General features: G+C 38.6%; 11 protein-coding genes and 1 non-coding gene across 12 annotated transcripts in view; 8 read left to right on the forward strand and 4 right to left on the reverse strand.

Annotated features, from left to right (window-relative positions):
- LOC145784391 (meiotic recombination protein DMC1/LIM15 homolog) overlaps nucleotides 1-1,211 on the forward strand; it is a 1,632-nt gene extending 421 nt beyond the window's left edge. Inside the window, exon 1 of the mRNA XM_082596203.1 lies at nucleotides 1-1,211. This exon is cut by the window's left edge and continues 421 nt beyond it. Within this exon, the coding sequence (XP_082452329.1) occupies nucleotides 1-746 (746 nt within the window). The 3' untranslated portion in view covers nucleotides 747-1,211.
- Nucleotides 1,212-1,330: 119 nt separating this feature from the next.
- LOC145784392 (uncharacterized) lies at nucleotides 1,331-7,878 on the forward strand. Its single transcript, XM_082596204.1, has 9 exons — nucleotides 1,331-1,353; nucleotides 1,532-1,615; nucleotides 2,557-2,681; nucleotides 4,354-4,490; nucleotides 5,322-5,486; nucleotides 5,904-6,062; nucleotides 6,310-6,438; nucleotides 6,869-7,039; nucleotides 7,457-7,878. The coding sequence occupies exons 4-9, from the start codon at nucleotides 4,439-4,441 to the stop codon at nucleotides 7,756-7,758; spliced, it is 978 nt and encodes a 325-aa protein (XP_082452330.1). The 5' UTR covers nucleotides 1,331-1,353; nucleotides 1,532-1,615; nucleotides 2,557-2,681; nucleotides 4,354-4,438; the 3' UTR covers nucleotides 7,759-7,878.
- LOC145784020 (uncharacterized) lies at nucleotides 7,798-22,043 on the reverse strand. Its single transcript, XM_082595776.1, has 13 exons — nucleotides 21,985-22,043; nucleotides 21,563-21,615; nucleotides 20,702-20,839; nucleotides 20,073-20,225; nucleotides 19,334-19,468; nucleotides 18,776-18,925; nucleotides 18,151-18,267; nucleotides 17,526-17,672; nucleotides 16,672-16,845; nucleotides 15,133-15,258; nucleotides 12,871-13,464; nucleotides 11,844-11,990; nucleotides 7,798-8,239 (listed from the first exon to the last, which is right to left on the reverse strand). The coding sequence occupies exons 1-13, from the start codon at nucleotides 22,041-22,043 to the stop codon at nucleotides 8,211-8,213; spliced, it is 2,022 nt and encodes a 673-aa protein (XP_082451902.1). The 3' UTR covers nucleotides 7,798-8,210.
- Nucleotides 22,044-31,294: 9,251 nt separating this feature from the next.
- Nucleotides 31,295-38,172, reverse strand: LOC145784899 (uncharacterized). The gene is made up of 9 exons (XM_082596735.1): nucleotides 38,112-38,172; nucleotides 37,871-37,923; nucleotides 37,561-37,707; nucleotides 36,538-36,687; nucleotides 35,856-36,119; nucleotides 34,726-34,884; nucleotides 32,593-32,721; nucleotides 31,797-31,940; nucleotides 31,295-31,446 (listed from the first exon to the last, which is right to left on the reverse strand). The coding sequence occupies exons 2-9, from the start codon at nucleotides 37,917-37,919 to the stop codon at nucleotides 31,382-31,384; spliced, it is 1,107 nt and encodes a 368-aa protein (XP_082452861.1). The 5' UTR covers nucleotides 37,920-37,923; nucleotides 38,112-38,172; the 3' UTR covers nucleotides 31,295-31,381.
- Nucleotides 38,173-44,417: 6,245 nt separating this feature from the next.
- LOC145784201 (leucine-rich repeat-containing protein 42-like) lies at nucleotides 44,418-46,097 on the forward strand. Its single transcript, XM_082595975.1, has one exon. It carries the CDS (start codon nucleotides 44,590-44,592, stop codon nucleotides 45,832-45,834), a length of 1,245 nt encoding a protein of 414 aa, XP_082452101.1. The 5' UTR covers nucleotides 44,418-44,589; the 3' UTR covers nucleotides 45,835-46,097.
- A 337-nt stretch (nucleotides 46,098-46,434) lies between these two features.
- LOC145784200 (G-patch domain and KOW motifs-containing protein-like) lies at nucleotides 46,435-49,407 on the forward strand. Its single transcript, XM_082595974.1, has 5 exons — nucleotides 46,435-46,767; nucleotides 47,105-47,240; nucleotides 47,413-47,508; nucleotides 47,899-48,875; nucleotides 49,205-49,407. Exons 1-5 carry the CDS (start codon nucleotides 46,577-46,579, stop codon nucleotides 49,404-49,406), a joined length of 1,602 nt encoding a protein of 533 aa, XP_082452100.1. The 5' UTR covers nucleotides 46,435-46,576; the 3' UTR covers nucleotide 49,407.
- A 692-nt stretch (nucleotides 49,408-50,099) lies between these two features.
- Nucleotides 50,100-53,147, forward strand: LOC145784202 (ribosomal RNA processing protein 36 homolog). Its single transcript, XM_082595976.1, has 3 exons — nucleotides 50,100-50,440; nucleotides 50,895-51,185; nucleotides 51,604-53,147. The coding sequence occupies exons 1-3, from the start codon at nucleotides 50,102-50,104 to the stop codon at nucleotides 51,790-51,792; spliced, it is 819 nt and encodes a 272-aa protein (XP_082452102.1). The 5' UTR covers nucleotides 50,100-50,101; the 3' UTR covers nucleotides 51,793-53,147.
- Nucleotides 53,148-53,151: 4 nt separating this feature from the next.
- On the forward strand, nucleotides 53,152-59,507 carry LOC145784199 (peptidyl-prolyl cis-trans isomerase FKBP8-like). Its single transcript, XM_082595973.1, has 8 exons — nucleotides 53,152-54,107; nucleotides 54,287-54,456; nucleotides 54,706-54,847; nucleotides 55,771-55,926; nucleotides 56,383-56,564; nucleotides 56,879-56,965; nucleotides 57,197-57,337; nucleotides 58,204-59,507. Exons 1-8 carry the CDS (start codon nucleotides 53,207-53,209, stop codon nucleotides 58,285-58,287), a joined length of 1,863 nt encoding a protein of 620 aa, XP_082452099.1. The 5' UTR covers nucleotides 53,152-53,206; the 3' UTR covers nucleotides 58,288-59,507.
- Nucleotides 59,508-62,214: 2,707 nt separating this feature from the next.
- On the reverse strand, nucleotides 62,215-72,472 carry LOC145784198 (uncharacterized). Its single transcript, XM_082595972.1, has 11 exons — nucleotides 72,127-72,472; nucleotides 71,451-71,663; nucleotides 70,957-71,168; nucleotides 69,360-69,494; nucleotides 68,912-69,233; nucleotides 66,793-67,008; nucleotides 66,444-66,593; nucleotides 65,834-65,951; nucleotides 65,202-65,352; nucleotides 64,824-64,988; nucleotides 62,215-64,306 (listed from the first exon to the last, which is right to left on the reverse strand). The coding sequence occupies exons 1-11, from the start codon at nucleotides 72,412-72,414 to the stop codon at nucleotides 62,596-62,598; spliced, it is 3,681 nt and encodes a 1,226-aa protein (XP_082452098.1). The 5' UTR covers nucleotides 72,415-72,472; the 3' UTR covers nucleotides 62,215-62,595.
- Nucleotides 72,473-77,894: 5,422 nt separating this feature from the next.
- LOC145784837 (uncharacterized) lies at nucleotides 77,895-96,462 on the forward strand. The gene is made up of 7 exons (XM_082596678.1): nucleotides 77,895-78,013; nucleotides 80,784-80,902; nucleotides 85,283-85,409; nucleotides 90,448-90,548; nucleotides 91,653-91,765; nucleotides 92,410-92,536; nucleotides 93,908-96,462. Exons 1-7 carry the CDS (start codon nucleotides 77,983-77,985, stop codon nucleotides 93,986-93,988), a joined length of 699 nt encoding a protein of 232 aa, XP_082452804.1. The 5' UTR covers nucleotides 77,895-77,982; the 3' UTR covers nucleotides 93,989-96,462.
- A 408-nt stretch (nucleotides 96,463-96,870) lies between these two features.
- Nucleotides 96,871-108,398, reverse strand: LOC145784420 (glutathione S-transferase theta-1-like). The gene is made up of 5 exons (XM_082596233.1): nucleotides 106,250-108,398; nucleotides 99,835-99,922; nucleotides 98,178-98,297; nucleotides 97,910-98,052; nucleotides 96,871-97,315 (listed from the first exon to the last, which is right to left on the reverse strand). Exons 1-5 carry the CDS (start codon nucleotides 106,359-106,361, stop codon nucleotides 97,116-97,118), a joined length of 663 nt encoding a protein of 220 aa, XP_082452359.1. The 5' UTR covers nucleotides 106,362-108,398; the 3' UTR covers nucleotides 96,871-97,115.
- Nucleotides 108,399-141,331: 32,933 nt separating this feature from the next.
- LOC145784918 (U6 spliceosomal RNA) lies at nucleotides 141,332-141,436 on the forward strand. The gene has a single exon (XR_014291085.1). It is a non-coding gene; the product is annotated as a U6 spliceosomal RNA (small nuclear RNA).
- The last annotated feature ends 1,395 nt before the right edge of the window (nucleotides 141,437-142,831 follow it).

Below are 142,831 nucleotides of genomic sequence, written 5' to 3' on the forward strand. Positions count from 1 at the left end.
GAAAACGTAAACAGGTTTTTAAAATTTCAACTGGTAGTGAAGATTTGGATAGACTACTTGGTGGTGGAGTTGAAAGTATGGCCATCACTGAAGTTTTTGGAGAATTTCGAACTGGAAAGACTCAGCTGTCTCATACTTTATCAGTCACTTCACAACTACCAGGAGCTAATGGTTACACTGGAGGGAAGGTTGTCTATATTGACACAGAAAATACATTCCGCCCAGATCGTTTACGCCCTATTGCTGATCGCTTTAATCTCGATCAAAATGCTGTGTTAGATAATGTTATGTATGCACGAGCTTACACAAGTGAACACCAAATGGAGCTATTGGACCATGTAGCTGCAAAGTTTCATGAAGAAGCTGGAATATTTAAACTTCTTATTGTGGATTCTGTAATGGCTTTATTTCGTGTTGATTTTAGTGGCCGTGGAGAATTAGCAGACAGACAGCAAAAGCTGGCTCAGATGCTCTCGCGGTTACAAAAGATATCTGAAGAATATAATGTTGCTGTTTTCTTAACCAATCAGATGACTGCTGACCCTGGGGCAACAATGTCTTTCCAGGCTGATCCAAAGAAACCGATTGGAGGACACATACTAGCTCATGCTTCAACAACTCGCATATCCCTTAGAAAAGGTCGTGGTGAATTACGAATAGCTAAAATATATGACAGTCCTGATATGCCTGAATCTGAAGCTACTTTTTCTATTACTGGAGGTGGAATTGCTGATGCGAAAGAATGAGTTTGTATACTGATTGTTAGCAATTGCTTTCCAAAACTTTGATTCTATTTATTGCTCACGAATGTAACTAGAAGCAGTGTATCGTTTGATGAAACTCAGCTTTATTGTTATTTGTGCTGTTGGGCGCAATCTTTAAAATTCCACAAAATTGGCATTTTATTTTGTAGGCACAGTTTTACAAGTTTCCTTACTTCAAATCATTGCAATTCAAAGTTATATGTCAGTTCTTGCTATTTTGTAGATTCTAGTTTTTTTTATTGAGAGTTGATTTATTGTTGTTTTTCGTTGTTGTTTTATTAGCAGTGTTTTTGCAGAGAATATTTTTACCCCTACTATGCTATGGTATGTTTGTGGACATTTCTACCCAGCTTCACTTTATCAAACTTAAAGGCTGAAAATTACATCGATTTTATGAACCAATTGATTATATTTGTCACGCCAAATGTGTGTTTTTGTAATTTCTAGTTTAAAGGCTTTGTGACATTTAAAATAGAGCCTATTTTTGATTCACAAGTCTAGCATGTGGGTTTAGATAAATGACCAACCTACTAGTGTGTGTGTATTTTTTGATGGAAAGAAGACAAGTGATGGACAACTTCTTCAAACGGTTTGTAAACTGTAGCCTACAAGCTAATACAGTGATAGATCATAAAATTGGAAGGTCTACTAATAATTTTCCAAACAACGTGTTGTTTACATTACTCTTATTGATAGCCATAATGTTTTTGTTTTTTTTTGCAGGAAAGCCAGATATTAGCCTTACGTTTTCAATCATTCTGTTTCAGATGAAAGATTTTTTTTTCTCAGTGGAAAACTCGATAGATCTGGTTTTTTTAGGACACTGGTGATGACCTGAGCCAGATACGGAGGCAAGTTTCGAGCAGTTAATGTGCAATTTGAATTAATAATGCCGGACAGTGTACAAGGGTCTGCTACTATTCGGTGAGTCCGATTCGGTGAGTTTCTATCCTCTAACCCCTAACCCCTAACCCTAAAACGGCAATGATAATTAGGCTACGGTACCCAATAATTTAAAAAAAATAATTGAAAAAATCCCCCGTTAAGGGATCGAACTCACCGAATCGGACTCACCGAATCGGACTCACCGAAACGGGCCATTCCGGTGTACAAAGCCCGTATGGGAACGTTCAAATATTACGTAACGCCTTCGAGGGGGAGGGAGGGGGTTATGCAAAGCGTTACGTTAGCGTCACATCGGGGGGGAGGGGTTCAAGCAAAACGTTACGTAACGCTTTCGAGTACGGAATGGTAGTTTTTTGTGCTGAATTCGTAGTGAAAAAGCGTTACATGGGGGAGGGGGGGATTGAAAAAAGCGTTACGTTGACGTTACATGGGGGAGGGGGGGGGGGTCAAAAATTCGGAAAAAAAGCGTTACGTGATATTTGAACGTTCCCTATGTGAAACACAGAAGAAACCAACTTTAAAGTGTGTTTGTGTGAAGTCGAAACCCACCTGGTAAATCGCTATATTTCAAGAAAGTAAAAAAGAAGGTAATTCATTCTCAATCTACGAATTTAGAAGAAACTTGAGTTCCTCCCAAGTTAGGCCAGTAGGCCTATCAGGCCTCTAAGCTCCTTTATTTTTTTGGCGACCAAGCATGGCCTTTCTGAGCCTCCCGGCATTCAAATTTTCGCACCCGGCAGCCAAAATAAAAAATATTGGTGTTTTTAAAAATACGTTATTGTTCACACAGGGAACTACAACCCAAACAAGGCCCTGAAACATATTTGCAGTTGTATTTAAATGCACTTCCCAAGTAGATGTAAAGCTAGTCTTCAGATTTTTATAGGTCGATGCTCAGACGTTTTGCGAAACTTTTATCAGCAATATTCCTCGTTGGCGTGTGAGGAACTTGCCTTGTTTGTGAAAAAAGTTGCGAATGCAAATGAAGAGACAAAAGTTTCACTTTTGAAGGTAAGTGGAGAAAAAAGTTTCAAATACCAAAAGAGTGTGGAAGCCGGCGACCAAACATGGCCTACTGCTTATGCAATGTTTTAGTAATGTGTGTCGGTTTGCAGAAAGCTTCTTCTACTGCTGTTAACAGATCATTCACTATAATTTATAAAGCGTTAAAATATCACCTGGCTTATGAAAAGAGTTTTAATTCAGTTGCATGTTTTATTTTCGACCAGCAAAGCAAAAAATATCACTTGTGAATTGTGATAACCAAGCAAAGGTCTGGAAAAAGGTAGGTAAGAAACTTGATGGAAAAACGTTTGCAAATAATAAAGACAACATGAGAACGATGAGGAAGTTGGTATAGTAACCAGTATAGTAACTTTAGATAGTGAATTCAAGAAGTGAAGCCCAGTAGGCGTATTTATAACTCTTCTGTGGAATACCTCAGTTGAGAAAAAGATTTCGTTTCGTAGAATCAGATGCTTACTTCCGTCGGAGAAAGCAAATGAACGCAGGAGCCTTTTTTTTACTTTGTTATGAACCACGGAGCTCACAAGCAGCGAAGGCCACTTTCTAATTTCGTCTAATTCTGACTTATTTTTTTGGCTTAAACGGCGTGTGTTTGTGTGACGACGATTTGTCGTGGTGTGAACTGCAAACGTGTGTGCTATGCACAGGTTGCACTGAATTATAACAACCTTTTTTAGATTTCAACGAATCCAACTTGCATGATAAGACAAATCGTGTTTCAAATCGTGCACGATGTTTGGTGTAACTTTATTTTGGCCCCTGTTGAGTGTTGAAGTACCTGGAAAGTTAAATAGAGCAGCTCTGTTTTGTTGTGCTCATTTTGTTACAAATCATCGACACGGTTATTCAACATTAAACAACGTCAGTTATGTTTTTTAGCACCAGTATTTAAAACTCCGTGCAGACGAGATCTATTTGAATAAATGTTTTCTTATTTGTAACATTCAACAAACAAACGTGTTTTCTCTATCACGTGCTCTTCCCCGCATTTCTTATATAATGCACAGATTCAGTGAATCATTTCAATATAAAAGTTTGCTTTAAGCAATTACAAGAACTATGATACAGATAAGCAGACTAGAGCACTAACGTAAGCCAGTCTATAAACTTTAGCAGCTTTGTATTTTAATATTGAACGATTTTAAATGCCTTATTTTTATAAAACATTTTATAAAAATATTGTAATTATAGCCAACAATATTGTTAGCTATCGGTATGGTGGATGATGCGTAGTTGTAAAGGAAATAGCTTGCTACAGTTAAGAAGTTATGGAAAATTGGGGAGGATTGGTTTAGATAAGCACCTTTTTGCTTAAGTTGCTTGCAAAAAAATGGTTTGCTTTTGAAAAATTTAAAAGGGTTGACTTGAAGTACTGTACCAGTAAATTAGCTGCATGTTAGATTGCGTTTGATCATCGTGTCATATGTAGCTTTGATATATCAAATATTTATATGCGTATTGCTCAACTTACCCCGACCAAATGTTTATGGGGTAAGTTGAGCAACTCCATTAAGTTTAAGCATTCACCTGCCGATCTTTTTGATAACAGCAAGGCATTGCCTAAAATATAACACTACATTTTTTATTTTAACTAATGATGCTTAAAACATAAATTCAAAAATTAAGTAACCTAGCTTATGTTATTTTCCGTATGCAGGAATACTGAAATTAAGGGCTGCCCTAGTTGACCTACAAGCCTATCAACGAAAGGGTTTGATTAACTGTGTGATCGCTGATTGAAGATGGCTCGTGTCTATGTTGTTCTTGCTGTGATTGCCCAAGCAATTGTTTGCTGTAAGGTTAAGTAAAATACTTTTTCATTTTCACTGTTAAAACAGCTCATATTCTTTTGTAACTAACCATTTGTAACCTTAGTGTAAAAAAAGGGGTCTGCTACTATTCGGTGAGTCCGATTCGGTGAGTCTGATTCGGTGAGTTTCTAACCTCTAACCCCTAACCCTAAAACGGCAATGATATAATTAGGCTACGGTACCCGATAATTTAAAAAAAAAATTGAAAAAATCCCCCGTTAAGGGATCAGACTCACCGAATCGGACTCACCGAAACGGGCCATTCCGTAAAAAAAAGGCCTGATACTGTATTATCTGTATACATTACTACTGTCAGTCTATCAAAGCATCTGTTGATGAACTCTTTTGTGTTATAACCTTGTTTGTATAGTATCTTTACTATTGGTTTTAATTCACATTCCTTAGAAAGGTACCCGCTATTGAATTAGCATTAATTAGATTGAAGTAAATTATCAAGAAGTTTTATACTAGAACTAACGTTACAAAACAACATTACATTTTCACTCACTATTTGCACAATTATTTTGTTAAAATTGCCTTACAAAGCAATTTATTTAATTGTGTTACAGGCTGAGTGAAATCTTGATGCATTTATCGTACCTCTCCTACTGCTGCTACCTGCTAGCATTTTTTGCTAATTTGTATCAAAGGTTGCAGAAAGTGTAAACGAATTTAAAACTCGCTTGAAAACATTTTATGATTTGCGATTTACTGAACATTATTATGACAATTATTTTCTCAACATCGTATAGTGGCCGAGAAGATATCTAGCGTAATGGTGGCGGCGTTAAATAAATGTCATTAAACATTTCAGTGTGCCAGAATTCAGTTTCGACCGAACTAACCCCGAGCCTTCCCGATGTAGAGGTGGACTGTTATTCGAGATGCGAGCGCACACCTTCTTGTTTTGGTCTTGACCCTCGAAGCAACCCAGGGGAAGCAAATTCTAATTGTGCTTCTTGCATTGAAGCTCTTTGTGGTGTGTGGGCGCTTCTTGGTTGATAGCTTTTGTTTAGGTTTAATAATTGCAAAGATGTCGTAGACACCGTCCATGATATACTATATCCTTTTGATCAAGCCATCTACGGTAAACATTAAATAGCCTAAGCCTGCAGCAATCAGCAATGGAAATATTATGTAAATATCGATATTGGACCTCAAAACTTTAAAACAATTTTAGCATAATTTATTTCAAACGTTTTTAATTTTTACAGTTTACCATCTTGTTTCTGGCATCACATTAACGGTAACTTTTGCTTTGTAGGACCTTTGCAGTTAGTTTTTACGTGAAGGCTCGCAACTTACGGTTTAAAATGCTTCTTCAAAACTTTGTACAATTTCATCACGGTTAGGCCTAGAACCTATCTTGCTGCAAGCACGCTTCCATATGTTGCAGCTTTGTACCGGCCAAACGAGAGGAACATCTTGCCGAACTGCATTGTTGGGGCTAGGACAAACTGCACTGAATGTCCTAATCCTACCTTTCTGCAGTTACAAACTTTTCGAAATTGCGAGAGCTGCGTGAATGTTTGTTATGCTGAACAAGAAACTCAAGGTAAAATGATCGGGAAAAAAATTTAATTTGTCTTTCACAAAAACTATCCTTGCAATCACATAAAAAATTCTGCGTATGCTGCCCACTGTTTTGTCTGCCGATAAAGCATAATTATCTGATGTTCTCTGACCTAGTCGTGTGCTGTAGTTAATTTGTGAGAGTCACTCACGAAGTGAGCTATTTTGGTTAAGTCAGAACTCAGAAGATATTTTTCAACAAATGCTGCACTGTGTGTTTTCATAAGCAGAAGCCTCCAGAGGGTCATGCACCGGGTACTGCCAGTCCATCAGCTTTTGTCCTACTGACGACGAGATCGTTGACTCTGTTGAGAGAACAACAACTGACTGCCGGGCTTGTGTGACGAACGAGTGCAGTGGTAAGTCACCAAACAGCGTAATATTGTCATGAAAAGTTCGCTACTGTGTTGTATTATTTATTCGTATGTTTTTGTTGTTTAGTTATCAGTAATGTTTGTTTACATAATATTTTGTTTATACGTTCGCAAAACAGTGGCTCCCTACGTCTTGGACCAAGTCCTTGAAACGTTTTAATAGATTTTTTTTAATAGAATTTTGGAAACAATGAGTTACATTACATTAAGCACATTTATTTATACATGGAATTTAATGCTTAACAAGAGCTAAATTTAGCCTATAAGCGTTACAGGTTGCCACTATATTTCTTCATCATCATAAATAGTGTGGGTTTGTCTACTTCTGCTTCATTAGTGAGCTTTTCAATGCGACTTCAAAACTTACAGACCATGCTGCCATACTTTGATGATTTTGTTGCTTATTTTGTAATAGATAGCTTTAGTCAGTCCAATCGAGCTGCATTGGCTAGTTGCCTCTACCGAGCCAGAGGTGAATGCTCAGCGTGTGTGTTGAGCAGCGAGGTACGACTCGCGAGAAGATATTGCGGTGACTGCATTGCTCGGTGCGACATTCCTCCAACAACCACAGTGGGGACACCAACAGGTAGGAAGATTCTACTATCGCAAATTTGCCAATTTTTTTATCGCTTTATCACCACAAAACGTTACAGCAATGTAAAAGTATTTTTCCTGTTCAGGATTGCGAAGCGATGGCGTCTCGTGGTGTTTTTTTGTAATGTTGAGCGAAATAAGTGCCTGGAGATTTTTTGTTTGGTAAACTTTCCCAAAGAGATCTTTGAAATAATATACGATGCCATTTTCTTGCTTTTTCTCTGCCTTTTATAGATGTTTTCGACCTGTCTCAAGCCATGTCGGGGTTGTGACGTAATTGCCTCAAATAATATTTAAACAGCTTCCAAGCGCTTGTGGGGTCCGATATAGAGCATAGTGATGAATCCCTATCATGGGCTATGCACACTCGTTTCATTTAATCTAATGTAAACTAATTGATGTCTTTCAGTGACTGTCACCGGTCGATCGATATCTTTTACTAACCAACAGAATCAAGTCAATAACGGGAACACCTTCCAGACCACAGGAATCCTTAATAGAGTTTTGCAACGGTCAATACGCTACACTTTGCGCAACACATTGAGGCCATATCGGTATTACAATACCTACCAGCCTTACAGATATCAACCTTATGTGTACCAGCCTTACAATTACCAGCCCTATAGGGTTACCTCCTACAACAGGCGAAGGCGTGTTAACAGACAGCGACCTTTTCGAAACTACTACTCTGGATATGGTTATCTCGGATAAAGCTGACCTATATTTTCGTTCCAGAAAGAACAGACTGAATAATTGCATTTGTATGTAATGAAAAATAATATCGTTTTTTTGGTTCATTTGTGATAAATTGAATACAGGGATTTTATTGCAGCGTGAATACAACCATGTACAGAGCTATGTATTTTCAGACAGCAAAATCTGTCATTTTTACATTGATTCAACGTCTGCATACGTTGGTCCATTTTACGTTAATTCAACGTCTGCTGACGTTGAATCTAAATGACGGATGTTGCTGTCTGGTATCACTTCCACGTCTGGCGACTTTTTAGCCAGCTGGACAGCTTATCATTGCAATTAGAATCAACTTTGTCAACATGTTTTTGGGCCACTTGCATGGTAAACTAATAGCAGTTTTGCAAATGTTGAAACACGAAGGTAAAACCTTTGCTTGCTTCTTTGAAATGTTTGTCAGCCGAGGGTTTTTAGGGAGAGCTGGATGTTTCATTGCCACCTTTAAAACAAATAATATAAAATCGTAAATGTTCAAGCAAGAACTATTTGGAAACAAGGCGTACTAGACTACACAGGCCAACAAAAAAAATGTTTTTTTAAAAGGCACGACATGTTAGAGTCATTTTAGGGTATTTCGAAGCCCCTGATTCCGAAAATGCACTTGTTTTTTTTTTTAATTGGCTCTAGTTTTTGAGATACAGCAAAAACATTTTTTTTGCAATTTTGAACCCTTATAGATTAAACGTCGTGTGGTTTATTACGTAGACAAAACTGAAAGTAATTCCAGGCACATTTCTGAGTTGTACAAAGGCTATTTGAAACCAATCACGTTGATTACAACCCAAACAAGCAGCTATTTAACGTTTACTGGCCCAGTAACAATCAAACTACGACGTGAAGCAAGCCCGAGGATACAAGATGTAGAATACAGTAGAACTCGGTTAATCCGGATTCGATTTGACCGGCGATTCCATCCGGATTAGGCGAAGATCCGGATTAACCAATGGCGGTTCTATCAAACCTGACTCATTTGTACTTCCAGTTTCATCCGGATTAGGCGAAGATCCGGATTAACCGAGTTCTACTGTATATAACTTGTGTTTTGCGAATTTGCGTTAATATATTTGTTGACTTCAACAGTATCAGATTTACTAACTAAGCTACTACCGTAAGTACAAACAAATTGCGTAGGCTACATTGTTTTGCTTAACAAACTAGACAAATAAGCAAAACAAAGCTATCGATGAACAAACGCTACTCCTTATTATGGTAAGCCTACTGAGCAACACCCCATCAAGGTATGAAGGCCATTTATATAATTACAGAATACAAAGTTATGTTCTTCATTAAAGTAGCTGCTTAGAATTTTGTCTTTGTTACGGAAAAACGTAATCTTGGCCTCGAAGTCAAGAATGCCACATTGATCGAGATGAGGAGCCAAGATTCCAGCTGCCACTTTTGATAACTAAATCTCTAACTACAATAGGTGGTAGAAATGATTTTGAGAAAAAGCCTTGACCTTGCTTCAAAATATTGCTGAAGGTATTGAAGTTACTATCGGTCATTCCCGTTTTACTATTGTTTCAACCAAATCCCCACTTGAAACAAGAGAGAACAAAAAAAACCCATAAATGGCAACGTCCATGCAATGCCCGCCTTGCACACTCCATGTAAACATAATGTTTTAACTTCCTTTGTGACGACTTCATTCGAACATGTTTACCGTACAGAAGTAGGCCTATCAATAAGGTGATTCCACGGCTCTCTTTACGCCATGGCACTCTTAACTTCTTCTTAGCCTTGAAACCAGAAACGGGTTTGAGTGCAATATTTGCATACTTTAGTAGGAGGAAACCAGGACTTATCTTGATCAACCAGTTTCATGTCAAAGTAATAATAATAATGCTTGTTTTAATAAAGCGCTGTATCCATTGCAGAATGCGTTGCTCCTCAGCGCTTTACAAAGCAGACAGTGTCCTACTCGTCAAAGGCATATTTTATTAGCCCATGCCGTTTATTAGCCTATAGATAAAAAAAAAAAACTTCTTGCAACAAAGGCTTAGAATAAAATTTCATTTGTACAAGTATCCACTTCAGTAGCCTACCTTTTCAATATAAAGCTGCATTCATAAACACATGACTTTCGGGCTATTTTTCTTGTGAGGTACTGATTCACAACTATTTCCATTGAATATTCATGTCTCCCTTACGTTAATCGCAGTTCAGTTCGATCCTTGCTTGCGTTTTGAAGTTTTATGCGATATCAACCAATTAAACTAGACAAGTGCAATTATGACATCACAATGGTAAGCAGGGCTGAAAATAAGTATAATGTGCCAATTCAAAGCTTTTGAGTAACGATTTCAAAAATATCTTCATTGTCGAATATCTCGAAAACTAGAGCCAATTCGAAAAAACTAAGTGCATTTTCGGAATCAGGGGCCCTGAAATACTCTAAAATGACTCTCACCTTTTGTGCCAAAATTTTTTTGTTGGGCTGTGCTATCATTGATTTTGCACGCACCAATATTCAATATAAAATGAGCTGTTTTGTTGGTTGGGCAGAGACATAGCCACAGGGAAAAATCGCTCCCGCCCCTCTCAAATTTAATCTTGCCCCCCCCCCCAAAAAAAAGTATATTTTAATACAATAACAACGTTTCAATACCACTGTAATTCATGTTGAGTGATGTTGAATTTCCACCGATGCCTAATTTCGGGTTTATTATTGGGCTACTATATCAAGAGTGTGAAAGGCTAATGTAACTTATTTATAATAGTAAAGCGCCGAGCACGAGATAACTGGTAAAAAGCTGTTTTCTTGAAAAACACGAACAATCTCTGACAGATATCGGACATCGTAAGATCTCTTAATTCAAAGTTCAACGAGTTGTTCATGCTCGTGACCGATTGCAACTTTGTGTAGGCTACAGACAGCCTACTAAAGCAAAACTCCACAAGGTTGAAATAATCTTAATCGTTAAACTGAAAACACCTTTTTGAAGCTTGATCTTAGCAGTTTTTGGATCTTTGTAAAGACGACTCATAGATTGACAGAGTAAAGTTTCCACTTGATGAAGTGGTGATATCTTTTCCTCTACGTACTTATGTGGTGGGCATAATAGTCTATTCCATTCACTAGACTGGTTGGTTTTGAATCTTTACCCTCGGACTGACAAAGGTTATTCCTAGTAGTTTCGTACCGTATACTTGTGACGCAGGGGCAGTTACGCAGGTTTCTGTCAAAGTGATTTGAGTGCACACGCCGATAGTTCTATTTTTTAGGCTTGATGGCTGTGCTTAATTTACTTTCATCTACGTAACCTTTAAATCTGCATCGCACGCACGCTTTAAACTTCTGTGGTTTTGCTCCCGTACACTATTTGTAACTTTATCAATGCTGTTGTTTTCCGACAAAGAAAAATAAGTTAAATTGAACGTCTTGACTTTGTGTTGCAAGAATAAAAAAAAGCTTAACCATCCGCCCGGTTAGTTCTTACGCGCCGGGCTCAAGATCACGCGGCGCTGGTTCGACTCTTGGGGTGTGCGCTTGAGCAATGCATTTCAGGACTGCTCTACATTCAGCGGCATCTAGTGGATGGCATAATTCTCCGGCAACAATCGGAAAAACTTCACTCTGCCAATCTCCGTAACCGACCCTGCGTCAAGAGACTCTACAAGTTTGCGAAACCACCAGGAATAACCAATCCAGGCTTTGTCAGTCCGAGGATAAAGATTCAAAACCAACCATTAGGCTAGCCTATTTAGGACGTTTGCTATTTTGAGGCTTTAATATCTCGCAACACAAAAAAAGTGTTGCTGGGAGATTTTCTTCACCCCTCCACCATTAGGCTACAATACAGACCCAAGTATCTTTGTTTAGAAAAATGAAATTTCATTTTCAAAAGAAGCTTGATTTTCAAAAGAATGAAACCGATTGCAAACGACTCTTATTGCAAGTTAAGCTGGCTTAAATGTAACAAATAAATAGTAGGCAAGCTTATGCGGTACGTTTATAACCAATGTTACAATTGATATAATTTATAATACCGGTAGCTTATATACGGTATAATTTAAAGCCGTAAACATAATACTTTTATCACCTCGTCTGCTTGCGCAGTCAGTCAAGCATGTGGAGCATCTTGTCCTCTGCTGTTGAGCCGCTTCGTTGATTGTACATTGTTCACAACCTGCTCGGGCCTGGTACATGCAATCAGCGCGTTCTGATATAGAACCTTCTTCAGAGCCACCTTTATGAACATTTTAAAATTAAACCAAATGTTAGGCTTAACCTGCTCTTACAAAAATTTCTTAGACATTGACAATGTGTTTTTTTTAACTACATAGCGGCGCACGCAAGGTAGGCACTTTGACATAGGACAGTTTTCTGTGCGAACCAGCTACCACCATTGCGGCGCATTGGTCAAGAAAGGTAGGACAATTCTCCTTACAAACTACAGTCATTAAGATCCTTTTTGCACTCAGTTCAGTTGCAGAAGAAAAAAGAACATTAGCAGAACATCGAACCCACGCAATCGAAATGGTAGGACAATTACATTGACAGTAGTACAGTTACAAAGAAAGTTAGGACAATTCTCCTTATAAACTCAATTGATTACAGTCATTAAGATCCTTCTTGCACTCAGTTCAGTTGCAGAAGAAAAAAGAATATTAGCAGAACATCGAACCCACGTAATCGAAATGACTATTCCCTTGCCCTAACCTTAACCCATTAGGCCACGCTGCAAGTGGCGATACATTCACTTAATTTTTTTTGTATCAAAAATCTTTCGAGTAGATCGGTCAGAATATTACGTGCTGAGTCGCATGACTGACATCAGCTGATTCGCAAGGAAAACTGTTCTATGTCAAAGTGCCCACCGCGCACGCAACGAGAGATCGAGAGTATTGGAGAGCGCGGCGGCAGGCGCTGAAGACAGATAGCCTACAAAACATCGTGTGGCCAATATAAGCAGTCTAATGTTTGCATCAAAATTGATCTTGGTTATAAACGCTAAAAATATTTTACAGTTCTGTATTTCGTTTTGTCTTTTCACGACAAAATTTGAAATTGTTTCCAACAATTTTTGTCAATGTACTTTTTCCATATGAAAACCATGCTTTACTCACCACAAAGTCTCATTATGCAATTCCGACATTCTGTTTTCACGCCCGATCGCACAGCAAAAATAATTTGGTTTGCAGATGGGCATTGGTTTGGTGTTGTACAAAAACTTCTGCACGCCATCTCTCTAGTTTGTGGGCGTGGTTGCGGAGGCCTTGGTTGTGTGGGAGGTCTCGGGCGAGAAGGGCGACGAGACGGTTTAGCAGGTCGTGGACGGGGTTGCGGGGGCCTTGGTTGTGTGGGAGGTCTCGGGCGAGAAGGGCGACGAGACGGTTTAGCAGGTCGTGGACGGGGTTGCGGGGGCCTTGGTTGTGTGGGAGGTCTCGGGGGGGAAGGGCGACGAGACGGTTTAGCAGGTCGTGGACGGGGTTGCGGGGGCCTTGGTTGTGTGGGAGGTCTCGGGGGAGAAGGGCGACGAGACGGTTTAGCAGGTCGTGGACGGGGTTGCGGAGGCCTTGGTTGTGTGGGAGGTCTCGGGGGGGAAGGGCGACGAGATGGCTTAGCAGGTCGTGGACGGGGTTGCGGAGGCCTTGGTTGTGTGGGAGGTCTCGGGGGAGAAGGGCGACGAGACGGTTTAGCAGGTCTAGGCTGAAAGACGCCTAAAAAGATAAAAACAGAGTTAATTACGAAAAAACAAAATGGACAACACAAAGCGACAATTTTTTAGAGAAAAAGGTTAGTTTTATAGTTTTATCCACAAATAAAGCTGATAGGCTATACTATCAATGTTCTACGCTCAACAAAAAAATGTAGCTCGCCAAATGCTGAGACAGGCAGGCAGCAGTGGCCGAGTGGTTAGCGCGTTGGGCTCGCAGTCGAGAGCCTGCATGTTCGACTCCAACTACCCGCACTTGCTGTTGTTTCTCTGGGCAAGAAATTTTACGATAATTGCCTCTACCCAGTGATCGATTTCGAGTAATGGGTAGTACTAAATTTAAGTCATAAGTAGAGTAGACAACAGGAAATAGACATTGCCGTCGGCTGCAGCGTGGGTCAGGTGTACGTCGGAAGGCGTACACCGATGCATAGCGCTCAAGTCCGCTTTCCGCAATGCAGGATAAAGATATGAAAAACAAACAAACAAAACAAAGAGTGAAAGCGAGAGAGAGAAACATTTAGTTCGTTTGTTGTGAAAATGGTACGGTACAAGAATAACCAGTGTGAGAAAAAAACGAGTATCATGAAAACTAAATTCCACAATAGACAGGAAGCAGCGAAAGACTATATCAGTCATCGAGTCAGCTTCTTCCGGTGTTCTTAATCAAGCATCGGCAAGCTTACGTTTAAATTACAAACACGATTAGAAAAAAGTAGAAAAACAATAATAAATTGTGGAATTTTCGCAATGCAAAAAGCTTGCTTGCATTAGGAAGACACAGTAGCACAGTAGGGGAGAGTGGGGCTAGTCGGAAAGTTTTTTTTTTAAAGTGAAATTTAAAAAAATTGGTGCATAACCTGACAACTTGATTTGGCTTAAATTATCATCTATGGTGTCCTCTATCATACAACCAAAACTAAGTATTGAGTCAATTAAGCTTTTAATGAAAATTTAAAATAAACAAACATACAATTGATTTTTCAACTAACCCCATGCCTGGGGTTAGTTGAAAAATGTCAGTTTAATGCCCACTAATGAACTGGATACTCTTTTTTCAACCAACAAACATTTACATGGGGTTGTAAGCAAATATGCTTACTTGCTTTAAAATCAAAATGCAATGAATTCTACACCTGATCATCGTAAAAACATTTTTTAATAAACGCATTGATAAAACTTGTGATGCCGTATATATAGCACTTTCCAAGTTATTCAAATTAAAATTTTACAATGTATGTCTGCTTAAAACAAGTACATTGGAGCTTATACTGCTTATTATCATACCACGACGATATACTCGTATCATACTACATATCATATACTAGTCATACCGTTATCAAAACGTTTTCCAACTAACCCCACCAACAATTTTCCAACTAGCCCCATTAGCATATGATAAACTATTTTCCTAAAATATTCAAACATGGTGCATTGGACTTAAAATTTTTTATTTCTTAGTGTTGTAGAACACCTACAGATGACACACACCAAAAAACTTCTGTCTATCTTTAACGATATTGACGCATAAGATGTTTTTTAATACGATACTTTTACTTCGTACTGTTATAACGACTCCTCCGTAAGTTATAACCTAGCTTTACTTCATTCGTGTAATCTTGAAAGCACAGTATGTAGTCCATAGGGACTCAGTGGAACTACGGTAGCCTACCTCGTATAGGACATTGCATGAAGCATCTTCTGCAGTCCCTGAAGCGGTCAGAACACCCGGAGCAGGTTTGCGTTGTGCGAGCAACGCAAGAAACAAATCCAGGACCGCGTCCACGATTAACATCGCCTGAAAAACCAAAACGTTTGCAAACAATTAAATATACCGAAGTTCAAACGAAAAAGGTTGCTCAGCTTCCTGGTGGTTAGATATGAATATGATCGCTGTGGTTGTAATAGCCTACACTTGTAGATTCCTTCATAATGATAGTTCTAGTTCCATGAGTCCAACGTTTGGAAGCAATGACACAAGAGTCTGTATGATGTCTTAACCCTTTGAAGGTTGGGGGGGGAGCTGTCAATTCAACTTTTTTGTATCAACAGTTGTATCTCTAAAACCACTGAGGTTGCGACTACGAGATCTCTTGACTTTTCCTAACTTTTATTTACCTCTATTGAGCTGAAATTTTGAGCGAATAAAGGTTATAAATTGAGAGATATAAGGCATTTCTCAGCACATCCTCTGAAATATTTCATATTCTATTTATATGTTATTTTGCATTATTGTATGCTATTTTGCATTATTATATTATTTTGCATGAAAAATATAGATTCAAATTGAGATTATGTAAAAAAAATTTAATCACAACATTGCAATGCATGTTTTTCATTACTCTACCAAAAAATAATGTGTAAACTCACACTACAATTACAGTCAAAAGTCACCTTAACATTTCAACGTATATGAGCAGTTCTAAAATTCACATAGTTTTAATTTTCAGATATGCTCAGAGTAAATAAATTTAACAAAGTGAATCCCAAATTTTGAAATCGTGCCTTATAAAATAACAGAGATATCACTCCTAAAGCATAAGAAGAATTGACAGCCCCCCCCAAACTGAGCAAGACTCCAGGAGCCCAACCTTCAAAGCGTTAAGTATTTATTCGCTTTGCTGACATGACAAGATAGGCTACTATTATTTTCAACTTTTCATTGGACTAAATTTACCTTTAGCACCCTCAGTTTTGATAAAGCTAGAAAATATAAAAGCAGATTTCGGTTTAGGGAACGTTCAAATATTACTTAACGCTTTTTTTCCGAAATTTTGACCCCCCCCTCTCCCCCATGTAACGCCAACGTAACGCTTTTTTCAATCCCCCCTCCCCCATGTAACGCTTTTTCACTACGAATTCAGCACAAAAAACTACCATTCCGTACTCGAAAGCGTTACGTAACGTTTTGCTTGAACCCCCTCCCCCCCAATGTGACGCTAACGTAACGCTTTGCATAAACCCCCCCTCCCCCTCGAAGGCGTTACGTAATATTTGAACGTTCCCTTAGACGAATTCAGGAAGTCAATGATATTAAATTAACTTTGTCCATTTGTTTAATTTTAATATCGACTCGATCATTTGTAAAAAAGGAAGAGAAAATAGAGCAAGTTATTCTGTAAGTATACAAGAAATGCAAAAGGGCAAATAAGTTAATGTTCTTTTGTCTATAAGCTCTGCTTAGTTACTTGTACGTTTCCAAGTTGCCTACCGCAGTTTTGACTGACGCAAGATCTGCACGCATTAGTTTCATTCTGCATCATCGACCTTGTAGCCATACTGCTCGGACATCTTCGGTTCCCAAAGCAAGAGCAGCGCTGTGGTGGTTGTGGGGAGGTTGTTGGTCTTTTGGGTAGCATTGTGGTCAACATTTCTCTTGGTCTGTCTAAAATAGGAGCCGACAGGCGTGAGTTAGTGTCTGGATACAAAAACTTTTGCCAGTAAAAACAATCGATTTTCCGTAGTGCAGATAAACAACATATAGGCACACTGCCAAAGAACGATCCAATACCAATTATGCTAAATGATTCGACGTAAAAATGCTCGCAAATTATTGCGAAGTCATGATTAAGAGGTTAATGTCTTAAACAAATAGCAATTAAAATTTTAATATGGAAGTTTGAAATGTTTTAGCTTTTTGGATTTGAGCGAAAAATATCTACTCATCTTGAATAGTCTGTAAATTGAGAAAAAATAGCTATCAGTTTACTTTTTTAAAGTTTCAATAGTTTGCATAAGCTAACGACTCTTTATTTAAAAAAAGCATGAATACGAAGTATTTAATTCTATGACTTCACTATAATTAAATATTCAACAATACTTTCTCATTCTTTATCAAAACAGTATCTACAGTAGGCTACCGGTAGGCTAAATCTGTTAGTACAAAACAGGCTAAACTTTAGTTTGTTGATCTCATCCATAAAATATAACTTTTTTTACAGATAAACTCTGGTAGACTACAAAAAATTGAACATGCTAACTTGTGCGACATTTATTTCCGCAGTCAGCTGAATGTGTCAAAGAAGGAAGATGATTTTAGTTATTTTCAGCATCTATTTGTCTTACCTCTACGAGCTTCGCATTGTGTATGGCATTCTGTACAGCTCCTTCTTTGCCTTTGAGCGGAAGAACTGAGCACACACACAGAACATTCAGCTCTGGCATTGTACATGCAGCTGGTAACCTCAGTTTGGTTATTTGGACCGGAGTAGCCTGTTAATTGCAAATTTCCACTTTATATCATGATTTGCAATCGAAGGTTTTACTTATTGACTTCTTTTTTTTATTTACGTACATGAAGCTATTTGCAGTAAAAAAATACTGTTAAAACAGATCCAGATGCAATAAAGTCATCTGATTCTGACAAGCCTGACTCCCTGTTTCGATTACCACTTGGTGACTGGTTGAGTGGTTGCTTTGTCAAATTGAGAAGAATCTCCTCAAATTGGTTTTCGTTCTTGGTCGTTGAAAGCATTAGTCTATGCTTGCTCAAGTGCACAAAATTAGTTTTCACAGTCCATTATTCAACAATATGCACAACATTAAGAGTTAGCTGAACTCATGAGTTCACAACAGAATGCATAGAAATTACACTGCTCAGTAAATAAGCCTTCTGAGATGCATTATAACATAGGAAAACATAATATTTATACAAAGTGTACGTTGAAGAGCTGCTTTCATATTATCTTACCGCATCGTCTTCTTATACAATCCTGGCAGTTCTGTGGAAAAGTCTTGATCGTGGCAACAATTTGACCAGACGTTGGGCAAGGTCCCGGAGAATTACAAAACAATGGACATGAAAACTCTAAAACGCACAAAATCTCTTAAGTAGGCTACGTAAAATTAGGAAAAGAAAAATTTGTCTGCCACAGACACTAGTGGTTATTTTACAAATAATTTTGATATAACAAATAAAATATACTTAACAAAACCATAAAATAATAGCAGAATGTATTACTACTTTGGCTTGGTAGTCTAAGATCATATTATCTATACTCGTTTTACTTTTGGTGATGTGGCATTACAAAAAAAGGTTGTCAAATCATATTGGTTTAGTACTATCAATGGCCTGTGATATGTTTAAATTGCCGCTACATAGTTTTTCTAAAAATATAACATCAGTTGTTTTTAATGAACTATTTAGTGGGATCTGGAGCTGCAGTTCCATTAGCCCATACTTTAATCCAGCCCTTTTTAAAAATAAAATAAAATAAAAGGACTCTAAAGTACGGCTAAATAAAACTAATCTTTTTTTTCTTTTGACAAAGTTTTTACATCAAACTAGCGTCACAAAATAGCTTCGCATTTCTTACCTGGATCTGCATCGCAACGCCTGGTGCAAGCTCTGCATCTTTCAAATCTTCTTGAACTTTCTGGCGTGGGAGGTGGACAACCAGAACAGCTTAGAGCATTTTGAATGACACAATTTTCATATGCTTTATGGTTACGTGAGTCTACAGATCCTAAAAAAAAACAAAAAAAAGCTTTTTTTATTTAGGATCTACCAACTGTCGTGTAATAAAATATATTTTTAAGGCATATGTGCTGAAAGGCCATCTGCATCTGATTATGAAAATCACATTTAAAAGAAAAATCGATTTTATCGCAAAAAACAATTAATTTGATTATTTAAAGTTCGTCTTATACACAGAGTTCATTATGCTATTATATTTCTAATATGGAAAACTTGTGTTTGTGTTTACCTGTAAGTAAAGAAGGTCTTAGCAACTCATGTTATTTCTTAGTTTCTATAGTCTTATCAATAGTATAATTTGCAATATTAACCTTAAAAGTGGCTTATGTCAACGTTAATTACATTCCACCTACACTATCTAAAACTCTTTATTAAGATATATGTTGCAAACTCTTACTACAGGCTTGCACAATGCATGATCTGCAATTTGGTGGTCTTGAATTGATGTATTTTCTCAATTCTTCTCTTGAAAAGCAGACAGCCGGTCCTATGCATGGGCAAGGGGTACGCGGCCCATCACGAGAAAATAATCCTGAAGAAAATAAGGTTGTTGCTACGTTTACCAGACGATCAGCTATGTCAGTTAAAGTATACACATACTTGCAACGAATATTAGAAAGAAACAACTGTATAAGCAATCAAAGCCGTTTAAAGCCGGTTTTAAGCTATCAAAGCCGAACTGCTCTGTAAATTACGTCTGTTTTCAGGAATGAAATTGTTTAAAGGTCATCCTTTTGAACAGAAAATTCTAACGTTCTTAGCCAACACCTGTAAACCACTTTCATTTAGTTTTGACATTGATGTTTGCCTATTGGCGTGTTTAGATAATTGTGCGCTTATATTACGATTGCCTCGAACTTTGTGCATTTGTAAGGTTGGTGCATACGTTGCCAGACCTATTACAAATGTAAGCTATAAATCAAACTTAAATTTATACTTGATCTTGAATTACTGTAACAAATGAAAACATATGAACAATTAGTTGGCTATGAAAGATTTTTAGGCTATGACTTTAAGCATTGCGTACTAATGGCAAATTATCGCATTTTTTCCTTTCTTTCTGTGTGGATAGATGTCTGGTAGGGTATTGTTACGTAATTTTACAATTTTTAGCAAGTATTTCACTTTCAACATACCTCCCCTCCTCTGAAAGGGCCTTCGACATGCTCTGCATCTTGCTAATCCATCCAATTGTTCCTGTGGTGGCTCTGGGCATTGGTCACAGGCACCCCGTGTATTAGCCACACAACTTCCAAATCCAGGTAGGTTTGTGCTTGGATCCAAGGGGTCTTAAAAACTAGGTAAAATTAATGTTGAACGACATATTTTTACAAAAGCATAGTAAAAAGAGTGTTTTTCATATGCTATGGTTTTTGTCAATTCAAGATAACTGCTGCTGGATATTTGGGAGTAGCGCGTGAACTGTCCGATTTTGGATTCAAACTCTCTGATTTCTTAATACTTAACAGGGAAAGAAGAGAATTTAACTAGCGGCTTAATAGCCTAAGGCTGCCAAAAGAAGTGTTCAATTGTGCTAATGACAAATACGGGCTCTCCAGACTCAAAAATTAAATTTGGAATTAAGACTCAGGTGAGAAAATTCAATATATATTCAACACATATTACAATAATCAGTGAGTTATACCTCTCAATAGCTCTCAAGCCCTGGAAAAACGTGTCTAGTTAATTCCTCTATATTGTGAACCCCAAAATGCTAGCTATGAATACACAATCCTGAGCACTAAACTACAAGTCTAGCATTTACCGCATTCTTCTCGTATGCACTGTTTGCACGCCGACGGAAGACCGTTGTAATATTCCAAGAACGCGTCCCTGCCTACGCATTGTGAGGCACAAGGGTTGGTCGGAGGGCTCATCGAAGCGCGATCAACGCTGGCAAATGCTGTAAAAAATCACAAAACAAAATGCTTGGAAATATAAGCTTTCCGTAGGACCTAAGTCATAAATCAGTGAGATGATGAACAATGGTAGATTATTGTTATCACCCACTCTTGAGTTATATTGTAACGGCTATTTAAGTTTGAATATTTAAACATTCAAAGTTTCAAGTAGCGTACTTTTGATTTATGTAAATTTTCCTAATAATTCACAAATAGCTATAGGACTGGACGTCAAATTTTTTTTTTTGATAATTGCTGTAAATTGTAACATTTAACGATAAAAAAATTTTGGTAAAGAGGTGACTTTCTTCCAAAATACAAGAAAATACAAGATCTTAAACTTGATAAGTTAGAAAACTAAACATAAATTTCAAACCGACTTTGACTAAATGACAAGTAATCTTAACCTAGCCGCTAAATATTTGAGAAAATTTGCATAAATAAGGTCGATTAAATTCTTTATCTTTTATGTATAGCTTAATCTATACTATTTATGAAAACATATTTCTCAACTTATTTTTAGTTTGTGTGATCTGATTGCCCTTGCCAGAAAGACCGACTTTGCTGGCATTTCGTCATTTTAGGCCTCAATTTGCCTGTTTAGATTTAGATTTTGACAATTGGCAAACATTCAAAACAACACTTTGGCAAGGAAATGCTTTTATCCTCTGTAAACATAAAATTTTCAAATTTGTACAAAATTATTTTGACAAGATTAATATTACAGATTGCAGGAATTAGCTTCTTCACGACGAATGACGTAATTTTAACGGCACAGCTTGAAAGTAACAACGTGTAAACACACGCAATAGACACCGCAATATGAGGCATAGGTTAGCTTTCGAAGTCGGTAGTTCAAAATACGAGTCAGTTTCACAAAGCTTCTGATTTATCTGTGACAAAATATTAAATTATTGCGAATTTCAAATTGTTCTTAAAAACTTATGAATCAAGTTCAAAAGATACAAAAACAGAGGTCAAGAAAGGTAACGTTTTTAAAAAAATTCTTGCAATACAATGTTTTGAAATTAATTTGGAATGTTTGCAAAACGTAATCAGTTTGGTAGCTGATAATGTTGAATAAACTGACCAGCGGTCCAGTTTATATGCAAAAATAAATACAAATGCGGTTAAGTAAAATACTCACCAATCAGAAATGCCCATGCAAGGGTGAGCCATGACAGAAAGTTCATCTGAAAAATACATATCAAATCGAGGGTTAAATGACAGAACGAGCCAAGTCACCCAAAAGTAGTTTTGAGAAAATGGCATTTTAAAATTTAAAAATTTTAATTTTAAATTTGAAGTCAAACCACTCTTTTTTACTGTGTGACTATATTTTGGACCTGTGACGGCAAGTCGGCAATGATGACAAAATGAGCTATGTCACATTAGCTCATTTTGTCAATAGAGATGGTATAGATGCAGAAGCGGCACAATGAGCTATGTAGCAATAGCTCATTGTGTCGTATAGCCCTCTGGACTTAGTTTAAAATGAGCAGTCAGTTCTGAGAAACCTGTTCAGGCTAGAACTTAGCTCTTTCTGTCACTAAAAATACGGGGCTTGAGAAACACTTTCCAGTATCTAACCACAAAAAATGCAAAAATGGACTTAGCTCGTTCTGTCATTTAGCCCTTGAAATTAACAACGAGTTCATACCATTGTAGAACAAATGAGCTATTTTTAGACTAAAGTGCAAAAAACAGAGAAGACATTCTCATCACAGGCACAGCTAACAAAATTGTTGATTTTACATTGATTTAATGTCTGTAAAACGTTGAGTCAATGTAAATGAAAGGATTTTACTAGCTGGGATACCAATTACTGCGCGTTTGTCATACTTAAAAAAGTAAAAATCTATTTATTTGCTTCTATAGGAAAAAAAATCAATATTACGCCATAAAATTTCAAATTTACATTTCCTTCTAACGACAAAATAATATTTTGTTTCAAAGACTTTGAGTCGTTTGTTAACATCGACAATTAATAATTCAACAATACCCACCTCAATCTTCAGTAGTTACAACAATAACAACTGTTTCTAAATAATAAACTATTTTTCTGCCAACGCAATTTATACGATGAGACATTTTTAAGTGGTAGAGGTTAATAAATTTCTCGCCCAAGGCAACATGATCAGCAATTTATTGGGCGATAATTCTTTCACGTATACTTGTGCACCATTATTTTTATTTTTAATTAGATGTCAAAATATGTTTAATATTCAATTAAAGTGGAAAATGTTTCACATTTATTGTAAGCTGACAAAATTAAAACCCAATGCTCACTTTTAAAATAAAAGTTTAACTTCAGAAGCAACACCCCAGTAGGCTATCGATAACATTTTAGCCAAGTTTAACATGAGCTGTATTTGAGCTTGTTCAAACTAAAAATAAGTTACAAAAAGTATCTTTACCTCGCTTGCAGCACACAATTTTGACTTGGCAAAGAAAGGTTGATATTTTTTTATATAAAACTTTACAAACTATACGGTGGACGAGTTTCGAACTTTTGCGTGCTGTTGAACCTCCCCTGCTTAACTCAAGCAACCATCAAACCCAACTAGACTAAACCTGCTCGTAATCATGTCCTTATATAATCGGCATAACTAAATTTTTTAAGATATGATTTTAGTACATCTTCTGCTAGACAAAGTCTGTGAGACATTTTGGCAGCTTTCCTGTATTTTCCAGACGGCTGATCTAGTATCTAGCTTTTGCAATTCAAGTTCCGTTTATAAGTGAAGATAATATTTGGCAAATACTATTTTATTATTTAGTTTAGAATTAAGTAACGTCTTGGGAACACTTGAGACAGAGTTCTGATTCCTTATAGCTTCCGAGGTTACTTCTTCCATTGGGTAAGCTTCTTAATCGATACATGACACAAAACAGCTTGATGACTTAAGTGAAAACATTCATCAGGCACTTATGTGGGTAGCTACTGTGGTTTTTATGGCCACATCGAGTCTATGGTCAACAGCTTTTTGAACAAGCCCTCCAAACATTTGAGTTGTCTACCCTGTGAAGTATTTTTCCTGAAAATCGTGATTGGTGTGACCACTGACGAGGTCAACACATAGAGGCTATGGTGTGATATAAAAAACTTTGTAGGGCAATCTGAAGCTACTAAAACACAATTTATTTAAAGATACTACAATGCAGACTTCAATACAGATGTATGTAAAAAATGATCACAAACATTTCTACCTTGTTTGCAATTCTTAGTTTGTAAATGGAACATGCTCATAATTTTTAAGCTGTAGGCCTACCATGCAAAGTTCTTTCTATCGGCAATCTTAAACATACAATCTTGCTTGTTTTTGCATCCTAAGTTATAGGCTTCCTGCAAAAGCGCATTCTGCTGCATTTTTCTTATTGGTGTATATAGGCCTAATTGTGCTAACAATTTCACATAAGCGTTTTTTCAGTTTTGAAGTGCCTGACTTTTAGAACGCTATTATAGTTTTTAATTAAACCGTTTCTTCCTTTAGGCATCGGGATTGAGTGTGGGCATTGGTCCAAAAGGCATTGTTTTTGACGGCGAATGATTTATAGATTCTAAATGAGATGGTAAATAAGCAAATCATGTTAAATTCTCTTTATGTCAACTGACAGTTTATTGTCGAAATTGAATATCATATTTTATGCAACACTGGTTTAGTACAACATTTAAGTGCTTTATGCTAGATGCAATTTAATCTTTATCGTTGATGAAATACAGTGCAATTAAGCCTACCATACTAGAAATCAGTTTATACTATATGTAGGTTATGTGTACAAAAAAATATTCAAAAGTGACTGCAACTAGTTAAGTCCGACTAAGCTGTTGATATTGCAAAGAGAATATTATGCAAATTTAACTGTTTGAGGTAAAAGTGTTAGTATTCAAGGGATCAAGCGGCACTGTTTCAACTCTCGGGGTATGCGCTTGAGTAACTCATTTCAAGAACCGCTCTCCATTCGGCGGTTACAAAAGGATGGAATAACTTTTTTTTTGTCGTATCCAGGTTTACACCCGGTGGTTGAAGATTTAGATTAAGTGGACGGGAAGGCAAGGAAGCCAATCTTCGTGTCCACCTTCAGGCGTGCCTTTAACTGTCCTGCCAAAGACACGGACGCATGCTCTTGAGCAGTGGCTCCGAGAGGGGGGGGGAAGTCGGGCTACTTTCCCCCCTAGCATAACAGTGTAAAGGAAAAACGAGTAGTTTTTTGTTTTGTCACTTTTGAGGGGGGCCCATTTTTACTATTAAAATAAAAATTTATCAACTTAAAAATAAACAAATTTTTGAATGAAATGCGTCGTTACAAGTTTGTTTGTCTTATCTTTATCCTGCATTGCGAGAAAGCGGACTTGAGCGCTATGCATCGGTGTACGCCTTCCGACATACACCTGACCCACGCTGCAGCCGACGGCAATGTCTGTTTCCGGTTGTCTACTCTACGTATGACTTAAATTTGGTACTACCCATTACTCGAAATCGATCACTGGGTAGATGCAATTATCGTAAAGTTTTTTGCCCAGAGAAACAACAGCAAGTGTGGGTGACTGGAGTCTTTTTTTTTTCGACATGCAGGCTCTCGACTGGAGTCGAACATGCAGGCTCTCGACTGCGAGCCCAACGCGCTAACTACTCGGTATTTAAAGTATTTTTCTATCATTGTAGATGCTACTTTAGATGTTTCTTATCAAGAACAAACCATTCTCGTATTGAGTCCGGCTGTGTTAAACTGCTTCAACACGTGAAATCTGTTGCTGTTAAGCCTGCTGATCTCTGCATCACTGAACGTTTTATCTTGTTCTAACTTGAAAACTAGTGCTGCTTTGGCTAAGCGTGTATTATGTTTGCTTGACCAACTGTACCTTGACATGAAAAACTGCGTTTGCCAGGCATATGATAATGGATCCAACATATTTGGAAAAGTGTCCAAGCAAGATTGAAGGAAGTAAACCCTTCTTGCCTATTTTCTGCTTAAGGATGTCATTGCTTAAATGCACTAGAGTTGGAGTTCATGGTGTGCAGTGTTGTCCAAATATTATATCCGTTTTCAGTACGGTAGTCTAATTGATCGACTAAGCTTATGCTATTTTCAATTGCAGCCAAGCCAGATAGGAAATTCTAAAGAAAGTTATCCCATTTCCAAGCAGCTTACCTGAGCAGTTTCAAACCTGTGCTTCTTTGCATTATGTGGATTACAGTCCTAAGCGAGATTCACTCCACTAACCTATTTATGCAGCGATAAAGAACTGTGCAATGTTTTTCGGCCCCAGAGGAGACTCACACGACGACGACGAATGGACAATAAGCTGATGGATTTAATGAAGTTAAAGGAAGATGTAGGCTAATCAAAGTTACAGAAAGCTAGAAAGAGTTGACTACTCGCAAGCTTAAGTTGTTATAGGAACTATGAATTAAAAAAAAGATTTTATTTTTCTGGGGACGGAACGCTCCAACAACTCCGCTTCACCAGCTCAATCTTACAAACGAAATTTATTCTACTGTACGCTATGTTGTAAAGGATTCGCTAGCTGTTGATAGTTTATTCACAAATGTATCAACAAACTCAAAGATATCGATAAGTTTGAAGTCCTATTGAAATATCATTGTATGTCTGATGCATGGACTTCTAAATAGTAGCACCTGGACTGGACACGCAGTGACCAACATGAGGCCAAACAGTTGGTACAACGGTTGACCAACAGTGGGCCAACAGCCAAGTAACTAACCCTGTTGGCCCACTGTTGGCCAACTGTTGTACCAACTGTTTGGCCACATGTTGGCCACTGCGTGTCCAGTCCAGGTGCTACTATTTAGAAGTCCATGTCTGATGTGTAGTTGCAAGCATGTGGAACAAATTTAAACAAGTTGTAGCCTACAACAATGACATTTTGGATGAGAAAGCTACCTAGCAAACTTGAGCTGCAAATCGGAACGCATCACTTCAGGCTCATGATATCTGCGCAAGAAAATCATTGATTGCAACTTTCGAAGCACTTTTCCAAATATTTTTGTTGCTCTGAAAATTTGTTACGTAAACCAGTACCTTCAACGGTTGCAAGTTGAAAACGTGGTTTTAGCACAAAGAAATTCGTAAGAATTGTTTACGCTCCACCACGACTCAAAACCGAGTGAACAGTTTATGCATGTTGTGCATCAAATTAGACCTTGCAAAATCTTTATTATTTTGATGCTGTGATCCCTAACTTAGCATTGCGAATTTTCATTGCCCGCGCTGTGTCTGTGTGTTTACAATTCTTCCTCTATCAACTGTAAGTTATACTAAAATTACCACCTACAGTAGCCTATAACAATTTCGATTCACAACATGACTGGAGCCAACGCAGACGCAGTTGTCAAAGGAGGAGACGTTATCACCGACCCAAAAGCGACTCTTCCAGGATTCCACACAACAAACAGACAAGAATTCATCAGCAAACACGCCCACACTGCCCAAACACCAGAGAGTTTGCACAAACTACTGCATTCTTTGGATATGGTGCATTTTTCTTGGAAGTGTCTTTTTTAGGGGCCAGAGAATCATTTTGGTACGGGACCTAAATTATCCTCCCAACGGCCATGGCCAAAGGCACCATGTATGAGATGTGCATGTGAACATCATATTACTTCACTGCAATTCTTTCAAGAGAAAATATTGAGCAACAATGGCAATTTTGCTGCAAGTGCAGTCGAGTGATTTTTGTTGATTTTCATATTGAAAGAAGTTTTTTCATACAAATATATACGCTGTTTAAAATCGAAACTTTAAAGAAATTCAATTTCACGATGAGGAAAGTAGCCAAGTTTAAGACACATGATGCAAGGCATGATACAAATTCGTTACTTGTATTTTTGCTGAAAAATGTTGTTTTAGGGCCCACTTTTAGTATTGTTTTCCGACCAGTCATGATTTCTCTCGGAGGCCCTGCTCTTGAGCGATGTCGAACCGGCGTCCTTTCGAGTGTCGTTCCAGGGTTCTCACCACCCGGCATGGAATAACTCACTGACAAAAACACTTCAACGATCAAAACTTCACTTTTTCAAAACTCGGTGACCGAGCCTGCGTCAGTGGTTCAAAGCCTCTAAACATGCTTCAAACTTGCTTCTTTCTAAATAATACAAAAATATTGTCATGTCCAGGAAATATCTCGGGAGCTTTGTAAAATTTTTTCAATTTTTTTTCGATCAAGTGTCAAGCTATTACTCCAAAACAGAATTAGGCCAGAAGATGAAGAAAAGAGTTTTAAACAAAACTAATGAAGAATACCACTTGCTGTGCGATTTTTTATGCAAAAAAAGTAAGCTACTGTAGTGTGGTGTACACAACAGAACGTTCCTTCTCCAGTTAGATGAGTCGTGATTGGATATAATTTAATAGAGGGTAATTTGATGTGCTAAAGCCTATAGGCTACATACACAAGTGGCAGTCTATTGGTTACCTAATCTTTGAGGGTCCATTAAAGAAGTTTGGGAGTTCGTTTCAGACCTTTAAAACTCCTTAAAAGAATTTGATCGCATTTGTTGGAAATTATTTCTCATGTCAAGTCGTCGTTATAAAGATGTTTAGGTGTACTTTCCATTAAATACAACAAACTGACAACATGTGTTAGTTTATACAAGAGCTTTAAACTTAGTTATCAAAAGTATTCAATGCCTGTTTAGGCAAACCTCATTTTTGGTTGTGCAATGAAGAGAATGCTGTTTGATTTTTTTTAGAACTGCAGCTCAAAGAAAGCTGAGTCTTTTTTTGCAATGCTCGAGGCAAGTTGCACAGGTTTATTTTAATGAATCTATTTCTGTAACTTTTGCCGTCTTTCCCAACCACATTTCGAGATTATTGAAAAGTAGTCACCTTTGCATAAAATTTGTGAAAATCCAAACCTTTGCAAAATGTGACAATTAATAAAAGATTAGATTTGGCTAATTGATTACCGCCACGGCATGGTGATTCACAATTTTGACAAGAGTTCAATTCAATGGTTACCCTATTCTTACATTATGACACTATATGTTGACAAGCTTTCGATAAAGAGATTTCGATGTAGCTACAGCATAGGCTTTGCAGTGTGAAGAATACTCGTTCGATCTGGGCCTGAATGAGTGTGCATATTATTATTAAGATAGTTAAAAAAATTTGCAATAATAAGCTAATTAAAAAGGTATTAAATGCGTTAGAAGTGAACAATGACTGTTAATAAACAAGTCATAAAGAAGTGAGCAATTACAAATATTTACAACGTAAAGAACATGGCTAATCGCTTTTAAGTTGACAAACAACTTCTTCAAGTTTTTCACTTAAAGCATGAAATTAACTACAGTGATGGAGAAACTTTTTTCTGCAGACATGTCATGATTTTACAAACAACATTCATAAAGTCTTTTGCCACGCAATCAAACATAATAATGCGCTGCTTTCATGTGCTACAACAGTGTTGTGTTGTTTTGTCGTGTCCAGGCTTTTGCCCAGTGGATGAAGATTTAGATTAGGTGGACGGGAAGGCAAGAAGCCAGACTTTGTGTCCACCTTCAGGCATGCCTATAAGTGTCCGCCAAAGGCACAACTACATGCTCTTGAGTGGCTTCAAACCAGCGCCCTTTCAATTGCCGTCCCAATGATCGCACCACTCGGCTGTGCACCACTCGGCTCACACACAACAACATTGATGACAATAATTGTACAGTACAGCAATCCAGGAGTTAAGTCTATTTCAACTGGTGCATGCAGACCTGGATCAAAGTGTTGAAACCATAAGTTTCTGAGTCGATCCGATGATTTTACCCAGTGGCGTAGCAAAAAAGAAAATTTTAGGGAGGCAAAAAACTGTAGAAGGCCAAACATTTCAAAATTTGAAATAACGAGTTTGTTTAAAAATACAGCTGCTAAATACAGCCAAACATTTATAAAACTTTATGGAATATATCATACAGTGTCATTAAAATGTTGTTGTAGCATTGAAAATCCATTTTTGGTGGCAAGATAATTTTTTTTTGGGGGGGGGGTCGATTGCTCACTCAAGCCCCCGTGGCTACGTCCCTGATTTTACTTCCGAAACTTATAATTCGAAATATTGTTGGATTCCGTGCTAATGACAGATGTTGAGACTTTCGAGTTAATGACGAGGACGAGTATTTGACTATTGGATAGTTACGAATTAGTGACCCGATAGGAAACAGTTCGCAAAATACTTTTGTTCAGCTCTTGACTCTCACATCGAAAGTTAGCCTAGATGTTGCGAAAGCAAAGCAAAAATTTTTGATTGCTTCATGTGTTCTGTTTTAAATGGACCTTTGGTTCCAAAAACCAGCACCTGTGGCTCAGTGGTTAGGCTCGCCTTCGGCTCTGGTGCTGGTAGCCCTGGGTTCGATTCCAGGTCGGGTCATACCAAAAGACTTTAAAAAGGGTACCGATCGTGTTCTTTCTTGCATAACGCAGTGAGGATAAATCGGGTAATAATCTGGTGACATATCACTCTCTTCCAATCTGCCTTGAGCCAACATGAAAGCAGTACGGCTCATAAAATCACATGGACCCCTGTCAAGTAACCCATGTTGATGCGCAATCTGCTGCAAGCGGAGATAGCGAATGGTTAGTATGTTTTTATGAAACAATTAGTATGTTTTCTAAAAAATTAAAACTGCACTTAATGTCTGAGTATAAGTAACTGGTATAGTACCATCAAACTGTTTCTACTTATTCTCACCGTATCTCGCTAATTACTGTATATTCGTGTTTGTCTTACCAGTATGCTGTGTTGTGTGTTGTATGTATATGCCATTTTGTATTTCTGCATCATTTCTTGTATTCCTGTTTTTATATTGTACTGTTAAATTTCGTATGTGTAGGCTATTGTTTTTTATGTTGTATATAATATATATCAATCAATATTTGCGTTCAACTCCGACACCTGACACCACACGGGTGTGGCAGACTTGATGACCAGTTCGGTCCTTCTGCCACTTCCATCATCATCAGCAAACAACCTAGCTCACATTGTAATCTTGTATTGTTTTTTTTTCGCATGTGCTGGTGATGCAAAATAAAAGAACTTCTTCTGGTTATATTATTATTGGTTCCAAATTAACAGACAACGTCTTTTTTTTGCAGATCAGTTCGTACAATTTATTATTTATTACATGCAGAGAATAGCCTACACTTAGGCTATAGCTAACGAGCTGTTAAATGTCACATTTTTGCACGTGTTTGTTACATTTTTGTACATCTGAAGTACGCTGTAGCAACGGTTTCAAACTTTTGATCAAAATATTGTAAAGTACATCTTAAAGTGACTCTTTCGGTTAAAATCTGAAGCAAAGACAAGTTATTTCTATCTTCGTCTTATGCTTTTTGTGGATACGAGGTAAAAAAAACTCTGGAAAGTCTCTTTTAAAACTGCTGTTAAACCTTCTTATAGAGTCAAATGTAACAATGCAACATGTTTATCTGCATGTATGCTGTATTTACGATAACTTCATGTGGCAACTAAAACATTTATTTTTTGATAGAAACATAAATTTATAGTTTTCTTCCCTTCACAGTATTTTTTCTTAAGGTGCAGATTCCTGAGCTTCTCCACTGCCATCTGGTGTTAATGCTGCTTCAGTCTCACTTTCTAAAATAAAAATAAATTCAAATCTTTAATTGTTATATCACAAATATTTGTAGGCTTAACAATACACACATAGTTTAAACTTAATAGTTTCTGACAGCCTAAACATCGGACTTATAGCAATCAACCTACACTTCAAACTGTTCAAAAAAATCACAAGTTAATGTTTTAGCCTGCAATTTCTCTATTTTGTAAACGAATCAAGCTAGATGGTTGAGCAAATCCATTTCACGTACGAAAAAAGAACGTTTTGTTTTGCCACATGAAATTCATTTTCGTCTTTGTTTTACAAGCGATATGTTTAGCTTAGGCTACATGACGTTTTATTTGAAATGTTCTATGTTAAGTTTTACCATCATTTTCACACTCTTTCCGACATCTTGAACATCTGTCTCTTTGTGCTCGTTCAAATGGACCGAGTCTGCAAGAGTTGCAGGTAGCTCTTGCTTGGAACATGCAATTTGCACTTCCATCTCTGTCTCTATCCGTGACTTCACCTAGAAAAAGGTTGTGATTTATACTGCTGTGTGCAATTGTGCATGATAGGCGGTAGGATAAATTGACTAGATTAGTTCGTCAAAGAAACATGTTTGGTTAAATATTTGCCCTGCTGTATAAATAACTAAGTTTTTTAGCTATTTAAAACAGCTGTCAATTAAGCACATTTTCAAAGCGAGAATTTTTAAGTGAGAATATAAATTTCTAAGTGAACTAAATTAGTCACCAAATATAAATACAGCATTAACGTAGACTGAACGATAAAAAAACACCTGCTCCAATAAATTTGTTTTTATTAAACTAAACAAAGGAATTATTTTGCAGTTGCACAACATTTAACATTAATAAAATATTGTTGCGCTTTAACGAGTTGTGTTGTTGATCAGTTATGCCTGCTTGTGGTTATAAAATTAACCTTTCAACCGTAATTGTATACTTTAACCTTGTTTTAGAATAAGGCGTCACTCCGTTTTCTTTTGAGCCTAGGCTACATCTTTTCATTTGTCTTTTTAGTCATGGACTCATGGTAGATGTAGGCTACTTTAAGTTTGACTTGGAAATAAAGATATTATCAGCAACCCTTGTAGGCCTACTGTTTAATCCAATGAGTATCGTTTGGAAAAGGGTGCAATGGAAGGACATTGATCTTACCACATTGTTCCGTTATGCAATCTTGGCATTGCTGCGAAGTTCTTCCAATAGTGGCAATGATAGCTTCCGTACTTGGACAAACGTCAGGTCGGTTACATGGTCTGTCGCAGTTAACGGCAGAAGTCACATCTCAACAAAAAGATGAAATTAACTTGTGAATGTAGAAAAGTTTGATTTAGAAAAAAGATTTTTCATACAAGTTTGTGTAAAAATGTCGTGAGAAATTGTTATAAGATTTTTTTTTAATCTGTAGCCCCATGGTCTACAATGACTACTTTTGTGTGTTCATTTTTTTTGAAAACTTCAAACACACACTTGTTTGCAGATTGTAAATTGACTTTTTAGATCATATCAAATTATTTTTATTTCGATATGATATGAAACGCCATAAGATAATGCACACAAAGTATGTCTTTGTTTGTTTGTCATATCTTTATCCTGCATTGCGGGAAAGCGGACTTGAGCGCTATGCATCGGTGTACGCCTTCCGACGTACACCGACCCACGCTGCAGCCGATGGCAATGTTTGTTTCCGGTTGTCTACTCTACTTATGACTTAAATTTGGTACTGCCCATTACCCGAAATCGATCACTGGGTAGAGGCAATTATCGTAAAGTTTCTTGCCCAGAGAAACAACAGCAAGTGCGGGTGGCTGGAGTCGAACATGCTGGCTTGAAGCGTTTCTGAAGTAAACGTGCAACATGTATAAGGCTACTTTAATCCAATACCCAGACAGCAAAGCAACCATTTTTTACACCATTCAACGTCTACAGATATTGAATCTATGGAAAAACGGTTGGTTTGTTGTCTGGGTAGTCTATCCCTACTCCTCCTTTCTCTTTTCTTGCTGTATAAACAATAAACATATAGGTCTAAACCAGGGGTGTCCAAAGTGTTTCCCGGCGGCTAAATTTGATAATGCGAAAGTACCTGCGGCCCAACAGTCTTTGATAATCTTGTTTTGCTTGAAGAATGGTGCATTATATAGTAATATTGTGTTATTTAATATCATTTTCATGCAACAAAGCAATATGTAGATAAGCTACATATCACGGGATGTGATAAGTTATCAGTTTTTCCATTAAAAATTGAAACATCTAAAAAAAATTTAAAATGCAGCGGTGTTGATGTGAAGGATGAAACTGACAGTCTTGATTTCAATACCCAGGTCAAATTTGGTTCGAGGTTAGTTGTAGACACGCATAAAACATCACGTATTAGAGAGTGGCTCAATATTGATCTGATGCGGTTCTTCAAGTTCATAACCGAGAACGTCTGCTACCACAAATATGTTGAGTCGAACAAGCTCAACGGTTTCTTTACAAAACGTTCGCATTTCTGAATTTTTTTTTTATCCAGTTGCTGGTAGAAAGCGCAAGGGAAAGATGTTGCTGTCGACTTCGGCACTCGGCGTCGCAGTGAAGACCAGTTTGCTGCAGATGAGCCCGAGCCTCATCAGGGTTCACGCAGAAAGAAGCGAATCAGCAATAAGTCCTTTCAATTACGGCAAAATCCTGAAAGAGGTCGTTGAATTTGCTAGCAAGGAACTGAATCAATGCTCGTCTGTCACTCATTAGTATTGCTATAATCGGCAATAGGCCTATTAGTGGATTTCGCAATTATGACGCAATAATGATACTAACTTTTCTCCAGGCTTTTATCTTGTCAGTGAGAAAATACGGTTTTCATTTTATGTTTTTGGTATCCACATTGAATGTTGAGCTTTGCACGAAATTATTTTTTTTTAATGCAAGTTGCATTGGTATGATTTGGTTTTTGAGTATCTGCCGGCCAAAAATAACGCATTGTGAAACAATGGCCATACAAAAACGTATCGTGGGCCGGATTTGGCCAGCAGGCCGGACTTTGGACACCCCTGGTCTAAACAAAAGAACTATTTTAATCTACAGAAAATTTAACTTCAAAAAAAAAACATAGCCCACAAGAACCAAACAGCTAAATGTCTCGAAAACTTAGTTTCCATTGCAGTGATGAAATAACAAGTACCTAGACAGCAAAATCTGTCATTTTTACATTGATTCAACATTTCAACATCTGCAGCCGTTGAATTCATGTAACAATGACGGATTTGCTGTCTGGGTAGGTTAATACGTAGTCCAACTCTCACATACTTGGTCTTCTAGTAACCACTTGGCACCTCCGTACGCATCGTCGGCAATTTTCCATACGAGCTCTTTCCGCATTAGTCATGCTTGTACAACCACTGCATTCTTGCCTTGCGTCCCTGATACATTGCGGGAGTCCGCTTCGGTCCCCTTGAGCTTCTTGGGCTGAAAGCGAATAGTGAATACAAAGGTTTTTCAATTACAAATTCCACATCGGATCAGTGGAAAAATACACAAAAAAAGAGCATATCACAAAGACGAGTGAAACTGAATAGTCCCAGACAGCAAAATCTGTCATTTTTACATTGATTCAACGTCTGCAGACGTCCGTGAATCAATGTAAAAATGACGTCCGTGAATCAATGGTTGGTTTGAGACAACCTGATTACAGGTTGTCTCAAACCAACCAACATCACGTCGCTGCACATTCTGTCTGGAATTGCTCCCCCCAACATCAGAAGAAGCGTGACCAGCAGAAAGGAAAGATCTTGTCAGGACATAGATTTGAGACACCCACTGTATGGCCAAACTCCAGCACACAGGCGTCTGAAGTCAAGAAAAAGTTTCCTTGCTTCAGTTGTCCCATTAGGTCATGACGATGTCGCCGCCAATGTGCGGGTTCAACTATGGCAGGAGAGACTGGCAGCCGGACCGACATTGGCCAATATGGAGCTCACACCCATGGAGAGCCTTCCTCCCGGAAAACGTGAACCGTGGAAGTATTGGCGATGCCTCAACCGCTTAAGAACTGGTATTGGCAGGTGTAAAACCTTGATGAGACACTGGGGGTATTCCATGGGGAGCACAAGTTGCAAATGCGGACAGGAGCAAACGATGCAACATCTACTCGAATGCCCTGACCTAAAAGCAAGGTGCTCTGCACAGGATTTGGCCGAGTTCAACGATAGAGCAAGAGCCTGCGTGATGCTCTGGGCTACGGCCTTGTGACACACGATGAAGAAGAATAATGTAAAAATGACAGATTTCGCTGTCTGGGGCTGTATTGTAGAATTAAAAATTTCCAATAAATGGTCGTGCATCTTTGTACGCTATTCCACAAACTCTGTTAAAATTGGCGTTTAGTTGGATTATCTGAGTAGCCTATTAACTTTTTTGGTTTAAAAAATCACTCTCACCACAAGCTTCTTCAACGCAGTCTCTGCAACTAACAGATTGATTTGCCATCATTTTGTTCGTTTCGCCCGCGTTTGGACACATCGCTGGGGATTCACATCTGCAGGTAGTTGTAATAACAACTCGCCTTCCTTGTGGAAATCTATTATGAGGGCGGAATCTTCTTCTAATGAAAGTAGGTCTCCTGACCCGACGAGGTCGCGGTCTACGGCCTACGAATATTGGTCGGAATACATTGGGTGGCATTGTTGGTGTGATTCCAGATTCTAAAAATGACAATTCAGATATGTTTTCTGTGAACAAAAACATATAAAACGATAAACTATTCAGGCTAACATAAAGTAAACTACCTTTGCAGTTTGAAGACGATTCTTTCTTAAACGTCTTTCACAGAAATTTTATCCGTTAATAAAAGCAACTTTACAGATGTGTGACTAACATTCAGAAATTGTTTTAGAAACTTGTTGCAAAATAAGCGGAAAGATAAAATATATTGAATTACTTAATTGTTGGATAATTTTACAACTTACTTTGACAATTAGCTAATTCATCAATAACACTAAGTAAACCAGAATGTAATTAATGCTTTTGATACATATTTCATCATTTAAATAATTGCTTTTCATTAATTACTATTGTAATCTGTTTGAGAGTAGTTATCGAAACCATGTCAGGTATGTTTACCAAGTTGGTTTTCGCATTCCAGAGTGCAATTTTGACAATTCCCTCTGACAACAAGCGAGGCGTTGGACAGCTCACATTGTTCGCAACCGGATCTTGCCCAAAACATGCATTCAGCAACTTCAGTCACATTTTCGCGAGTGACCCTCGATCCTGAAGAGAGAATTACAAAGTTTTTCTTAAATATTTTTCCATAAAAAATCAAGCTCAGGAAACGGCTAAAAATGTCTAATACAAAAGTGGAAAGATATAAAAATCACAAAGCACTTGCAGTTGGAATTGAAAACTTTTGAGTTAATTTGCAATTTGCGGTAGAGTTAAAAATTTATTTATGGCCTAGCCTACTAATCACAAACCTGCCAAATAGCCTACAATCACCAAAAATTGAATTGGGTATAAGCAGTTATTAATTTTACTTGAAATCAGCTACGAGTGACAAAAGAATCTAAAAATCCTCAAAATTCTAATTTGTTGGTCTACTCAAGAACCAATAGCCAAAGCTTCTGGAAGCCCATCCACTTCCACAATTTACTTGATGCTTCGGTTTAGATAAACGCCTGCATTTATGCTGTGGTTATCTGAGGCTTGTAGTAAAATTAATAGATCGACGAATGGTAGAAGATGGCTCATCTGACTTGCAACAGAACACCACATCTCTGCGGTCATTGGTTGGTGTGGTATTGTCGTTTCCAATATGTTTGACTTTGTTTTGTCAAGTCAAACAGAGAAGAACTTTTCTAAGTTAATTTTTTTGTAATTTTGGGCGATTTGCTATGTTTTGAGATTGGTATGTTTTTTATGTTTATTTACCCTTAAAACTAGGGGTAGAACTATTACTATCAGCTCACGTAGTATTACCGTACTATTATATAGACTCTTAGACAATAGGCTAGTACATAATTTTGGAAGTAAGTTTTATGAATGAATGTTTTACGGCAAACCTACTAGGCTACATTGAGGACCCACCGCAGATCTAATAATGGCAACAAAGCTTTTATAATCTACTGCAACAAGACACCAACTTACCACATTCGTTGACGATACATTCTCTGCAGTCGTTTGGGAGTGTACGTACAGTAAGAAGAATTGAGAGAGTTGATGGGCAGTGCAAGGTAGCCCGACAGTGATCACCGCATGAAAAATCTTCGTTTTCTTCCGTTTCGGTCCCTTGAGCTAAATTGATAAAATAAAATACTGCTACCTAGCGACAAGATGACAGTATACTTTTTAAAGAAGTTTACTGAAAAATGGTGTTGAAATTTGTCTACGCAGTTTTATATTTAACTATTATGAACGACCAACGTTTTCACAAACACTAGCAGCCTAGACTACTTACCGCAAACCAGTCCACAGACAGTCAGAATCAAAAACATGAACTTCATCATTTTTCTAAAAAAAATAACGGCGGTTTAATCCAAGTTATTGACAACTTGAGATTTTTAAACGATAAAGCAGAATAGAATAATCAAAAAATTACCGTTAAAACTTAAAAATCGTTAGATTTAGATGCAATTTTACATAATTGTTTAACAAACCGAAAAATATCTTCAAAGTTTATAGAAAAAGCATTGACATACCTGTTTCAAAAGTTTTTGCAATACTGTATTCTTATCCAAAGTCGGAACTGCCTATTCAACAAACTGTTGAAATGTCGAATTCCATTCAGACGGTTCATCTTTATATAGCCTATCCAAGTTGGTCTGTGTCAATGACGTAGTCTACAAAGCGATGAACAATATGTATGCCATCACTATTGTCGTGCTATTCGCTCAACGCTTGTTTGCAAGACTCGTCTAAAGATTCAGCGCTGTCACAAAACGAATTTTGTTTCCGGCTCTTGTCGCAAAGTAACAGCCTATGCTACTCGAAATAATGCAGAATGATTAGCCGCGCTCGGTGAAAGCAAATAAGCCGTCGCATTAAATGATTGATCAACGATTGTCACTTTGTGTCTTCGGTTTTACTTTTGGTAAGCCTTTGTTTCATTCCAGGCCGGGTCATGCCAGAAACGTTAAAAATAAAATTTATTGTCTTTATTTCTTCCGCGAAGTAGTCGGAATACGTTGAGATAACGACGTTGACTCTTTGCATATATTACATCACAGAGCTTTTGCATTCTTGATCAAACATTAAAACTATTAGATATTATATAGCATATATGCATCAGATCAATAGCCTACTGCAATATATTCATAATTTATTACATAATTTAGTATAGAAGCATTTTTTTTCATTTTTTTTTTTTCTACGTTAATATTTATTCTATGTAGCCTATTTTGCGTTTTTCCATCACTGGCTATACCATGCAGCCAAGATTTTGGAAGGGTTTCATCCAGAAAGAAAACAAAAAAAGCCCTTCAAAGCGAAATTGTCGTGTTTGTCACGTCTTCAATACTTTTGCCGTTTCATCTGGAAATATTTTTGCTTTTTTTTTCAATTGATTGCCTAATTTGGTGATAATAATGGAGAAGTCATTTTGATTAAGTAGATATGAAAATAGATATCAACAAACAGGAAAGGCTTTGCAAAAAACATTTGCTTACAAACTTGCAAAAGCAGATTACAATTTGAAAGTTTAGAAATGTTTCGAGTAACTCACCAATCTGACAGCTGGCTTATATCTAATGATTAATTACACTGGTCTACACGATTTTTGCTCTGTGAACTTTGAAAACTGATTTAGAGTAATTTTGGGGTGCTGAATCCAAATATGACCTCAGATTTATGCTATCACGTCAGGTTTGTGAGATATGATAACAGCATATTGTTACTTTTGTCAAAAGTGGAAGATTTGATGTTGCGTTTATTGCACATACACATTGTGCAAGATCCAGAAATCCAGGCCATGTGGTGCATAAGTAGCTGAAATACACCTACCAATTATAATTTTGATACCAATTTGTTTTCTAAGCAACATTATTAACAAGGCAGTAATAACAAGCTAAAAGGGAGGCTATAAGTGTAACTGACCCCCTCCCCCGTCAATGTTTTGCATGAAACCACAAAGATTTAAGCAAGCCTATGGCAATGCTTGTTCAGTAACCATATTTAGGCTGTTTTTGCCTGTCTAACACTAACCTTTCGTTACAGCACTGCATATGTTGGTGGTAAACGTAACGCCAAATCTTTCACTTTTGACGAAAGTAGCAATTTGTTGTTATCATATTTCACAAACCTGACGTGATAGGATAAATCTGAGGTCAGATTCGGATTCAGCACCCCAAAATTACTCTAAATCAGTCTTCAAAGTTCATAGAGCAAAAAAAAATTATTTTTTTGTAGACCAGTGTTATCATTATCTGATGTGGTTTCGTGTAGACAAAATGTGATTTGGTTTTAGATAGCTTCGTTTCAAAATTACGGTATTTAGCCTATTGTTTCTTATTTGTCTTTCGTTTGATATAAAATTTAGAGGCTTTTTTATTAGCGATACGGTACTTGCCCAGACAACCAATTTATCTGGCCCAGAACTGGTAAGGATCTGTTGAGGTTCGGACCCGATCTGGTTAAGATCTGGACCAGATAAATTGGCTGTCTGGAAAGCTAACCCACAACATCTTTAGAAAGTACGTCATGAAGAAGGCTAATAATAAGAATGAAAACAATAATACAGTATATATCTCAGCAACAAAAGCTGGTTGCAAATAGCATCAAGAAACAAAATCCATGTATAGGAATCGTTACTTAGATCTTTTAAATATTTTCTTAGTTTTTAGTTGTAGGCTTGCTTTATTCTCTTGACGATGATGGGCATGATGAAGATTACGTCTGTATTTTGAAGACGTAATAAGTCAGAGATATGAATCATGGCATAACATTTTCAGAAAATAAACTTTTGTTTACACTGAAGTAAATGGGAAATTCAATCATGCTATTACGTTGCTATGTTTTCTATAGAAAAGCATTCATCCTGAAAAGTTAGCCTATACACAGAGCAACTGCTACAACATAAATGACATGCATATATTGAGCAGAAAATCATTCCTTTCGCCTGCATGAACAAATTTATTGAGTTACTTTTCAAAAGGTTCAAAACTAATTTTGAAAATGGAACTGTTCAAATAAGCCTTCATGTGAACAAAGCAGTTTTTGAACTAAAATAAACTGCGGCTACTTGCTTAAATGTGGCAGTAGGCCAAGCTAAAACTCGAGCGGTAGTCAGAAATATTCCTTAAAAAATTCCAAATATCGTCAATCGGGTGTTTCCTTGTCACATGACTTCAGTTCCGAGCTACAGAAATTGAAATTTTGATGCAATAATTATATTTATTTATTTCAAATATAAAATTTGTGCATTAGTTTACTCAGCACATATTGACGTCATCAAATGAATGCCATCAATCATGGCGGAACAGTTAGCGGGTATTCGTGATGATAAGAAGTGCCATGGATAGCAATACTGTTCTTGCTTAAATGTAGGTTATCATGACAACCACTTTTTTGAAAGAAATTTTGCCAACGTTTTATTTATTTTTGAAACAATGTTCTTTCTGACATGAACGTTTCCAACGAAATATAGAACCATAGCTTGCGGGAGAGGCAATATTATCTATGATTGTAATAGCAGCTGGGGGGCTTCGCTTCCCAAACTCCCAACTCTTTGCTGACTTCTCTGATGTGTATTTCACATCGAAAACTGTGCTATATCATAGTTTCCAATTTTTTTTATGATAGCATCAACGTTCATTTGCAATCTGCAACGAAAATATTATTCGAGTTTTGCTTGCAGTTCTATGAAATACATTGCCAGTGTATTGATGTGCTGGTGCCAGGAGCATAGCCAGCACAAAATTTCTGGGAAGGGGGCAAATATTCTACTCCACATGTCAGTGAACCCGGCAACGAGTTGAAGAAGGCGAAGCAGGGTCTGGGGGGCCTTTCCAGAAAATTGTGAAAAAATACCTGACAATTGCGCATTTTAAGAATAGGCTACTTTTAGCCTAAAGATCAACATTAAAACTCTATTATATGATGCTGTAACAGAGAGTGGCATGTTACATATTTCGGGGGGAGGGTTCATTTCTAACATTACCAGTTTTCTGAAGAAATTTTTTTTGTGGTGTTTTTACACTTTCATCTTGTTCTAAAATTATTCAATCCGGCATTGCTATACGAGATAATTCTGTACTTTTTCGATTTGAACCATTATGAGAAAATGAAAGTCGAACTTGTTTCATCACGCTTTTCCTTTGCAGAATATGCAAAATTTTTATGCCGATAAAGCTACTTTTTTGTTTTATTTTGCAATATGTTGTTGAGTAGCCTAATTTCGAAATACACTATTTTATGTCCTTTCGCTTTGAAGAAAAATTATTAGGTCTTGACGTTGTTGCAATTCGTTGATAAATAGATTGCTTGGGTCTCTGATAAACAAATGAATACTGACTGACTGTGCAGAAGGTCTTGGTAGTCGAAATTGGTGGCAGCTAATAAGTGCGAGCAAATCTAATTAACATGATTGTGATGTTGGTACGATAGTTTTTATTGGTCTGATAATCACGTGTAGCCTATTAGGCTATATCAAAAGTATTTTAGCCGCAAAGGAATAATGATGAACTAATACGGTACTTAACTCTGAGAGGGGATTCTAAAAAGTCTAAAAGATAGAGCAATTATAACTTAGAAGGCTACCGCTATTAAACTTTTTGTAAAAATTACAGAGACTGTTACTGATATAATTTAACCTGACGTGAAAAAAGTTATAAAAAAGTGGGGGAGGCAATTTCAGTGGGGGGCAAATCCTTTCAGTGGGGGAGCAGCTGCCTCTCACTTTCCCCTTAAAAAAGGCCGTGTTTTGACCGACACGTATATGAACGAATTGCTTCGATTTGCAACAACGAAATACATCCCAAATTGGAAAAGGATTGTTCAAGACAAGGTTTTCCAAAAGTAGCCTATTGTAACATCCACAACAATAAATAGCCTAGGCCTATGGCTTGAAAATTTGTCATTTTCGTGTTTGTGTGTTGGCTAATATTTAAATTTGGCTGAGCAAAGGTAGGCTATGTGTCGGTGAGGGAAAAAAAGAAACTGTTGGTCTTTGACTGTTTGGCTAATCCTGATGTAGGCTTACTCAAAAATTTGATGGCTGTAGTTCGTATCAGTTTTTCAGGTAAACAACAAAAGACTTTAAAAAAATATGTTCAGAATTTTTCTACAAGGTTAAAAGTAGCCTATAACAGACCTAGATAGGCTATAGGCCTAAGTTGTTTTTAAGTTCACAGTCCGCATTAGGCTAGCCTACTTGTTGATAGAATTTCAACTAACACAGACAATAGTTTTTTATTTGTCGGAAATGCATCTTTCACCACTTGCCTTGTGGGACGCATAGATTAAGTTGAAAATAATTGTGTTGAGATAAACGCTTAAAAAACATCATAAAATTTTTTTCTTCTCTTTTTTGAAAAGTCTAAGACTTTCATATATTTCATCCTTGGGAAATAACGCTGCACTTTAACCTGGGAATGGGATGAGATAAACCGTTCATTGATAGAGATGAAATGGAAGACGGAATGGAAGGCACATTTTGAAAAGGAAGATGGAAAATGTCAAGGATAGAATGGAAAGGGATGGAAGATATGGATGATGGGATGGCAGATTTTGTGTATGACAAAACAGCAAGATACAAAACGATTATCTAACTCTTGGGGTGTGCGCTTGAGGAACCCATTTCAAAGACAGCTTCCTTTTAGCGGCATCTAGCGGATAGAATAATTTACACAACAACAGTTCCATTAGAAGAAACTTCGCTTTCTTAATCTAAGTGATTGGGCCTGCATCAGCAGTTTAAAGTTTGCGAATGTGCCAAGATTAACCAGAGAGGCGTTTGCCCTCAGAGGATAAATATTCCCACTATTAACAATTAATCTAATGAAAATATAAAGCCATCTTAATTTATTTGCACTGAAGATGAATCAGCAGTTTAGTTTTCGAAACGATTGCTAAACATGAGTTTTGTATCTACACTTTGGGCTCTTTAGTTTTGCATTAGATTAACCAGGCATTGCAAACATTTTTCTTCCAATAACATTTATTAATTATCATGGTATCAATCAAACAAGCAAAACGCTCAGTGGTTACAAAGCCCGGCTCAAGATCATGCGGCGCTGGTTCGGCTTTCGGAGGGTGCGTTTAAGCAACCCATTTCAGTAGCCTACTGCTCTTTATTCAGTGGCACCTATAGTGAATGGAATTATTCTCGAGCAACAACACTTCAACAATCGGACAACTTCACTGTCAGTCTCGGCAACAGGCCTGCGTTAAAAGCCTCTTCAAGTATGCGAACTTAGCAGGAATAACTTTTCAAGGCTTTGTCACTCCGAGGATAAAGATTCAAAACCAACCAACCAATTCATCTTCGGAGTCGTGATTGGTGTTTATGTCACTCTTGTCGGTATAAACGTGGCTTGAATTGATGCTTCCCGCAAGAGTTGAATGATTTCTGCCTTGATTTTCTAACGCATTGTTTCCATAAAAATCTCCAAAAACGTACCATTTTTTCACTTTAAATTGAACAGTAGATAGTAGCGGGAGTGGGATTGAAAGAAATGCAGCCCCTCTCAGCTACCGCTACATACAAAAAAAAAAGTAGTAGCGCTAAACCTCTGATAACACGCTGTACGCCTGTGCTGTGTCCATATATTTGGTCTGTAGAAATAGAGTTTACTTGCTTATTTTTAGTTGAAATGTATTTGAAAAGTTGATGTGTTGTTCAAGGATGGTAAGGACATCCTTTTTTAAATACCAAATTTTGTCAAAATTTTTACCATTTGTGAAATCCGCTTTCAGCTTTTTCCACTCTTCCGTGCAGTATCCTTGTATCCTTTCACTTTATCTGTTCGTCGAGTTTTGCGGTAAAATTTGCGTGCACCCTGGTAGTTTTGGTTTTTCCGTTGTATCTTGTTCCCCTTTTCGAAGTTTTTATTTCCTTTCGCGGCTTCACTTAAGTGGGAGTTTGATTTGATGAATGTATTGTTAGCGTACCAATTGGTTATAAGCGTAGGTGCATTGGAATATTTTCTGTAGATATTTTGTTTAATTATTCTCATTATTAAAATGGAATGTACTTCTGATATTGTGTATTGTAGCCCAAGTACAAGTAACTTTTCAAACATTACCGATACTCAATGTCTTACATATTCAACCAATCAAAGCGGTTATATCAAATATGAGTCAAAAAAGAAAACATCATCAAGAATTAAATGGAATCCTGGGTTGATCCAAGAACATGATTCAGATTTTAGTCCTCCTCTAATTAATGTCACATCATGGCAAGACTTATCATTGAAGACGATTTGCATCTCATATATAGTGAACAATTTTTCCTCAGTAGACTCATTGGTTGGGTTTCCAGAGATAGTTGGCAAGGAATTGTTTAACGCATGTTTGAAAGCAGGAAATCTCCACTCTTGTCAATCAACAAACTGGCTTAAAGCAATGAATATTTTTTTACAAGCATATGGCCAAACTGTTTTAAGAACTTTATCGTTATCTGGAAAGGGCAAGTTTTTAGCTGCATGCATGGATGACATTTTTCCTTATTTACATTTGGTAGAAGTTGATTTTTCTAGTTGTGGAATTGGAGATCAGCATGAAGTATTGATGCACATTGGAAAACTTCAAATGCTACAGAATCTTAATCTTAGCAACAATAATCTGTCAGAAGAAGGTGTAAAGCACCTGACATGTTCATTTCGTAGATCTCACAAGGGTTTGGAAAGTTTGAATGTACTTAAATTGAATAGAAATAAAACTATGAAAAATTATTTTTTACTAAATTTAGAACCACTGCCGAAACTAAATGCAATTGTTGTTGATCATTCTTCCATAGGCCTATTGATGCAATACCTCAAACGTTACCCAACAAGCAAGTTTAATGTTTGCCCTCATGGTACCAGCATTCATAAAGATATGCTTGATGAAAGTGAAATATCTACTCAAGGCTGGGCTGCTTGCCTCATTGATCAAAATGTGAAAAATTTTGAAATCAATTTTTGTAAGAAAAATGTTCCTGATCAGAAAACTAAATCCATAAGTTCTTTTTATGGTAAGAGCAAATTTATATCGAGTGATTCTACTATGCATGATAATAATCAACATAACAAAGAAAACAATATTTCTCTTGTCATTTGTAATTGTCTACATGTGTTGTCCTCAAACCAGAAATATGTAGCAACAGTGAATCGGCGTCGTAGTGAATTGAAACGTCACAGCAATTCTAAACCTATCAATCAACCTGCTTCTAAACTTGTTCGTCCTTTTTTTATTGATCCATATATGTTAAGTTTGTATTCAAGTTGAGTTTGTGTTCTCAGGTTTTTGTCAAACATTGCAAGCTGTTAACTGTTGCAGTACTTGTCAGAAAGTGTAATTAGATTCCTGTTACAGCTCACAAATTTCACTAACTATGAATAAGGTGTTTGCATGATTTGTGCTTTTCTTACAATTTCTGGAATAGAGTTTTTTTTGCTTTCTGTGATGAACCTAAACAATTGTGCATTGCCACATGCATTATTTAACTTCTTTAATATCGACAAATCTCAATTTTTTAAGCATTCTATTTTACAGAATTACCTCAAAATGAAATGGCAGACAAATTTGAGTCATTAGAAGAAAACCTTGAACAGTTTGTTGAAACTGTACGTCAATTAGGCATAATTGTAAGTGATTTTCAACCACAAGGACAGGCGGTGCTTAATCAGAAAATAAACTCTATGGTCACAAGTCTTAAAGACATTGAAAGCAATAAGGGATCCTTTGCAGATGTGTACATACCTTTGGAAGTTTTCGAATATATTGATGCAGGAAAAAATCCACAGCTATACACAAAAGATTGCATTGAAAAAACACTGACTAAAAATGAAGCTGTAAAAGGAAAAATTGATACTTACAAAAACTTTCGACAAGAGTTGATCACACAATTGTCAAAAATTTATCCTGAACAGCTTTCTGAGTACAAAAGACAAAGAAACGAAGCTTGAAATTATTTGCAGTGTTGAACATTAGTGAGTACTATTTTGACTCAAAACTGTTTCAGTTCAAAATGGCTAGCAAGCCTACGGTATCTTTTGGTTTCAAGAAGAAGATTGAAACTAAGGTTGATGAAAGCAAAGTCATCAAAGAAACAAGCCAGGAAGCAAATCCAGAGTTTCTAGATCATATCAATGATGAGACTTTCCATAAAATTCCTGCTGTAAAGGAAGCACTGGTCATACCACTGATTCGAAAAAACAGGTTTATTTATTTTTATCAATTTTTTTTTTAAATTTTGTCGTCATCAGGCTCTTGCTTTGTCTGAGGATTGAGTTTATTTTCTATCATTATGAATGGTAAAAAAATGTTACTGGCAAATGTAACTTTGCATATTTAGTCTGTGCTCGTTGAGCTAAAGTTGCATCATATTGTAGGCAAGGAATTGGGTATTGAACATAATTATATGCATAAATTGCATATTCATAACGTTCTAATTTTTCGTTATTTACAATTGATCTTTTGATGCACCTTCAGCTTTGTAAACAAATACCCACAAAAACTCTTAATGCCATAACAAAGTTAGTTTTATATTGTTAAGGTATAACTTGGAATCTACAAAAGAAGAAAGTCCAAGCAAAGCTAATGAGTCATTGGAAAATGAAGCAGTGAAAGAAATTCTTCAAGAATCTAGGATGTTCCTAGATAAGAAAGCATCAAATAACCCAGACAAAGAGGTAGGCTCCGTGAGTTATTAAGTTGATACAAATTAGTTGTAATGCAGATAACTGAGTGGTCGCCCAATAGTTAGCTGCTCAGCTGAAAACTATACATAAATAGCTTATGTGTAATACTGTAATACTAGTTTTGAAAATTCAAATACATGACACCAGTATGTTTGTTTTTCAGTTTGATGATTTAGCTGTACCACTTCTTCTGAAGAACAAGCTCCCAGAAGGGTTTGAAACTGATGACAAATTAAATGTTGCTCCTCGACCAGACGCGGTATGGATGCTTTCCACTGTTGCGTTGGACTTGCATTAATATATTGCACTGTTGTGTTGCATGTTATTTTATGTTTCTAATCTATTAGCAGTAATATTAAAGCGGTCACTTCCTACACTATCTAGCTATATTATTCTGCTGTGTATGGTTATAATCTAACTTAGTGGTCACTTCTTACACTACGTGTCAGATGTGGGTAAAATTATGATTGCTATTCCTGACCAGGATGATATGAGGTGTCAAAAACGTTCGATATAAATTTGTTTCAATGTTTTGATAGTTTTTCTGTGTGCGTTTAAAAACAAATGTGTTAAGTTCTGTTAACTCTAGCTATGTTATTCGGCTTTGCTTGTTTATGGTATAACTTTTTATATCCTCAAAATTGTTCAGGCTTCTCTAGATGACTATCAAGAAGTCCCTGTGGAAGCATTTGGAATGGCCATGCTTCGTGGCATGGGCTGGGACCCCAAGGTGGGAATTGGTAAAACGTTTAAAGAAGATTTCAAAATGCTGGAGACCACAGTGCGACCCAAGGGTCTCGGTTTGGGAGCCAGTGCTCCAAACCCTGGGAAAAATTCAAACAAAGTCTCTAAGTCCGATTCTGGTGATGCAGATGTTCTAGAAATCAAGCAGGGTGCATTTGTTTTGGTTCAATCTGGCAACCATAAGCGAAAATATGGAATTGTGCAGGGCATTGATGCTGACAATGCTCAATGTTTTATCAAGTTTGCTTTAGGTGGAAAGACTGAAACTGTCGGTCAGTACTGTCTTAAACCTGTTTCTAAGGCTGAATATAAACAATATTCAAAAGATCTTAGCAGATTGAGCAAAGCATACGAAGAAACCGAGAAAAAAAAGAAACAGACAAAGGAAGTGCTTGACCAAAATGATAAACATGAGCGACGATCTGAAACAAGCTCACATCGAAGTCACAGGCATTCTTCCAAACACAAGCGGAAGTATCATGATGATGCTACGTCTGAAAGAAAAAATGGCGATGATTATGACAGAAAAAAATATTACCCTGTTGAGAAAGAGAAAGATGCTGCCAAACATCATCACAAAGATAAGAAAAGAGCTGATAACTACGAAAAACATGCCAAGATAAGAAAAAGATCTCCAAAAATCGAGGAGGACTCTGGTTTTGCTAATCAAACTCCTAAATTCAAAAAACCTCAAAAAACTTGGCTGAAGCCTAACCTCCGCGTGAGAATGGTGGATTCAAAGTATCGGAAAGGGAAGTACTATCGCGAAAAGTTGCTTGTTGTAGATGTCCTGGATAACAAAGGACATTGCTGTTGTAAAACTGATAAGAACGATCTTCTGGACGATATACATGAGGATATGTTGGAAACGGTTGTTCCTAGGTTGGTAATTTATACAAAATATTTTATTTTTCTGCCCATGTTAATTGATAAGAAGACTAATTAGTAATTATCTTCATGTTTTTACAAAATTATTATTTGTACTTCTTGTACAGTTAATCTTTGTTACACACAAGTTTTCTTAGTCTTCAGCAAGGGTTTATTTTTTGATTGCTAGGTGTTTTGACTGGTGGAAGTGACGCCACTATTTGCATACATAAATCTTCTTTGCCTCTGCCTTTAAATTGCAGCTGTAGGCTGTGATGCAGGCATGAGATTTTGGGTTATGCTCTTACCCGATTTAACCCAACTAATTCATTTTGCTTTATCAGATCAACTTCAGACGCTTATGTGTTGATCACGAGCAAGGGAAAGACAAAGCATGAAGGGAAGTTGGCGAAAATACTCGAGAAAGACAAGGACACTTGCGAGGCTTACCTGCAGCTTATAGAAGATCGTGACGTCGCACTTCGTGTCAGTTTTAACGATATATGCGAATATGTTGGCGACCCTGAAGCCGATCACATGTTTTGATTGTTTTTTGTTTCCCCCCAAAGTTTCTGGTGATTGTCGTTTGCTACAAATGGGTTTTCAATTGTTTCTTGAGCAACAGCGAAGGTTTTTGGAAAGTATACGAACTTCATCAGCCACTTTTTCACTTCATGAATGTGCAAGGGGTACTGCTAGATGTTTGCACTATCAAAGCAAGTGCATATGCAGTTAATAGACCTTGGTTTTTTTCTCAACTTTAGTTCGCATTGGTTATTCTGTGGAATGTTAGTCAGTGCGTGCAGTATTGTCTTAAAATTTGTAATACATGTTTTGAGCAGAACTTGTTGGAGGGAGCAGTTTTCATTGCTTAAATATATAACTTCAAAAACTGGCTTCGAAAAGTGTCTCGATGTTTGTAAGCGCCAGTGGAACAAACGCTTCCAAGATACAGTTTTGATATGTGTTGCCACTTTACGCAATTATAAATGATGTCGTGGCTTCAAGGCAAAAGCAGTTAATCAAATTCTTTTCGTACTTCCTTATATTGCTACCGTGCTTAGAATTTTTCTTCACTTGATCGAAAGGAATGAACATGTTTTTGTGCACCTGTATTCGTGTGGAATATGTAAAGAAATGTTGATCATTGTTCAGTCATATTTTTAATAAATTCTAATTCGCAGGTAATTAAAAGTAGCCTTTTTGTTTCATAACGTTAGTGTAATTTGGATTGGACAAAAATGCTGGAGCCAAGAGAAGACTCGGATTCAGATCAATCGGATTATGCCAGTGATGAAGAAGAAGATGCTGATGAGTCTGAAAGCAGTGATAGTGGTTCCTCATCTTATGAAGAAGTCGAGAAACAGGAAGACAATAAGCCTCTTTGGGATGGTGATTTGAGCCTGGAGGACTTGATGCGGGTGCGTGAAAAAGTAGGGACTAAAAAGTTTGCTAAAGAAATGCTGGATCCTAGAAAAAGATCATATAAAGGCAAGAATGCGTCTCCCGCATTTAAGAGAGAAAACAAGAACAGGCCACAGGAAATTTCATCCAAGATCAAAGTCGGTCAAATGCGACAGGTTAGTGAAGTTGTCAACTATAAAAACATACCAAAATTATCTTTTCCAAGATTTTTAAGACGATGATTCTATAATTGCTCAACGAATTGTTGCCAGGTTTATATCGCAAATGAATCGAACCCTTTATTCTACAACTTCCTGTTTACGCTGTTTACGTCCCAGCAGTAGAGCTTGTTAGTCTAACATCGTGTCACTAAGGACGTTGTCAGAGCAACCTGTTCACAGCAGGTGCATGATGTAAAAGTGCTTTGGTTGTGTTGGCTACTAAATTTTGTCATGCCTAGCGGGATTATGTGATGAGTCATTGATATAAAAACTCATATTTCTTATGCAAACAAAGAAAAAAAAATCGCATGGGAGAGAAATAGGAGATTTTTAGGTCAATAGAAACTTGCCCCAGTTATGACCAAAAGATGATTTATTATATTTACTATTTTTCCATCATTTTCACCAGGTGGTTGATGTTCCAAAAGCAAAGTACGCTGCGAGAGATCCACGATTTGACAATTTGTGCGGATCTGAGTTTAACGAGGAACTCTTCAACAAAGCCTACACATTTTTAGACGATGTGAAAGACCGTGAAATGAAAAAGCTAACAAAATCTTTGAAGAACGCAAAATCGGAAACTCGCAAACGAGATTTAAAGTATCTCTTAGTCCGTATGAAGCAGCAGAATAAAGCTAAAGAACAGAGGGCCGCAACACGAGAAACCGAACGTGAATGGAAAAAAGAAGAAAGGCGAAAGGTAACCTTGTAGTAGACCTCAAATTAATGCAATGATTTTATCATGTCGCCTAATTTTTGTCGTCACCTTTTACGGGATGAAAAATGAAGTACTAGTTACAGTAATAAGTAAGCGATATATTAGCCCCCCAGTTGAGAGGGAAAAGAGGGAGGTTACCTAGATCTTTACCGCATTTGTCAACGTGTAATCGTGTATGGTTGATTGGGTAAGTGAGGTACGCGTCCGTACTCGACATGATCACAAAATCCGTGATGTAATGTGTGTAATTTTCAAAGGGTTATTTAATCATCAGGGTTTGGGTTTTCTGGCTATAAACAATGAATTTTTAGGGCTCAAGTTATTTTTACATTGTGAGCGGAAAAGCTGCTATATGTGATAAACGAGTTTTGTGATTTGTAGTAAGTTGTTGCTTTTTTAGGTTGAGAAAGGAATCAAGAAGCCATATTTTATAACTAAAGGAGAGAAAAGAAAAATGTTAATGGAAAAGCGAAATGAACACTTGAAACAGAGCGGACATTATGACAAAATAGAAGCAAGAAGAGAAAAGAAGAAAAAATCCAAAGAAGCGAAAACGCTACCATTTGCGAGAAGAACAGCCGTTGAGTGACGACCATTTGTTAAATTGCTGATGCAGCTCCGACAGCATTGCCTGGACAAGATGTTGTAATAAACGGCGCTGTGGAGTCAGAGGGATTTTGGCGTCTCGAGTCGTTAAAAAGGGAAACTCCGGCTTGATACAAAACGATAAACAATAAATTTTTTTATTTGCAATCTGTTTTCAAAATATTTTTTCTTTTCCATATTGCGCTCTAAACCTTGACCAGAAAATAGAAGTGTTTGTTCTTGTCCGTTTTTGTGAAACTTGCCGTTTCAACTTAGATCACAATTAAAAGAGAAACTGAATTTGAAAACAAATGAGACAAAGAATTAAAAAAATTTGGCAACCCTATAAAATCTGGCAACACTGAAGTTGGAGTCGCATAGTTTTTGCCCGATTCCACAGCCCTGGTGATACGGCGATTTTAAGCGAAAGATTGCTGAGTCACGAATGGAAGGTTGTAGTTTGTTGTTGTTTCGCTGATCGTACGCAACATGACATGGTTAGGCAATAAATTTGAGTTTTGAAGGTTATAGAAAACATTAAAATTGTTGATTACAATCAGCTAAATCCGTTATCCCGTACTTGCTAATTCCTACCTGCTGCCCCCATATCTGACTGCTGTTTGTAGAAATGTGAATTTCATTTATTTGAAGACTGGACATTTACTGTATCCTAAAAGTATGATATGAGGGAAATACCCTTTGAAGTTGTAGCGATTGGCGAAATATTTGTATTGTATGCTGACTAACTTTTGGCCTTAGCCACTGATAGAGAATGCAACCATTTCTCAAAATTTAAGTTGATACGTTGTCGTAAATGTATTGGCTCAAAATTTTTCGTGGTAATTTTGGAAGAGGGTCCCAATTGTGACCCAATTGTATATTAACCTACGTACAAATAGGTATTGATGCTTCATCTGGATCCTCCGCAAAAATTAAGCGTAAGGAATATAGTTATTGATCGTGCTGTCAGCTTACTTCGCAAAATAATTATTTTTTATATGAATTGAAATAACTTATAAAATAATGTACGTCATTGCTGTATTTTCAACCATTTTAAGATTATTGCAAATTACTTAGCCTTGTGAAAAAAAACTAGCTGGGCAAGTAATTTATAAAATTTTAGTCTTGTCGTTTATTGTACTTTGTACCAAAAATGCGGCATTTTCATTGGAAAGACGGCCAATCAATTGTGGGAAGATGGTTCGGTTCACTGTTCACATTTTGATAATGTAACTTATCATTAATGTATTCTGTTGTAGCGTTGACTTATAATGCAAGTACCTGTTTGAAAACGTAAATTAGTGTATTTTTCACGTAAAATGAACGTATACTTTAATTTGCAACTTTGACTTTTTGTAGTTTCAAGCACTAGGCGGGACCAAATAGGACTGAAATTTGTATTTACATTAATTTTCGGCATGGATTATTCTGGAGACGGAAGCACTGCTGACGCGGCTGTCAAATTGGACAGTGCGAGTGAATTTGAAGTTTTGCCGAGTCTAATAGTAGCGGAAGATGAAATTGATTCTTCAGACTTGGCTGAGGAAAGCTTAAATGAGAATGGCAATACCACACATGATATTGAACCGGGCACCACATCTGATATTGAACCAGACACCAGACCTGATATTAAACCAGACTCAAGTACAAATACTGAACCAAACAAAGACTCCAATGCTGAATCAAACACCTATTTCAAAACTTCACCAGCTACCAGCATCAATGCTGCACCAGAAACCATTTCCAACGCTGAACCAGACACCAGCCCCAACACCGAACAGCTAAACACCAACTCTGAACCAGATGCCAGCACTAATGCTGAACCAGACACCAACGCTAAACCAGACACCAGCGTCAATGGTGAACCAGAAACTATCCCCGACGCTGAACCAGACACCAGCGTCAATGCTGAACTAAATACTAGCCCCAGCGCTAAGCTAGATACCAGCTCCAACGCTGAACTGGACTCCAGTCCAAATGCCAACCCAGGAACCAGCTCCAATAAACCAGACACTAGCCCCAATCACCAGGCAGACCAGAACGCCGATGCTTTGTTGCAAAAGACGGCCTTCGATATTGTTGAAGATACCATAGTGACGTCATCTTTAAGTTTGCAGAGTAGTGGGGACTTTTCAATGCTTCACGACGCAGAACAATTCAAAGCTGCGACAGAAGAACAAAACGACAGTGAGGAAAAAGGTGAAACTGTTGAAAAATTAACTGATGAAAATACCAAATCAGAACCAGAAGTCGAAAAAGACCAAGATACAACCGAAAACACAGAAGAAAAAGAGGAAAACGATTGGATGGACGTCTTCGGTAAAACTTGTTTGATTTTTCAAACGAGTCTTTGCTTAGTTTACGTTGTCTACTGTTGTGCTATTTTTAAGACTCGGACTACTGGTGGGAAATGCTCATATGAATCACATAATGCAATTTACTACTGTAGTGTACTGTAACCAAGTTGGGTTTTGGAATAACTTTTAATACGACTTTAGGAAACGGTTTGTTAAAAAAGAAAATCCTTACCCCTGGCCAAGGTCAAGAATCTCGGCCCAAGAAAGAAGAAGAAGTATCAGTTACCATCGAGACTCTGTTGATGGATGATTCAGTGTATGAAGAAAAGAAAGAATACCAGTTTGTCATCGGCGATATCGAGATGCCTTACGTACGTTTGTGATTATTTCTTACTGGTATCTTTACCGCCTACAGTTCTTTTGTATTGATTTTTTTAAACCATAGCTGTAAACTTTAGCTTTATCATTCAAACAAGGTTGATGTGAACGCTTCAGGTGTATGGTCCCTCATAAAAGTAAAGTTTGAAAACTGCCTTTTCGGTGTGTTGTCACACTGTTAACTTGCACACTGCACAGTGCATAAAAAGCTTATTAGTTGTGTAACATTTGACACTTCACAGGCGATTGATTTCTCTGTCAACTTAATGGAACTAAAAGAGAAGTGCAAAGTGGTCTCGGACAAGAAGTACTGCCTCCGCCAAGACGGCGGCCCCACAACCGAGCTTCCCCATGATCAGCTTGTTTACATCATTGAGTTGCTTGGTAAGGTTGTTCAAGACTGGGTTGCCAGTGGCCTAAAATTAGGACTAAAAAAGATAAATAGCCCTAATTTTATATACTGTGTCCGATGGCTAAAAAATCATTCGGGCGTTTATTTGTGGCAATGTTCAATTTCCTATAACATCAGTAGACTGCTGGACCATAAATACGACATTTTATTATGATTTGTCCTAAAATGTCCGAATCTTAGACTAATACTGTCCGAGTTCCTCCAGGATTACCTGGCAATCCTGGTTCAAAAGCAGATTTATTTGTTTGTTTGTTTGTTTATTGTTTGTTTATCTTTATCCTGCATTGCGGGAAAGCGGACTTAAGCGCTATGCATCGGTGTACGCCTTCCGACATACACCTGACCCACGCTGCAGCCGACGGCAATGTCTGTTTTCCGGTTGTCTACTTTACTTATGACTTAAATTTGGTACTACCCATTACTCGAAATCGATCACTAGGTAGAGGCAATTATCGTTAAGTTTCTTGCCCAGAGAAACAACAGCAAGTGCGGGTGGCTGGAGTCGAACATGCAGGCTCTCGACTGCGAGCCCAACGCGCTAACCACTCGGCCACGGCTGCCGACTATTTGCCCTAACCTTCCTGATTTGTTCACTCTCTCGGTACAGAAGGGGTTTTAATATTGTTGAAACACTGGCAGAGGAATGACTGATGCTCTCTAAATTAAAAACTAAACATTAAGAGATTTAGGGAAACTGTTTCTGCATTAAACTGTTATCGTGAAGTTAATATAAATATTATGAAGTCCAAGCAAAGAAAGGGACGTTTTTTGTGAATCTCTGTCTTGGCGATCTTTGTGTTTACATGTTCAACTGTTCATGGTATTTCATGAAATTTTAGATAATTTTTTCGCAAGAGTCGTGTTTTATTTTCAAGATTTTTACTTACTTTTGCAGACATACAGAAAGGTCCGTACAGTTCTCAGACTCAGATCCAGAAACGCTTGGATTGGGTTGAAAAGAAGCGAAATTTAGGAAATTACATTTACAGCAATAACGAGTTTGAATTGGCAAATGTAGCCTACAAAAAATGTTTGCAAGTTCTTAATAAAGGTATGAGACTGGATGGTTGCGTTCATCTTTTTTTAATTAATAATTTTAGATTATTATGAGTCACTTGCTCCTAAGAAGTACTACAGGCTTTAGAATGTAGATAAATAGTTAAGTACACTGCAAAAAAGAAATAGCCAATTATCTCGTGTAACATATACTACAGTTATACACGTCATTGTGACATCATATTCGTATTTTACCCGTTGGAGAGCAATTTTGCATTTTTGGGGCCGGACAGAGGTAACGGTTTGCTTAATTAATGGTGGATCTTGAAGTATTTCTCGCCTTTCTTTTAAAAGCCGCCGTATGACACTTTTACCACCTATTGTAATGCCATATGACCATTCTGGGCCCCCCTGAGAACGTCATAATATGATAAGTGAACGGCCCTTTTATAAATTTGTCTTGGTTTTTGCACAGGGCATGGTGAAATGTTTTAACGAAATATTTTTTCAGCTGGCCAAGAACAGCATAGCAACGATGCACAAGACGATATTCAACTTTTAAGTCTCAAATGCCACAACAACCAATCGGCTACACTGATGAAGCTTGGTCGGTGGAAAGACGCTAAGGAGGCCTGTGCTCAAGCGGAGGCGATAGATCCGATAAATATTAAAACTTTATTCAGAAAAGGAAAGGTAATGGGTTGCTTTAATTGGTTTATGACGTCAGAACGACAGCGATTCATTGCCAGAAGCATTTATATCAACAATGCTGTTTATTTTTGCCCTAATATTTTATTTTGCAAAAAGAATTCGCTTTGTACGATTGCGTCAAACTTGAAGTTGCGCGTAGTGCATGTTTCAAAAACCAATTTTTTTATGGAGACACGATGCCCAGCTTTATGCTCCCTTCTAACGAGGCTGACGAGTCAACAGATGAGTTGACGCAAGACCGTCTTTAGTTGGCGTCAACTTTTACTGCTCTTTTCTTTGAAAATTGTTGTCTTCAGATTTTAGCTGAACTTGGTCAAAGCAAAGAATCCATCGCCGCGCTTAAGAAAGCCAACATGATTAACCCAGAGGATAAAACGGTGCTGGTACGTATCTACCTTTAACATTGTGAAATTCTAACTAGTTTACGGTGGACTGTTTGAATTTGTTTTCCACCACGTTGGATTCCACTCAAACCGATTCTATCAGTTCAATTACAGCTTCATTTGTTTTCGGTCACATTGTGTAGCTCATCCGCATTGTATAGCTGCGTTGGTATTCACTTTTTGACCTAAATTCTGTAAACATTTGTTAATGTTCATAAAATGTTTGTGCAGAATGAGCTTAATAAGCAGAACAAACGACTGGAACAACAAAACAAAAAACACATGGGAATGTGCAAGCGCATGCTGGGAGACTTCGCGAAGAAATCTGATGAAAAGGAAGTGGTCAAGAGAGAGCAGAGCAAAGGGTTTTGGGTGAATATTTTGTACTCAAAATACAGAAACTGTTCAAACGCGTCTTCATCAGGAGCTGCTAGTACCTCACATGACATCGTTTCCTTAACTTTAACGTTCATTTGGCGATGACCGTGTTTCCAATTTTTATGATGCTATGGTACCCCCAGAAGATCATATGATATTTAAATATCCCTTGTGAAGACCACGACTTTTTTTCGGTACCCTGTCAATGCATGCCATTGTAATCTCATTAATTGATCACGCTCATTGCTCTATGTCTTCACCGCAGCTTTTCAATGCAGTCAATTTGCTCTAGGAAAACCAACCACTGTTCTTTTCGCGTCACTTTCCACGTGTTCGAGTGAAACACTAGAAAGGCCAGCTCTTGTGTCAGTGAAATCCACATAACCGAGTATTGAGAGAGACTAACACACAACTGACAATACAAAACAGAGCCTGTGTAACAGAACAGAGTCTGTCTTGTGAAAACACTTACAATCTCACATTCTCAACCTTATCAGCCACTTAATCTACATCTTTAAACTTCAATAGAACAACACAAAGTAGAGGAATGGTTTTAATGAACTCAGTAATCAACACCGAGATGAATGCTCGTAAAATAGTTTTACACTTCGGGGATGAAAATCACCTCATTCAACACGAATTTATGTCGTTGTTTCTAACTTGTCTAGAATCTCCACAGTCCATATTTTGATTGAAAGAAAAACAAGGATGTATGACACATTCTATTTGAATAAGCTATTTTTTAATTAGCTCAAGTGAAAATAATTTGATTTCTATGAAACAATGTCTATAAGCGTATGTCAATGTGTTGCTATCATTCATAAACAGTTTCTTGATACGTGAATCTCTTTTGCTTTCAGTCAAAGAACTCCGTGATGGTTGGTGGTTCCTTGGTAGCTGTTGGCGCCGCTGTGCTCTTGGGGTTCTACCTGATGCATAAGTAGAACTGCAACTCCAGCTCTATGTTGCCACGTGCACAGTTCTTCTCAACATTGAAAGGATCTTTCAAGAGTCGTTGTTATTGCAAATGCATAAGCCATGTTTAGATTTCAATACAGACGTGATCATTCGTTTAATACCGGCTCCAAGCTTTCAATGTATTTACACCCGTGTTTTTGATATGCAATGACCGCTACACCAAAAATAATTTTGCAAATTCTGGACGCTGTCTGGTACGACCCTGAAGCTAATAGGGTTTCTGATTGGCCTATTTAAAACACAAAAAATTTACGTTTGAAAAGTTTTGTAATTGGGCACTACACTCCACTGTTTGTTGTTGTTCCTTTTTTCGTGTGTGATCATTGAAAATGAATAAGTAACTTCTTTGGTTTCGTCCAGCTTTAGACTTTGACTGACCCTGATACCAAAGTCTCATTTTTACATTGATTTTACGTCAGCAAACGTTGAACTAACGTAAAAATGACGGATTTTGCTGTCTAGGTATCAATTTCACTGAAAACATTTCCCACTTTATTCACTATTGTCTGTGATTGCAGAAGGTTATTCATCATTTGGCTTCGTGCAAGAAATCGTGGTTCAGCCGCAGTAACAGATCTACTTTTCTTGAGATATTAGAAATGACACGTTTTTGGTGTTGTGCTTTCCGTTTGTGTGTTCCAGCCCACATCTTGAAAAAGGAGCTCTTTTTAGTTTAATCACATTTTTTAACTATCCGTCGTTAATTTGTGCTGTGTTTATTTTTGCGCCGTTGGAAGCAGTGAATCAATATCGTGTGAAGAACACACCAATATTGAAAAGCGCTGTAATTAACCGCTTCAAGCTTTCGATTAACCGCCCATGCTGTGATGTGTATTTATTTGTGTTGGTCGATGCTTTCCTCGATTCCGTTACATATCAATCGAGCTTTCCAGGTAATTTGAGCTTTCCAGGCCCTATTTGATTGCTAACGCATAAATAGAGTCTCATACAAGAGTCAGCCGTTGTAAATCTCATTTTCTGACTTGGCCATTGCTGAGTTGATGCATACCCGGTTGTCCGACTACCTATAAATGACGTCATCATTTCAATGCTGCAGATCGTTCCTTTGGTATTGAACGATTGTAGTAGGCTACGAGTACTGCTCGATTGGTATTTAACCTTGTTTCGACATTTTGCGTATTATGCGACTCGATAAAATGTCGACAATAAAAATCTTTCATGACACTATCAATCATTTGGTGTTAACATTTGAGACTAAAAACAAAAGTGATTGTGAGCAGAATAGAAGGAACAGTTGTATAAAGCGAAGTAATCCATACAGGGATCATAGCTACAAGGCAGATGCAGGTCATTTCGTCCATTCATTCCATCACTCTTTGTGGAACTTTATCAAACGCCTTTTCCATGTCCACGAAGCACATAAACAAGTTGTTTCCTTAGTCCCGATACCCCTCTTGCAACCTTCTCAAAATAAAAATAGGATCTGCATAGGCGCCGACTTTTCAAAAAACCTTGGGGGGCGAGAAAGGTGATGACGTCATAACCATAACGCTATTTTACTCAATTAAAATAGTCTTTGATTAAGCTTACTGTCTTGTTTATATTGACACCTAGGTCGCAAACCGAATTTAGTAGAACCGCTGCTTGAAACGATTAGTTTTACGCATGCAGTACGCCTTGTAAAAATTTTGATATTGTTAGCTCATAATTGGAACAGTTGGAAAACAAGCCGATTCATTTCCTTTTCGTGTGTGGGAATAACAACGACCAAGACAGTGAAGTTATCGAAATAAAGCGCAAAAAATCATGATTTCAAGCAGAGTGGAAACCCGCTATCAGTTTTATTAACTTCGTTTCGCTCGTTTTGCTAATTAGTAATTACTTACCTTTAATGCGTTAACAACGGTGAAGTGTTTTCTCTTCTGTTTTTTATCGCAAGTCTTTATAGTCTTTTATCGAATACCGTATACACGAGTATGGGCCGAGATGTTCGCAAGCGATTGTCACCTCAAAAACACAGGTTCAACTTATACACGGGACAAGCTGTTATCTCCAGCTCGGCAGTTTTCAAAATGAACACATTTTGCTGCGGCAAAATCATTGCCGAGATAGATTACGGAGTGCGAAATGGCGTCGGCCAGAGTACAAGTTTTGAATACGTTTATTTGCAATGATTCAAAATTAATTTTCAAATTTAATGATTTCTTGTCATTTCTAAACTTTATGCACTTGTTGAGCAATATGCAAAGCTCACTAGACAAAACAGCGGAAAGAGCTGTTTTAAGAGATCAATTTTTTTATTTTTGCGTGTAGGATATAATCGTTCTAATTACGTGACATTCCATGATCGTTCAAGTTAGTCGATGTCAAACCTTAGCGGCCGCATAAAACAATGATGTCAGGTTAGCTAGGTCATAATAGCGGTAAGAGACGTCGTTAATGCAAGCAATACCTGCGACCAAGACCATTAAACAGTTAAACACCTTTTCTTCTATCGGTTTTCGATTTAATTCTCACACATTGCGAACAAAACAATGCGTTCTGTTGAATTATAATTGATCTCACAGCGGGAAGACCTCGTTTAAAATAGCGCATCTAATTTAGCTGGTTTAGTTAATATTGCAGTAAATAGTATAAGTTACTCTACCATCTACTTTGAAATTTCCGTACCGTATGAGAAAGCCATGCGATCAGCTGCTGTTTTGCGGGCAAAAGCAACGTAGGCTATTTTTCGCTTTCGGCATTCTTTCAGTCCATTTAAATGATCTAAATCTCTTTTGCGAAGCGTTTTATCTTTGAAACACCACTTGGAATAACCATTTTTGTCGCCCCTCAACCATACGTTTACGGGGGGCGCCGCCCCCCGTTCCCTGGCATAAATCCACTCTGCATCTCGTCCAGCTGCACCACAGATCTTATTCTATTCTCCAACACCCTTTCTACTACCTTCATTGCATGCTCCAACAGTTTTATTCCCCTATATGACCAACAATCTATTACATCACCCTTTTCCTTGAAGATGGGTATCACCACACTCGTCTTCCATTCATTTGGCATTCCTTTTCCATCTAACACACGTTGACTGATTTCCTGCATTGGTTTCAATCCTGTCTCTCCACTTGCGCGTATCATTTCCACAGTGACTTCAGATAGTCCAGAAGCCTTCTGCGATTTCATTTTCTCCATGGCTTAGGTCGTGATAACATAATTGAGCTGGACAAACTTAAGGGAATGTAGGGAAATATGGTGTGGCGGAATAAGACAAAAGAGAAGTGATTTTCATTGATAAAAACTTTATCGGAGCTTTGTGTGGGTTATAATACTATACGGCAGATGCATAGCAAGTGAACTTGTCCTGAGAAGAAGAGGAAGAAAAAATCCAAAAGTTAATAAAGCTACGCTTAAACTAAAGTAGACCATAGAGTTACACCAGCTAGCAAGAGCAAATAAATTGAGATGGAATGGATAATTGGATATATGCTAATTGCTAACGAGGGATTTTTCAAAATACTTTTGACCTGAAGATAGATGAGAAGACGAAAGGTGATTGTCTTAAGAATGACGTACCAAAGGTTAGGTTGAAGAAACGGTTGACAAAAATCGGTCATCCCACCAGGGAGAAAACCGGATAAGAGATAGAATAATATTGTTAGAAATGTTTACTCTCGGACTGGGCATATTTCTTAAGAAACTTCGCTCTATCAATTTCGAAAACTTATAGACGATTCAACGATTGATGCAGTCAGGTTTAGTTTGCCAATCATGCCTCGTTCTTTCATATATTGTCACAACTCACAACAAGGTGTCCTCAAAGCTAAACAACACTGTATACAATATACCACAGAAAAGAACTGGCAAATGCTTTCAACCTTATAACATTGTGTCTTACTCAGAGTAACTGGCATCGTTCAGTTCTAATGTAAGATAAAATATCGACCACATAACAATTTATTAAAACTATCTGTATAAAAACAAAAAGCTTTTATCACAGTGACGCTAATAAAACCAAACACTATACTATCGTATAAAAAGCAACAGTCCAAACTCTATCTTCGCCAACAAAGTAGTTTATTACACTGCCATGAAAACAAGCGAGTCTCGGTATCGAATGATCCACCGTTGTGAGAAAAAAAACAGCTTTGCTTCAAGCTGTGAGGAAGAAAATCGCAAGCTATGTTTTTTCATCGTTGTTTTTCGGTTTCATCTGCATCCGTGTCTATTAATCTGACAGGCTAGTCCGCAACATGGAAGTGCAGTATAGCTGTTTTTTTGCAACGTTGCTTGAGATGCTGAGCAGCTTTGTTTCAGGAATCCTAGTTTTCATTTGTTTTCTCCGTAGCTTCCACGTCGCATGCTGCCTCGAATAAATACTCGGAATCCAGAACAACTTTGTACGGTGATGAATCAACACCAAAAGTTTTGCCGTTATTTTCCATACTCAAATACTGCTCGTCTAAGCCAAAGATGCTTTGTAAATCTTCGTTCAAAAAGGCTTTGGGATGATGTTCTAATTTCAGAATAGCACCGGTCTCGTGGGAGATTGGCATTGGAGATTCGGTGGTCCTAGGTGTGATTCGAATGGCTTCAGCTAATAATTCCTCTTTGGTTTCTCTATTTTGCTTCAAGCTCTGCACACGTCTACTCGGTCGTGATTTAAATTTCTTTTTGCCAAGTGTTTCTTTCTCAAGCGGGGTCTTGCTTCTTTGATCACCAGAGTTCGGCTGCACCAACCTTCCGAAAGGCTTTCTTTTTCCAAATTTACCCTTCCCAGATTTCTTAGCGCTACGAACAGGGAGAGGCAGCCCATCCCGTTCTTGTCTGTTGGAAGTGCCAGTAGGTGTAATATCACTTGCGCTCACAACTCGTTCATGCTTACTGTAGTTGTACAGAAGCGGGCTGTCCATATTCCGCTCATCTTTCTGTCCAGGCAGAAGCAAAGGCTTTTGCGACACGCTCAGAGGTTGGAAGGAGAAAGCTGGTGAACCGGGAACGAAATTGGAGTTCGCTGAAGAAGTATACGCACTCGGATCGGCGGCTTCAGGGAAACGAGTTAGATTGGGGGACTTATTTGAATTCATAGAAATAGCTACAGCACCGCCAGGACCAACTACAACATGAGAAGGTGATGTTTGGTTCACAAAGTTGGCGTGTGAAGGCGAGATTGTGAAGTTAGGTGAACCATTAGTTGCATTCCGGCCCCGATGCAACATCGACGGAGGCTTCGTTACTTGAGGAGCAATAAAGGTTTTCGTGATTGAGCGAACCGGCAGCCTCGAAGAAGGTGGCTTTGAATTAGAACTCCAATTAGCTTTTTTATTGGATGACTGTCCCAAGTACAAAGCTTTCACTGAACGCGCACGACCATCTTGGACAGCGCCTTCAACTGCCATCCCAGGAGAGAACAGGTTCTTAACCAGGGTTGAGTTCCCCACTTGTCCGAAATCGTCCGAGTGGTGAACGGGAACGCCTTTTTTTAGACGAAGAGCAGGGGGACTTCCCCTTAATAACTCACTGTCTGAGTTGTAATCAGCTCCATGCGTCATAGTATCACCAGCTGGGGATGTCTCAGGATTGGACTGCGATGTCGACGTTAGGAAACTTCTCGAAGCCAAAGCGTCATTTATTTTCCCATTTCCTAAGGCGTAGCTTAAAGTAAGGTGAACATTCCTCGAATTGGGTTCTACACTTGAGAGGCCTTGAAGGTGAATGCCATGCATTGGGCTAACAGATAGGCCGCTTGGGTTTTGTGTATTGCTGTGAACTGTAGCACTGTTGGAAGTTGCATTCACTGCCGCCCGAATAAAGTTTTTCTGTCGTTTCATGGCTTCATTTTGAAAGCGAGAATTGGTTGAATTGACTGATTTTCTCACAATCCCATTAGTTGATGATCCTGAAGTGGCTTTAACCGGAGCTAACCGGTTTGAAGTGTTTGGCAGCTGTGAATTGTTGTACACATTTCTTGCTGCCACGTTAGAGGTGCGTGTATTGCTTGAAGATTTTGTCAGATCTGTTGTGGAAAACCGGCTGCAAAAGAGTATTATTTTAAGTTATGCAATATGCATACTACAATTGGGCTTAATCGTTGATACCTGTTACATCAATCTATGACGCAGCTTAGATACAGAAAAGGATGACTGCCCAAAATGGAAGGTTTTTAGGAAAATAATCAAAACACAACTAAAGTTCAAATGTCAAATTAACGCCAATTTCTTGTTTCACTTCACCGGGCCTGCGTCAGTGGTTCAAAGCCTCTACAAGTATGCGAAACTGCCAGGATTAAGCTATGCAAGAAGCTTTCCCAGTTCGAGAATAAAAATGCAATCAATCAATCGCTGTGTATTGTGTAATACCAAGAAGTCTTTCGACACTCTAATTTAAAAATAACATGACAGTTGCGATACTCCCCCGAAGAAACTAACTTAGTTTAACTAAGACATTTGAGCAGTTCATTAGCACGCGAACGAAGCCACATCAAAAACAACCAGTTTAAACAACAAGCAACTTTAACAAAACAATTCTGCTTTTTCAACATCGAACATACCTCGACCTGGTGGCTACAGTACTTGTGGAGTTGGTTGCAGCGTTGCTTGAGTTGTTATTGGAGTTAAGACTGTTCGAGCTGTTGCTATAGCTCGGTTGGGGCCTTGTGCTGATGCGGCCCATCTTGCGAGGGAGAATCGGATTGCCTCTAGAACTTCTGACATATCTGTTGGAAGCATATAAGAAGTTGTGAACGCTCCTGATAGGAAAGAGCGAGCAGTGTTGATGTAATGATGTGGTGAGTTACCCAGACCGCGAATTAGGCGTTTTTATCGATTTAACGTCTGTAGACGTTGAATTAACGTAAAAAAAGTAACTGATTAACGGTCTGGGTAGAAGCACTTTTTAATCCAATATCATCCCATACCCTGGGACCTACCTTATCATCCAATTTTTTAGGTTATCAAAAGTAGTGAACTCAGAATGTAGGAGTCTTGACCAAGGATTATGCTGTATCATGTCCAGCACTGCAACTGCCAAAGCTCTTCCAACCTCCTCGAACGTATCAGGCGTGTACTTTGGAGGAAATCCTAAAAAACAACAACTTCACGCCACTTAAAGTCATTTTTTGCAGAATATCACCATTAATTTTGAACTGTAGGAAAAGTGCTCATCTTCGGATTGAATGATCCCAACACCGATGTTTAGTAAAAATTGTTTGGTTTTTCGTTCTCTGATAACAAGTTTACATTTGCGCTTGAGCAACGCATTCCAAAGACGGCTCTTCATTCAGCGGCTGTACAATACAAACGACAATACTTCGACAAACGGAAAGTTCACTCTGTCAATCTCGATAACCGGCCCAGCGTCAAAAGCCTCTACATTACAAGCATGTGAAACTACCAGGAATAACCTATCAAGGCTTCGTCAGTCCGGGAATAAAAATTTAAAATCAAACCAAACCAAGTATGCGAAACTTCCAGTGCTCCTCAAAGAAACTTTCTCAGTACGAAGATAAACATTCCTACAATCTAATTTGCAAATATAAGGTTTAAGATGAGCCTGCCATACCAGCTGGGGGAACGGGGGTCGCCCTTCCATTGTCATGATTGGCTTGGGGAACACAATTGACGGTTCGTCCGGTGTTGTAGTTACACTCAAGAGTGTAGCTGTGAATCAATCCTGCCACCTGAAATGTTGCATGCGTAGTGTTTACACAACCGTTTACTCTTCACGCACTTAAACAGCTGCACATGTAGCTACACAATCAGTTACGCATTCACGCAGGCTAAGAAGAACGAGAAAAAGTTAAATAAAGGACGCCCCCCCCCCTACGTACAATGCGACTTTTTCCCACATCTATTCCACTGCAGGCGGGGCCTCCAACATCACACAACCGACGTGCGGTATCAGCATTATTCAAAGTTTAAAGAGCCTGTAAACAAGGCATGGGATGGAGGATTTGGATGCAGGGATGGAAGACAGTCTTCTATCGTTCAATTCCAATTTCATCATGAAATTTCTAACGCCGTATCAAGAAACACTAAATTTCCAACATAAGTTGAGTAAAAGTTTCCGTTTCATTACGTTTCTTAAACCGAAATAATTACTGTACGTCTGCCGATCACATAGAAGAAAAACGACACTGATGCCCGCGAAGTGCCAGAACATGGTTGTGTACCTTGAATATGGCAACTCTGCCACTTCCCTCCTTAGACATTCCATCTCGTTTATCCTTCAAGTACATATTTCTTTCGGTGAAATTGCACCCATTGAAGTCAAAATGAGCCGAGTTTAGTGAGATCAATTTGGGATACAAAAGATTTTTAACCTGAAACAAATCAATGCTAAAGTGAAAACATAAGTCATTTTGGAAAGTGTACAATTTTTAAGATTGAATATACAACCACCAGTTTACTTTTCAGTGCTGACCAAACCCAAAAATGTAAAAATATACCAGACTGTGAATAAAACCGACACAAAAATGTGTACGCATCATCAGTTGGTCAAAAAACACACAGCTAAGCTACCTGATCCTCTTCGGCTTCAAGATGGTTGCCATATATGAAACAGCCACGCTTAGAGGCGTGGCCATGGAGATCAACATAGTATGCGACTCCGCTTTGTGAGGGTGAGATGCTGAGGTAGTCTCCTTGAAATGGTGTGTACGTAGAGTCGGATAAGGTATGACCATGTGTATCCGTAGCTGCCTGAGCACCGTTGACATGCTTTTTTATTCCTTCAACCTAAACATCCATGCAATGTGATTGAGCTCGGAGTAGTCTTCATGACAAAATTTCATTTTCCGAATAAAATAATTTCACTACTATACCGTTAATAGCTGGGTTAACAAAGCACTCCCTTAGAGTTGGCAGGTGTGGGATTGATGGAGTGTAGGGGTGTTCAATTTCGATTATTTGAACATTCGAAATTCGAAATTCAATTTGTTTTCGATTTTCGATTTCGAATATCACAACTATTCACCAAACTGCAAAATGTGATTTTATTGAAAGAAACGACATGAAAATTCGCTAGAAAACGCGAAAAAAAGCCATGAAAATTTGCGAAAAAAAGAACACAAAATAACGTCTACAGCTCCAGGCCCATGTTGGTGTTTATGAACACAAGCTGATCGACATGGTCACCCGTCAGTCAGGATCTCAGCTTCATGACGGTCAGGCCAGCTTTTGAAAACGATCGCTCCACTGGAGCCGAGGTCGCTGGGATCCCAAACACTTCAAGTTCGTCTTCACAGCGAGCGATTCACTGCCGCGACATTTCACTGCAGAGTGCAGAGGTTTCGACTTAAAAGCGACATCGAGTACGTTTGCAAGCGCATAAAGCTAAACGCACGCTCCGTCTACGTAGCAAATTATGTTGTTTTTAGATGCATTCAACATCTGATGACATTGAATCGACACAAAATGGTAGATGTTTGCTGTGTCCCAGGCAGCAAAATCAGTCATTTTTACATTGATTCAACGTCTGCAGACATTAAATCAATGTAAAAATGATAGATTTTGTTGTCTAGTGTTAGATTGTAGCATCGCAACTCGTTCATAGTGATTATTTATCGCAAAGCTGTTGCGGTTTGCATTCAAAAAGTGTTTTCCTGCTGCCGATCGCTAGTTGATCTATTGTTTTATGTATCAATATTCAATACAGCATAAAAAGTTGCCCCCACACAGAAATATGCGTGGGGGCCTGGCACCCACGCAGGCCCGTAGCCAGCCAGGAGCCTGGGGGATCTCGCCCACCCCTGAAAAAAATTTCGCCCCCTCTTGGCAAAATCTCAACATTCTCGAGCAACAGCTACAATTATAATGATTTTGCCCATTTAAATTTTTTCGCCCTCTTCCCCCTAAAAAAAAGTTGCCCCGCTTGCTCTGCGGTCTGGCTACGGCCCTGCCCCCACGGCTTAGGCGCCTATGGATTCGGTAAAAAATGGATTCGGTAAAACTGCGACAAAGCTCAGCCTACACTTTCTGCTATTGCACAACCTAGCTATCTTCATTCTTGAGAAAAATTTGTGAAATTTGGCATTAAAAATGCCAACCTGGCATCCCTGGTGCAGGACTGCCCGTTGGACCTGCGAGAGCGTGTGGTAGTCACGTGATCGACGATGCGCATGCGTCGAAGTCTTTTTTCGCTTGCAAAATGCGACAAGACAGATTTCGCGCCACTCGCGTTACTTTCAACCGCGTTCAGCCGAAAGGGCTGCTATAATTTCGAATATGTCCTATACGAAAAACGAATTTCGAATATCACCTTAATCGAAATCGAAATTGAACACCCCTAAATTGGAGTGTCTTTCGATGTGAGAAACTTTATACCAATGACAGAGATAACATTGTCATTGCATAGTGGCCCATTGTGTATTTAGGATGATAGATGATAGTGTTCTAAACTTACTGAAGCCGTTTGTGTTGTAATAAATGAAAGTAACTCATGTAAAGATTACGACGCGATCTAAAAACACAGAATGATGCATAGTTTAGCTTGTAGGCCTACCGGGTATTCTGAATAATCTCATGCAAGCAGCACAAATAGCCTGCAGTCAGCTTTACAGTATATAAAAATACCAGTGAACAATGAAAACATCACTTGTTGAAATTGGGAATCGTGATTAGTAAATTTAACTGCAATTACCTGCAAATTCACTTTTTTAAAATCTTTGATAATGTCGGCATTGTTTTCTGTTGCAGCAGTATCTTCACCGACAGCATGCTTTTCCTGTGGTGTTCCATTTTCTTCAGCATGGTTGTCGTGAGACTTTACAGACTCGACATCCACAGTTTTATAATAATGATGATAGAACAATATAAGTGAGCGAGAAGCAAAGATGGGCGAATGAAGATCAGAATCTGGATTGAGGTAGACTCTATTCAAATTTACTCCTTTTTGATCAGTTCTGTAGTGGCCGCGATAGACACCGTCTGGATTCAACATCGGAATCAATTTGAAAATATATCTGAAAAAAAAAAATTCACTATCACTTCTGATTACTGTACTTAAATTTGATAAGTGCTTTCGCTGTGACTGTTTTGACTTTGATGCTAAAGCTTTTAACAAACTTTAAAAATGTAAAAATACTTACTTTTTGCGCAACATTTTAGCTCTGGGATCATTTTCTCTCAAAATGAATTTTAAGAAACCATTGAAAACAAAACTGGCTGGTGTTTCCCCAGGATGGACTCTGCTGCTTAGAAAATAAACTTGCTTCCCTTCAAACCTATAAATTTTAATACCAACTGTTACTATTCTGTGATTACAATGCAGTACACTAAATCGCAAAAACATTGCAATCATCATCATCAATTTTAACTATACAGGCCAAGAATTAATCCTCATGTTCAGCGTGGTCCAACTGCAGGCCCGCGGGCCAAACTTGGCCCGCGAGCTCCGTTTTATTGGAACGCGAACTGATAGTCAGCTTTGCTTTAATCTAGCAATAACACTTCAATTTTTGTTTCTTTGTTATACTTTGTCGGCTGCGTAGCCGAGTGGTGAGAACGTCTGCGCGACGTTCGAAAGGACGTGGGTTCGACACCGCTCCAGATCACGCGGCTGTGTCTCGGCGAAAGACACTTAAAGGCGAGCCAAAATAAGGGGAGCAGCTGACTCGAAGATTATATGTCACTTCGCTGCTTCCTGTCGTCTGTTGTATCGCATCTGTGATGATGATGGTGTATGAGCGATCTTTTCAGGCTAGTGTTCGCAGTGTACTGTATGTTATCGCAATGGGCGCAAATAAAAGCATGATTATTATTATTATTGTTATAACGTAATTGATAAAAAACTTTGTAAATGTTTATTTGTGATGCATAACAATACCACTTTGTTTAAAATTTTTCCCATGGGCGTGAGAGTTAGTACACAGCCCCCAGAGCTTCAACTCTAATTATGTGAACTTCAGAACGATCCGTTTTTGCTGTCAAAGAAAATGGAAAATCCTGCAAGTTTTTGGAAGTTAGTGTCAAAAGAGAAGTTTCCATTTTAAAAGATGCTGCTCTGAACCTGTAGGCCACTCGATGTTTGGAAGTACATACATTTGCGAATGTATATACGTTTTCGGCAATGAACAATATTAAAACCAATAATCGAAATCAACTTGGAAACGAGGCTCTTTACGCTTGCGTTCGCATGGCCACAACTACAATTCTTGTCACTGTGGATACCAAAATTATTGTCTAAAATTAAAATCTAAAGTTGATAAAGTTAAAGATGATCCCCCTTTTAGGGTGAAACAAGCTGTAGAGATTTTAAAGAGTAGTAACTGTATGCCATATAGGCTATGTATACTTTTCCAGCAGTAAGCCTATGAATCGCTATTTAAAAACATTGACCCGCAAGATAAAAAAAAGAAAAGTATTTGGCCCGCTATGAAAAGAAGTTGGACCACGCTGCTCACGTTGAAGGTGTGGCCTGCCTGTCGAGAACGAATCTTTCCTCTCCATATGTCAGGGTCCATTCAGTTGGTAGAGTAAATTTTTGTATTAAAACAATTAATTTTTGTGTGCTCAACAGTATATTGCCATCGGCAAAAATAACTCAATTAACCAACAATTTCCAGTTTGCTTTTCTCAAAGTTTTGCGCTGATATCCTGGTACTTTACATACTGAGGTGAGAGGAGGGAAGCGGAAGACCTTATAAGGTCACCAAGTCAGCATCCTTGACTACCTACCAGTCCTACCTATGTGTTCTTGGTGTTGCGGTGTCTGGGAAAAGATTTTCCAAACGTGGTTCCCTGAACCAGGTCATGTTTTCACATGATGTAATGGTAATAAGATCAACTCTTCGTTGGTCCATGGTGTTACAAAGCAGCTCTCTGTGATAATAAATTGCATCCTCACTTGTCTTCTTTGGTGTAAGGTTACAACATCCCTCAAATTGCTTATCCAAAATCTAACAAAAAAAAAGTACAATTTAAATTATATGACATGCAGTGCAATACAAATGTTCATTGCTAAATTAAATAATTTAACAAATTTGGAAAATAACAGAATTTGACAGACATTTTACTGCATTAAACAATACGTCTTTTAGAATTCCACTATTGAAGAATAGTGGAATTCTACATTACATTGAAATGTGTATTATACAGTTTAATTCATTGGGTACACTCAAAGTTTAATTAAAATGGTAATACTAAAAAATATAATTGCAACATAACAATACAAACTGAACCTGCAATGATTCTTGACTTTCGGTATAGCTCCAAGGGTAGCAAAAAGCAAAGTAAGTAGTTCCTCCACGATTTTCAGAAAATCTGTAAGTAAACGACAACACAAACTGTCCTTCAACCATCTGATGTGTAGGCCGGTCTCGGATGCGCTCCCATTTGGGCTTTGATGGAACAACTTTTACAAGAGGTGACATCCCTTGACTGTAGAGTTTTCCCTGCAACGCATGTCAATTTTTCAAAATTGGCTTGAGACTTTAGTATCGTATTCCAGTGTAAAATGCAATGATAAGTTTAAAGATAACACATATTTTAAAGTAGGCTATGGATGATGTATGCAGCCCACCAGGTAGCCATCTTTATATAAATAAATCACATTTAAAAAGCTCTACTGTAATTTATATTATATAAATAGAAAATTTTTAGGTAATCCTCATAACCAAAATTTTGGTATCATCAATGTTTGTCATATCCAGGCTTACACCTGGTGGTTGCAGGTTTAGATTAAGTGGACGGGAAGGCAAGGAAGCCAATCTTCCTGTCCACCTTCAGGCATGCCTTTAAGTGTCCTGCCAAAGACACAGCTCTGCATGCTCTTGAGTGGTGTCGAACCGGCGGCCATTCGAATGCCATTCCAGCGCTCTCACCACTCGGCTATGTACAGTAAATAAATTAACTCACCTGCCGATTTAAGTTTACAACATTTATTTTTATCAATCTATTAGGAGCATAGCCTTTAATTCCAAAATAAAACCATGATCGGTTTCCGTTTTCATATAGAGTGCCTGCACAATCCGGCTTTGTCCACACATTAAATTCATAATCAGGAGTAACTGTGCAACCATACATTGGTATACCACCATTGCCATCATCACTGTCACTATCTGAACGTCTTGCTTTTTCCACTTGAGCAAGATTTCCAGAGTCAAACTTTGAAGTAAACAAAAGACCTCCACATCTAATCTCCATGACTGCTACACAATAGGCACATGTGGTGTGTTGCAAGGAAGACACTTTATCAAAGTGATTATCCTGCTATTATCGCTACATGTTCAATATGCTAAATAGATGTGACAAGACGTGAAAAAAAAGTTGTCAGAAAAAAAATTACGTAAATTACAAGGCTGTTAAGGTACATCAGAATGAATTAAGATAACTAAATAACAACAATTTATATTCAATTATTAGCCTAGTAGCCTACACCATTCATCTTCCTGTAGAGCAGTGGTTCCCAACCTGGGGGTCGCAGAGCATTTTATAGGGGGTTGCGAAGCTGTTGCTCATGCAACAAGAAAAGTGAATGTAAGTAGGACGAGGTACCGGTCCGTTACTAGTATGTGCCAGGCTACATTTACATGACGTTTCATTGCGCCCAAAATGAAAATTTTTTGTTTCAGTTAGTCTGCCAGACTCGTAGTCTGTTTGCAAGCGATGACCGAAATGAGATTCGTGGCGGTCTGGGTTTCATGTCGGTAGTTTCAACAGAAATGAAACCGACATGAAGCGCTTGCGGGTGATAACACACCACAATGAGATTCTGCAACGCAACGAGATTATCCCTAGTGCTAGTAGTTTGTGGTCTGTATAAGTATTTATTTGTAGTGTAGGAGGAAGAGAGAACTTGAACATTGCATCATTGCAATAGCTTTGTGTTTTTAAAATCATAATGATAGATATTTTCAACTGGGACTGGAATGCTGGTTGTTTAATTTAAGTGAGCAATTAGCAATTGCGAACCAGCAATACAAAGTCACTCTCTCAATTTTGGTGTGAAATGTATGATTCATACCCACAGATTTCTAAGCTGGCTTTTCAAGTATTACTGCCCTTCGCTACGACATAGGCTATCTAACTGAGAGTGTTTTTTCAGCTCTTCTGCATATGAAAACGAAGGAAAGAAATAGAATGGATATGAAAGACGACATGAGACTGGCTCTGTCTAGCACGCAACCTCGAATTTCATGGTTAGCTGCAGACCTACAAGGTCAACCATCGCATTGATTTGTCAATAAATGCAAGAAAAACATTTTTAGTGCTGCCTTTTGTTGTATTATTTGTTAATAGTATACTTGCATTTAGAAAAGAATATAAGTGGGGGTTACGGTAGCTACAAATTTTTTTAAAGGGGGTCACCAACACAAAAAGGTTGGGAACCACTGCTGTAGAGTGTAGAGGAATCCATAACATAATGATATTATATAATGTTAAATATGAGTGTAGTATCTACATTTGGGGCTCTTTATTTTGTTATTAAATCCATCAGGTAACTGTCTCCTTAAAATACTAGAAAGTGTCTTTGTTTATAGTATCTTGCACATTGCAAGGTCAGAAAAAACAGTACCCGGTCATTTGGTTGACAGGACGTTTGGTCGACAGACATTTGGTCGACAGGACGTTAGGTCGACAGAACGATTCATTTTAGAGTTAGGGTTAGTTAACTAACCTTAACCCTAACCTAACTCTAACCCTAAAATGAATTGTACTGTCGACCTAACGTCCTGTCGACTAAATGTCTTGTCGACCAAACGTTCTGTCGACCAAATGTCTGTTGACCAAACGACCGTACACCAGAAAAAACAAGCTTTTGGATTGTCTAATCCAGATGTCTAAAAGTGTTTTATATTAGCATTAGCAAAATGTGTCTAATTTTAGTACCCTAATGCAGCAATGCTATTTTAATGATAATTTATTGTTGATCAAAATTGAAAAACCAGTTTTAAATATCATTTACATCAAACCCTAAAGTTTCCTGTACAAGATGCAGTCGTTTGTTTGTGCACAGTATCAAGTGGGTGCAACCTAGTTCGTCCCTGAACAGTTTGTACCCTTAGTTCGTACCCTAAAAAGGTCAAGAGAAAAAATTAAAAAAGCCGAAGTCGCTGATCGCAGTTTAATAGCACAAAGCCGAAGTCGTTGATCGGAGTTTCCGCAAACAACTCGAGGGTTAGGGTTAGCGAAAACTGCGGAAAAATATTTGCGGAAACTGCGATCAACGAGGGTTAGGGTTAGAGCATAGATTACTCGATGGTTAGGGTAAGCAGAAGCTGCGGAAAAATGTTTGCGGAAACTGCAATCAGCGAGGGTTAGGGCATAGATTACTCTATGGTTAGAGTTAGGGTAAAGATTAGCGGAAACTGCAAAAAAATGTTTGCGGAAACTGTGATCAGCAAGGGTTAGAGCATAGATTACTCTAAGGTTAGGGTAAGGGTTAGCGGAAGCTGCGGTTAGCGGAAACTACCGAAAAATGTTTGCGGAAACTGCGATCAGCGGTGTTAGAGCATAGATTACTCTATGGTTAGAGTTAAGATTAGCGGAAAGTGCAGAAAAATGTTTGCGGAAACTGCGATCAGCGAGGGTTAGGGTTAGAGCATAGATTAGTCTATGGTTAGAATTAGGGTTAGCGGAAACTGCAATCAGCGACTTCGGCTTTCTTTCTCTCGAGCTTTTCAGGGAAAACTTTTTAAAATGTTAGCGAAAACTGCAATCAGCGACTTCCGCTTTTTTTAAATTTTTTCTCTCGATATTTTCAGGGTACAAACTGAGGGTACGAACTAGGTTGCATCCATATCAAGTCGGCAGTGGCTATTTGACCAGCGCCGGTCTTTGAATCTGAAACACTATTTGACCGGTTATGACGTCACTATACAAGGCACTTTTTTTCTTTTTCTCTTTCAAAGCAAAAGACGAGAGCACGTATATAAGCTCTAAATCCGACTATTTTATTCAACTCGTTACGTGGCGAGTGCGATACGTCGCCGCCTCCTATTCTAGAGGGACTGAGTTCGATACTACCCGGAAGCGTTCTTCTTTTTTATTTATTTTTTTTTAACTAAATTTTGACACGAAGTGCATTTTTGTAGTCAATTTTTAATTTGAGTTGTCTACAGCCCAATTTTTTATGTCTTTTCAAATGTGAGTAATAAAGTTAGAGTTTTTTTAATTTGCTGGAACTTGAGAATTTCTCTGGGTAATTTTCCGTTTGTGGCCGTGCTAACTATAGCCTACTACATAATTTTTCATTCAGGCACGTTTTAAACCTTCAAGGTTTTGCCACTTTTTCCCGTTCATTAACGTGCTGGGAGGTCCATATCGATTTTTGTAGTTAGTATCTTTTTCGTCCCTGACGCGTTAAATGACGAAAAATAAAATGATTAATGGTATGTAAATGTAATGCAACTCAAATTAAAAATTGACTACAAAAATGCACTTCGGGTGAAAATTTAGTTAAAAAAAAAAAAAAATGCTTACGCGTGGTATCGAACTCAGTCCCTCTAGAATAGGAGGCGGCGACGTATCGCACTCGCCACGTGACGAGTTGAACCAAATAGTCGGATTTAGAAGTTATATACAGCGCGCTTCTCGTCTTTTGCTTGGAAAGAGAAAAAGAAAAAAAGTGATGGTATAATGACGTAATGACCGGTCAAATAGTGTTTCAGATTCAAAGACCGGCGCCGGTCAAATAGCCACTGCCTATCAAGTCACTTTATTCGAAAGATTTTAACTTTCAATGACAAAAATATATTTTTATGCTGTACCTATTTAGTGTTAATTAGTCTAACAATATTTTAATTGTTAAATTTCTAAGAGATATTCAACAAAATCACAGTTGTATCAACAAGCAACTGGAATGTTTCTGCAGCTTTAAATTTATGCATCCTAAAAGAGTTCAAACAGGCTACCATACTATTTGACATTTAACCATTTTTCAAAGAATTGAAAAGATAAATTTTAGGTTTTAAACAATGTTATAGAATTACTGTATTTTAAGCAGGGCACAGCACAATTATTGTTCACAAAAATTTATGCTTTTTCATTTCAAAGCTGTAAGACTAACGGGCCAGATAGAGCTAGACTTGTTTCAGCTTTGGCGTTGTCAAGTACTCTAATGATTTTCATAGACATCAACGGAAAAGAAAAAAATGGTGAAATAGTTTTAGAAACTTGAAAGGACTAAACATTTCAGTTTCAAAATCAATACATTACTGTATATGGTAAAAAAGGTGAGTCCCATACTTGATCCAAGCATCGAGGGCTAAAAAGATAAGGTTACCATTATACTAAGCCATCGGCATTGACGAGAGTAGGGTGGCCAGCTCCTTTTTCTCGGCCCTTTTCCTTCAGCAACTACACCCAATTTATTACCCTGGGTAGAGCCGAAGTCGAATAAGGATTGCATGATTGAAAAGCGAGTTCCTTATTCTCTGCGGCGCCACTGCACCGCTACTTGGATTTTGCACAAATAAAACTTGTTTTACGATTTTGGGAGGATTTTACAAAATTTTACCAACAACCTTTTTGATTGAAAAATGCTTTTGAAAACAGTAATACGAATCAGAAAGCGTTGAACCATATCTAGATCAAATAAATAAATGAGGCTATTTAGTATTTACCAGGGATCTGACGATCAATCAATCGTTTATTTTATCAAAAAAATAAAACACAAAAAAGATATAAAACAATGATGCTTAAGTTTAGTTATTGGTATAGAGAGGCAACGAAACGACTATTATTCGGTCAACTAGTCAGTTGGCAAGATGTACTTCGTTGAAAAGGAGCGATCTTTCTGGCGTCAGCACTACCTGACAACCGTACTCACTATAAAAGAGCGAGCATTGTGTTTCGCTAACCATACCGGTGTAGCCTCCACACTAGCCATCAAGACTTTTCCAAAAACATGTGTTTCTCGGCAGTCGAGTGTAGCAGGAACTCAGCGATGCGAAACACGTGTCTATCGCTGAGTTCCTGCTACACTCGACTGTCGAGAAAAAAGATGTACTTCTCTAGAACCGACTGAGCTGAACTGTTTACAAGGTGTTGCAAGTGACAATTTTGAAATAAAGGAAATATAGGCTAAAAAATACACAACGCGTGCTCGAAGAAGGTCTTTTTAGAAGACGTATTGCAAAGAGGTACGCTGAGAGTAATTGGCATTTTTTGATAACACATTAAGAAAGTTTATTTGATGGCATCTGGCACCATTGTGTCATTGTCAGTTGGGTGTTGGGTTTGTTTGTTTGCAAGCTGCTGCTGCTACTGCAGAACGCAAAACTTAGATGAGTGAGTGAGTGAGCATTTCCCTAGACCCTAGTCTTCAAGTTTTTGACTGGTTGCTTTGATAAGTTGTGTTTTTTTACTTGTAGGCCTATTGTATGTAAAGATAGGCGAAAATTATAGTTTATGCACGTTGAACACTTGTCTTTGCCTTCACCATCAGTCGATCAACTGATTCACTGAGTTTAATAGGGACATGAACTGCTCAACCTTGCTGTTCGAATGTTGGCATCAACACTGAGCAATCAGCACATCATACTTAAGTAACATGAGCATCAAAGACTGGTAACTATGGCCTCTACGAAACAAATATGCTACAGTAGTGATGCCAAGATTAATTTTCAATTACGGTAGCCTTGTTGTAGACTAGTATATTTGAACAATCTATGTTTATAGTACTTTTTCCATAGGCTTGCTTGCTGTTGTAATTTATTCTGTAAATTTGCTGTGGATTGTACTGATAAAGACTTTTACAAGTATTGATTTATGTTAAAAAGGATTACAATCATGGAAAAAGGTTTGTTTTGTGGAAATCTAAATTTATACCCATCCCATATGCTACTTGATTAAGTAAGCCAACAATGTACATTGTATATGCTTTGCATTCAACAAGAAACAGAAACACCCACAAAACTTTATTTGGTTTTTGTTTTGGTAAAATACAAACAACACTTTTATGTCAGGTGTTAATGACATTAAAAGTCATTGTAATTAGTAATTCTCAATTCAAAGTAGACTGTCAGTGCAGCCGCATACATTACAGTATTATTGTAAATATAAAATGTATTTTCTGACAAAACTATAAGTTTTGCTGCTGTGAAATTATGGTTGGTTAAGATAATATGTATGTGGTGCATCACTGTTGAAATATCGGATTGCTTTTTACCAGTTCCCTGTGGAGCACTTATTCTGGTCACTTGCTTATTCAAACTTGACACCTGTGTTTTACTTGATCACTTTAGGGCACAAATTTAATGGCATGCAAACAGCCTTCAGTTTCTCAGTTTGTAATTATCATGAATGCAAATGGTTAGCACAGCAAATTGTGGTTAGCACATCAATATTAAAGGAAAATTAAGTACCTGTACTGGAGTTTCTATTTATTGAAATCACCAGTAATTTTTTTTTTCTTAAAAATCTGTTGAAGTCTTATTTATTGTTTGAGCTTCTGGTTTGTAGGGGCCAGCCTGTTACCACCCCAGGTTGAACATGTTTTCTGGACTACACTGAAAGGCTGCTAGAGTGTAGCTACTTTTTGGTTCCATTGTTCAAGACATGTATAACTTCCACTTTGTTACATGGTTGAAAAATGGTGCAATCGAAGGTGTGTTCTGCGGCCTGTTTCACTATACCACATTTGCAGCAGAAAGATGCTACTCCTTAATGATGGGCAACTGAGCAGAAAAGCTTGACACACAATGTCACACATATGATGATAGTTGTGGTGCACCCTCCCACGCCTGTGTAAGTAGGGACCAGTGATGGGTGTTGAGAACGAAAGAGCAAAGCCTGGTAGTGTTTGACTTCCAGTTAGATTTATGGTTCGCCCACTTACATGTAGAAATGTTTTGTTTGTCAGCTTCATTTACAACAGAAATTGAGCGGCTTGCATGAATAGGTGTCTCAGCCCTCAGGGTGCTTATTTGAGGAAGCAAAAACCTTGGTATAGAAAGCTTTTTTGCAAAAAAGGTCAGCGGGCCGGATGCTAGCCAGAATAGGGATATTATCCAATGGTGTGGAATGCAAGTATATGTGGTCACTATAGGTATGGTGTTGTTAATGGCGGTGTTGACGTTATGGCATTTAGCAAACTGGCACACAGTGAATTACAGTACTATAGTTGTATGCAAATTGTTGCATGCATTTCATTGCTTTGCAATTTGCAACTCTAAAAATTATTGTGTTGTCAGGGCCGTCGCTACAGGGGGGCGTGCCCCCTCCCCTGACAAAGACCTGTGCACACACACTTCAGGCACTGAAGACTGGTTTCAATTTTAGTTTCATTAACTAGGTGGCTAGTAGTAAAAATATTACTTTTTATGGTTTTTCCACTTGTATGTTGATCCGAAATAAAATTCATCGGCAATTATCAAATATTGCCTTTGGCGATAACGATAAACGATAACTGAAAAAAATAATTGAGCGATAACGATAAGCGATAAAAATTTATCGCCGATAATGCCCATCACTGAGTGCAAAGCAGCACAAATGCGCAAATCTGTTTTGGTCAAATCATCTTGGTCATTTCGAATCAAGCCGTTCACAACGCCTTTCAGTCTGCCAATGAAGCGGTCTGTTCTTCGATTGTTGTTGTCGATCATACGCCAAACACTGATGGAGATGAAAACATGACTTAAGATTAAGAATGTATGACTTAAGAACAGTGTTTGTATTTCTCCAAAACAGTGGGTGTTTCTTGTTGAGTACAAAGTGTGTCAATTTGCATGTCAATTTTTTTTGGGTCTGCTACTATTCGGTGAGTCCGATTCGGGTGAGACCGATTTGGTGAGTCTGATTCCGTGAGTTCCTAACCTCTAACCCCTATCTCTTAACCCTAAAACGGCAATGATAATTAGACTATGGTACCCAATAATTTTAAAAAAAAAATTAAAAAAACCACTAAATAGGGATCGGACTCACCAAATCGGACTCACCGAAACGGGCCATTCTGATTTTTTTTGGGTCAATTTGCTACAATTTTTAAATACGCAATACTTTCTTTCGTATAACTATTTGTATGAGAAAGTGCAGACTCGACGACCTCCTACGCCTTCAGGGCTACGGTCTTTCGCACTCTCTCATTGGATGCACACTGTCAGTTTTGTTTTATGTATGTTTCGGTGTTTCGCATCCAAACAAAAATAAAATGACCATCTATCCATTCATGTGAATTCTTGGCTTGCATTATACTATGAATCAAGTAGCATATGAGTTGAAATCACCAGCTAAATTTTTTTTCTCAAAAGTCTGTATTAGTTATATATCTTGTTTGTTTATATTCTCTCTGTTTGTTTATATTCTCTCTGGTATTCTGGTGAAAAAAAAAAGATTTAGGCGTGCAATTAGGTTTCTGTGAAAAAAAATTACGGTACTCCGTTTGGACCCCAAAGTTAAGGTCATTTTAATTTCTGGTTGTCTTCTTGTGACTTAAGTTTAGCATGTTGAATCAAATTGTTTTTGTATAGCTAAACATCAGTAGGTGCCTTGGACCTTGGTGAGTAATTTCTATGGGTACTCTTTAGATGCCAACAAAGTGGTGTACTGTACTTTTTAACATTTATTTTTAGTGTCAGGTATGCGTGGTAATGGACGAAGTGGAAGACTTGTAATATTTACCCTTATAGCTGCTGTATGTGTTGCTGGCTATTTTGCTTTCTCTTTCATGGATCAGTCCATGAAGTTTCAGGTAGGATGAGCTTTTAACTTTGAGGATTGTTGAATGCTATAGGGGCATTACACGTCAATCCACCAGGCCATGTAACCCACCATCTCATTTTTCAATATAAAGTTTACAAGCAGGTAGAATGTTCTATTCTGAATCCAAAAACGCTTGTTGGAATGAAATTGGTCAAGCAGAACAGAAGTTACAGTCATTTCAAAATTGATTGTTTTTGTGACCGTTCATCCGTGACGAGACGCTCTTTAATTTTAGTGTATTTTTAAATGCTTGGTATATACATTCTACTTAATGAAATAAGTTGCAACTATGTAAGATTGATGTATTTGTTGCTGTGACTCCAAATGTGCACCTAATTTGTTTTTATCCACATGGTGGCAGTAAGTATAGGGGAATTTATAGCTGGATGCACTAAAATCACTCATGCGTAACGGTATTTTCAAAAGGTTGTAACTCAAAAGGGACAGCACCTATGAACTTAAATTTGGTGTTGTTGGAAAGCCCTGAACCAGGAGATTTAGCTGTGAAAAACTTGTTTTGTATATTTGATGATATGGAGTGTATAATGTGATTGGTAAAAATACTAAAATACTGATAAATTGAACTGATAGCCACTCCTATATTAGAAGTGATCTATACTGTACATGGGTCAAAAATACTTTTTTGTTATTTTTCACTGCAGGGACAGTTTTTTTTCTATTCTATTTAACCTATCTCAACATAAAATGACAAAAGTTTTGATCTTGTATCCAAGAAAAAAGTGTGCAGAGCAAAAATCCAAAATGGCCGCTATTTTCTATGAAAAATCACATTTTTGGCCATAACTTCCTTATTTTGGGGTTGTTTTCACTGGTTCTGGTGCCCAACCCTATGTTTGTGGGGTCAGGCAATATGTTAGTGCACATCAGAAAATTCACTGACAATTGGAGGTTGACTTAATACTAATTTTTACAAAATTTGTTGTTTATTTCACCTTTGTTGAGTTATTTCTTTAAACACACTTTCAATCTCCAGGCCCAGGGCATTGTTAAAAATGTAACATGGTTTTCTCCGAGAAAAGATCCAAGTTCCTGAAACTGTCACAGGGACAATCTGTTGCTTTATAGTGCCCTGAATGTCATCAGTGCCAGGTGGTCGCTGCCAAGTTTCATCTTCTGTGGCAGCACGCATCAGATGATCTACTTGAAATGTTGCATCCCCATTATCGTCGAGGTAAAACCCAACGACCAACGTACCATCTTTTGTTTTCTCCCACATCCCATATGACGGCAAATGACTGGTTTGGCTGGAACAGTTCCTTATCCTGACCCTCTGTCTCTTTAGCTCCTGTAAGTGTTTGCACTATTTCCTCTTCACAAGGGAAGACCACTGCTTCCTCAACTTGGAAATCATCTCCAGGGAGTGCATTGAGATTCTTAATCATCTCCTCTTGGGATACCTTGTTGACCTGGTAAAGATCTCTGGGGACATCTGCATCATGTTGGTGGGTGACTCTCTGACATTGGATTTCTTGCCTTAAGAATGTCTTTAGCTCAGGTGGCTTTTTAGAAACAAGAGTTTTTACTTCATGAACAGATGTAAAAGGCCCCCATGTTTTTTTTTACATTTCACAAGAAGTTGGTCAATAAACTCACTGGCTCTCACTTTCTTTTGCAAATTCTCTTTCAACCTTTGCTTTTTCTTCTGTTTCTGCTTGTTGCTCCAGATCACCTCCATTTAATCTAGTTGTTTGAGAATAGTAGTGATTGACCGCTCAACTTCATTGATTTGTCTTTCTGACAGCATAAGGTCATCTTTGATCCTCTTAACTTTACCTTGAACATCCTGTTTGAGTGTTTGGCCGATTGTGAAGAAAGATAACCAAACTTGGCCAAGTACCTCTCTTCATTCAAGTTGTTTTCGGCAGGTTTTCCGTTGGTCTGATACCAGTGTATGGAGAGGAGTTGCTAGAGCAGCATTAAGATCAACATCCCAATACTCAAGCTTGTACTGCAGTTCTACTCCTTTTCTAGCCTGGGTGCACATATCTCCAGGAAGAAGATGATTGATCGCTTTGTGGAGCATTGTCTTCCATTTTCACATGTGTCCACAGTCCATATGGTAGTCCTGGAGGGTGTGTGTCTTTTTTCAGCAAGGTCACTGCAGGGCTGAGGAAGGATGTCAATTAACAAATCGTGGTTTGCTCGTTCCACACAGATAAAAAAGGGCATTGTCACTCGGTATGTAAAATTTGCAAGAGCTTTGAATCCAGCTATGATGAAATCATTCTCAAGGTAAATTTTACAAGCTAGAACAAGATTATTAAGCGGCGTCTTGGCAAGTAACTGCTTCATGTACGGAATGCAATCATAGACTGCACATGGTTATGTCATCTCAGTCTCCGTTTTTATCTGAGGATATGCAGCATGATGTTCCAATGGTATTCCAAACCCAAAAGCAAATCATTGAATACCTAAAAATGAAAATTCCTAATGTCCAAACAGTTGAGTATTTCACTGGTCACGGGTGTGCAGCCCAATATAAAAATTGCAAATCCTTTCACAATCTTTGCCTCCACAGGAATGACTGTGGGATTGATGCTTCGTGGTCATTTTTTGCCATAAGTCACAGTAAATCTCCATACGATGTCATTGACGGAACTGTTAAAAGATCGACAGCAATGGAGAGTTTAAAATGGAGAGTTCGAAATTAAATTACTGACACACATAAAATGTTAGAACATTGCCAAAAAATATTCCCAGCATTCGTTTTTAGATAATATATACAGATGTCCTTGCTGACACAAGAGAGCAATTGAAGGAAAGATTTGCAATTGCAAGCACAATCAAAGGAACATGGGGGCTCCATTATTTCAACCCACTGCAAGGATCGTCATAAAGATTGGGATAAAGCGCGTGAGCTGTGATTGAGAATATTCACTAGTGGTTAATCTGCACGTAAAGAAGCGCAACAATCTCAAACTAATTGAATGAAGGGAAGTTTGTTTGTGTGGTTTACGATCATAATTGGTACATCTGGATGGTTAGCACAACAGACCAAGATAATGAGGATGCAAGCATAGATTTCATGCATCCACATGGTCCATCGACCTCTTTCCGTTGAGAAAGGAAATACAACTCTTGGGTTCCTTTTGATCACATCTTATGTGTCACTGATGTACCAAACTTGATATCCATACGTGTACAGTACAACTTGTCACTCGGCTCATTCACAAAGATTCTAGAAGAATGGGCAAAGCATTCAAATCATAATTAAATTTGTCACTGTTGAACTCTTGAAAACATTCCCTTTTCTCATGCTTTATTCATTCACATTTGTTGCTTTGTCTGCTTGCTGGAGGCTACACAATTTAGGATTTGTGCTACTTACAGTAGGATACTCCATCAAAATTCTCCAAGTTCGCAAAATTTCCATGGTCTAGTCGGACTCTACTGGTTTATGTTATAAAGGGTTAAGAAGTATGTATAATGGAATTGAGAGCAAAGTATTGCCAGTAAGTCATTGAAATACATTTATTCCTGTAACTTTTCATATTGTGAGGGACATGGTCGAATTAAATTATTACGAAGGGTCTTATTTCTACTGAATTTGCCCTTATTTGGGCATATTTTTTTCGATTTTTAAAGCGCTGAATTGAGACCCTCAATGTGTAATATACAAAACAATATTTTACTAAGTAATTGACCTGTTTCAGAGCTTTCAAATGAGATATTACACAACTTTTTTCGATTTGTCCTTTTAAAGTTATTATCATTTCAAGTATGCGTCATGCTTGAGTGACTTCGATAGTATATCGTATGTGATGACCCCTCATGACCTCAACAGAAATGACAATTGATTTTTTTTTACCATAAATGAATTATTGATACCTAATGAGTATGTGTTTCAAACTTGACTATTGTACATAATCAATTGTGCAAGTGACAGCTATTACAAAATTTGACTGTGATTTAATCGATTTTGATATGCTTGAATGACCACGAAACGCATATATTTTAAATTGGCATAACTCGACTTCCACTCGACCGATTTTCTTCAAACTAACTTTATTGAAATCAGAATTAATTGGTCTTCCAGTATACCAAATTTCAACTAAATCAGCCACCATGGGTTACATTTGAAATTATTTTGGGTGGCTTGACATGGAATGACCCTATATGAATATTGTTATGCTATGATGTTATATATATGTTATGAATATTTTTGAGTATAATATTGTCAAATCATCAAGTAGATCTCACTTAGTGAAGGTTGACTCTGAGTGACTTTTTGAAGAGATCTTCTTTGCTTGTCTCTTTTGGTTTTTTAAGTTTGGATGTTTTTATTTGCTTAGGTCCATGATACCTTCAATGAGCTGACATGTGTTGTTTATTAATTACTATTGTGTAGGAAGAACATCACCGCTTAAGCGTCAAGTATTCGAAATTATATGAAGAGTATAACAATGCTGAATCTACAATTGAAAAAATGAAAAAGAAATCCAAAGAAAATGACGTTTCAATCGCTGCACTTCAAAGTAAGTGGTATTTGCATGAACATGGTGATTGGCACTGGCGCCGACTTACGGGGTTACGGGGTGGCCACGCCACCCCGTAACGGCTGTGGCGGGGTGGCAGCCACCCCGTTTAGGTTACATTACTTACTGCAAATAAATGTAATTTGAACGGACGTTTAAATCTTTTTTTGATCATTGGTTTTCGCTTCAAGTCAACGTAAAGCAAGAGGTGAACCAATACAGTATTGCGAAGAAAATGATTGTTTTTGTCACAAGCATACTCGCGTAACATCAAGCAAGCTACGTGAAGATTACGCAACACGTGGCTACGAGTTTTTTCCTTGTTGTTGTTGCGATTGTTTTATTTGTTACTTGTCATAAGTCATTGTTACATTTGTTAGGTTTACAATGGGATTTATTAATCAATAAAATACGACCTTTGCATTGCCTCCCTTAAAAACCTTTTTTGAAAATTTTTAAACTGCTCATAATATCGCTATAAATTATAATATGACAGCTATAAAATACTTGGAAATAAAATTATCTCGATGATTGATAGCTTCACCTCCTAAATGAATAAATGAATATCTATTTTCAAATTTCATTAAAAAAATGCAATTTTCGAAACTTTTTAAGTTTTATGTAAAAAGTGCACTTAGTAAAGTAGCAGTTTTAACGTTCTGCAAATTTACACGTTTACATGATTCTATTCGAGGAAAGCTACACCCCCTGCCAATTCCCAATTTAATAAAAGCAACCTTTTTCAATTACTCAAGATTTTGAATTATTTTCCGATTTCAATTGGAGTGTAGGCTACTGTCATCTACTTCATGCTTTAATTTCTACTTTGTTATCTACTTCATGCAGTAATATTGCGTGTCAATGCGTGACAAACTGTGAGGCGGGAATTTATTGGTCTGACATAGGAGTTGCTTGTTACATCGTAGAAAAAATTACGAAAAGTCGTCCTGTAAAAGTCTGAGGCGGGAATTTATTGGTCTGACATAGGAGTTGCTTGTTACATCACAGAAAAAATTACGAAAAGTCATCCAGTAAAAGTTTTCGCTCACATTCCAGTTTTATTCAGCTTAAAGATGCCACCGCAAAAAGCGCTCAAAATTGCAGCCCTCCACTGAGTCATTTTTTGTTGCGTCTACCGTCTAGTCTGGATTTCAGCCAGCATCAAAGTGACCAAACGCCTGAACGAAATGAAAGTGTGATACTGCCAAAAGGCGTAAGCACGATCAAGGAGGTGGAATAACCGAGCACGAGCAGGATAATCGCTGTTGAAGGGAGAAGCTATCAAAAATCGTGGGAGAGTGAATTCCCGTAGCTAGAATACAATAGATGCAAAGATAGAGCATTCTGTCAGGTCTGTCCAAATGTTAAGTGTCAGAGCAGCAATGTAACAATAAATTTCACGACATACCTCCTGCTTTAAAGTTGCTTTGGTAAATTATCGAGCTACAAATCAGGTGTGATAAGACAATTGCATCTACGAAACACGCTTAGTAAAAATCAAACAAAAACATGCAGTTTGAAAGTTTTTAGGTTGCCATATTGCGCTATCGCCACCCCGTGCAAAAAGAAAAGTCGGCGCCTATGGTGATTGGTGATATGTTTCAGTTTCACTAAAATAATATTATACTTGCTTTATCACAAACAAACTTGTGTGATTTGTCAAACCTTTTTCAATTTGTGATGGATTGTGTTTTGGTACAGTAGTACTGTAAATTTCAAAATGTGTGATCCTATCCATTTGTGGGCAGCAGTAGGCTACTGCATAAAAAATTTTGTATCAGTATTCGCCTTTTGAAACAGTTATCAGTTATGTAATTTATAACAGTTCAAATTCTGGTTCTTAGTTCCAAAGTACCCACTTACCTTAGGCTAAAAGTAACTTAGTAGCCTACCATTTTCAAATTTTAGTAAAAGTTTTAACTCAGCTTTGCAAGCGACATACGTTTTGAAGCAAAAAAGAACTAAAAGTACCATCATGACGACCAGGGGAAAAATGAGTTATAATTCATTCAGCATCAATTGTTTCATGCAAAGTCATTCATGAAACAAATTAACGCAACATGTTAAACTCGGAATGGCCCGATTCGGCGAGTTCCCTATTCGGCGAGAGCCTTTTTCGGCGAATGCCCTATTCGGCGAGTTTTTGCAATTTTATTTTTGAAAGGGAATTATCGGGTACCGTAGCCTAACTGTTTTCACATCGTTTTAACGTCGCTGAACGTGCAGAAAGGAATAAAAACAAAATGTTTGAACAATTAAATTAAAATTCGTCATGTCAGTTCAGTTGAGTTGTTTTTATTTCTGACCATCATATGAAAAACAATACACGTCAACATAGCAAAGGTAGAAGCGACAAAACGCGAACCCTAAAACGTGCTTGAATTCGTCATGTCTGTTCAGTTGTTTTTAAGGTAGAAGCGACAAAACACGAACGTTAAAATGTGCTTGTGACCGAAGTAAGTTATTGTGTTGAAAGATATTTGGTACGGTCGCAACACCTTCAGAAAAATTTAAGATGTGAAAGGAAAATAAAAAAAAGAAAATGTTACAAAAAAAAATCATGTTTATATCTATAAGTTAGTACTTTTGATTTTGAATAGTTAAAATGATTAGTTTGGATCAACAAATGTGTGGCCTACAGCTTGGATTGAAAGGAAATTATCGAGTACCGTAGCCTAGTTATCCCTACCAGCAAAAATTTGTTCCAAGAACCCAGTTAGCCTAACAGTTCATTTTTACATTGTAGCAACAGAATGAAAAGGCCAACCAAATGTGTGGCCTATCGTTTTAACGTCGCTAAACGTTGAAATCGTGTAGAAAAGAGAACTTTGATGACTAGGATACGTTGCAAGCCTTAAAGCAGCCGGCGGCCATGGCCGCTAAGTAGTGCTTGAATGACCGCCTGTGCTACCTCCTCCATCGGCCAAGTTTGGCCACCGGTTTCTTCTAGCCAATTATTTAATTTCGCAATAGAATGATCTTGGATTAAAAGTCGAAAATATGTAGTATCAAAGAGTGACGCAGAATTAGGTCAGCGCATAGTCACAACTGTTGTATTGAATATATCCAGCTGCGATCACCAGCGCTGTAAGTCTTGTTTGCAATTCCCAATGTTTATTTTAACGAAGTGTTAATCCGAAGTGCTATTTTACATCGGCTGGCAATATTGTCGTTTTTATATGGACTCAATGTTGTCGGACATTGAATCGTTGTTAAAAAGGAGAACTAGGTTAGTTGACATCCGTGGGTAAAACACGTGTCTTCATAGTTGAGAACGCTGTGGGTTAGTGACTTCACACCCTCAATGGTGACATCATAACGGAATAAATGGTCAGGTTTTATGAAAGGTTTTACTGAGTTGCGAGCAGTTAAAACAATTTAGGGTCGTTAGATGGTCCCGCAATGCCGGATTACAATCCCGATAAAGCATTTAATGCGTGGTACAACGATTCTATTGCAGGACGTCGCCCAGACTTCAACAACGTTAAGTGATCATTTTAACATTGTTGCAAGTTTAATGCTATTTACTTGTGCTATCGTTATTGTATTTTGGCCTCCAAGCACGCAGATTTGGCCCCCGAGAAGGAGCTCTCGGTAGGCCACGATGGCTGCCGGAAAAAAACACGAGTTTTAAGGCCTGCGTTGAAAGTGAGAAACATTCACAGAAGTCCTTCGATACGTTGCATTTTTAAGATAATGTATTCAGACGTTGAATCAATGTACAAATGAACTGTTAGGCTAAATGGGTTCTTGGAACAAATCGAAGGGCTTTTGTGAATGTTTCCCAGTTTCAACGTATCCTAGTCAACAAAGTTCTCTTTTCTACACGATTTCAACGTTTAGCGACGTTAAAACGATGTAAAAACGGCAATTTCTGCTGGTCGGGATAACTAGGCTATGGTACCCAATAATTTCCTTTCAATCCAAGCTGTAGGCCACACATTTGTTGATCTCAAACTAATCATTTTAACTATTCAAAAGTACTAACTTATAGACATTAAACATGATTTTTTTTGTAAAATTTTCTTTTTGTTATTTTTCCTTCATTTCTTAAATTTTTCTGAAGGTGTTGCGACCGTGCCAAATTTCTTTCAACTCAATAACTTACTTCGGTCTCAAGCACGTTTTAACGTTCGCGTTTTGTCGCTTCTACCTTTTTCTACACCTTTGCTATGTTGACGTGAATTGTTTTTGATATCATGATCAAAAATAAAAACAACTGAACTGACATGACGAAATGAAGCACGTTTTAACATTCACGTTTTGTCGCTTCTACCTTTGCTATGTTGACGTGTATTGTTTTTCATATGATGGTCAGAAATAAAAACAACTCAACTGACCTGACTTAACGAATTTTAATTTATTAGTTCAAACATTTTATTTTTATTCCTTTCTGCACGATTTCAACGTTTAATGATGTAAAAACGGCAATTATAATTAGGCTACGGTACCCGATAATTCCCTTTCAAAAATAAAATTTTAAAAACTCGCCGAATAGGGAACTCGCCGAATCGGATTAGCCGAATCAGACTCGCCGAATAGTAGCAGACCCTGTTAAACTATATAGGCTACCTTGTGAATGTGTAAACGTTTTATGCGTTACCAATGGTAGGCTGATGCATTGTAATTCAATAAACATTTTTGATCACATTAAAACAGATTTTTGCATTAGCATATAGCTGCGTTTGTTTGCACTGGGCACAGTGCCAGTTGACATTGTAGTTGGAAAACAATGTCAAAATGTAACTTAGATACTAAACTCATAATTCATGTTTTGCAACTGTTTCGAAAACTACAGTATACTGTCTTCATCTTCAGTGCACTGATATTTTGAAAGCAAGGCAAATAACGTGATACCGGTGCTTAAAAAGTAATTCTGTGTAAAGTGTTGCCCAGGTTTGGTCCCATGTATACTTAATAGATTTGAATGTCAGACTGTCTTGTAGACCCAAAAAACAGCTACGTATCTTCAAAAGAATTCTTTCGAATCTGTACTTACCAGGATTTCATTGACAATATTTGCAAATATATTTGACAGGCAATATTGAGAAAGTAAAACAAGAAGAAAAGAATTGCATGGACAGAGAAAAAACGTACAAAGAAAAGGAATTACTACTTTCGACTTGTCAAGGGCAATTGGTATAGCAAGATTAATCGTGATTATGGGTCCACATCTATTAGGCGCAGACAGTTAGGCGCTGGTCAAATAGGCGCGCACACCGTGGCGTCTGGATATTTAGGTGCGGAGCACTGTGGCGCCCGTTCATTTAGGTGCTACTCCTAGTAAAGTCTGCAGATTGTATTAGCTCAGCTTTGGCAAAACCTAGTCGGGGTTTTGATGGAAGACTAAGTTACTCTTTACTCAAGCGTCAAGCCTACCAACCGCTTGAATATAGGCTACGGTATATTTTTTACTGATGTTTAGTGTAGTTATTATTTGACTTATAGGCCTATAACTAAAAGTGAACTCAGTCATGTTCGGAAACTTGAATAATTTATTGATAAAGCTTTCACCAACGCAAACCTGGACTAACAACAAATAAATGCCGAACACGCCCATTAAAAAAAACATATTTTTCTGTTCAATTTAAGATTTTGTGTGAAAAGCATTGCCGATTTAAGCAGCTTCACTCACCGAAGCCATGACATATTTTTCTGTTCAATTCAACGTTTTGTGTGAAAAGCATTGCCAGATAAAGCAGCTTCACTCACTGAAGCCATGACTAAAAACAAATAAATGCACGCTCATTAACAAAACAACATATTTTTCTGTTCAATGTAACATTTTGTGTGAAAAGCATTGACCTACCTGCCAAGCTGATACAATCTGCAGACTCTACTAGAATTAGCACCGAAATGAACGGGCGCCACAGTGTGCGCGCCTATTTGACCGGCACCTAACTGCCTGCGCCTAAAAGACTTGCTCCCGTGAGTATTGGGTTTCCTCACTAAATATGCAATTTTTTTAGTGAACAAAAAGCTAAGTTGATGCTTGAAGCTACAAATATCCTGGTGGTGAGATCTTAACCTGCATTTATGTAAGACATGTAGTTACGTGGTTTTCCATGCATATTAGAAAAAAATCTCTCTGAGCAGGGGTTTGTATTTTGAAGCTAGAAGTAACTGGTATTGTGTGTATACTGTGTGATCCATTTGCTTTATAGAAATAGTCCACTAACACCACAAAGATTATTATCTTTTCCGTACACTGAGCATATCACAGACTGCTGATTTTTTTCCCAGGGCGAAGAGAAGACGGCCGCAGAAAAACTACGCGCAAATAATGAAAAACTTCAAAAGGAAATATCATCCTTAAACGAGAACATCACATTGATGAAAGAAGGCGTTGAACAAACGTAAGTGACTCCACACTGACATTTAATCAAGTATATTTTAAGCATTAACGGAATGATTGTGGTATGAAACAGAGTTGGGTTAGTTACATTACAATTACACTATCAAAATTGTTAATTAAATTACATTGTTCTAAAATGTTAAAATTACAATTACTTCCAAATGTTAAGTATATAATTAATTGCACACTTCAATAGCAAAAATGAAATGTTTTAATACTGTATTTAAGGTCATCGATGATTTTGTAGAAGTTCGGGATATCTTGCGTGCAACTTACTAATGCAATTGTAATTTGGACGAAACTATTTTGAAATTATAATTACACAACAACAAAATCTCAATGATTACAATTACATGAAAATATTTAATTAATTTCATTCGATGGCAATTGATCCAATTCTGATATGAAACATTGAATATGATCAGTTAATCACTTTTTTTAAAAGTTGAAATTTCTACTGGTTTTCTGCCAGTGGTGTAAAGCTTCCATTAAATATGTGAGTGCTATTAACTTCCCAATGATTTTTTTTTAGCCCTGGAATGATTAGCTTACCTCCACTTTTTTCAGCGTTGATGAAGAAAAACTGTAATTAAAAAACAGAATGAACTACTTAACTTTTCTAACTTTTAATGGCATTGCATGTAGAAACGCGCAAAAAGCAACCATTACTGACATGGAAAAGTTGGTGGCAGACTTGCAACAGCAAAACAAAGAGCTACATACTCTCAATAATGAACAAGAGAAGATGCTCAATTCGAAAAATCAAAATAATGTAAGTATCACATTCTAATTGCGCAGTAACCCTGATAGCAAAATCTTTCTATTTTACATTGATTCAACGTTGAATCAATGTAAAAATGACGGAACTTGCTGTCGTTTAAGTCATGGTCGTTAACTGGTGACCTGTAGTCGTACAAACTCCTATCGGTTTCATTGAATGAATTGAAGAAATTCTAAATGCTATATTTTACTCCTATGTTTAGTCCCTCAATTAGTGTTTCTGTAGAAAATGTACCTTGCGTGAATGCACGTACATCGTACAATCGGTCACCGTCTGTTTTCTTTCGATAAAATTAAAAAAAAACAAATAAACTATGAAATTGTAATTTTGTTCATTCTTCACAACAATTTATGGAGCAAAAAAGCACATGGTGTTACAGTTTTGCTCTAAAGTTAAAGCATTTTTTTAGTGTGTAGTGTCACTGTGTTTCTATCAGAATGCACCAGAAAACATGATTGAAGTTTTGTGGTTTCCTGGTTTTCTGATATTGTGGCATTTGACACAATAAGCCGACAAAGATTGATATCTACAACCAAATCGAATCATTTATTTTCAATTCAAATCGTCATGCAAACAGGATACACGACTGGCGTTGCGTTTGCATGATTTCCTGTGATGTGGCCAGAAAACAGACGGATCCTTCCACAGTTCCGTGGTTGTATAGGTAGACAGACTATTATGTGTCAGTGTACGACTCGTATATGAACAATGTCTTTTTCGTGCTGTTGCTAATCTGGGATTTTGTTTGAGGCCAGAGTTTCTCAAATCTAGCCCAAGAGGCTTTTGTCCAGAAGCGGCGGGCAATGAAAATAAGTCTTCATCAAGAAAACTGTCTTTTCCGTAAACTAATTTTAACGAATACTGTACAAACTCATTACCTTACTCTTAATTCTTTTCTTAAAACCTTGAGACTGAGTTGTCTGTCTTAATTTCTACAGTGAAGAGTTGGTAATGATACTCACACACCAAGGTGACAAGGTCATCGCTGTTCATTGTCTCTTTTCTTGCACTTGGAATAACTTAACAGCAAAATTACAGCAGGCCTACTTATTACATTCAGTTTAGCCATAGCTAAAAACGGTTGATAGGCATTTCTCTCTAGAGCAGCATACTTTTCATAATCACGAGAGAAATCAAAAGGGCTAAAGTCGAAGGGCGCCATTCCGCAGTCGACGGCGTGCCTTTAAGTGTCTTGCCAAAGCGCAGCCACATGCTCTTGAGCGGTGTTGGACACTTGGACAGGCGGCCTTTCGAACCATTCCTCTCACCACTCGGCTACGCAGTCAAGAACGTATGGAGCGACTAAAATGCTTGAATTCCTTTTCAACATTGGTGTGTGACGACCTAATTTGTATCGTGCAGGAGCAATCTGCTGCTGTTGGCCAACGGGCCACTGAGGCTGCTTCCCCCCAAACCGAACAGAAGAATGTTTCTCAAGAATAAAGCAACAGCGAACCTTTGTGTCAGGCGGCTAAGCCAGTTGTTGTATGTTTACAATATGCACTCGTTTAGTTACCACACATGTAGAGTACATTTTCCAGTGCCGTGATATGACATAACTATTTTATTAACGCACCGTGGATACTGATGTCAGCGTCTATGTTTTCAAGATTTGCTTCACTGATCAAGCACATCTTAGTGCAAATTACAAGTTTTTCAAGCGTGATGCTGCTTTAGAAAATGTATTTTGTTTCATAAAAATATACAATATATACATGTTAAAAATAGAATGTTCAAAGCAAGAAACCCATTTTTGAACAGTAGTTGATATGTTATCACGTTTGTTCAAGTTCATGTGCGAGTTTGCAAACCACCACACTCTTCATTGCTTGATAATACCGGTATTCATTTTCTTTACCAGGCTGCACTGTAAGTTATTTTTCAGCCATATACACTAAAAATTTAATGTCTGCAATTGTTGTGATGCTTGCCAGCTTCAATTATTGTGGCCTATTGCAGTTAAGGTGCTACCTACTTCAAATGAGAAATGCAGAAGCAATGGAGAATCCAGGGTTTGTTAACACTCGATTGGTTCTTTTTTAATGGAAGTGTGTCGATTGTTATCAAAAGTACATTATGCTTTGTCATGCACAATATGTAACAATAATAATTATTGCAGTACATTAGTACAATCATATTAACTTTTCGTAGTTTTAGGCTACGATACATTTTTTTATGTCCTAAGTTAAGTGTGGTAATTGCAGAAAAATACTTTCCAATATGTAGCAGAAAGTTTATGGAAATTTTTGCGATTTAAGTAAGTTATTTCAAGGTGATGTGAATACTAGGAACTGTGTTGGAAAAAGTCAAACAACTTCATTGTTCATTCATTTTATTTTTTTGCTGCATTGTGAGATTCTCGAAATAGGAACATTGCTTCAAATATTGCATTATTTTCTTACCCCTACGGTAACCTGTTTGTCTTCATCTGCAAGGTACTTGCCACGTTTTTATTGTAGTCTATCGCGTCGTCGTGGCGCCATAGCCATTTGAGCTGTTGCTCGTGATTTTTATATATGTTTTAAAAAGTTGACCAAAAACCAGCAACAGTCTGGAACTGCGATGGGAATTTAACCAATACTTGGCTCCTGAATGAATTAATGTAACAACTGCGACATTTCAGGATGTTAGTTGGTTACAAGCGTAGAAGTTTAATACTTGCCTACAATCCCTCCTTCCTCCTGTCACAATCTTAACTTGCAATCATTCATTTGTTTCGATTTAGTCTGAAGTGGGAATAAAAAGCTGATTTTTTGTACACTTATGATTCTTCACGGTTAAACGCAAATCCGAAGTACACACATATTGTAAAGTTGTCCTGGCATCCCTCGCTTGCTTTACCCATACTGAATTTTAACACAAAAAGGTAAATAGTCTCTCCACACACAACGGCTCCCGGCACGCGAAAAAAAACGACAATTAAGATTGAAACGTCCGAGTTCTCAGGCAGGCCGTCACAGAGAACAAAGAAAAACCGCAAACCCAACGTCAGCACAATTACAAATCAGTAAAGCAATCGAGCCGCTGGAACAAAGAAAAAACTAGTTTATTACGGTACGGAAAATGTATCCGGTCTTTCGTAACTTTATGGTCTTTGCTCCTTCAAAGGTCTCCATGCTAAAAGCAAAAATGAGACAGAAATGTTTATCAGGAACCACCACTTGCATCTAGTCAACATCCCAGACACGTTGATTCAACGTAAAAATGACGGGTTTTGCTGTCTGGGATGTTGACAAGGAGTCTGACGTGATATTTAAATTTTGCACTTGTAACATGCCGGTACTGACCTATACTCCTGTTTATTTGGCGTTAGTAATCTACAGGGATTCAAACCCCGTCAGCAAATCTGTTGTTACAATGATTTCATGTCTGCAGACGTGGAACCAATTTAAAAAACAACTTGCTGTCTGGGTGGGAATATAAAATGGCGGCTATTTGTTTTTGTTTTTTTATGCGGTAGAATTTGAATGCGTGTTCCTAATTAACGTGCTTTTTTAGCGAAACAAAGTTTTCTACACTTGTATTAATACCATCATTGTTGTGTTGAGAAAACTCGTGTATTGCAATTTGTAAGTTACATTGGGTAATTATAGGTTACACTTTATGAACCTATCGCCTTACCATTCTGAAAGAAATATAACTTGTCATTTGCAATGTTGGGAGGTAAAACGTATACCTAGAAATTATATTGGCTCGTGATAAAACAAAGCTCTTTGACTATGCATTACGGTAATACAATCATCTCACAGATTTAAGGAATGTGTGCTCAAGGAACTGTGTACCAGGTCTTTATGATGCTGTGTTTGTGAGTGGTGCAGCTAATGTATTTGTTCGAACTGTATATGTCGTTGACTCTGTAACAAGAGTGCATGTTTAATATTTTACTTTCCGACGTGAATATACAGAAATTTAAGACGCATCTGATTTGTTTGTACAGTTAGAAATAAGATCACGTGGTTTCGAGCTCACAAGATTTATACATTATAGGGAAATATGCTGATTACGCCTTCGAGTTTACTCTTCGTTTTTCTTATTTGTTCTCTAGCAGCCTTCCAGTGTAGTCCGGAAACATCATGAACCGAGAGTGGTAATAAATGGTAAAGACCCTCAGCCCCAAACGCTCAACTAAGCTGCGGTTCCCTCAAAATTTTTCTCCGCTGCGGCATCCATTGCCCAGCCAGATAACGTGAAAAAAGACTTGTTACATAAGCTACCTAGTACCTACTATTAATCGTGACGTCGTTACGGTATGTTAAGTTACAAAGTTCTGCGCTGCTTGCTATAAATATTTTAGCCTTTACGATGGTTTACAACGGTAATTGTACAATTTTTTGTATTGGAAATCTGAAAATCAAAAATTGAAAGCATACAAATAGTTGTTTCCTGGCCCTTCTTTTAGTGGTCGCGGTATGTAACCGCTGATCGACCAAAGCTGTTGCAGCAGCCGCCTTTCAGTTTCCACTCGTCACGAAATCCTTATCAGTGACCCATCAAGTGCCACAAATTCATTTCCTTGCGGTATGAAATTACATATCCAGCCTCACCAATTACGATGTGATGCTTTTTGTAATTACATTCGGCTTTTTGCTATATTAGCTTTCGATTTGTAGTAGACAGCAAAAGTATCATCAAAATAGGGTTGTGTTGACTGTTTCACTCTTTCCATCCACTTCTGTAGCTTGGGTCGACCAGCAAGCACGTCTCTTCCTCCAATCATGGGTTGCATCAATTCACACACAGCAAGAATGTCGGCAAAGCTCACTTGGTCACCTAAAGATCACAATTCGCAAAACAGCAGTTGTAAAGTTACACGATAGTTGTTTCCGGGATTGTTTCGTGTCTTAATTGTCTACCTGTATTGAGAAGTCAAGTTTTTCACGAACTAATTCAAATACAAAAAAATAAACCATGCTGACATCTTTTGACTAGTTATAAAATCAACAACGCTCGAGAATCTGACATTTCAAGGGTTGAATCCAAAATCCTGGCAGGCTATTCAAGAATGTTGGTAATTACCAAATTTCGAAACATTTAGCCTTTTCCTGTTTTTAAGGCTTACGCCTGGTGGTTGAATATTCAGATTAAGTGGACGGGAAGGAAAGGAAGCCAACCTTCAAGCATGCCTTTAAGTGTCTTACCAAAGACACAGCCGCCTGCTCTTGAGCGGTGTCGAACCAGCGCCCCCTCGAGTGTCGTTCCAGGACTCTCACCACTCGGCAATGCAGCCCACGTTATTGATTTGCAGCTTTAAACCGGAGAAGTTTGGCTGTTCTGGAGGACTAACCAGCCTCGTGGAAGTCTTATGCTTACATACTGACTCGGTTGTTGTAAACTATTTTACAGTGTTGTAGGTTATGGTCTTACCAAGCAAGAATGGTTTTTCTCTTAAAAACATCATTTGCAGGTCGTCCAACATCGTATTCATGTCACTGACGGCAGCCTCCACATTGATTGGTCCATTTCCTCGAAATACAACTTCACCAATAAACACCTTTCCCGCCCTTTGTCTGATCAGTAGGAAACACACAAGCTAAAGTTAATAACAGAAATATTCTATATATTTGCGTGTTGAGATCATTCTCATCACTGGTGTGTGGCACAACATATTCTTTGTTATGAGTGAAAAATATACCTTGTGTTGAGGTGCTGCCATTCAAGATATTCATCCAATTTTGCTAGTTTTTGAATGTCTTTTGGGTACATGTTTTCCGGTACAGGGTATTTTTGAGCCAAGTATCGGAATATGGCAATGCTGTGCAACAAAAAAATTATGTGTTAACCTGTTATGACGTCGACTTTGTTTAAAATTTCTATAATATTTAATAATTTATAGCAGGCTACAGCAAATATTGAGTGCTGAACTCAATATATGCGACAAAAAACTAAAAATCAATGTAACAACCCATTTCAAAGTGGTGTTGAGGCTAACTGTTCTCATAAGCAGCTACAGTATATATATCATTGTGTGTGATTGTAGCAACAAAGGTATAGCTTAAAACTTAACTGTCGAAAAGCTTTGTGTTATAGGCCTATCAGACAACTTCTGGGTTATTGTTTCTAGCACTAGTTGCAACGTTCATCTGATAAAATTAAAAGTAAAAGCAACAACAAGCAAGATGGTTTATTGCTTGAATGTTTATTGTTGGAAGTTTTTACGTCATTTAACGTGGAAAGTAACCGCTCACACATCATTGGCCAAATTTTTAAAATATTGCGTGTTATATTTTTTCTTGCCTTCAATCGCACTGCAGTATTACCTTGTGAAAGTTTGTTTTGTATGTTATTCGCTCTGAGGATGCGCATTGTCATGGTGCGCAAAATGTCAGTGAAGCAATAAACCATCTTGTTCGTTGTTGCTTTTACTTTCCATTTCATTAGATGAACGTTGCAACTAGTGCTAGAAACGATAATTGTCCTGATGAACACCCAAACTTTTCAGTATTCTGGGTTATTATTGCTATATCATAATAAAAATATGAAAAACAGTTGTGCTGATGAAGAAAATAGATAACAAATGGTATAAAAGAGCCATAAAAGAATATAAAAATTAAAATATCAGTCTCAATGGGGTGGGTTGTCTGTGTTGACCTCACCACCTTACGTACACCACAATCCAATTGAGTGCTGTTGTAAGATGCACTGAGTACATTTTTTGCAACCTGACGTTTAAGTTCAGTTTGTTTTTATTTCTGACCATCACAACGAAAAACAATACATGCCAAACATAGCAGAGGTCGAGAAACAGAAAGGAAGCGATAAAACGCGGGCGCTATACCATGCAATGCATGATACCAAAGCAGGCCAATCAGTTCAAAATATGGTACGGTTGCAATAATCTTAGTTATGCTTTATATGTAATTTGACTATTTTTGAAACCTTTTTCCTTGGATTGAGAAAGCTTCTTGAGAAGCTTAAACTTGGCAGTTTCACAGCTTTAAACTACTGATGCCGATCTGGTCACTGAGATGACAGAGTGAAGTTTCCACATTTTGAAGTGTTGTGGTCTGTGAATCATTTCATCCACTAGATGCTGCTGAATGGAGAGCAGTCCTAACAATGTGTTGCTCAGGAGCACACCCCATGAGATGAGCCTACACTGCTTGATCATGTGGTTTCTTTATACACAAGATGTGGCACTTGCCTAACTGAAATTATATTATCAATAGATTTGGACTAAATCCAACGTTAGTTCACTTTACCAGTGATAACTGTTAAGCTGTGTCAAAATAGCAGAGCAAAATGCTATAAGTTCAAAACGTCAATTGCATAATATTTTTGAACTGTTTCACCTTTCAGTCAAAATGAAACCATCATCAACCAGAGTTGGGACTTTTCCTAAAGGATTCAGTTTTAGATAGGGTTCCTTTTTTTGCTCTCCTGAAAATTACACAAATCGTATCTTCATAAGCAACTCATCAACATTAATGCTATTCAGGAGAAATGCAAAAAAAACTTTTTGGCAACATTAACTCATTTTCAAGAATAATTTCATTTATTGTAAAAGATCTATTAACACAGTGGGATGACTATTGACTAAGCTCTATAAAATTAGGCAATAAACATGGCAAATTTTCTTATTTAGACGAATTCACCAAAAACATGGACCCAATTTCTTTCTCCTGTGGCAATACTATTACTAACCTTCAAAAAATATCTTTACTTTTCAAATTAAAATAACAAGGCAGTGGCTATTTGATCGGCGCTGGTCTTTGAATCTGAAACACTATTTGACCGGTCATGACGTCACTACATAGACATTTTTTTCTTTTTCTTATTCAAAGCAAAAGACGAGAAGAGTGCCTATATAAGTTCTAAATTCGGCAGTTATGTTCAACTGATTCGGTGGCGCGTAGGATAAGTCTCCGGCTGGTGCTCCAGAGGGAATGAGTTCGATACTACGCGGAAGCGTTTCTATTTTTAATTTTTAACTAAATTTTGACCCGAATTGACTCAATCGTTAGGCTGCTGCATCTTTGTGGTTAATTTTTAATTTGAGTAGCCTACAGTCCAATTTTTTATGTCTTTTCAACTATGAGTAATAAAGTTAGAGTTTTTACTTTTCTGGAATTTGAAAATTTCTCTGGGTAAATTTCCGTTTGTCATAAAAGGATGTGACCATGTTTGCCAAACGACGCAGTACATTTTTGCGTTGTTCGGCAAACACGGTCACATCCTCTTATGACAAACGGAAAAATATCCAGAGAAATTCTTAAATTCAAGAAAATTAAAAAATAAAATTAAGTAATAAAGTTAGAGTTTTTTAATTTTCTGGAATTTGAGAATTTCTCTGGGTAATTTGCCGTTCGTCATAATTTTCCGTTTGTCATTACATTTTTGCGTCATTCGGCAAACACGGTCACATCCTCTTATGACGAACGGAAAACTATCCAGAGAAATTCTTAAATTCAAGAAAATTAAAAAACTCTAAACTTTATTACTCATATTTGAAAAGACATAAGAAATTGGGCTGTAGGCTACTCAAATTAAAAATTGACCACAAAAATGCAAAAGCCCAACGATTGAGTCACTTCGAGTCAAAATTTAGTTAAAAATTAAAAAAAAAAACGCTTCCGCGTAGTATCGAACTCATTCCCTCTGGAGCACCAGGCGGATACGTATCCTACGCGCCACAGAATAAGTTGAACATAGGTGTTGAATTTAGAACTTATATAGGCGCTCTTCTCGTCTTTTGCTTTGAAAAAGAAAAAAATGCCAATATAGTGACGTCATGACCGGCCAAATAGTGTTTCAGATTCAAAGACCGGCGCCGGTCAAATAGCCACCGCCAAATAACAACAAAACATCTAAATAGGGATGGGCAATTCAGAATACCGAATCCAGAAGGATTCGGATCCTCAACTATCCAAATCCAAAATGGCAATAAAACCGGGTAATAAGATTCGGTTTTAAAGATATGCATAAGTCTTGTGCAAGCTGTCAGCTTGAGACAGTGAACTGAAAAAAAGTGTGGCTTTTTTCTTTGCGCTAACAATATCCACACTTTCAAAAACATTTTGTGTGCATGGCGCATGCATCCCTACGTCACTCGCTCGCATTAGCAATCAAAGAAACTAAGCGTGCAATTTTCTTCCAGATTTGTACACAATCGTACAATGCTTTTTTCAATCCACGTGCGTATGCGACTCTGCGATGGTTTGACTGGTGGCGCCAGGGCCTGATTAAGGCTCACGGGGGCCCGAGGCACAGCTAAGTTTAGGGGCCCCTGTTGGTAATGACTTTCAAAGCAATGCCATGTAGTCTCTGCGAATGATGAAATATGGGCTAAAATATAGTTCAAGCAAAACTATAACTTCATAAATATTAATTTAGCCAATTTACCTACAACTTTCTAACAGTATGAACACTTTTATACTTATTACAAAAATTATTGGATGAAAAATCTCTCTAACAGATTGGCAATTGAGCTCATTTCAATTTTATACAGGAAACACTAGCAAAATATAGGCTACATTTGAATTTGAACTAGCAGATTATATTAATGGTTCCTTGAAACTAGTGCTGTGTTAAACCCTTTGTGGGCCCCGGGGCCAGAATAATTTTGGGCCCTCTATCGTCAAGCAGACCTATAATATTGTGTATATTTTCACTGCATCGACATGGAAATGTGGTTCATGTCAATAGACTTTCTCACCAGTTTAGAAAACAACACAAGTGTAAGTAACCGCAAACACAGGTCTATCATTTCTCAGCTACATCTTTGCTCGGAATGAAAGCCAAAAGTGTTAACAATTTGTAATAAAAAAAATACTAGGGAGCTGGTATACTCATGATAAAGAAGAATTGACCAAAACATGTGGATTGAAGTGTGTGGACAGTAAAGCAAAGGCAAAGGTAAAGTAGTTTCACCCTATATGTTTGGTTGAGTCCTGTCTTTGTCATGAGTTGCCAAGGGGGGTGGGGGGGGACTTGTATACCCACTCCAATACTGGCAATGGAACATTATCGGTCACGACGCGGTCATACCATCGTACCACACAAAATTTTGACTGTTTTAACTTTGCCCTGCTTTGCCGCCCGGTACCGCGCAGATAAAATCTGAGGATAAAACCAAAACTGTAGAAATTATTAATTTCCATTCAGATTTGGCCATCTGGTAACATTATTGTTTTTCACTATTTTTATGTTTTATCTGGCAACATTACTTGTTCTGTCAACCAATGTGAAAACATTGTGATTGTACGGAATTTGTAAACAAAGGCAGAAGCGTTTTGAGGATCTGGTGTTCAATTATTTTTATTCAACATTATTTCATTCCAAGGCAAAGCTTTCATAATTTTATGTAGGTATTCAAGTTAATTAAAGTTTTTAGGGTATGGTAGCCTAGGTTAGTGGCATGAATAAACAGGTCCCTTGTGTTAAGAATGATTTTTGTTTTGTACGGTACAACTTGTGATATGCCAGGCTTATAAGGTATTTGAAGATAAGAGCAATTTCATGTGCGTATATTCAGAGAAAGTAAATACAAAAGAACGTTTCTGCTAAAAGTACAGGACAGGTTTTTCCTGCTCGCAGCATCACTAGTCAAGGATATTTATAATTATAGTAGGCTATTGTAAATGTTAAAATTGAAATGATAATTAAACTATCTGAAATGCTATTTTGCTTACAGCTAACAATTTTTTAAAACAAAACACTTTTATTGATGAAAATAAATTGAATGTGTAAATTCACAAAGGGCCCAACCCCATTTTTTTATTTTACTTTTTGTGCTTTCCGATTTCTTTCAATGAAAAGAAATTGAATATGTGAATTCAAAAAGGGCCCTCCAGTTGTTTTTTTGTTTATTTCACTATTTGTGCTTTTCAATTTCTTTCTATGTCTTCTAAATGATACTTAAAAAAAACAGCCAGATTTTTCAAACATATCGGTAAACACATAAAAAATACCCTATCAATTTTTCCATTGATTTTGAAATGGGCCCAACTACAGCAATTGCACTTCAACTTCTCTATAGTTTCTCCACAGAATCCTCACTGAGTGAACTTTGTAGGTATGATGCTTACCAGTATGTTTAAGCATATAATCATTACCGAAGTTCACCACAAAAGTAAATGACCAAAATAATTAAAACAGTTGTGCCAAAAACACTTTGTGGCAATTGGGCCCTTTTTGAATTCATATATTTAATTGCATTCAACCTGTTATATGTTAAATACATTTCTGCAGATCATGTTACTAACATTATCGCATTTTAACTTTGTTTTTAGATAGTAATGGTGTTTTTAGAGATGTTTCAGTGTAGTTAGGGCCCAAATTTGTATAATAGGCCCCAAATTTGAGATGTTTTAGTATAATAAAGGCCTAAATCATCTTCTTAATGGACAAGTACATGCAGTGAACTTTAGCAACTTAAAAAACAATTTTCTGAAATGCAAAAATGTATTATTTGTGGGCCCCTTGAGATGGTGGGCCTGGGATCCGGGCCCCCCTTGACACGGCACTGCTTGAAACCTATAAAAGTATTGACGCCTACGGTACTAATGTAAAAAAAATTGGGGGCCCCCAAAACCAGGGGGCCTGAGGCCTGTGCCTCGTGTGCCTCATGGTTAATCGGGCCCTGGGTGGCGTAACAACATTGAGCAGATGCCCCTGCCAAAGAAGTTGGCTCTGAAATATCTCAGCATACCTGCCACATCAGCATCTTCCGAGCGATGCTTTTCCAGTGCAAACTTGACGGCAACTAAGCTGCGCTTCCGTGAGGCGTTGCCAGATGGGGAAATAGGATACCAAATTAAAAAAATTCTGGTGAAATTTAGAGGTCTTTGGTGCCAACCTTCTTGACCTTGGAACCAGACAACTTTTTGGTGAAATTTGGTGAAATTTTCCCCACTCAATTTTTTTAAGAAAGCTTTTTCAATTTTTTAAATGTTTTAGCGAATAATCCCTGCCCGTATAGAAAACGTTTTGCAAGAGGTTTGCGTATGTGTGATGGCAGTGTCTTATGTCTTAAAAACTATTTGTATTTTAGACGAAATTGCTTTATTTAGGGTGTTTTAAATTTTTGGTAAAATTTTAGTTACTTTTTGGTGTCAAGCAGCTTCCAGCATCTGGCAACACTGCTCCCGTTAGACTGGTAGACATTTGGAATGCCTTAATTTGTTGCACTGCAACAAACATCTACTTTGATTGTGTTGCTTTGGTGTCTAAAATTGCAAACAAACATTGCATGAAATTTTTGCTTTGCTGGAGCCTGGAACTTAATAGGATTCAGTATTCTGGATTCGATTCTGCATTCGATTTAGTATTCCGAAATAATTCTGGAATTTTAGTGAATTATTCTGAATTGCCCATCCCTACATCTAAATAAAATACTGACATGCAATGGGAATGCAATAAGTCTAACAACAATAAAGAAAAATAGTTAAATAGGCCTAGGAGGCATTCCATTATAATTCAACAAATTTTAGAAAGAAATGTAACCACTAGGTTTCAAAAGGTGTTGGTTTTGATATATTTTGTTGTTTTTAAAATTTGAACTTGGGCAAAAAAAAATTTTGAAACTCGGACAAGCGGTTTTTGAGATATCGCGTTTTGAAATTTTGTTGTTGTCACTAGGTGGCGCTGTTGATGTTTCCAATGTTTTTTGATTTTAGAGTTATCTTTGGGGTAGAAACTTGGTTGAAGTATCTATTTCACCATTTTTCATGATGCAGAATTCAAAAATGGTCTCAATTTTAGTCTAAAAGCATTAACTAAGGAGTTATGGGGCATTTAAAAAAAATTGGGGGATCAAATGCCAACCCTCAAATTGTCATGTGGGTAACAAGATATCCCAAAAAAAATTCTGTTCTTGAAAGTTTCTTGCATATACCGTACTTTATGATAGTATAATATTTTTTTATGAGACTTTTGTCCTTTTTGCACAATGCAACCTCATATCAAAGATCTATTAATGCAATATTTGAATGATGCTTGCTTATGATGTCACAATAACAAATTACAGATTTTCCCAAAAAACTTTTTTTCATTGCGAAAATTGCCCAGGAAAACAAAATTTAACTGCAATTTTGAAACAAGGGCTGGTTTTCCCGGGCAATTTTAACAATGAAAAAAGTTTTTTGGGGAAATCTGTAATTTGTTATTGTGACATCATAAGCACGCATCATTCAAATATTGCATTAATAGATCATATAACTTCTCATGCAAGTCTTTAATAAAAGGTTGCTTTGAGCAAAATGGACAAAAGTCTCATAAATAAACAGTATATCATCATGAAGTATACGCAAGAAACTTTAAAGAACAAAAATTTTTTTCGGGATATCTTGTTACCCACATGGAAATTTGGGGGTTGGCATTTGGCCTCCTATTTTTTTTTAAATGCAACACAACTCCTTAGCTAATTCTTGTAGACTAAAATTGACATCATTTTTGAATTCTGCATCATAAAAAATGGTAGAATAGATACTTCAACCGACTTTCTACCACAAATATAACCCTAAAATAAAAAAACATTGGGCACATTAACAGCGCCACCTAGTGACAGCCACAAAAGTTCAGAACGCGATATCTCGAAAACCGCTTGTCTGATTTTCAAAATTTTTTTTTTGCCGAGATGCATTTTTCACATACTATACCGGTAACATATGCTTTAGTCATCAAAATTGAAGACTTAGTGGTTATTTGGATTTGTTGAATTATAATGGAATGCCTCCTAGTCTAAACGTAAGCTATAATAAAACAAACCTTTTCGTATTGCCACTGGTACAAATTTGCAAGGTATCTTGTACATTTGAATGAACAAAACTAATGCTCTGCAAGGCTGTGATAGCATATCTACATAAAGCTCCAAAACCATGATGATGGTATTTCTTGAAAAGGCGCACCACCTTCCTGCTAATATCGTTTTTAGGTAAGACCTAAAGTGAAGAGAATTAAAAAGATCTAAACTTAAAAAACCCAACAAAACTCAGACATGCAAAATTGTCATTTGACAATCATTGTGAAATAATTTTATATAAAAAGAACAAAACTTTTATAGAGGTGTAAGTTATATAGCAAAATCAGCTTATCCTATGCCTTATTTGCCAGACATTTTGATACAAATATCCGATCAATTGGTGTATGTGTATTTCATCAATTTGCTCAAGAAAAAGGGTTATTTCTTGTGAATGGGGGTTATTGTTGGGAATGTGTACAGTATGTGTAAATTTGGATGCAATGGGCATTATTACTATTACTTAGTTGCTTCACATATGCATACATGTCAGGCCTCGAAACAACTTTTTTTTTCCGGCGGCCAAACGTGTCCGACTGAAGCAAGCTGTTCGGCGGCCAATCACAAGCACATGGCGGCTATCGGAACTTCAACACGCATCAACGTACAGTCTTCAAAATTAGCACATTTTTACTTCGGCAGAAACGTTGCCGAGGCCAAACGACAAAAGTTGAAATTGCCTCGGCAATTGCTGTAAACGTTTATTACGAAACAATTGTACTAAAACATGTAAAACGAGAAGCGAAAAATATACTCGAGTAGTCTATCACTACCGCACTGTTTGATTTGTTGTGATGTAATAATACCAAAAGTAGCGATAAAGCGAGCAACAAGATACGCACGTCACACGTAATTCACCTCAAATAAATCACGGGGAGAAAAGTAAGTTAATTTTAGGTTGATTCAACGTTCGAGTCAGCACAAATCGATTTAATTTTTTGGCGTGTTATATTGCGTAACAACAATGCCCAATAAGAAATTTACGTTCGTTTTACATTAATTTGACATCTAACAACGTTGAATGATCCATTCACGCATTGCCGACGCTAATTTCGTAGACTAAATATATCGCCGCATCAATAAAGTATATTGTGATGTCACTTGCATCCTGCTTATGTCAGACATTACCATTCACCGTCCTGCTGGGTCAATCAATAATAACAATTCAAGCATAGACAGTGTGTATTGTGATTTATCGGGTGCTTTGGTAGCTTTCTAATCCTTTGTGATTATAAGTGGCAAAGTACTTTATTCACAAGGCCGTTTGCGTAATTTTTTTTGGAACTTCATGGCGGACAAATGCGGCCGACAGAAGGGCGAGACCTGGCGGACAAAATGTTGGTTTTTGTAGGTTAATCGCGGCCATGGCCGCGATGGCCGCCTTCAGTTTCGAGGCCTGCATGTTACACATTATTATGAAGTTACATAAAAAGAAAAGTACACATTGAGGAGAAAGTCTACAAAAATAAATATAGGTAGTGTAAGAGTACACTCACAGCTTGGACTTTTTTCAATATAGCATCGGTAGCTAGAACATTACAACAAACCTAACAAGTGCTCACAGTTCCATAACTATGTAAATCAAGTACATGTCTATATGTCTTATTGTGGGCAACGTCAAATTTCTTTTTCCATTTAGCAGAGACTTGGGTACAAGAGTGAATTATAAAGAGGCACGTAATAAGCTCAAAACACAGCAAGTCAAATTATTTTGTTTCAACAATATAGTCCATTCAATGAGTGTATAAAACCACACGATATAGTAACACCAAATTTTGTGATAACACTTTGACTTTCCAGTTGTCGACTTTCTGTTTCAGTGAGCAATCCCCACTTTATTCCCAGTGGCCCAGCCCCACTTCTACTCTAGTTTCTAGTCTAGACTCAGAGCAGTGTTGTGCGGATATTGAAATTTGATAATCCAATCCGAAATTTTTTAGAAATATTCGAATCCAATCCTGATCCAAAAATAATAGGAAAAGCAATATCCAATCCAGATCCGAATATCCGAAAACTACCATTATACTTATAACAGACACCAGACATATGATATATGTTACACTAACATTTTTTTCTTACCCTACCATCCTTGTCTCAATTGCAGCATAACGAATTTATGCTGATATTAAAGTAGCACTCAGCCTACCAGTAATCTGAAACACAACAATAAACGACAATAACAAAACAAAGAAAATAGCAGTGTAAGCATGCACAGTTACACACACATATCAAAAGCATACTGTTTATTAATATAATGATACAAATGTCATTATAAGATCAGTGTATAATAAATTGTCACTAATCACATGCTCACTTCCATGAACCATACAGAAATGTAAGTCGTTCAGAAAACTACTCTTCCTCAGACCTAAACACAGAGTTGAGTACAAGTAAAGCGTCAACAGTTGATAATGTGAATATAATCTAAAATGTCAAGTCAAAAGCATAATAGTAGCCTATACTGCACAGCAACAGGAGATCTACTATGGCAAACTTTTTAGCTTCTGCTGGGCACCGGCCAGCACTTTCTAGTATCGAGGTAAGCTACTTTAAATTAATCAACCTCTTAGCGTGGCGTGCCTGCCTTTGCTTAGTTGCTGGTTTGCTTCTGCTGAGTGCTGACTAGTGACTGCGAGTCAGTGTTGTCAGGTTATGTTACAAAAACAAGCAAAAAAATTTGAAAAACAAGCCCAAAACAAGCAAATTAACACAAAAACAAGCCCAAAAACAAGCAACAAAAAAACAGTCAAAATAGCAGTTAAAAAGTTGCAATATGGCAAATTTTTATAATACAAAACATTCTATAGAGAAATAAAACATAGTAACTTTAGCGGGTATAGCATAGGCCTACTTTATTTCAGGCAAAATATAACATAATTAAAATAAAATAAACTCAAACGTTTTTGACACGTACGTGTGTCCTCATCAGGAATTAAATCTGAAATAGGTACATAAAATGAAAAATCGTAAGATAAATTTCACTTTGCACTGTAATCAATCAATCAATCAATCGTTTATTTATCAAAAAAACAAAACACAAAAGTGACATAAAACAATAATACATACAATGTTTAGGTTTTGTTATTGATAGGGAGACAACGAAACGACCATACGGTCAACTAGTCAGTTGCCACCCTGGAAAGAATAATTTGAGTTATTAAACTAATCAACAATTTAACCAAATTGGTTACAATCAAAAAAGAAAACACAAACAAGACTAATACTTCGACTAGTAGCTTACAATTAATTGTCAGCTTCATAAAATTGTATGCGAGATTTTCCAACAAATAGTAATCATGAAAATCAGTGGACACTGGACACCATGACAATAGACATTGTTGAATGTAAGAGCTTAGGCCAAATGAAGACCCACTTATCAAGTATCATAACTTTGCAAAGCTGATGCTTTGCTATGTTTTTTGAAATCATAAAAAGATAACTTTTTGAGATTGCTTGGAACCTCTGACCACACCACTGGTCAAAATACTTGTATGGATTTTTTGCCAAATTCTGTATTAGTGCGTTTAACAAAATAATTATTGTTTGCTTGATATCTAGTGTTATGGTTGTGGATGAGTGAAGAACTTGTGAACAATGCACAGTAGGCAGAAGGGTACAAGTTCATGCAGACTCTGAACATGTGTTTTTTTACTTCCAGTGTACATATGTCTTCCAGCTTTAAGATATTCATTTAAAAAAATAATGGACTGGTATGGGCTCTATAATCACTTTTTGTGATTATTCTTATTATTCTTTTTTGCATTTTTCTGAGAGGGTCTAGAACTTTGTTGCAAGCTTTACCCCAGCTAGTAATGCAATATTGAAGGTGGGAGTAAATTAAAGTATAATAAACGGTTGTCAATGTGTCTGAATTCACATAATCTCTCAGTTTTAATAGTGCCCAAGAACCCTTTGCAACTTTCCCACAGACTTGTTCTATGTGGTGTTTCCACGTTAACTTATTATCAATATAGACACCAAGGTACTTGATTTGATCTTTTTGCTGAATTGGTTTACTCCCAATCTTAATGTTAACATTTCTTATTTGTTTTTTGTTTGTAATAAGCATGTATTCTGTTTTTGTAAAATTTATTGATAACCTGTTAAGTTTCATCCAAGTGAGAATCTTTTCGAGTTTTGTGTTCACATTTTGTTGTAAGTCATTCTCACATTTGTCTGCCATCATTAGATTTGTGTCGTCAGCAACTAAAATTTAATAAGGTAACTAAACAGTAACTAAAACAGTAACTAAAATGTGATAAGGAGTAAATAAGGATTTACTAGGCTATAGTGACACTACCAGGCAGAAGCACACACTAGTTACCCCTGTTGATTACCTGGCTATGGCTACTGACTTGTGACATTGTGAACTTGAACTACTGACTTATGACTAAACTTGTGACTTGAGTTGTTGACTGGTCACTGTTGTGGTGTGTGGCTGTGCTGGAATTCTTGGAAAGTGTCTGGTGGAAAAAGAAACCGCTGCCCAGTGTTGCCAGATACAAAATCCGTTTAAACAGAAAATTAAAACAGCAAAAGTTCCATAATATTTAAAAATGTCATAACAATTTAAAATATGTCATAATAATTTGTCATAATAAATGTCATAATAATTTCTAACAATTATACCAATAAAATGAAATATTTCAATAACAATAAAACAACAAGCACAAAAAAAGCAACCCGCAAGTCTTAAAAAAAAACCGCAAACCCAGAAAAAAACAAGCCCAAAAACAAGCAACCCGCAAGTCTTAAAAAAAAGCCGCAAACCCAGAAAAAACAAGCCTAAATTCGCGGGAAAACCGCAAGGTTGGCAACACTGCTGCGAGTGCGAGTAGCCGAGTACCGTACATCGGTATCAGACTAGTGCTGCCAGATCTACGGAGGCTAGCTTCCCTGAAACGAAGAATAGCAACTACCGGTACATAGAATTTATGTCATTCAATTTATTAAAACGTAACTAAACAAAGTTAAACAGATTCGGATAATCCGGCTCCGGATCCAGCTTGGGAAAAAGTGAATCCAATCCAATCCGGATCCGAAAAATTTCTTCAAATCCGGCAGGATCAGACTCCAAAAATCCGGATCCTGAACAACACTGACTCAGAGGAAAATTAAGCAAAAACGACAAATCTAGAACTAATCAGGGTTGCCAGGTGGCCAACTGAGGAAATAGCCAAACTACTTCAAAAATATAGCCAAATTATAGCCAAGCCTTAATTACAAAATTTAGTCAAATTATAGCCAAGCCTTAATCACAAAGTTACAGTGATAAATCAATCTAAATGTCTACAAATGCATCACTTTCACCACCATCAGCATACATATTGTCTGTTGTAAAGAGTTTCAACATTTCTTAAGTACGGTAACCTTAAAATTAACACAACACATACTTTGAAACAGCAAATGTGTACGGATTCTTAGTATTGCATTCAATGTTTCATTACCAATCAAATTTCTGCTTTTCTACCTTCTACAATTTTTCACAATTGCCACCAAAGAAAAGGCCTTTTTCCCCACTGCATTGCTGTCTGGAGTAGCAAGGTACGATGGACAGTGTATATCGTGCAATTCATTGAAACTATGTTGGATGGATATCCTTCCGTATTTCGATAACATTAGCCTATCAATCAGGTTAACAGCTGGTTGACACCCATTCAACTGACTTCAATTCAAACTGAAAGCACAATACCTGATCGTGTTTTGGTGTCAACCTCAACGACTTGTTCACCTGATTGATAATCGTGGAAAATGCGAGAGGTTTTTCGCTTCATTAACTTCTGCATATTGCAGGCTATAAGCAGGGTTGCAAGTCGATATTGAAAAAAGTAGGGAATAAATCGATATCGATAGTCAAACAAAAAAGTAGAGAAATATCCGATTTCGATAGCCTCCGAAAAAAGTAGAGAATATAGAATAGACTAATCGATATTAAACGCAATTCAAAAAAATACAAATCAAGTATCTGATTTTAAACTGCCTACCAGTGTTGCCTCTAAGAATTTAGCCATGGGGACAATCACCTGACTGAGTTTATTTCCCAACTCCTCCAAATTTTAATTCTTTGCATGCAGTGTCAAAGAAACAAAAAAGAGAAAACAAAAAGAAGCTGATCAAAACTAGTATATTTCCAATTGCAACTTACGGATGCGAAACATGAACAATGAACAAAACAGATAGAAGAAAGATTGACGCATTTGAATTGTGGGGCTGGAGAAGGTTACTGCGTGTTCCTTGGACAGTCAAAGTAACAAATGAGAAAATTCTCGAACAAATTAAACCGGACATATCCCTAGAAGCTAGAATCGTAAGGCAAAAACTTTTATATTTTGGCCACATAATGAGAAGCAAATCAATGGAAAAAGACATCATGCTTGGTTTGATCAGCGGAGGAAGAGGAACAGTTTTATGAAATATTGGATACATAATTCAGTAATTAGGCCAATTACAAAAGTACCCTAACCTGAAATATTGTTTAGAATTGCTAAATATTATTTTCTAAATTGTAAAAAGTTGTTTTGAATTGTCGGTTCGGAGCCGGAGCGGGCGAAGAGGGCGGTTGTATTTCTTTCGGCGGCCGCTCGGCGGAGCCGCGGAGAGGCTGTTCGGGTCGGTCGCCGCCGAATCATCGACAGACGACCTAGTTGAAGACCGGTTGTCGTGATCGCTAGAGCAATATTTTACCTACGATTTGTTGAGAGTAAGCTTTCTGGTCTGTGATTCGTCTTGTCTCCCATGACAAGGGCACTGCCGTCGTCGCGCGGTTGCGGCGTGCGTGCGATCGCTCGGGTTAGGGTTAGCTACAGTCTGAAATGTAGCTATATATACTTATACAGTAGGCCTACATGCCGACTTCGAATAAAACTTCTTTTTGGTTACGGTGTTTTGCCACTCTCAATTTCTCACTTTCCACCAAACTAGCCGATGACTTGTAGGGCCGAAACATCTCAGGGACGAAACATCTGGCACCCAAGAATGATAGGGTTTTGAGTAGGCCTATCTCGGCCCAATCATTATATCTTTCTACACATAAAATACATTATTTTTGTAAAGAAAGCCTGCTGAGGAGTACTAGCTGCTAAGTGCTAACTCAGAACTGTTGCTCAATCATGCATAACTTCAAACAAAATGCGTATCCTTTCAACGCCGCTTGATCGGCATTGTTCAATTTTTATCGTTTTTCTCGCATCAGCGTCAAAATATGCTATGATAGCTACGATATCCTTGTCTATCGTATGTTATTAAGTAGAATTAAAGGCTTGAATAAAGTTGCAAAACAATCGAATAAAGAATATCGATTCAGTCAAAAAAAAGTAAAGAAAAACTATAAACGATATTGGCGGAAAAAAGAAAAGACTATGACGTAATCGATATTGAAAAAGTAGAGAATAGCGCTATCGAATAGCGATTTGGAACCGATACTTGCAACCCTGGCTATAAGTCAGCGGAAACGCAGATAAACTTTATCATTCACCAGTAGAACTTTTGATATGTCTTATGGAAAAGCATATTTCTTGGCAGCAGGTCAAAAAAGCCAAATATAGCCAAATAGGCTTTTCTATTAAAAAAAATATTCAATAGCCAAGTCACATAAAAAATAGCCAAATTCGTGAAATTTGGCTATGAAAATAGCCAAGTGGCAACCTTGGGACTAAAGTCACTCTAATAGTGTTGCCAGATGGCTTCATCACATCCAAACATTGCAATGTACTCAACCGAAACGGCGAAAACCTTTTACCAAAATCTTATAAATCATTATTGTCTCGACATGCAGGCTTCAAGCCTACTTAAACACAATTGGAAACGTTATTACAATCTAATTTTGTCTCGAATTTCTAGTGGTCTTCAGTGCTTCGAATTTATGTTTATTGTTGGAAGTTTTTTACGTAATTTAACGTCGAAAGGAACCACACATCATTAGCCAATCTTTAAGACATTGTGTTCTATTTCTCTTGCCTTCAATCGCACTTTTTTCTGTTGGTCGTCACTGCTTCGATTTTTTATGTTTATTGTTGGAAGTTTTTACTTGTTGGTAGTTAACTTATTGTTGTTAAGTTAACTTATTGTTGTTAAGTTAACTTACTGTTGTTAAGTTGTTCTTATAAGTTAACAACAAACTTATTGTTTGTTGTTAACTTGTTGTTAACTTATTGTTACTTGTTTGTTCTTGTTTGTTGTTAATTTTACTTTCAATTTCATCAGATGAACGTAGCAACTAGTGCTAGAAACGATAGTTGTCCCGATGAGCACCCAAACTTTTTAGTATTCAGATGGCCTTTCGTTAATTTCTCTTTGGTTTTTTGTATTAATTGGTTGAATCTTCATCCTTCGATTGAAAAAGCTTCTTGCAGTTTTGCATACTTGTGAAGGCTTTGAATCACTGACGCAGGCCTGGCCACCGAGGTTGACAAAGTGAAGTTTCCGATTGTTCCGGCGGGTCAATTGCCCTCTTGATTAGACTGAAATTGTGATGAAATTTGTTGACATTGAATTTGCGTTGTTTCTGTGTCCCGCGTGACGTGGCTTGCCTGGCTGCCAAGAGATTTCACAACTGATTGTCGCTTTTTGCTGCGTGCCGGGAGCCGTTATTTCTGGTCACAGTTTTGCCTTTGTGTTGGGTTCAGTATTTAGTAAAGCAAGCTAGAGGAATGTGCCACTTTGGATTTAAGTTAAATCATTTAGAATTAAGTGTGTACAAAATTTCAGCTTTTATCCCCACTCACTGAATCAAGTCATACGCAATAAAATAAAATAGGCTACCAGACACGATTGCAAGCATGGTTGAGGCAAGAAGATGAGGGATTGTAGGAACGCATTGAGCCCCTACTCTCGTAACCACCGATTGTTAAAGTCTTCTTGGCGGAAATAATTACGTAACGCTATCGAGGGGGAGGGGGGGTTTATGAAAAGCGTTACGTTAGCGTCACATCGGAGGGAGGGGGTTCAAGCAAAATGTTACGTAACGCTTACGAGTACGGTAGTTTATTTGTGCATACTTTCGGAGTCAAGCAGCAAAAAAGCGACACATGATGATGAACAGGTATGCGGGTGTACCTATGACCACTAGCGTACGCAGGGGGGCATTGTGCCATGCCCCCTCCCCTTAAAAATGTTTTAGTAGTTAACGACGTAGATTAAAGCATTTAATTTTTTTTGGATTGCACTGTCAAAGCAATTAACAATGTTGTTCTATAGACTAAGCCAATACGAAATACATAGCCCAATCCACCTACCCCACCCCAGGTATGCCAATGTAGCATAGTGTTCTGTAAGCCTATTATAGTGAGAAAGAAATGGATAAAGTCTAAACTAAAACCATACTGGGATATCCTGAAGACGTCCGGGATATCAATGGCCAGTGGCGTAGCCAGGGGGGGGGGGGTTGGGGTTACAACCCCCTTTGGAACGCGTGTGACGTCACGATATTGAGAATGATGCTTTCAGTCTCTTTATGCTTGGGAATGATGCTTTCAGTCTAAAAAAAACTTGCCTAATTTTAAACAAAACTGCAAGAGCGAGTTTTGTCAATACTAAACATTCAAACACCTCAGCCAGGAATTAGCAACAAGAAAACATAGAGACTTAGCTTTATTTCCGAAAAATGCCGAAGAAAACATGATCTTATCCTTTTGCTATGCAGCCTGACAGCACCATTTTACAGAAATATTTATACCCACATTTTTGTTGAAAATGCTCTCAGAATGCACCAAATTCAAAGTAATTATCATAATGTAGGCCTAGCCTACATATGTTCATTAAAGAACCAAATGACTTTGACACAAACCTCTTAACAGGTAGAAGACATTCATACGTGCGAGTCTGAAGAAGACAATTATGCATCAAGTTCGAACCACACAAGCGAGAGTAGGCTACTGCTCCAATATATAGAAACATTTTTGAAGCATTGATGACCCCATTCGAAGATGCAAGCCTTAAAGCAGCCGGCGGCCATCGCGGCCATGGCCGCTAAGTAGTGCTCGAATGTCCGCCAGTGCTACCTCCTCAGTCGGCCAATTTGGCCGCCAGTTTCTTCTAGCTAATTACCGTATTTAATTTTGCAATAGAATGATCGTGGATTAACTGTCGAAAATATCTAGTATCAAAGAGTGACGGAGAATTAGGTCAGCGCGTCATAATCATCACTGTTGTATTGTGCAGAAATATTTGCTATCGTATGGAAAATATCCAGCTGCGATCACCAGCTATAAGTCTTGTTTGTAATTCCCGATTTTTATTTTAGCAAAATGTTAATCCGAGGTGCTAATTTACATCGGCTGGCAATATTGTCGTGTTTATGTAGATTCAATGATGTCGGACATTGAATCGTTGTGAAAAGGGAGAACTACCCAGATAACAAAATTCGTTATTTTTACCCTGATTTAACGACTGCAAACGTTGAATCAATGTAAAAATGACGGATTTTGTTGTCTGGGTAGGTTAGTTGACATCCTAGGGGAAAACACGTGTCTTCAGAGTTGAGAAATGTTTCCACTGTGGGTTAGTGACTTCACACCCTAAATGGTGACATCATAACGGTATAAATGGTCAGTTTTTATGAAAGGCGGTATGCAGTTGAAACAATTTACTGAGCAGCGAGAAGTTGAAACAATTTAGTGTCGTAATATTGTCCCGCAATACCGGATTACAACTCCGACAAAGCAGTTATTGCGTGGTACAACGATTCTATAGCAGGACGTTGTTCCAGACAATTGTTCACCAAATCAAACGTCATGTAAAAACCGTTCAGGTCTACTGAATCTCAGCGTATTACGTCATGGAATTTTTCCTAAAAAATGAGCCAATATTGCACCATCGTTCGTAAGACCTGATGAAACATTGCATCATCACCTTTGAACACTTGTTTGAATTGCTTGACAATGTTTCACTATTACGTCACAGTGACTGTTTACGTGAGTTTCAGATATCGCAAATTATTCTCTCATTCTTAAAATTGTTACTTGGAAGTTGGTCGCATATTTAACTGTTTTGCTTATTACTTGATGAAGCTGGACAAAATTTCCGTCTTTTATCTAAGTAGTTTTTATCGTAGTGACAAGTTTTTAATGGCGTACCGTGTTGCGTCCCAATTTCGACAGCTTTGAGGCTATCTTTACAGAAATACAATTCTTGAAAAGACGTTTCGGAAGAGTGTTTCTTTTTCGGTCATTACATACAGACGAACGGATCCGGTAATCTTATGTTACAATTTTCCCACGAAGAGATTATGGTTTACCGCTGTGACTGACCAGAAGTAATAAAAGACGAGTTCTTGTCAGTTGGTGGGCTGTAGAAGCACATAAAGTAATAAAAGACGTTACTCTGTCTAGTGTTTGGTAGTGAAGCAAAATAATAAAAGACGAAGTTGTTGGTTGGTAGGCTATAGAAGCAAAGAAATAATAAAAGAAAATCTTGTTGGTTGGTAGTCTACAGAAGCAAAAGAAAATTGAAGAGATTTCTTCTCAGTTGGTACTGAAGAACTTCATGCTAAAAATTAAAGGCGTTTCTTTGTTGGTTCTGAAGAAAAAACTACATTGACATTCATTGGCAAGAAAAAAGATTAAAGACAATCGATCTGTGCTTGAAGATTCAAGTGCACGAATCCAAGCAAGTTTTGTGGAACTTTAGAACTTCATATACCCGAACAACTACGGTATTGTGCATTTAAATTCTTTTTGTATTTTTACGGTCTTTGCAGTTAAGTCTTTTATAACTTAATTTTGTGTGTTTGTGTAACTTAATGTTTTAATAGTTAAATTTAGCCCCAACAATTAATATGTCTACACTCGGTGGCGACAGGGACTCGATCGCCGTCGACTCGACTGAGTTTAAGCATAATGATGTTCTTTGCGGTCGGGCAGGCCATTCTGGGGAGGGACCCAGTAACGATGAGGCTAAGTCAGTTCGAGAGGCCCGGCATCTTAGAAGGGATATTTTGACTCAAATTGGGGAACTTTCTGTAGCCCTAGGTTCTTTGGGTGATAAGCAAGAATTGTTAATTTTTAGATCCAAGTTATCTACTTTAGAAAAGGAATTACGGCATTTCCATGCTCTTTTGAGTAAAATTTTCAACTCTGCAATTTTGGCAGAACTTCGTGATAGAGTAGATCCCGAATTTAACTCGTTGAAAAATAACTTTGAACAAAAAGTAAGTGAGTTCTCAGATAGGTTGGATGCTGACATACATCCTGAGGATAGCGCCTCAAATGTAAGCAATAGGATGTCTAAGAGTTCGTCTCGGATAGTTGCACAAATTAAGCTACAACTAAGACGAGAGAAGCTCCAGATACAAGCTGAGGCCGAAGCAAGAGCTGCTGAGGCCATGGCGAGAGCTGAGGCCATACGAGCTGAGGCTGCCGTGAGAGCTGAGGCCGCACGAGCAGAGGCTGCCACGAAAGCTGAGGCCGACGCGAGAGCTGCTGAGGCAGCACGAGCAGAGGCTGCCGCGAGAACTGAGGCCGAAGCGAGAGCTGCTGAGGCCGCCGCGAGAGCCGAAGCGAGGGTTGCTGAGTTTGCACTCAAAGACGCTCAGTTGAGGGCTGAACAACGTAAAGAGGTAGTTTTAGCTGAATATCGATCAGAGTTGGGCTCCCGGCGTAGTTCTAAGAAGGGTACTTCTAGCCATTCCAGAAGTGAACATCAATCGCAGTTTAATTTACATAACCTTTTCCAGGCGCCTGTTCAGTCCGTGAGTGGACCAGTGCAATCTACACGTTTTCCAGCTGTTTCAGGAAGTCTCGGAGCCGCAGCTAAGGGTGTTCCGAAGGCTGTAGAGCCAAGGCCTGCGAATTATAACCGATCTTCTGCCCCAGAGCGTAAAGGTCACTGGGCCGCCATTAGCAGTAATGTTTTGCTCCCTTCACAGTTTTCTGCACCGCTAGTTTTTGATCGCCCAGCTACACGTAATTTGAGTGGTTGTGAGAGGCGTGTCGCGTCTACTGATTTTAACGTTTGTGAGGATCGTGATCGGGCTGGGCATGTGACTGAGCCCCATCAGCCCCTCAAGGGATATAGCTTGTCTTCTCCCGCTAAATCGAGTTCTCAACAACAGGATTGCTTTTTTGAATACCAAAATAGTAGGACGTTTTTCGATAAGGCGGCCTTGATTGGTTACGATGGTAATAATATGCCATTTATCTTCTCGTGTTACCGCCTTAATGGCAGCTTCGCCCTTTAAAGAAACTCGTTTAATTTTGTTACAATCAGCTTGTGTTAGAACAGCTGCGCGAACAATTGCTAATTTGGTTTCCGACACTCCTGGCTTGTCAGAAGAAGACAGGATAGAAATGTCGTTAGCTCGCTTGTCCCAGCGTTTTGGGAATTGTGGAGGTCTTTTCGCCGAACCGGAAATTAGAAAGTATCACTATGGTAACAAATTGACTTCGATCTTTTTCAGTGATTTGAAAGAGTTTAAAGATGAATTGTCGCAGTGTCTGCTTTACGCGCAAGCTTATGGTCAGCGTGATAAATTAGAAGGACGTTTTGTTTTGGATTTGGCTAAGCGACTCCCGTTTGACGCTAAGCAGCGTTATCTTGACTTTTTAGGTGATCAGTATGGTAGCACTGATGAAACTACTTTTCAGAGTTTGTTTGAATTTGTAGTACGGGAGGAAACGCGCAAGTCGACTGATTTTAGCATTATGCTAATGGGCGATTCTAGTGAGTCGCAGCAATTTAAAAAGTTTGGCAAAGGAAAATTGCCTTCATGTCCGGTTAAGCAGACGTCGGTAAAACCCCATGATAATGTGATTTCAGGGAGTTCGCAGTACTCGACTGCTGTTGGCGCACCGCGCGGTGGTGTGGCCAGACGTAGAGACATACCGGCATGTGTTTATTGTTCGTCACGTGGTCAAGTTGAATATTATTTTTTGTCTAACTGTAAAGATTTTCTGCGCTTGACACCTAAAGATCGGAGAGATGTTATTGTGAAAGCTGGAAAATGCTTGAATTGTTTGCGCCAGCATATGGTTTGGGATTGTTGGTCACAGCGGTAAACTATAATCTCTTTGTGGAAAAATTGTAACGTAAGATTCCCGGATCCGTTCGTCTGTATGTAATGACCGAAAAAGAAACACTCCTTTGAAAACGTCTATTCAAAATTGTATTTCTGTAAAATTAGCCACCTGGCAAATCGAAATTGGGATGCAACGCCGTACACCACTAAAACTTGTCACTACAGAACAGATTACTTGGATAAAAGACGGAATTTTTATCCAGCTGGCAAGCACTAAGCAAACAATTAAATATGCCTCCAACTTTCAATTTTCAAACAAGCTTCCAACTACTATAAGAAATGAATGTAAAACTGTAAAAGGCTTTAAATCAAAAGTAAACAAGCTAAGTCTTTCTTGAAATAATCCCATCTAAGTATTGCATCATGCACCATATATATTTTTTTTTATTGCCCAGCAATGATTAGCCAATGTGTGTAGATTTATTAGCAAAATAGTAAGATTGTAAGTAGGCTACTCCTACTGGCCTTCTGGTTCTTGTGTTTTTTGTCCACAGAAGTTCTACAGAGTCTGCAGAAGTTTATCCATCCTATTTGACTAATCTCCATCTTTCGGTGAAGCGGTGGTCATGTGCTCCAACCAGTTGTTTATTTCAATATCTTGGACTGGATCGTCATGCTATTGTCTGATTGTTTATCTACTTTTTTAACGTAATATGCCAAATTGGATATTTTTTGTCACTTTAATATGGCTTAACGTGTAAAACATACGGTAACCCAAGTTTATCATATTACTGGGACATACCACTACTACATCCCAGCTGGCGATGACTGTCATTTTTGCATTAATTCAACGTTAGCCAACGTTGGATCGGTGTGGAAGTGGCGAGTTTAGCTGACAGGGGTCTAAAATTATCGCTTTATCAACGCAATTTTTATCAAAGCACGCTTGATATCTTTAAGACATAACTTCCCTGGGTATAATTGAATTTCCGCAAGATGATGATGTTGTTTTTTGCTAGTTTGATTTATTTGTTTGTTGTCATTGTTTCATGTCGTCAAGTTATAGCCTATCTATTTTGTGAGTCGTGCAAGGCCTGGTGCGTTGCGCTTGAAATGGCTTTGCCCGTGGTAGGATTTCTTTGTGGGGTTTTCTTTGCCTGCCTTGCTCTTTGCTATGAGCTAAACGCATCAAGACGTGTTCCCCTTACGACCATCAGCACTCTTGATAACGCACTATGGCCGATCTTCATAGCAACTGTCCATACAAATCTTCAATATATCAGCTAAAGTTATGTAGGCTAATAAAGCTATAGCCTAGATATGTTTATTTGTTTTGTAACATTTTTTATTTATTTTTTTTATTTTCCCTTCATACCTTAAATTTTTCTGAAGGTGTTGCAACCGTGCCAAATTTTTTTCAACTCAATAACTTACTTCGATCACAAGCACGCTTTAACGTTCGTGTTTTGTCGCTTCTACCTTTTTCTTGACCTTTGCTATGTTGACGTGTATTGTTTTGATATGATGGTCAGAAATAAAAAAACAACTGAACTGAACAACATTTACGAATGACTAGAATAATTTGCGATATCTCAAACTCACGTACACAGTAACTGTGACGCAATAATGAAAGACATTGTCACGCAATTCGAACAGGTGTTGAAAGGCGATGATGCAATGTTTCATCAGGTCTTACGAACGATGGTGCAATATTTGGACATTTTCTAGCAATTTCCATGACGTAAGATGCCAGCTGGGTTAAGTAGACCATAACGGTTTTATATGACGTTTGATTTGGTGAATAATTGTCGGGAACATGGCGGCCCCTAGTTATGACAGTCTGACATGGCATAACTAAAAAAGAATTGACGACAATTGTGAGCCAATGAATAAAAACACACGATACACAAATTGTTTGAATCACTCACGTTTAAGTTAATACGTAAATACAAAGGGCATGCAAAGAATGAACAACAATAAGAATAATACACGACGATACATGAAATTGGTACCACAGGTACACGTAAAATGACGCTATATACAATGGTTGCGATAATAACCGACTGTTCTGGGCTCAGACAAGTGTCGGCCACCGCAAACAAAACCAGGCTCAAACCCTAACACTTAGGTGTTCTTTACGGGGGCGAGGCACGAAATATCCCTCAACACGTAGTCTACTTTCACTTTCCCCGTACTCTCATCATAGTTGCAGACGGCAACTTTAGCTCTACGAACCACAGGCTTCCCTTTCCTAATTTGTGGAACTACCTCATGCACCCTCCCAAGGTGATACTTCCCACGTTTACCAATGTCTTGGAGAGAACCCACCACTACAAGTTGACCAGGATCCAAATTCTCGGCCATTTTTAGCCATTTTTTCCGGCCTTGAAGCCCTGGCAAGTAAAAATCTATCCATTTGCTCCAAAACTGCTGAGAAAGTGACAAATTGAACCGATAATCCCTTCTTAGTTGGTCACGATCATGTGGTTTCCCAACAGCACAGTATGGGTCTAAGTATGGGGTCAAAAGAGAGGCAGGGGTGATGACAGTAAAATCCCTAGGGTCGTCACTCAAAGGTACCAAAGAGCGTTCGTTCACGATCCGAACGGCACTGCCCGTGTACGTAAGCAGTTCAATAAAGTTGGGCTTACGTATTGAAGAGTCCAAAATGTGAAAAAAAGTACTTAGTCATATCGGCCACGAAACCAAATCTACTCAGCCGAAATCTAGCCAAGACATCTACCAGAGGGTTTAACAAGTCAGGACTCGAAAACATTACATCATTAACACAAGTTCCTCGAAATTCAGACTTGCCATCGAAAACAATACGCTTTTTTAATTATGTGACGTCACAAAGTATGGTAGATACCACTCAAATCCCTTTACATTTTCTGCTTCACCAGCACGCTCAATATAACCATTAGATTTAAGATCATTCATGGTGTCAGTAAGGAAATCACAAAGTTCAGGTTGTTTTAAAGCCTTCTTCCTAAAGCAGCAGCTCTATCTGACGCCAACACAAAATTGTTAGGTAAATCAATATCTTCCTTCAACGGTACAGGTATCTCAAATCGACCATCTTTCAACTCAATATTCGGTTCAACAAGTTCTCTAGCCAAAATGTCATTGCGAGACAATTCACAGGTTTCATTTTGCAAGGTCAAATCCTGAATGAATTTATTCAGGTCTGCTATTTCCGAAACACAAAACTCAATTTTACGCTGAAAGCCAGAGATGACATCCGACTCTGAAGACGTCTGCACTCTGCACACATTAGCAACGCTTTCATCTAAGGGTGACTTACCACCACAAGCCAACCAGCCGAGAGGAGTGAGCAAAGCATGTGGTTCACTACGATTGTCACCAACACGCTCTTCTTTAGCCCACATCAAATAAGCGTTGTCGTTGCCAATCAGTAGGGGAGACTCAGGTAAGTTGGCCCAGTAGGCAAGTTGGCCCACTCTAAATAATTTTTTAACTAAAATAGTTATTGTTACGTATCGTACGCATACTGAGAAAGTGCTGTTGAAACTATCTTATCACCAGGTTGGGAGGCTCTAGCAAGCAGTATAAACATGTGAGCACGATTTTTGTATGAAAAATTATGATTTTTGAAATTTTTGGATTTTAGAATTTTTTAGATGTCGAGTGATTTTTTTCTTACTATATAAGAAAGGTTATTATTTAGTGAGTGCAGCGCTAGAGTGGTTATTAAGGCTCACTTTGACTGTGAAACCGTTGTTAGAAGCTCGATAGTTTGACATAAATTTTAGTTTTTGCAATGTGGTTGCCATGCAGGGAAGTTGGCCCATTTCGTGGGTGGGTACGTTGGCCACCATGGCCAACTTGCCTTCATGAGGTATTACATAGAATGATAATAATTGACTAATTAATACGATGACTTATTTTTGCAAGATTGAAGTAGCCTATCATCAAGTATCCAAAGTAAGTAAATCGCGGCTTTACATCAGCATTAAGCGATCAATAACAATAATACACTTCCTAACATCGTTTTTATGCCACAAATTATTCCTAACCCATATGGTAATAATAGTAGGCTAAGTAGCCTAATCAAGAAAACCAATCGCGGAAATGTGTATCAACCACTTCTCAAGCGACGGTCTAAAACGTACCTCGTTTCGGAGATACATTAAAAAATGTTCCGATATTGGTACCCATGCAAAAATGGGGTTTGTAGCCTATTGCAAACAAGGTCCCACCTATCAGTATCGTTAAGGTGACCAGATCGTTAGGAATAAAGGCATGCCGTTCCAACTACATGATGTTTGATACAACCTTTGTTATTTTCGAAAGCTTATTTGGTGTAGGCTACTCATGTAAAAAAAGTTTACTGAGGTAAAATACAGCATTATAGCCTAATAGTAGATTTTATTATAAACCATACATGAATGCATACATAGAATAATTTATGTACGGTATGTATGCCTCTATAAAACCAAGAAATAATTAGAAAGAAAATCAAATTGGGGAGAAAGAGAACTTTTCCACTGTTTAATATACCGTAGATGGACATGTTTCCCACGTGGCCAACTTACCTTCCATGGTGGGCCAAATTACCCGCACATGAAGGCAAGATGGTCCATTTTATTTTTTTCGGAAAACTTGAAAAATTATATACCTAAGAATGTTTGTTTGATGCAAGAATATGTCCACTTTTAGAGTGATGAATTCTCTACTCTTCAATAGCATTCGCTTTAACATATGTTTTGTTATCAGCTCACAAATTCAAATTTTCATTTTGCTGGGCCAACTTACCCGAGTCTCCCCTACATCTACAGTACTACAATCATTCAAATGAAACATATTGACGTCATGAAAATGATGGAAACCACTTAAATCCTGCTTGTGCGGTAAAGTTTTAACATCGTCAGCCCAAGCTGGGTTAACTACCGAAGTTATATCACAAAACAGTTCATTCGTCTCTAACGACTGAATGTTGAGTTTAACAAGGTCAGCACAAGTAGGTTTCTGACCAGCCAGAGTATTCATTTTAAACGACGCTTTGTCATACGGTTTAACGCCAAGCTCGCACACCAAATCACTCGAAACAAAAGTCAACTGCGAACCAGGATCATGCTGACAATACACCAACTTCGATTTGCCAGTCATTGGATTCAAAACACGAGCAGCAGTAACGCGGTTAAAAGCTGTTTTAACATTTCCAATCTTAACATTACGCACAGGAACTCTGCCACCAGCATCATCTTTGCCAATCGAATCCAGAGAATCACGTGACGTCACATAAAAATCATGCAGAAGAAAATAGTGTTTCCTATCGTTGTTAGGCCCACACTTACGACAGTTGTTTGCATGAACGCAATCCCTAACCATATGCTGGCGCAAACAATTCAAGCATTTGCCAGCTTTCACAATGACATCTCTCCGATCTTTAGGTGTCAAGCGCAAAAATTCTTTACAATTAGACAAAAAATGATATTCAACTTGACCACGTGACGAACAATAAAAACATGCCGGTATGTCACTACGTCTGGCCACACCACCGCGCGGTGCGCCAACAGCAGTCGAGTACTGCGAACTCCCTGAAATCACATTATCATGGGGTTTTACCGACGTCTGCTTAACCGGACATGAAGGCAATTTTCCTTTGCCAAACTTTTTAAATTGCTGCGACTCACCAGAATCGCCCATTAGCATAATGCTAAAATCAGTCGACTTGCGCGTTTCCTCCCGTACTACAAATTCAAACAAACTCTGAAAAGTAGGCTCATCAGTACCACCATACTGATCACCTAAAAAGTCAAGATAACGCTGCTTAGCGTCAAACGGGAGTCGCTTAGCCAAATCCAAAACAAAACGTCCTTCCAATTTGTCACGCTGACCATAAGCTTGCGCGTAAAGCAGACACTGCGACAATCCATCTTTAAACTCTTTCAAATCACTGGAAAAGATCGAAGTCAATTTGCTACCATAGCGATACTTTCTAATTTCCGGTTCGGCAAAAAGACCTCCACAAACCCCAAAATGCTGGGACAAGCGAGCTAACGACATTTCTATCCTGTCTTCTTCTGACAAGCCAGGAGTGTCGGAAACCAAATTAGCAATTGTTCGCGCAGCTGTTCTAACACAAGCTGATTGTAACAAAATTAAACGAGTTTCTTTAAAGGGCGAAGCTGCCATTAAGGCGGTAACACGAGAAGATAAATGGCATATTATTACCATCGTAACCAATCAAGGCCGCCTTATCGAAAAACGTCCTACTATTTTGGTATTCAAAAAAGCAATCCTGTTGTTGAGAACTCGATTTAGCGAGAAAAGACAAGCTATATCCCTTAAGGGGCTGATGGGGCTCAGTCACATGCACTGCCCGATCACGATCCTCACAAACGTTAAAATCAGAAGACGCGATACGCCTCTCACAACCACCCAAATTACGTGTAGCTGGGCGATCAAAAACTAGCGGTGCAGAAAACTGTGAAGGGAGCAAAGCATTACTGGAAATGGCGGCCCAGTGACCTTTACGCACTGGGGGAGAAGATCGGTTATAATTCGCAGGCCTTGGCTCTACAGCCTTCGGAACACCCTTAGCTGCGGCCCCGAGACCTCCTGAAACAGCTGGAAAACGTGTAGATTGCACTGGTCCACTCACGGAATGAACAGGCGTCTGGAAAAGGTTATGTAAATTAAACTGCAATTGCTGTTCACTTCTGGAATGGCTAGAAGAGCCCTTCTTAGAACTACGCCGGGAGCCCAACTCTGAACGATATTCAGCTAAAACTACCTCTTTACGTTGTTCAGCCCTCAACTGAGCGTCTTTGAGTGCGAACTCAGCAGCTCTAGCTTCGGCTTTCGCGGCGGCCTCAGCAGCTCTCGCGTCGGCCTCAGCTCTTGCGGCAGCCTCTGCTCGTGCTACCTCAGCAGCTCTCGCGTCGGCCTCAGCTCGTATGGCCTCAGCTCTCGCCATGGCCTCAGCAGCTCTCGCTTCGGCCTCAGCTTGGATCTGGTGCTCCTCTCGTCTTAGCTGTTGGTTAATTTTTGCAACTATCCGAGACGAACTCTTAGACATCCTATTGCTTACATTTGAGGCGCTATCCTCAGGATGTATGTCAGCATCCAACATATCTGAGAACTCACTTACTTTTTGTTCGAAGTTATTTTTCAACGAGTTAAATTCGGGATCTACCCTATCACGAAGTTTTGCCAAAATTGCAGAGTTGAAAATTTTACTCAAAAGAGCATGGAAATGCCGTAATTCCTTTTCTAAAGTAGATAACTTGGATCTAAAAATTAACAATTTTTGCTTATCACCCAAAGAACCTAGGGCTACAGAAAGTTCCCCAATTTGAGTCAAAATATCCCTTCTAAGATGCCGGGCCTCTCGAACTGACTTAGCCTCATCGTTACTGGGTCCCTCCCCAGAATGGCCTGCCCGACCGCAAAGAACATCATTATGCTTAAACTCAGTCGAGTCGACGGCGGCCGAGTCCCTGTCGCCACCGAGTGTAGACATATTAAATATTGGGGCTAAATTTAACTATTAAAAAATTAAGTTACACAAACACACAAAATTAAGTTATAAAAGACTTAACTCCAAAGACCGTAAAAATACAAAAAGAATTTAAATGCACAATACCGTAGTTGTACGAGTATATGAAGTTCTAAAGTTCCACAAAACTTGCTTGGATTCGTCCACTTGAATCTTCAAGCACAGATCGATTGTCTTTAATCTTTTTTCTTGCCAATGAATGTCAATGTAGTTTTTTCTTCAGAACCAACAAAGAAAAGCCTTTAGTATTTAGCTTGAAGTTCTTCAGTACCAACTGAGAAGAAATGTCTTTAATTTTCTTTTGCTTCTGTAGACTACCAACCAACAAGATTTTCTTTTATTATTTCTTTGTTTCTGTAGCCTACCAACCAACAACTTCGTCTTTTATTATTTTGTGCTTTCTAAGTTCCAACTGACAACAACGTTTTTTATTATTTATGTCTTGCCAGTGCTTCCGTACAAACACTAGCCAGAGAATCGTCTTTTATTATTTCTTGCTTCAAGTTCTTCTTGGCCTACAAGCTAACAAGCCGCGTCTTATATTATTTATTGTCACAGCGGTAAGCTATAATCTCTTCGTGGGAAAATTGTAACGTAAGATTCCCGGATCCGTTCGTCTGTATGTAATGACCGAAAAAGAAACACTCCTTTGAAAACGTCTATTCTAAATTGTATTTCCGTAAAATTAGCCACCTGGCTGTCGAAATTGGGATGCAACGCCGTACACCACTAAAACTTGTCACTACAGAACAGATTACTTGGATAAAAGACGGAATTTTTATCCAGCTGGCAAGCACTAAGTAAACAGTTAAATATGCCTCCAACTTTCAAGCAACAACCTTTACGAATGACTAGAATAATTTGCGATATCTCAAACTCACGTACACAGTAACTGTGACGCAATAATGAAAGACATTGTCACGCAATTCGAACAGGTGTTGAAAGGCGATGATGCAAAGCACAGATCGATTGTCTTTAATCTTTTTTCTTGCCAATGAATGTCAATGTAGTTTTTTCTTCAGAACCAACAAAGAAAAGCCTTTAGTTTTTAGCTTGAAGTTCTTCAGTACCAACTGAGAAGAAATGTCTTTAATTTTCTTTTGCTTCTGTAGACTACCAACCAACAAGATTTTCTTTTATTATTTCTTTGTTTCTGTAGCCTACCAACCAACAACTTCGTCTTTTATTATTTTGTGCTTTCTAAGTTCCAACTGACAACAACGTTTTTTATTATTTATGTCTTGCCAGTGCTTCCGTACAAACACTAGCCAGAGAATCGTCTTTTATTATTTCTTGCTTCAAGTTCTTCTTGGCCTACAAGCTAACAAGCCGCGTCTTATATTATTTATTGTCACAGCGGTAAGCTATAATCTCTTCGTGGGAAAATTGTAACGTAAGATTCCCGGATCCGTTCGTCTGTATGTAATGACCGAAAAAGAAACACTCCTTTGAAAACGTCTATTCTAAATTGTATTTCCGTAAAATTAGCCACCTGGCTGTCGAAATTGGGATGCAACGCCGTACACCACTAAAACTTGTCACTACAGAACAGATTACTTGGATAAAAGACGGAATTTTTATCCAGCTGGCAAGCACTAAGTAAACAGTTAAATATGCCTCCAACTTTCAAGCAACAACCTTTACGAATGACTAGAATAATTTGCGATATCTCAAACTCACGTACACAGTAACTGTGACGCAATAATGAAAGACATTGTCACGCAATTCGAACAGGTGTTGAAAGGCGATGATGCAATGTTTCATCAGGTCTTACGAACGATGGTGCAATATTTGGACATTTTCTAGCAATTTCCATGACGTAAGATGCCAGCTAGGTTAAGTAGACCATAACGGTTTTATATGACGTTTGATTTGGTGAATAATTGTCGGGAACAACTGTAATCATGCAAACAACTGTCGTCAAAGTGGGCCTAACAACGATAGGAAACACTTTTTTTCTGCATGATTTTTATGTGACTTCACGTGATTCTCTGGAGTCGGTCGGTAAAGATGATGTTGGTGCCAGAGTTCCTGTGCGTATTGTTAAGATTGGAAATGTTAAAACAGCTTTTACCCGCGTTACTGCTGCTCGTGTTTTGAATCCAATGACTGGCAAATCGAAGTTGGTGTATTGTCAGCATGATCCTGGTTCGCAGTTGACTTTTGTTTCGAGTGATTTGGTGTGCGAGCTTGGCGTTGAACCGTATGACAAAACGTCGTTTAAAATGGACACTCTGGCTGGTCAGAAACCTACTTGTGCTGACCTTGTTAAACTCAACATCCAGTCGTTAGAGACGAATGAACTGTTTTGTGATATAACTTCGGTGGTTAACCCAGCTTAGGCTGACGTTGTTAAAACTTTACCGCATAAGCAGGATTTAAGTGGTTTCCGTCATTTTCATGACGTCAATATGTTTAATTTGAATAATTGTAGTACTGTAGATGTACTGATTGGCAACGACAACGCTTATTTGATGTGTGCTAAAGAAGAGCATGTTGGTGAGAATCGTAGTAAACCGCATGCTTTACTCACTCCTCTCGGCTGGTTGGCTTGTGGTGGTAAGTCACCCTTAGATGAAAGCGTTGCTAATGTGTGCAGAGTGCAGACGTCTTCAGAGTCGGATGTCATCTCTGGCTTTCAGCGTAAAATTGAGTTTCGTGATATGGAAATAGCAGACCTGAATAAAGTCATTCAGGATTTGACCTTGCAAAATGAAACCTGTGAATTGTCTCGCAATGACATTTTGGCTAGAGAACTTGTTGAACCGAATATTGAGTTGAAAGATGGTCGATTTGAGATACCTGTACCGTTGAAGGAAGATATTGATTTACCTAACAATTTTGTGTTGGCGTCAGATAGAGCTGCTGCTTTAAGGAAGAAGGCTTTAAAACAACCTGAACTTTGTGATTTCCTTACTGACACCATGAATGATCTTAAATCTAATGGTTATATTGAGCGTGCTGGTGAAGCAAAAAATGTAAAAGAATTTGAGTGGTATTTACCATAATTTGTGACGTCACATAATTAAAAAAGCGTATTGTTTACGATGGCAAGTCTGAATTTCGAGAAACTTGTGTTAATGATGTAATTTTTTCGGGTCCTGACTTGTTAAACCCTCTGGTAGATGTCTTGGCTAGATTTCAGCTGAGTAGATTTGGTTTCGTGGCCGATATGACTAAGTACTTTTTTTCACATTTTGGACTCTTCAATACGTAAGCCCAGTTTTATTGAACTGTTTACGTACACGGGCAGTGCCGTTCGGATCGTGAACGAACGCTCTTTGGTACCTTTGAGTGACGACCCTAGGGATTTTACTGTCATCACCCCTGCCTCTCTTTTGACCCCATACTTAGACCCATACTGTGCTGTTGGGAAACCACATGATCGTGACCAACTAAGAAGGGATTATCGGTTCAATTTGTCACTTTCTCAGCAGTTTTGGAGCAAATGGATAGATTTTTACTTGCCAGGACTTCAGGGCCGGAAAAAATGGCTAAAAATGGCCGAGAATTTGGATCCTGGTCAACTTGTAGTGGTAGGTTCTCTCCAAGACATTGGTAAACGTGGGAAGTATCAACTTGGGAGGGTGCATGAGGTAGTTCCACAAATTAGGAAAGGGAAGCCTGTGGTTCGTAGAGCTAAAGTTGCCGTCTGCAACTATGATGAGAGTACGGAGAAAGTGAAGGTAGACTACGTGTTGAGGGATATTTCGTGCCTCGCCCCCGTAAAGAACACCTAAGTGTTAGGGTTTGAGCCTGGTTTTGTTTGCGGTGGCCGACACTTGTCTGAGCCCAGAACAGTCGGTTATTATCGCAACCATTGTATATAGCGTTATCTTAGCGTGTACCTATGGTACCAATTTCATGTATCGTCGTGTATTATTCTTATCGTTGTTCATTCTTTGCATGCCCTTTGTATTTACGTATTAACTTAAACGTGAGTGATTCAAACAATTTGTGTATCGTGTGTTTTTATTCATTGGCTCACAATTGTCGTCAATTCTTTTTTAGTTATGCCATGTCAGACTGTCATACCTAGGGGCCGCTATGTTCCAGGCAATTGTTCACCAAATCAAACGTCATGTAAAAACCGTTCAGGTCTACTGAATCTTAGCGTATTACGTCATGGAATTTTTCCTAAAAAATGAGCCAATATTGCACCATCGTTCGTAAGACCTGATGAAGCATTGCATCATCGCCTTTGAACACTTGTTTGAATTGCTTGACAATGTTTCACTATTACGTCACAGTGACTGTTTATGTGTGTGATATTATCCTCTATCACTGGGCTCGACCGCAAAGGCAATCCGACTGTTGTCGAATATAAATGGAAATAGTTTATTAAATTGGAGCGAAATGACAATGATACTTGACGTTTTTGTCAACAGACTCTAACCACAATTCCGAGTGATCAGAACAGGAGTGATCAAAGAAGTCGTTTTCTGAAATAACATAAAAGCACAAATCACGCATTTGCCTAAAACTACAAGGCAATAATGATTAATGTGAGTTTTTACATTGCTACATCCATCGTGAATATGCGTCGACCTTTAGCGCTCTACGGACAGATAGTGTGAATAACAATACATTAAATCAGCAATAAATTTCACATAATTAAAATGTCCATACCAATTTTTGCCAAGTAAGCCGGTGAATTTCGGCAACAGCTACAGTCTGAAATTCTTTACACAGGATTCCAATGCGGTTACAATTCAGCTATAACAAATGAAAATAACGCATTACGATACGTAGATAATGCGCAATAAAACTGTGTCATTAAGTAAGCTCTTTTACAAGTGAAAACAGCGCGTACAAAACTGATAGTGATAGATATGTTCAGCTTAGATACGTCAGACTATTAACACATAGCAAAGGCTAAATTTACAAATCAGCAATCAATTTGTACGGTACTCACATGAAGCAATCTCTTTAAAGCTGCTTGTCCGAATTCTACAAATCTCGACTTACTAAATAAGTCCGAACTGGCTGACAAAACAACCCAAGTTCACAGATGAACAGAACTTTTGCCCAACGTTGGCTACAAACTGTCTGATAATATTTCAGGCACAAGTGCGCTTATTTAAGATAAATTTTTACATGTTTTGAAATTCCCAAATTATAATAAAGAAGCAACAAATCGAACACAATATTTTCGATGAAATCATGGAATGTTGTTTCTGTAGGCAATCCCAAGGGGCGATGATTTCAATAAATTGTTACGTCACAATAAACTTGGAGGCACCGTGTTTTGCAAGGGCATATGAAATCACCAAAACTGTTTTCCAAAATAAAGTGTTTTTTCTATATTGTTTTAAGCTAAGCAACTTTCCAGTACATCAGTTACGGTTGATCAATCGCCAGGAGAAAGCTACTATGCCGTCAAAGATGGGTATTTATCAATATATTATCACTCGTAAACACGTGAACTTCAAAACTTAGAAAGTGAAGAGAAAATATCTTACAATGTGAGTTTGAGATATCGCAAATTATTCTCTCATTCTTAAAATTGTTACTTGGAAGTTGGTCGCATATTTAACTGTTTTGCTTATTTCTTGAATAAGCTGGACAAAATTTCCGTCTTTTATCTAAATAGCTTGTATCGTAGTGACAATTTTTTAATGGCGTACCGTGTTGCGTCCCAATTTCGACAGCTTTGAGGCTATTTTTACAGAAATACAATTCTTGAAAAGACGTTTCGGAAGAGTGTTTCTTTTTCGGTCATTACATACAGACGAACGGATCCGGTAATCTTATGTTACAATTTTCCCACGAAAAAATTATGGTTTACCGCTGTGACCAGACGTCGCCCAGACGTCGACTTCAACAACACTAAGTGATCATTTTGGCTATGCTGCAAGTTCAATTCTATTTACTTGTGCTATCGTTATTTGTATTTTGGCCTCCAAGCAAACAGATTTGGCCGCTGAGAAGGAGTTCTCGGTAGGCCACGATGGCTGGCTAAAAAAAACACCAGTTTTAAAGCCTGAAGATGCTTAGCTTTCCTTGCGGTTTCTTTTGAGGTTTTGTGATGTTTCTTTCAATACACAACCAAACAATGAAAGGCTTGGATCGAAACATTTTGGACGGTGGGCTACTAAACGTTTTCAGTAGGTATATAACGTTTTAATTCAAAAAAATATATAGCTAAAATTTCATGTCTCAAACGTTAGCTTTAGGTGCATACAAACCAAGATATTTCATCAGCACGTGTTTCAACGTCATAATTTTGATATACACTGGCAAAACAGGCTGTGTAATGGAAATCGGCGGAGTGAGGTGCCACTCCACTAACCGCTACGCCACTCCTTGCCCAATGCGATTGCAGCCTTTTAGTAGTTAAGTGAGACTACCCGTGACAACACCGAGAATCGAACCAAGGTCGGCGGAGTGAGGTGCCACTCCACCAACCGCTACGCCACTCCTTGCCCATTGCGATTGCAGCCTTTTAAGAGTTAAGTGAGATTACCCGTGATATCACCGAGAATCGAACCCAGGTCGGTGGAGTGAGGTGCCACTCCACTAACCGCTACGCCACTCCTTGCCCATTGCGATTGCAGCCTTTTAAGAGTTAAGTGAGACTACCCGTGATATCACCGAGAATCGAACCCAGGTCGGTGGGGTGAGGTGCCACTCCACTAACCGCTACGCCACTCCTTGCCCATTGCGATTGCAGCCTTTTAAGAGTTAAGTGAGACTACCCGTGATATCACCGAGAATCGAACCCAGGTCGGTGGAGTGAGGTGCCACTCCACTAACCGCTACGCCACTCCTTGCCCATTGCGATTGCAGCCTTTTAAGAGTTAAGTGAAACTACCCGTGATATCACCGATAATCGAACCCAGGCCGGTGGAGTGCGGTGCCACTCCACTAACCGCTACGCCACTCCTTGCCCATTGCGATTGCAGCCTTTTAAGTGAGACTACCCGTGATATCACCGAGAATCGAACCCAGGTCGGTGGAGTGAGGTGCCACTCCACTAACCGTTACGCCATTTTTTGCCCAATGCGATTGCAGCCTTTTAGGAGTTAAGTGAGACTACCCGTGATATCACCGAGAATCGAACCCAGGTCGGTGGAGTGAGGTGCCACTCCACTAACCGCTACGCCACTCCGATGGCTATCGTGATGACGATAGCCATCATCATCACGCCACTCCTTGCCCAATGCGATTGCAGCCTTTTAGTAGTTAAGTGAGACTACCCGTGACAACACCGAGAATCGAACCAAGGTCGGCGGAGTGAGGTGCCACTCCACCAACCGCTACGCCACTCCTTGCCCATTGCGATTGCAGCCTTTTAAGAGTTAAGTGAGACTACCCGTGATATCACCGAGAATCGAACCCAGGTCGGTGGAGTGAGGTGCCACTCCACTAACCGCTACGCCACTCCTTGCCCATTGCAATTGCAGCCTTTTAAGCGTTAAGTGAGATTACCCGTGATATCACCGAGAATCGAACCCAGGTCGGTGGAGTGAGGTGCCACTCCACCAACCGCTACGCCACTCCTTGCCCATTGCGATTGCAGCCTTTTAAGAGTTAAGTGAGACTACCCGTGATATCACCGAGAATCGAACCCAGGTCGGTGGAGTGAGGTGCCACTCCACTAACCGCTACCCCACTCCTTGCTCATTGCAAATGCAGCCTTTTAAGAGTTAAGTGAGACTACCCGTGATATCACCGAGAATCGAACCCAGGTCGGTGGAGTGAGGTGCCACTCCACTAACCGCTACGCCATTTTTTGCCCAATGCGATTGCAGCCTTTTAGGAGTTAAGTGAGACTACCCGTGATATCACCGAGAATCAAACCCAGGTCGGTGGAGTGAGGTGCCACTTCACCAACCGCTACGCCACTCCTTGCCCATTGCGATTTCAGCGCTTTAAGAGTTAAGTGAAACTACCCGTGACAACACCGAGAATCGAACCCAGGTCGGTGGAGTGAGGTGCCACTCCACTAACCGCTACGCCACTCCGATGGCTATCGTGATGATGATAGCCATCATCATCACGCCACTCCTTGCCCAATGCGATTGCAGCCTTTTAGTAGTTAAGTGAGACTACCCGTGACAACACCGAGAATCGAACCAAGGTCGGCGGAGTGAGGTGCCACTCCACCAACCGCTACGCCACTCCTTGCCCATTGCGATTGCAGCCTTTTAAGAGTTAAGTGAGACTACCCGTGATATCACCGAGAATCGAACCCAGGTCGGTGGAGTGAGGTGCCACTCCACTAACCGCTACGCCACTCCTTGCCCATTGCAATTGCAGCCTTTTAAGCGTTAAGTGAGATTACCCGTGATATCACCGAGAATCGAACCCAGGTCGGTGGAGTGAGGTGCCACTCCACCAACCGCTACGCCACTCCTTGCCCATTGCGATTGCAGCCTTTTAAGAGTTAAGTGAGACTACCCGTGATATCACCGAGAATCGAACCCAGGTCGGTGGAGTGAGGTGCCACTCCACTAACCGCTACGCCACTCCTTGCCCATTGCGATTGCAGCCTTTTAAGTGAGACTACCCGTGATATCACCGAGAATCGAACCCAGGTCGGTGGAGTGAGGTGCCACTCCACTAACCGCTACGCCACTCCTTGCCCATTGCGATTGCAGCCTTTTAAGAGTTAAGTGAAACTACCCGTGATATCACCGAGAATCGAACCCAGGCCGGTGGAGTGCGGTGCCACTCCACTAACCGCTACCCCACTCCTTGCTCATTGCAAATGCAGCCTTTTAAGAGTTAAGTGAGACTACCCGTGATATCACCGAGAATCGAACCCAGGTCGGTGGAGTGAGGTGCCACTCCACTAACCGCTACGCCACTCCTTGCCCATTGCGATTGCAGCCTTTTAAGAGTTAAGTGAGACTACCCGTGATATCACCGAGATTTGAACCCAGGTCGGTGGAGTGAGGTGCCACTCCACTAACCGCTACGCCACTCTTTGCCCATTGCGATTGCAGCCTTTTAAGAGTTAAGTGAGACTACCCGTGACAACACCGAGAATCGAACCCAGGTCGGTGGAGTGAGGTGCCACGCCACTAACCGCTACGCCACTCCTTGCCCATTGCGATTGCAGCCTTTTAAGAGTTAAGTGAGACTACCCGTGATATCACCGAGAATCGAACCAAGGTCGGTGGAATGAGGTGCCACTCCACTAACCGCTACGCCACTCCTTGTCCATTGCGATTGCAGCCTTTTAAGAGTTAAGTGAGACTACTCTTGACAACACCGAAAAACGAACCCAGGTCAGTGGAGTGAGGTGCCACTCCACTAACCGCTACGCCACTCCTTGTCCATTGCGATTGCAGCCTTTTAAGAGTTAAGTGAGACTACCCGCGACAACACCAAGAATCGAACCCAGGTGCCACTCCACTAACCGCTACGCCACTCCTTGCCCATTGCGATTGCAGCCTTTTAAGAGTTAAGTGAGACTACCCGTGACAACACCGAGAATCGAACCCAGGTCGGTGGGGTGCCACTCCACTAACCGCTACGCCACTCCTTGCTCATTGCGATTGCAGCCTTTTAAGAGTTAAGTGAGACTACCCGTGACAACACCGAGAATCGAACCCAGGTCGGTGGAGTGAGGTGCCACTCCACTAACCGCTACGCCACTCCTTGCCCATTGCGATTGCAGCCTTTTAAGAGTTAAGTGAGACTACCCGTGACAACACCGAGAATCGAACCCAGGTCGGTGGGGTGCCACTCTACTAACCGCTACGCCACTCCTTGCTCATTGCGATTGCAGCCTTTTAAGAGTTAAGTGAGACTACCCGTGACAACACCGAGAATCGAACCCAGGTCGGTGGAGTGAGGTGCCACTCCACTAACCGCTACGCCACTCCTTGCCCAATGCGATTGCAGCCTTTTAAGAGTTAAGTGAGACTACCCGTGACAACACCGAGAATCGAACCCAGGTCGGTGGAGTGAGGTGCCACTCCACTAACCGCTACGCCACTCCCTGCCCATTGCGATTGCAACCTTTTAAGAGTTAAGTGAAACTACCCGTGACAACACCGAGAATCGAACCCAGGTCGGTGGAGTGAGGTGCCACTCCACTAACCGCTACGCCACTCCTTGCCTATTGCGATTGCAGCCTTTAAGAGTTAAGTGAAACTACCCGTGATATCACCGAGAATCGAACCCAGGTCGGTGGAGTGAGGTGCCACTCCACTAACCGCTACGCCACTCCTTGTCCATTGCGATTGCAGCCTTTTAAGAGTTAAGTGAGACTACCCGTGATATCACCGAGAATCGAACCATGGTCGGTGGAGTGAGGTGCCACTCCACTAACCGCTACGCCACTCCTTGCCTATTGCGATTGCAGCCTTTAAGAGTTAAGTGAAACTACCCGTGATATCACCGAGAATCGAACCCAGGTCGGTGGAGTGAGGTGCCACTCCACTAACCGCTACGCCACTCCTTGTCCATTGCGATTGCAGCCTTTTAAGAGTTAAGTGAGACTACCCGTGACAACACCGAGAATCGAACCCAGGTCGGTGGAGTGAGGTGCCACTCCACTAACCGCTACGCCACTCCTTGCCCATTGCAATTGCAGCCTTTTAAGAGTTAAGTGAGACTACCCGTGATATCACCGAGAATCGAACCATGGTCGGTGGAGTGAGGTGCCACTCCACTAACCGCTACGCCATTTTTTGCCCAATGCGATTGCAGCCTTTTAGGAGTTAAGTGAGACTACCCGTGATATCACCGAGAATCGAACCCAGGTCGGTGGAGTGAGGTGCCACTCCACCAACCGCTACGCCACTCCTTGCCCATTGCGATTTCAGCGCTTTAAGAGTTAAGTGAAACTACCCGTGACAACACCGAGAATCGAACCCAGGTCGGTGGAGTGAGGTGCCACTCCACTAACCGCTACGCCACTCCTTGCCTATTGCGATTGCAGCCTTTTAAGAGTTAAGTGAGACTACCCGTGACAACACCGAGAATCGAACCCAGGTCGGTGGAGTGAGGTGCCACTCCACTAACCGCTACGCCACTCCTTGCCCATTGCGATTGCAGCCTTTTAAAAGTTAAGTGAGACTACCCGTGACAACACCGAGAATCGAACCCAGGTCGGTGGAGTGAGGTGCCACTCCACTAACCGCTACGTCACTCCTTGCCCATTGCGATTGCAGCCTTTTAAGAGTTAAGTGAGACTACCCGTGATATCACCGAGAATCGAACCCAGGTCGGTGGAGTGAGGTGCCACTCCACTAACCGCTACGCCACTCCTTGCCCATTGCGATTGCAGCCTTTTAAGAGTTAAGTGAGACTACCCGTGACAACACCGAGAATTGAACCCAGGTCGGTGGAGTGAGGTGCCACTTCACTAACCGCTACGCCACTCCTTGCCCATTGCGATTGCAGCCTTTTAAGAGTTAAGTGAGACTACCCGTGATATCACCGAGAATCGAACCCAGGTCGGTGGAGTGAGGTGCCACTCCACTAACCGCTACGCCACTCCTTGCCCATTGCGATTGCAGCTTTTTAAGAGTTAAGTGAGACTACCCGTGACAACACCGAGAATCGAACCCAGGTCGGTGGAGTGAAGTGCCACTCCACTACGCCACTCCTTGCCCATTGCGATTGCAGCCTTTTAAGAGTTAAGTGAGACTACCCGTGATATCACCGAGAATCGAACCCAGGTCGGTGGAGTGAGGTGCCACTCCACTAACCGCTACGCCACTCCTTGCCCATTGCGATTGCAACCTTTTAAGAGTTAAGTGAGACTACCCGTGATATCACCGAGAATCAAACCCAGGTCAGTGGAGTGAGGTGCCACTCCACTAACCGCTACGCCACTCCTTGCCCAATGCGATTGCAGCCTTTTAAGAGTTAAGTGAGACTACCCGTGACAACACCGAAAATCGAACCCAGGTCGGTGGAGTGCGGTGCCACTCCACTAACCGCTACCCCACTCCTTGCTCATTGCGATTGCAGCCTTTTAAGAGTTAAGTGAGACTACCCGTGACAACACCGAGAATCGAACCCAGGTCGGTGGAGTGAGGTGCCACTCCACTAACCGCTACCCCACTCCTTGCTCATTGCAAATGCAGCCTTTTAAGAGTTAAGTGAGACTACCCGTGATATCACCGAGAATCGAACCCAGGTCGGTGGAGTGAGGTGCCACTCCACTAACCGCTACGCCATTTTTTGCCCAATGCGATTGCAGCCTTTTAGGAGTTAAGTGAGACTACCCGTGATATCACCGAGAATCAAACCCAGGTCGGTGGAGTGAGGTGCCACTTCACCAACCGCTACGCCACTCCTTGTCCATTGCGATTGCAGCCTTTTAAGAGTTAAGTGAGACTACCCGTGACAACACCGAGAATCGAACCCAGGTCGGTGGAGTGAGGTGCCACGCCACTAACCGCTACGCCACTCCTTGCCCATTGCGATTGCAGCCTTTTAAGAGTTAAGTGAGACTACCCGTGACAACACCGAGAATCGAACCCAGGTCGGTGGAGTGAAATGCCACTCCACTAACCGCTACGCCACTCCTTGTCCATTGCGATTGCAGCCTTTTAAGAGTTAAGTGAGACTACCCGTGATATCACCGAGAATCGAACCCAGGTCGGTGGAGTGAGGTGCCACTCCACTAACCGCTACGCCACTCCTTGCCCATTGCGATTGCAGCCTTTTAAGCAATCCAAAACATATTAAATGCTTTAATCTACGTCAGGGGTCACCAACCTTTTTTGAATGGGGGCCAGTTTGGCACTACAAGGAGAGCTGTGGCGGGCCGCACTAATAAAATGTTAGGTAGGTCGACTCTTATGCTAGTAAAGAACGCAATTCGTACCCAGTATCCAGCGTTACATGTTGTTCATATTTAATATGTTAGAATATCGCAGGAACAAAATTAATCGAACAACGCTACTGGCAGGCCAAACTCCTTTTACAACACTTTTGACTTTTTTAACAATGCCTAATAAACGAGACAACTTGTTTTGCGCACTTACAGAGAGGCGAGCCGTGGTTTCATCAGGCTGCATAGCCGTGTGGTGAGAACCCTGGAACGGCAATGGAAAAGGCGCCGGTTCGACACCGCTCAAGAGCATGCGGCTGTGTCTATGGCAAGACACGTAAAAGCATGCCTGAAGGTGGACACGAAGATTGGCTTCCTTGCCTTCCCGTTCACTCAATCTAAATCTTCAACTACCAGGTGTAAACCTGGATACGACAAACAAAAAAATCAGAATACTCATCGCTAAGCAAGAGTGGTGTTGTCCCTTCAATTCACAAAAGATATTTTGCAATTAACAATATCAGTAAACAAGGAAATATTTGACACATTGTAATACAGGCAACAATAGTGACCTGCAAACATAGGCGAAAAATATGCTCCAATAAAAGGAAGAAAGAAACCAGGCACCATGAAACAAACGCTTGTGGAAATCACCGAAAAATCGTAATTCTATTGTAATTCATAAACAGTCTTCCCTCTAAAAAAGCAATGAGTTGGTTTTGATCCTTTTTGTGAGAGTCTACAAAACCGTCTTTCTTTGATTATTATTGGCAACTGTCACTTGCGATGCTTGTCAGCGTGGCAAGAATTGTTGATTAACAATATTTTGGAGGACTTGCTTCGGCAGAACATATACTAAAATTGGAACGATACAGAGAAAATTAGCATGGCCCCTGCGCAAGAATGACACGCAAAATCGTGAAGCGTTTCATAACTTAAAAAAAAACATTTTGCAGTAGGCCTACTAAGCTAATAATTTTCATAATACAATCAAAAAAAGTCTTTAAATTTATATATAATATTTTGCCAATTTATTATAAATTGAGTTGACACAACGACCTATTTTGCCAACAAAAACTTGCATAAAGAGAACACTGCTCGTGAAACACAATAACGGTGAAACGCACACTAGTGTTTACATGACATTTGCAAACTTAAAATAAGCAACCCTATGCTCACAGACAATTTCGAAATTCGAAAACAGACGTTTTAATCAACCACTGGATCAGTGTAGCTGGACATCGCATTGGAATAACTTTAAGCAACCCCCACCTAGAACTATAATCTGATTGGTCGGTCGGTGGAATCGTACGCAAAGCGAAAATATGCTTCCCGGAAAGTATTTTTTGCCTTCGCGCTCTTTAACTCCTCAAAAAAAGTAATTTTGGTTATACTTGTACGCTGATACCTTCCGCGGGCCGCAGCGATACAGCGTGGCGGGCCGCCAGTTGGTGACCTCTGTTCTACGTCGTTAACTATTAAAACATTTTTAAAGGGGGGGGGGGGACATGGCCCAATCCCCCCCTTGCGTAGCTAGTGAACATGGACACTGGACAGTGGCGTAGCCAGAAAAAGAATTTGGTGGGCCAAATATTTGATGAATTGAAGAGAACGACAAAGTGTTTAATTTAAGACATCTGCAGTGGCGTTTCCTGGTGGGTTAAGCAAGGGAAGCAATAAAGCTGATGGGGGGTTAGAGCGTGCCGAAGGCACGCGTACTCTAGGGGGTCCGGTGGCATGCTCCCCGGAAATTTTTTGCAAAATTACACTCAAATAATGGATTATAGCGCTTTCTAGAATTAGAGAACACAAAAAAACTTAGCTACACAAAAACTACAAAAAAACCAACAGAGTAAGCGATTCTGAAATTGCTTCCACAGATTAGTTAAAAGAAGCGTAATTCGCGTAAACATTGCGTGATTTACGATTTGCAAAATTTATTGGTCTCTTTCTGTGTGTCTAAAACAAGTCCTGGGGGGTGTTAACAGCCAGATGTCTTGAAAAACAATATAAATTTATACAAATTATATTATATTTTCAACAAAGGGTTCAACTTCGGAATCCAAACTTTGAAAATTCGGGGGGGGGGGGGGGGCATGGCCCCTTTTGCCCTCCCTGGCTACGCCTATGAGCATGGAGTAGAGTCGAAGTTGAGTGACGGAGTATGTCCGATTTTCAGAAAATGGAGTGGATTCGGTGTTGCATTTTTCACAAAAGTCTCAAAGGAGCGGATTCGGAGCATGGATCTCTGAAGTTCTTCAGAGATCTCTGATTCGGAATTTGGGTCAGAAGCTTTACACCATAGGTAAATCAATATGATAAATCAATAACAC

Source organism: Aplidium turbinatum, chromosome 15 (genome assembly GCF_918807975.1).
Source record: "Aplidium turbinatum chromosome 15, kaAplTurb1.1, whole genome shotgun sequence".
Lineage (NCBI taxonomy): Eukaryota > Metazoa > Chordata > Ascidiacea > Aplousobranchia > Polyclinidae > Aplidium > Aplidium turbinatum.

Coding starts and splice junctions, on each gene's coding strand:
- LOC145784392 (XM_082596204.1), top strand. CDS start 4,439: ATGGCTCGTGTCTATGTTGTTCTTGCTGTGATTGCCCAAGCAATTGTT. Junction 4,491..5,321: donor TGCCCAAGCAATTGTTTGCT/GTAAGGTTAAGT, acceptor TAAACATTTCAG/TGTGCCAGAATTCAGTTTCG. Junction 5,487..5,903: donor TTGCATTGAAGCTCTTTGTG/GTGTGTGGGCGC, acceptor CATATGTTGCAG/CTTTGTACCGGCCAAACGAG.
- LOC145784020 (XM_082595776.1), bottom strand. CDS start 22,043: ATGTATTTTTCAGATGAACTTTCTGTCATGGCTCACCCTTGCATGGGC. Junction 18,268..18,775: donor GCGTTGCGATGCAGATCCAG/GTAAGAAATGCG, acceptor TGTGCGTTTTAG/AGTTTTCATGTCCATTGTTT. Junction 11,991..12,870: donor TTGCATAATGAGACTTTGTG/GTGAGTAAAGCA, acceptor ATGTTCATAAAG/GTGGCTCTGAAGAAGGTTCT.
- LOC145784899 (XM_082596735.1), bottom strand. CDS start 37,919: ATGATGAAGTTCATGTTTTTGATTCTGACTGTCTGTGGACTGGTTTGC. Junction 36,120..36,537: donor GGAATGCGAAAACCAACTTG/GTAAACATACCT, acceptor TGTCATTTTTAG/AATCTGGAATCACACCAACA. Junction 34,885..35,855: donor CTGCGTTGAAGAAGCTTGTG/GTGAGAGTGATT, acceptor ATTCGCTTTCAG/CCCAAGAAGCTCAAGGGGAC.
- LOC145784201 (XM_082595975.1), top strand. CDS start 44,590: ATGGAATGTACTTCTGATATTGTGTATTGTAGCCCAAGTACAAGTAAC.
- LOC145784200 (XM_082595974.1), top strand. CDS start 46,577: ATGGCTAGCAAGCCTACGGTATCTTTTGGTTTCAAGAAGAAGATTGAA. Junction 46,768..47,104: donor CCACTGATTCGAAAAAACAG/GTTTATTTATTT, acceptor TATATTGTTAAG/GTATAACTTGGAATCTACAA. Junction 48,876..49,204: donor TTGGAAACGGTTGTTCCTAG/GTTGGTAATTTA, acceptor TTGCTTTATCAG/ATCAACTTCAGACGCTTATG.
- LOC145784202 (XM_082595976.1), top strand. CDS start 50,102: ATGCTGGAGCCAAGAGAAGACTCGGATTCAGATCAATCGGATTATGCC. Junction 50,441..50,894: donor AAGTCGGTCAAATGCGACAG/GTTAGTGAAGTT, acceptor CATTTTCACCAG/GTGGTTGATGTTCCAAAAGC. Junction 51,186..51,603: donor AAAAAGAAGAAAGGCGAAAG/GTAACCTTGTAG, acceptor TTGCTTTTTTAG/GTTGAGAAAGGAATCAAGAA.
- LOC145784199 (XM_082595973.1), top strand. CDS start 53,207: ATGGATTATTCTGGAGACGGAAGCACTGCTGACGCGGCTGTCAAATTG. Junction 56,565..56,878: donor CTTTATTCAGAAAAGGAAAG/GTAATGGGTTGC, acceptor TGTTGTCTTCAG/ATTTTAGCTGAACTTGGTCA. Junction 56,966..57,196: donor CAGAGGATAAAACGGTGCTG/GTACGTATCTAC, acceptor ATGTTTGTGCAG/AATGAGCTTAATAAGCAGAA.
- LOC145784198 (XM_082595972.1), bottom strand. CDS start 72,414: ATGGAGATTAGATGTGGAGGTCTTTTGTTTACTTCAAAGTTTGACTCT. Junction 71,169..71,450: donor AAAGTCAAGAATCATTGCAG/GTTCAGTTTGTA, acceptor TTTTTTTGTTAG/ATTTTGGATAAGCAATTTGA. Junction 66,594..66,792: donor TTGAAGCCGAAGAGGATCAG/GTAGCTTAGCTG, acceptor GATTTGTTTCAG/GTTAAAAATCTTTTGTATCC.
- LOC145784837 (XM_082596678.1), top strand. CDS start 77,983: ATGTTAAAAAGGATTACAATCATGGAAAAAG. Junction 85,410..90,447: donor TTCAATCGCTGCACTTCAAA/GTAAGTGGTATT, acceptor TATATTTGACAG/GCAATATTGAGAAAGTAAAA. Junction 91,766..92,409: donor AAAGAAGGCGTTGAACAAAC/GTAAGTGACTCC, acceptor CATTGCATGTAG/AAACGCGCAAAAAGCAACCA.
- LOC145784420 (XM_082596233.1), bottom strand. CDS start 106,361: ATGGTTTTGGAGCTTTATGTAGATATGCTATCACAGCCTTGCAGAGCA. Junction 98,298..99,834: donor GGTTTCATTTTGACTGAAAG/GTGAAACAGTTC, acceptor TTTGTTGCACAG/CATTGCCATATTCCGATACT. Junction 97,316..97,909: donor AGAAAAACCATTCTTGCTTG/GTAAGACCATAA, acceptor TGTGATCTTTAG/GTGACCAAGTGAGCTTTGCC.